The sequence below is a fragment of the Salvelinus alpinus genome, chromosome 19 (assembly GCF_045679555.1).
Source record: "Salvelinus alpinus chromosome 19, SLU_Salpinus.1, whole genome shotgun sequence".
NCBI classification, from domain to species: domain Eukaryota; kingdom Metazoa; phylum Chordata; class Actinopteri; order Salmoniformes; family Salmonidae; genus Salvelinus; species Salvelinus alpinus.
Window position 1 is genome coordinate 51,200,221 of NC_092104.1, and position 123,473 is coordinate 51,323,693.

The window sequence follows — 123,473 nt, forward strand, 5'->3', positions numbered from 1 at the left end:
CATTTCACAGAAATAAAAGGGCCTGCAGTCACTAAAGTTTGGTGTGAATGTAATAGGCTAAAGTGGTGCACATGTTGAGGATTGTCATCCATCATTGTTCGACTGTACTGTAGCTCCAGGCTGTGTCTTGTGAGTCCTTCATCTGAGAACCACCACTCTCTGCCATATAGATTTACGCCCCTCTCTAGCCTGAAATACACACTAAATATCCACCACTTGATTGCTCATAAAACACACTTATGTAGGCTGCATATGGACAATAAAATAGAAGTACATGCATAGCCATGGGAGTTAGGGCTGCTGAGGGTGCTGCAGCACCCCCTGATAAATGTTTTTATATTTACAGTTGAAGTCGGAAGTTTACATACAGTTAGGTTGGAGTCATTAAAACTCGTTTTTCAACCACTCCACAAATTCCTTGTTAACAAACTATAGTTTTGGCAAGTCGGTTAGGACATCTACTTTGTGCATGACACAAGTCATTTTTCCAACAATTGTTTACAGACAGATTATTTCACTTATAATTCACTGTATCACAATTCCAGTGGGTCAGAAGTTTACATACGCTAAGTTGACTGTGCCTTTAAACAGCTTGGAAAATTCCAGAAAATTATGTCATGGCTTTAGAAGCTTCTGATAGGCTAATTGACATAATTGGAGTCAATTGGAGGTGTACCTGTGGATGTATTTCAAGGCCTACCTTCAAACCCAGTGCCTCTTTGCTTGACATCATGGGAAAATCAAAAGAAATCAGGAAAGACCTCATAAAAAAATGTGTAGACCTCCACAAGTCTGGTTCATCCTTGGGAGCAATTTCCAAATGGCTGAATGTACCACGTTCATCTGTACAAACAATAGTACGCAAGTATAAACACCATGGGAACATGCAGCCGTCACACCTCTCAGAAAGGAGATGCAATCTGTCTCCTAGAGATGAACGTACTTTGGTGCGAAAAGTGCAAATTAATCCCAGAACAACAGCAAAGTTCCTTGTGAAGCTGCTGGAGGAAACGGGTACAAAAGTATCTATATCCGGGTAACCTGAAAGGCCGCTCAGCAAGGAAGAAGCCACTGCTCCAAAACCGCCATAAAAAAGCCAGTTTACGGTTTGCAACTGCACATGGGGACAAAGATCGTACTTTTTGGAGAAATGTCCTCTGGTCTGATGAAACAAAAATAGAACTGTTTGGCCATCATTATGTTTGGAGGAAAAAGGTGGAGGCTTGCAAGCCGAAGAACACCATTCCAACCGTGAAGCACGGGGGTGGCAGCATCATGCTGTGCTTTGCTGCATGACAGACTGGTGCACTTCACAAAATAGATGACATCATGAGGCAGGAAAATTATGTGGATATATTGAAGAAACATCTCAAGACATTCAGGAATGTCAGTCAGGAAGTTTCATTCAGTCAGGAAGTTGAAGCTTGGTCGCAAATGGGTCTTCCAAATGGACAATGACCCCAAGCATACTTCCAAAGTTGTGGCAAAATGGCTTAAGGACAACAAAGTCAAGGTATTGGAGTGGCCATCACAAAGCCCTGACCTCAATCCCATTGAAAATTTGTGAGCAGAACTGAAAAAGCGTGTGCGAGCAAGGAGGCCTACAAACCTGACTCAGTTACACCAGCTCTGTCAGGAGGAATGGGTCAAAATCCACCCAACTTATTGTGGGAAGCTTGTGGAAGGCTACCTGAAACATTTGACCCAAGTTAAACAACTTAAAGGCAATGCTACCAAATACTATTTGAGTGTATGTAAACATCTGACCCACTGGGAATGTGATGAAAGAAATAAAAGCTGAAATAAATCATTCTCTCTACTATTATTCTGACATTTGACATTCTTAAAATAAAGTGGTGATCCTAACTGACCTAAGACAGGGAATTTTTACTAGGATTAAATGTCAGGAATTGTGAAAAACTGAGTGTATATGTATTTAGCTAAGGTGTATGTAAACTTCCGACTTCAATTGTATATATATATATTGTAGCAGGCTCAAGGGTGTGGGGTTTCCACGTCACCAAGTTCAATAACCAAACACGCACAGGGAGCACAACTAGAATGCAAATGGAGAATTTATAAGGGATATTTGCACACGGTGGGAAAGGGGGGGAATCCAGCAACCAGTTCACAACGGGTAATCGTACAGATAATTCTCCCACTTCTCACACTCTCCATAAAATGCGTTTCCCTCTCGGTCCTCTCCCTCTTTGTGCAGCCCGCTTCCTCTTTTATCCCCAAGGAGTCAATCGCTGAACGATCCACCGGCTTGCCTCGTTGGGGCAGGAACTCCATATAAGGCTTGGGGGTGGAGCCAGCGAGCTGCAATATATCTTCCTTCAATCACCACTCCCTTCACCACTCCCTGCCATCGGCTCCTCGTCAGATCTGTCAGGGGGCTGGCTAGGGAGGCAAAGTGGGGGATAAAGAGAGATGTTCTGTTGATGCCTGGGGGTCCACTTCCTGGAATCCACACATCCGGGCATCACTCCTTCTGGTGTCCCTTCCGCATCTCTGGCTTCCTCCTCCCTGCTGGTTCCCTCGGTTCCCCACGGCTCCGGACATACTGGTCCACAATTGGCGGAACGTCGGGAAATCCCTCCCGATAAGGACCGGCACTGGCGGGTTTGGAACGACTCCCACTGGCCCCGTGTGTTGTCCCTTTGTGGTCTGTAGGTGGAGGAGTGTGGTAGGGTAGTCGTTGGTATCACTGTGTATGTACGTGATGGCCACGGTGTCAGTCAGGTTTGGGGACTGGGTGAAGTCAGGTCGGATCAGGGTCACCATACTCCCGGAGTAAAAAAGTGTCGTGGTGTCCTTTCCTTTGGCTCTTATCGGGGTGACAGGGGAAGGACCACTCTCCTTAACCCAGCATGTCACCAGCAAGCTGCAGGGATGCCCGGTGGCTACCTCACTAGCTGAGGCCGAAGGCATCGGGACATCGCGTTTTGGACAGTTCCAGGCGATGTGTCCCGGCTCGCCACATTCGTAGCACTTCCTGCTGTCCAGGTTCAGGACGGGGCGTCTACTCGGGGAGCTGGCTGTTGGTGTCCCTCCATCCTTGGCCGGGGTCTAGGCAGGGTCCTCCATCCTTTTTCACTCCTTCGGGCAAGTGGAGGGTTCAGCCTTCCGTGGTTGTCCGCTGTGCAGGACCTCCAAAGCCACCTGCTGACCTTCTACCAGTTCCACCAGCTGATCCGTGCTCTGCGGGTTAGCTTGACTTGCTAACTTTTTAGCTTCGAATGGGAGAGTGCGTAGAAATGTATCTATGACCACATTCTAGATGGGCGTGATCGTCAGTGGTTCAGCAGTTAGCCAGCTCTTGGCCAGCCTAATCAGATCATGCATTTGTGATCGGGGGGGGAGGGGGGCGCTGTGGCACCATATGCCCAATCATGGAATCTTTGCGCCCTGCTAATCAGGGTGTAACCATATCGGCGCAGAATTTCCTTTTTCAGCCCCTCGTAATGCGTCGCCTGGTCAGCCGTCAGATCCTGATACTTCTGTGCAGCGCCTGACAGGAAGGGTGCTAGCAGGCTGGCCCATTGCTCATGGGGCAATTTCTCCCTAGCCGCCTCTCCTCTCGAAGGCTTGGAGGTAAGCCTCGATGTCGTCAGCCTCTGTCAGATTCAGTATAAACATACTGGGTTTGAGACGAGAGACTGCTGCGCCTGCAGCCACGTCGGCCTGGGCGGCTGTCAGCTGGCTGAGTTCAGCTCGCAGGAGAGCGGTCTGCTGACACTGTTCCTCCAGCAGCTCCCGATACATAGCCTGTTGCGCTATGTTTGCCTCCACCAGTTGTTTCACCAATGCTTCCATTGTGCTCCAAGTCTGTTTGCTTTGCCCGCATTCTCAACCATATGTAGCAGGCTCAAGGGTGTGGGGTTTCCACGTCACCAAGTTCAATAACCAAATACGCACAGGGAGCACAACTAGAATGCAAATGGGGAATTTATTAGGGATATTTGCACACAGTGGGAAAGGGGGGGAATCCAGCAACCAGATCACCACGGGTAATCGTATAGATAATTCTCCCGCTTCTCACACTCTCCATAACACCAGTTTCCCTCTCGGTCCTCTCCCTCTTTGTGCAGCCCGCTTCCTCTTTTATCCCCAAGTACTCAATGGCTCAATAATCCACCGGCTTGCCTCGTTGGGGCATGACGTCCATATAAGGCTCGGGGGTGGAGCCAGCAGGCTGCAAGAAATCTTCCTTCAATCACCACTCCCATCACCTCTCCCTGCCATCTGCCACAATATAAATAATATAAAAAAGACTCCTGTACCAGCAGAGAAAAATACTCTGGAGTACCCCTTACCTGTCGACGGCACCCCCAGCCCAAAACATGTAACACAGAAGTCAGCAGGTATAATGCATTACGTTGTGATGTAAAAATGATTTGGGACTGCATCATGTGCATATATGGGCGGCAGGTAGCCTAGTGGTTAGAGCGTTGGGCCAGTAACTGAAAGGTTGCTAGATCAAATCCCCAAGCTGACAAGGTAAAAATCTGTCGTTCTGCCCCTGAACAAGGCAATTAACCCACTGTTCCCCGGTAGGCCATCATTGTAAATAAGAATTTGTTTTTAACTGTTCCTAGGCCATCATTGTAAATAAGAATTTGTTCTAAACTGACTTGCTGTAATGTGTTATATTATCTGTCCAGTGTGTTTAGGTCTGGTTTTGATAATGACGAGGGCTCGCTCTGTTCAAAAGTAGTGCACTATTTAGGGAATAGGGTGCCATTTGGCAATCATTCAATATCAAAGACAGATTGAAACAGAGCAGCCTCCATATGGTCTACTTCTGGCCTGTATAATTGGCCTAATCAAGGAGCAGGGTGACAGGAACAGGCTTTTCCCTCCCCTCACACCCTAAAAAGACCCCAACAATAATCACAGAGCAAATGAGCCTGCTGTCACCCACGTACTCCCCTGACGGAAATGTAGCCGCCTCAGCGTTGCAATCCACATCACTCGCCCGATCGCTAGGATTTGATTTAAATTCCAGAAACATGCTGCTATCATATAAAGATCCGCCGTCGTTATTATTGTGCATCGACCATATGAACATCTTTGTTTTCTTAGGGGTAATGGGCTTTCGCTCTCTCTCCTTCTCTTTGACATAGAGAATAATAAGGGTATTCATTGGCGATTACAAGTAGTGTCCTTTCTTTTGCTGTAGCAGAGGGCTGTGTGAATGGAAGTCTGGGAGATACGGATATTACACCCCAGAGCTGCGGCAGGCAGCCTCAAGACTTGTACACACTGGTTGCATCAAACTCTATGCGTTCCGGCAGAAGTCTGTTAATTTCATCGGGAGGCAATCTGCACTGCTGTGACTCATCTTGTTCTTCTGCTGGAACGCATGCAGTTTGACGCAACCGGTGTGCATGAGGCATACACCTCATCTCTGGGAAATTGCCTCAGAGGAATGAGATACTCCAATCTGATGTTGTTAGATCAACAAGACTGTTTGCCCTCCTCCATGCAAACACACTACACACACAGTACTCTAAAAATGGCCAGGCCTACTGGAGTATAAATCCCTTTGGATGACAATAATAATAAAAGCAGGGAAGAGAGGCTGGGAGTATTCTCAAACCCTGACATTGGCGTCCCTTTAGGGCAGCGGTTCATACTATGTTATATGACAGTACATCATTACGCAGTCTCTTGTTTATAAACACTAGTGGTATAAACCCTTATACTGCTTTATGTAAAATGCAGACGTCACCTACCCAATTGTTTGCCAGTTATCTTTCTTCCTCCTCTCCCTTCACAGTGGTCTGCATTAAGTCTGTGTAAGCCTCTCTCCCCTTGGCAGGCACTGGTATCTCCATGTGCCAGCGTGTCTCTCTGGGGGTGAGTCTAGAGGGCATCGCTGTTGGTCAGCTGAGAGACGGACATCTCCACAGGGGGCGAGGGGAGTGGCGGGCCATAGTCACTTGGCACACACTGACCTTCCCTGGGTTTGAGGGGCGTTGGCACAGCCTTTCGCCCTGATAACTGTGCCCTGAAGCTCTGAGGGTGGCTCATACTATAGCACACCAGTGGGCACGGTTCCAGGATAGTGAGATTAAAACTAGGATCTAATGCTAAGGCTACATGTGTCTGGAAGACATCTTGTCAGAGTGTGTCACATCTCTCTTCTTACGGATATGTGAAACTACTGCCACATCTAATATAATAATATGTAATATACAGTATGCCACTTAGCAGATGCTTCTATCCAAAGTGACTTACAATCAGTCAGGTGTACATACACTTTTCATATGCGTGGACTCAACCAGAATCGAACCCACAACCCAAGCGCCATACTCTACCAACTGAGCCACAGAGGACCACTACCGCTGGAGGGGTTAGGGCTGATTGTCTTGTATATCAGAAACCTCTAACACTAGACGTAACACAGTAAAACCGGGACAGTCAAATAAGTATGATATGTTAGGTTTGGTATGGTTACATAAGACAGAAGGTTACTTAAAAAGCCAAAAATAAAAGTAGGTTGGATGGGTGGGATAGGTTGCGTGTTCGAATCACGGACACCGTTACCATTTAGCTAATTAGCAACTTTTTGAGAATGTCTAACAACCCAAAGGTTGCGTGTTCGAAACTCATTATGGACAACTTTAGCATTTTAGCTATTTTGCAACTACTTAGCATGCTAGATAACCCTTCCCTTAACCTTAACCCCTAACCTAGCTAACATTAGCCCCCTAGCTAACCTTAGCCATTAACAAATTGGAAGTAGTAAGATATCATATGTTTAAAAAATTCCTAACATATTGTACAAATTGCAGTTTGTAACATCATACGAAATGGATGATGGAGATCCATAAAATAAAAAATAAAAAGTAACATATCATACTAATTTGAGTTTCCCGGATTTACATTTACTATGTTACGTCTACCCCTGAGTCCAGGAGTCCAGATATGCTATGAATTTAATGTAATTTGAAAACAGTATGGCATCTACTGAGCAGGTGAATAGAATCTTTATGTTGATATGTAGGATGAATAACGGGATCAAATGATTATAGAATACTTAAATATATGTGCCCTTAAACAATAGCTGTGGTTTATATTTCCTTACAGAGAGAACCTTGGGATGCAACCAAGTTTGATTGAATTATTATGTTCCCTTTCCAATAAGACGTAGGAAGGATGACCGATTCAATGTTGACAGGGCTTCATTGAAATACAATCAAAAAAGCTGCTACTCTGACAGCACGAACCATACAGAATCGCCTACCAGCAACAGCACAGCCCAAACCCAGACTTCAGTGCGTCGGTGAGATATATACCAAAGTGTCACACATAACAGATACAATTTCACAGTGGCAGAGATGAGCATCAACAAAAGGTTTCTTTATTTCAATCAAAGTCAACATTCCCATTTATCTTTGCGGTGCTTTTGCTGCCTTTATTCACAAGGAACTCTTAATTCCCTGTGACGCGGGTGGCGTTTTCAAGTTTAGCCCTGGCCTCCTTTTAGGCCTAAAACTAGTTAAGGATGAAAAGGAGATGAGAGAAGTGAAAAACATGCCAGGGAGCCTTGAGAGAGAGAAAGAGAGAGATAACTTTGAGAGGCTTACAGAGTAGGGAAGACACTGTGGTTCACTAACAGGCGTCTGAGCTGTTAGTAATAAACAAGTGGCAATGCAATAAGAAGGGGTGACAGGCAGGATAGAGCAGAGAGATGGATCCACGTCCACTCTGATTGTGACAAACGACAGCGTGACAGAGATATTCAGCGGCTGGGCTTCAAAACATGTTGGTGACATCGATCAATGGGTCGCAGATGGCTGTAAGCCAGGGAGGGTCCATACATTGTACTGACACTCAACACTGATGAAGTGAGCTCAAAAGCCCAACTGTTGTCCTTATCTATACTGACAAGTCCAAAATGATTGACACCCTTAAAAAAACCTAGGTGTTATTTTAGATTCTGAACTCAGTTTCGAGTCACACTGTAACGGTGTTCCTCCTCCCCTTCATACGAAGAGGAGTAGTGATTTGACCAAAATGCAGCGGGTTGTGAATACATATTGATTTAATAGACAAAACAGAAAAACACGACAAACACTTGAATAATTACAAAACAAATAAACGAATGTAGACAGACCTGGACACGAACTTACATACAACGTGAAGAACGCATGAACCAGGAAAACAGACTACATAAAACGAACGAACTAACAAAAACCGGAACAGTCCCGTGTGGCGTAACATACAGACACTGACACAGGAGACAATCACCCACAAACAAACAGTGAGAACAACCTACCTTAATATGACTCTCAATTAGAGGAAAACGCAAAACACCTGCCTCTAATTAAGAGCCATACCAGGCAACCCAAAACCAACATAGAAACAGAAAACATAGACTGCCCACCCAAAACTCACGCCCTGACCATCACACACATACAAAACAACAGAAAACAGGTCAGGAACGTGACACACACATTAGGAACGTGACCAAAATAGCTTTCTACCACATGAGGAGCATTGCCAAGGTGCGGCCGTTTTCTCTCAGGCTGATGAAGAGAGACTCATCCATGCTTTGATTATAACAAGCAGGCTTGACTACTGTAATACTCTCCTGTCTGGTCTACCAAAGAAAGCCATTGGTCAACTGCAATACATACAGAATGCTGCAGCACGGGTACTGACCAAGACCAGATGGAGAGCACACATTACACTGGTTTTAAGGTCTCTGCACTGGCTGCCTGTGAGTTTTAGAATTTATTTTAAGATTATTCTATTGGTTTTTAAATTAATCCATGATTGTGGACCCCAATACATGTCAGACATGCTTTTAAGTTATGTACCCAGTAGGTCCCTCAGGTCCTCTGGCACTGGCCTTTAAACTATCCCAAAGCCTAGGACCAAGAGGCATGGAGAGGCAGCCTTGAGTTATTATGAACACAGCCTCAGGAATAGCCTGCCAGATAACCTGAGGGGGGCCGAAACTGTGGACAAATTTAAAAGAGATTTTAAAACATCTTTTTAGCTTTGCTTTTCCTTAGGGTGATTTTAGTTGTTCAATTTTTATTATTATTCTTTTGTTTTTGTCCTTTTATGTTTGTTGTGTAGTATATTTATGTTTTTATTTTCATAGTTTTAATTTGTTTTTTCCTGTGATGCACATTGCGTTGCATTCCATGTCTGAAATGTGCTGTTTAAATAAAGCTTGACTTGATGATGAAAGACAAGCAAAAAATAATGTATAAAATGAATTTAATATTTAAAATTTAAATACTGAGCTATATTGTATGCAACAATTACATTTTTTTATTTTATACTAATACAATTGCTCAGAGTGTCACGGCCATCGTCAGAAGGAGACCAAGGTGCAGCATGGTGAGCGTACATTTTACTTTTATTTTAATGTCGCCAACAAAAGCAAGAAACAAAGAAACGACCGTGAAGCTTAACAGGGCTAAGTGCCACTAACAAAGATAACTACCCACAAACACGAAGGAAAAAAGGCTGCCTAAGTATGATTCCCAATCAGAGACAACGATAGACAGCTGTCCCTGATTGAGAACCATACCCGGCCAACATAGAAAATATTAACCTAGACAGGAACATCCCCCCTAGTCACACCCCGACCTAACCAAAAAAGAGAATAACAAGGCTCTCTATGGTCAGGGCATGACAGTGGTAGGCATGTTGTGTAAATCAGATGATACAAACCCCCCCAAAATCTATTTAAATTATAGGTTGTAAGGCAATAAAATAGAAAAAATGCCAAGGGGGTGAATACTTTCGCAAGTCACTGTATTATGCCTTCCATGGCTTCCTGTTTCACTGGGGTATAAAAATGGGGTAACACGCATGTAGAATCACTTTGTCATCCATAAACATTGGAAAAGGCAAAGAGCTCACAATCAAAGAGACAAATCGAGAGCATCCTGACCGGTTGCATCACCGCCTGGTATGGCAACTGCTCGGCGTCTGACCATAAGGCACTATAGAGGGTAGTGTTTACGTTCCATTACATCAATCGGGCCAAGCTTCCTGCCATCCAGGACCTATATAATAGATGGTGTCAGAGGAAAGCCCATAACATTGTCAGAGACTCCAGTCACCCAAGTCTTACACTGTTTTCTCTGCTACCGCACGGCAAGCGGTACCGAAGCGCCAAGTCTAGGACCAAAAGGCTCCTTAACAGCTTCTACCCCCAAGCCATAAGACTGCTGAACAATTAATCAAATGGCCACCGGACTATTTACATTGACACCCCACCCCTCCATTTGTTTAATACACTGCTGCTACTTGCTGTTTATTATCTATGCATAGTCACTTCACCCCTATCTACATGTACAAATTACCTCAACTAACCTGTACCCCTGCACACTGACTCGGTACCGGTACCCCCTGTATGTAGCCTCGTTATTGTTATTGTGTTACTTTTTAATATTTTTTAGTTTAGTTTATTTTGTAAATATTTTCTTAACTCTTCTTGAACTGCACTGTTGGTTAAGGGCTTCTAAGTAAGCATACACTTGTTGTATTCGGCGCATGTGACAAATAAAGTTTGATTTGATTTGAAATTGTTGTTGATCGTCATAAATCAGGCAATGGGTACAAACAAATAGCTGAAATATAAAATAGACCACTTACCACTATTAGAGCAACAATTAAAACCTCTTTGGGCTAGGCGTGCCGCTAGCGCACCACCTCGACAACATCCGGTGAAATTGCAGAGTGCGGAATTCAAAATACAAAATTCATAATATTAAACATTCATGAAAATACAAGTGTCATACATCATTCTTCTTGTTAATCCAGCCGCTTTGTCATATTTCAAAAAGGCTTTACAGCGAAAGCATACCATGTGATTATCTGAGGACAGCGCCGCGCGTACAAAAGCATTACAAACATTTTCCAAACAAGCAAAGGCGTCACGAAAGTCAGAAATAGCGATAAAATAAATCACTTACCTTTGAAGATCTTCCTCTGTTTGCAATCCCAATGGTCCCAGCTACATAATAAATGGTCGTTTTGTTCGATAAAGTCCTTCTTTATATCCCAAAAAAGTCAGTTTAGTTGGCGCGCTTGATTTAGTAATCCACCCGCTCCAATCGTTCAACATGCAGACAAAGGAATCCCAAAAGTTACTAATACACTTCGTTCAAACAAGTCAAACAACGTTTCTAATCGATCCTCAGGTACCCTAATATGTAAATAAACGACACAATTTAAGACGGAGAATAGTATGTTCATTACCGGAGATAAATAACGAAGTGCGCGCCCTCATCCACACGTGACACAATACTACAGTCAAAATGGGAGCCACTTTGAAAAACTAAATATTCTAGCTAATTTTTCAAAAAACAACCCTGAAACTCTTTCTAAAGACTGTTGACAGCTAGTGGAAGCCCTAGGAACTGCAATCTGGGAGGTATGCCTTTGATTTTCCCATAGACAGCCATTTCAATGAGTGGTGACCTCAACAACAACAAAAAATCCGGATGGATTCTCGCCTGCCATATCAGTTCTGTTATACTCACAGACATTATTTTAACAGTTTTAGAAACTTTTGAGTGTTTTCTATCCAATACTACCAATTATATGCATATCCTAACTTCTGGACCTGAGTAACAGGCAGTTTACTTTTGGCACCTCAGTCATCCAAACTTCCGAATACTGCCACCTAACCCTAAGATTAAGAAGTTTACTACCACTGGAACAATGGTGAACTTGCCTTTTATGAAATGCAAATGAATCTTGTCCCCACGCACAGGAAGACAGTTCGGGAGGCAATGTACAGTGAACAAAAATATAAACGCAACATGTAAAGTGTTGATCCCATGTTTCATGAGCTGAAATAAAAGCTCCCCAAATTTTTCAATAACGCACAAAAAGCTTATTTCTCTCAAATTTTGTGCACAAATTTGTTTACATCCCTGTTAGTGAGGATTTCTCCTTTGCCAAGACAATCTATCTACCTGACAAGTGTGGCATATCAAAAAGCTGATTAAAAAACATCCTCATTACACAGGTGCACTTTGTGCAGTTTTGTCACACAACATAATGCCACAGACATCTCAAGTTTTGAGGGAGATTGCAATTTGTATGCTGACTGCAGGAATGTCCACCAGAGCTGTTGCCAGATAATTGAATGTTAATTTCTCTAACATAAGCTGCTTCTAACGTTGTTTTAGAGAACTTTGTAGTATGTCCAACCAGCCTCACAACTGCAGACTAAGTGTAATCACGCAAGCCCAGGACCTCCACATCCGGCTTCTTCACCTGCGGGATCGTCCAAGGCCAGCCACCCAGACAGCTGATGAAACTGTGGGTTTGCAAAACCGAAGAATTTCTGCAGAAACTGTTAGAAATGATCTCAGGGAAGCTGATCTGCTTGCTCCTCGTCCTCACCAGGGTCTTGAACTGACTGCAGTTTGGCATCGTAACCGACTTCAGTGGACAATGGCTCACCTTCGATGGTCACTGGCACGCTGGAGAAGTGTGCTCTTCACAGAGGACTCCCGGTTTCAACTGGTTTCAACTCCGGGTTTCAACTGTACCGGGCAGATGGCAGACACTATGACATCGTGTTGGCGAGCGGTTTGCTGATGTCAATGTTGTGAACAGAGTGCACCATAGTGGCAGAGGGGTTATGATATGGACAGGCATAAGTTACGATGGCAATTTGAATGCACAGAGATACCGTAGCGAGATCCTGAGTCCCATTGTTGTGACATTCATTCGCCGCCATCACCTCATGTTTCAGCATGATAATGCACAGCCCGATGTCACAAGGATCTGTACACAATTCCTGGAAGCTGAAAATGTATATTGGCCTGTATATTCACCAGACATGTAACCCATTGAGCATTGTTGGGATGCTCTGGATCGATATGCACAACTGCGTGTTCCATTTATATTTTTTGTTCACTGTAAAATCCAAGGGACAAAACTTGAGAATTACAGAACTTAAGTCTCCAGTTCTACAATTAGATGCCACCACCATGTCTATAGGCTCTTTGAACGGTTTGCCAGAAAGAAAGCCTTTATTGAAAGCAAACCAACAAATGTAAAAGCCTGAAGTTTGCTAAACGACATAGGCACTTGGATTGGAGCGGGTGGTATGGTCTGGTGACATGAAAATAGAGCTCTTTGGCCACGCACAACAGTGGTGGGTTTGGGGTCAAAAGGAGGATGCATTTGCAGGTTGTTGATCTTTGATGTTATGGGGCTGTTTTGCTTCCCTTGGTAAAGGGTGACTGCACTTCATGATTTGGCCCGTTTCAGGTTAGGTTCATTAAGAAATGCTATAAGCCATGACGGAATTCAAACGTGAGTTGGTTTCGGGGTGTGGTTTGATGCGGGTCTCCGCATGTGGGAAGTGTCAGCCAAATTATCTCACCAATTAACTTCAGCCAGCTGGTACACTACTGTGGCAAAGTTGCTTTGAATTTGATTAGCCTCTCTGGAGATAGTTTTGGACTGTCAATAAATTACACCATGTAAATGTAACAGTATTTCTATGTTGCAAATCTTTTAGTTGTCTAATTTTTACAAACAAATCTCAATTTTGTATGTAAATGGAACATTATATAAGGGTCCAGACACCTTTTTTGTGATTTCATTTAGTTTTCTTAAACAAACTTAGCCCAAACAGCCAATGACATCCTCATCGTTGTGTCGTATGGGGCCCTGAAAAACCACAAACAAAAGCTCCATAAACACCCAAATACATCCTTGTCGAAACAGCAAATCTCAGTATAGCGATGCAGGTCTTTAGATATACACATGAAATTGTGTAATTCTACACACATAACATTGCTCAGTAGAAGTATTATTTGAATCTTTATTACTCATCTTTATCATGGGTGCCAACTATTTTTGACCTGACTGTATGTAAATGTTGATAAACTACCAGACAAACCTGCGTGGCATTCAGTGGTGAAACATTGTCAACGTTCAGATTGAAATGTGCTATGTAGAACAAGCATGCCTCTCTTACAGGAATCACGTTGGCTCTTCGTGGAATTCTTTTTAAGGAGTTCTGCGATATTCACTGTGTTAATCAACAGGATTGATTGGTTGAGGTGTTTTATGAAGGTGTTCTCATCCACTCCTCTGTCATAGCCAGTAGACATCTCCAGAGCTAATGGAGGGTTTCTTCAACTATAATGAAAACAGTAGCAGTCAACCATGCGGGACAAAGTTATCCAAGCATAATTAGTAATAACCCAACACCCAAATGAAACAAACTGAAGAATGTTGGTTCAATACCACCAAAGACAACACCGCACACCTCTTATGTTTTAATAGGAGTAAATAATACAATGAAAATTATTCGGTAAAACATTTAATCAACAACGATTGTGGTCGAGAGAAATTACAGTTCGATTTTATAACACTTAACAGTTTTTTTAATCTCAAAATTCTCTACATTGTGAACCCTGTATATATATATTTTTTAAATAACCTTAAATCGACTTAAATTAATATTGTCAGGTTGTATCTATGTACAATATACAGTATCTAACGTCACATCACCAGTGCATAATTACAGTCATGTTCTTCATAAAAATCGTGACATAAGTCTTTGTGATCCAATCTCACAAAACATAAAATAAAGCTAACAAATAGGTGAGCTCAAAGTGAACGAAGTGTCCTCTACTGTACGGTCAGCTAAGAATCGTGAGTTAATGAGACTCTTGTTCTGTCCACTACAAGAGAATACATCCTTGTTCTTCAGTTGTACACACGATTGTTCAAAACTCAAACACGCAACTTTATCCTTTTAACTATGCCCTTATAATACGAATTAATCTTTGTTCTAAGAACAGTATGTTGATATATCCCAAAATTGCAGTAAAGAAGCTGAGAAGGTCCGTATCAAACATATAGTTGAATCGGGGGTCAAACGCTTGGGGGATAAAAGCTGGTGTGCTGGCTGTGTTTGGCAAGACGGCATCATGGGTAAGTGCAGCTGGCTTCTTCCACTAGCCCTCGTTGTAGTCATGTGATACAACGAGCCCCGCTAAAGACAGGATAGATAGCACACTGAATACACGCCCTCCTCCAGGCCGCTCTCTCTCGGTGTGAGGATTCAGGGCTTGTGTATGTAGGCTGAGAGAGGGAGAGCAGAGGACGAGAGTGAAGGAGAAAGAAACAGAGAGCGAGAAAAGGAGGGAAATAAAGTGGAGCAGTAGACCTGAGGGAGTGGAGCTGGACCGCGGGGGGTAAAGCTGCGTTTCTTCAGGGTTTCCTTCACCTCTACGAGTCCTTGCTTCCACTCCAACTATAATGGCGCATTCTGTACCACTTTCTGCTGCTTACAGTGACGGCAGACAGACAGGCTTTCTCCCGCAAGACTCTACTGACAACTGTATACTACTATATACTTTACCATTACAGCTCACGACCGTTTTTGTAAACGCATCTCGAAAGACAAGTATCCTCATGTATCGTCAACATTGCTATCATGATGGTGTTCTACAAACATGAGTACTTACTTATTAAATTCTGTGCCTTGAACAATAACCATTGCCTTAAATTAGTGACAGTACAAGGATAGGGTTCTATTCTCATACAATACTCCGTTGTAATGTGTCTCGGGGTAAGATGCTGATCTAGGATCAGGAACCTCCTATCCAAGTCTTCATATTCATGATGATCTTCAAGACAAAACAAATCCTAGATCAGACCTATTCTGAGACACTTTATGAATACAGGCCCTGATGCAACAACCAGTTTCTGATATCCACTTATAAAAAGTGTCAAATGTAGACAGACATGTCTGTTCTTATTAAAGACTGTAAAATCAATTTTTGACCCACACACTTTCACTGTACAAAATATGTGTTGTCTACAATGATAAAAAGCATGCAATTACTAAAAGGTTAAAGGCCCTGTGAAAGTCAAAAACGTGTTTGCCTGTATTTTATATATATTTCCACACTATGAGGCTGGAATAATACTGGGAAATAGTGAAAAAGATGATCATGCCCTTTCAGTGTAAGAGCCGTTTGAAAACACTGCCTGAAATTTCTGCCTGTTTCATGTGGGATGGAGTTTTGATCTACCTGGTGCCATCACCAGGCGGTAAATTAGTTAATAGACCAATAAAAAAAGTTACAAACATCTCTGCCAATAACACCTAGTTTTCACCTCCCAACTCAGACGTAGCTTGAGAAATTGCTCTTTACTAAAAAGCAATTTGTTTCATTTTGACCATTTTAATTGCATACAATCACAATAATGTACTTAGTTGTTACCCAGAAATGATTTGATATTGAAATAAAAACAGCTGCATTGGACCTGTATTGAATGAAACTCCCTAAAATGGGCTTGTCTATATGTGTAAAAATCTGAGTTGGGATCCTGTAATGAATGAAACTCCCTAAAATGGGCTTGTCTGTATGTGTAAAAATCTGAGTTGGGATCTTTGACTCCAGGATTTGGCGATACAAGGATGCACTTACATTATATATACAAAAGTATGTGGACAACTCCTTCAAAATTTGTGGATTAGGCTATTTTAGCCAAACCCGTAGCTGAAAGGTGTATAAAATAGTGCACACAGCCATGCAATCTCCATAGACAAACTTTGGCAGTAGAATGGCCTCACTGAAGAGCTCAGTGACTTTCAATGCTCAGTGACTTTCACCGTAATAGGATGCAACCTTTCCAACAAGTCAGTGTGTCAAATTTCTTCCCTGCTAGAGCTGCCCCGGTCAACTGTAAGTGCTGTTATTGTGAAGGAGCAACAATGGCTCAGCTGCGAAGTGGTATGGCACACAAGCTCACAGAATGGGACCGGAGAGTGCTGAAGCGCGTAGTGCGTAAAAATCGTCTGTACTCGGTTGCAAACGGCCTCTGGAAGTAACGTTCGTCTGGAACTTTGTGGAATTCCATGGCCAAGCAGCCGCATACAAGCCTACAAAATCACCATGTGCAATGCCAAGCATCGGCAGGAGTGTTGGGGCGGCAGGTAGCCTAGTGGTTAGAGCGTTGGGCCAGTAACCGAAAGGTTGCTAGATCAAATCTCGAGCTGACAAGGCAAAACTCTGTCGTTCTGCCCCTGTAGTTAACCCACTGTTCCTAGGCCGTCATTGTAAATAAGAATTTGTTCTTAACTGACTTGCCTCGTTAAATAAAATACAAATAGTTTAAAAATAACTTGCCGCCATTGGACTCTGGAGCAGTGGAAACTCGTTCTCTGGAGTGATGAATCACTCTTCACCATCTGTAAGTCTGATGGACAAATCTGTGTTTGGTGGATGCCAGGAGAACGCTACCTGTAAAGTTTGGTGGAAGAGGTATAATGTTCTGGGGCTGCTTTTCATGTTCCGGGCTAGGGTTAAAGCGAAGGGAAATCTTAATGCTAAAGAATATAATGACATTCTAGATGATTATGTGTTTCCAACTTTGTGGCAACAGTTTTGGGAAGGCCCTTTCCTGTTTCAGCCATTGCCCTCGTGCACAAAGCGAGGTCCATACAGAAATGGTATGTCGAGATCGGTGTGGAAGAACTTGACTGGCCGGCAAAGAGCCCGACCTAAACCCCGTCAAACACCTTTGGGATAAATTGGAACAACGACTGCGAGCCAGGCCTATTCGCCCAAAATCAGTGCCTGACCTCACTAATGCTCGTGGCTGAATGGAAGCAAGTTTGCGCAGCAATGTTCCATCATCTAGTGGAAAGCTTTCCCAGAAGAGTGGAAGCTGTTATAGCGGCAAAGGGGGACCAACTCCATATTAATGCCCATGATTTTGGAATGAGATATTCGACGAGCAGGTGTCCACATACTTTTGGGCATGTAGTTTATGTTGGTCACATTGTCAGTGCAATGAGCATCATGGTTTGGTCATGTTCAGCTTTGCTAATGTAGCTACAACTCTCACATTAGTTAATTCCCTATGGCGCTAGAGTGTGTGTGTTCACGCATGTGTGGACATTAGCACCTCTAAGCAAACGCTCAACATTCAGTGCTAATCTAATGTGATAGATGAACGAGTGCCTTGTTAATGCTAGCAGGCAGGCTGACTGACTGGTGTGTGTTCAAGTGAGCACATCTATCCGCCTTCTACAGTAATATAAAATGTCAAAATGGTCAAATGCACAGAACTAAAGAAACGCATATAAACATGTACCTACCGAGGTACTGTTTGGAGGTTTGGTTGGATGACAGTGTAACACAACATATGTGTTTAAGAAGAGAAGCAAATGTCCCAATGATGTGATATAGATAGTTTTAAAGTGTCTGTCATAGCAAGGAGGAGCTAGGGTTGAGAGAATGAGATGTACGAAATGGGTTAGATTTGAGGTGAACGGAAGATGCTTGGGAGTTGACACTGATTGTTGGATAAATTCCAGAGATTACCTTCACTTCCATGATTCAGACGGTGATGAGTCCATTCAATGATATGTTTAAGGTATATGGGAAAAGTGAAAGGTGCGTGTGTGTGTTTGTGTGTGTGCGGCCCGCGCCTCAGCCGTTATGCTGGACCAAGGCCTGCAGTTCAGCAGTGTGGAGCGAGTGCTGCAGGAAGACGTTCTTGCGGCTGTACATGTGCAGGGACAAGGGCCCTCTGGGGGGCTGGCCTAGGCGGCCCGTAAAGGAGGAAGAGGAGGTGGTGGTGGTGGAGGGAGGAGGAGGCTGGCGGGGGCTTGGCACGGGGGCTCTCTCGCTGTCTGAGGAGAGGCAGCTTCGGCAGGGGCTGTCTCGACTCTGGAGGCTGGAGCTGCTGCCCCCCACCCCCATCGCCCGGGGGATCTGACTGGTTGGGTATTCACTTTTCCTGAGAGTCCCTGCCTCTGATGATGAGGACAGAGCCTCTTCTGGTCTCCTGGGGGCCCCTGAATGGTCCCTGCCTCCCACAGGCCCACTGGAGGAAAGGGGTGGGGCCGGGGTTTGGGTCGGGGCTGGGCAGTGGCGCACGTCACTGGTAGTTGAGCGCTCAGCCACCACACGGCTATATTGGTCCACGTTGAGAGACCGGGCCGCCCTTCTGTCTCTTGTGCTGGCACTGTTTTGGCTTGTTGCTCGGCTTGGATGGATGGTCTGCGAAATGAGAGAAAGAGCAAGAGAAAAAGGGAGAGAAAGAGAAAGACAAAAGTGAACAAAATACAAACACCAACGTAGCTGGTGAACTGCAGTGACATTTTGACAAGGCGTTGTTCCCGGAGCTTTGTCTAATTGTTTCTTAATCAACTGGAACCTTTCTCTGTAAAGAAGGAGAACAAGAAGCAGACTCAGTCTCTCCAGCACAGTGTGGGGAGGTGGCACACAACTCAAGCATGGCACCAAGGAGAAAAACACCTGTTCCTGGTCACACAACACAGCCTCTCTTATGCAACACGGCCCTGTTACTTCACTCCACAACGCTACACTATAGCCACGCAACAAGGAAACGCATGAACGCGGTCGGCATTGACAAATCCAAACAGACACTCCGGAAAATGTTTGACTAACTAAACCCAATCTGAGTCGACGGTAGGGTAGATAGGAAATGAACCGAGTCGACAGCCAAAAAGTAAAGAAAATGACTTACAATGTTTGGTACAAATCTATGAGCAGGGCAATATAATTACAAGGAGCAAAGCTAATGCAATAACTTTCGAGGTGCAAATGGAAATTGAATCCAACGTGCTCGCACAATGTAATATCACACAATGTAATACCAGGGAAACAGAACAGGCTTATCGGGACGGAGGAACGGAGCGTTAACGCTTCATGTTTGTTCCCATCATTAGTTATCATCATTATTATCATCTCATCTCCACATAAAATGGACACAAAAATAAGAGGCGAAAGAACAGTGTGTAATATTAAGGTGACCGTTTCTTTCTCCGGACATTCAAATTGCCAGCTACATCTACTTACAAAATAATCATTTGTACGATCATTCCTGCAGATATTGTGAGATGTTTGAACTGATGTTCAAAATACAAATTCTGTTGAGCAAAAAGGGGTGTGTGTATGTGACTGTGTGTTTCTCCAGACATGTTGTTTGGATAGGGATGGTAGAGAGAGTGGAGGAGTGCAGGTGTAGCCAAAGAGTGGAGCAGGTTGACGTTTATTGTCATGAGTCTTGTCCTGGAGGCAGAACTGAGCGATTTCTTCTTCAATAGGCCAGCGGCAAAGTCAAAATTGGCAATTTTGAATAAATTTTGAAAAACAAAAATTACTTTGTAATTTTTTTGGTCTTACTTTGAGGTTTTGGTTAGGCATTAGGATTAGCAGTGTGGTTAAGGTTAGGTTTAACATCTGATTTTATGACTTTCTGGCTGTGCCAGATAGTTACCACTCTGCAGAGCTGCCTCCAGAACAAGATTCATGACGAAAAACGCTAACCTGCAAATGGGGGGTTTGCCAAAATCCCTCCAGCTGATTATATGCAGAAGTGGAGACGCAACACAATTTCATCACTATTCTCCCCTGGTCGAGCCCGCCACAGCACAGCACGCCCACACACACTACGATGGCACATACATGCGAAACAGCTCCCCAGAACACAGTCAGAACACAGTCAGTCTTTTGTCTCAGTTTGACTGAACACAGTCAGAGATACAGCAGCACAACACAGAACTGTCAGTGATACTAATCCAGTGTTTTCCTAAAGTACATGGAGTAGCCAGCCATTTAGGGAAAAAGTAGCTGTCCCAGACTGTCTAGTGGGGTCTGGAGGCATGCTGCCCCCCAGGGGAAAATATTACATTTTGGTGGCCTCTGGAACACAGATACACAACTACCCGAAATGCACAGCTAAATTCTTGAACACTTTAATGAGTCTGGTATTTTGGCATTTAATTAGAATCCCCATTAGCTGTTGCAAAAGCAGCAGCTACTCTTCCTGGGGTCCACACAGAACATGAAACATAACACAGAATGACTTAATACAGAACATTAATAGACAAGAACAGCTCAAGGACAGAACTACATGTATATAAAACATTTTTAAAGGCACACGTAGCCTACATATCAATGCATACACACATACTATAGGGGAGGCGGTGCCGTGAGGTGTTGCTTTATCTATTTTTTTTAATTTTTAAACCAGGTTTATTTATTAAAATTTTACCCCCTTTTCTCCCCAATTTCCGTGGTATCCAATTGCTAGTAATTACTATCTTGTCTCATCGCTACAACTCCAGTACGGGCTCGGGAGAGACGAAGGTCGAAAGCCATGCGTCCCCCGAAACACAACCCAACCAAGCCGCACTGCTTCTTAACACAGCGCGCCTCCAACCTGGAAGCCAGCCGCACCAATGTGTCGGAGGAAACACCGTGCACCTGGCTCCCTTGGTTAGCGCGCACTGCGCCCGGCCCGCCACAGGAGTCGCTGGTGCGCGATGAGACAAGGATATCCCTACCGGCCAAACCCTTCCTAACCCGGACGATGCTAGGCCAATTGTGCGTCGCCCCACGGACCTCCCGGTCGCGGCCAGCTGCGACAGAGCCTGGGCGCGAACCCAGAGTCTCTGGTGGCGCAGCTAGCGCTGCGATGCAGTGCCCTAGACCACTGCGCCACCCGGGAGGCCCCGGTTTGCTGTTTATTTGAGCAATATGAGATGGAAGGAAGTTCCATGCAAAAAGGGCTCTATATAATACTATACGCTTTCTTGAATTTGTTCTGGATTTGGGGACTGTGAAAAGACCCCTGGTGGCATGTCTGGTGGGGTAAGTGTGTGGATCAGAGCTGTGTGTAAGTTGACTATGCAAACAATTTGGGATTTTCAACACATTAATGTTTCTTATAAAAAGAAGAAGTGATGCAGTCTCTCCTAAACTCTTAGCCAAGAGAGACTGGCATGCATAGCATTTACATCAGCCCCTCTGATTAACGTGCCGCTCTGTTCTGGGCCAGCTGCAGCTTAACCAGGTCTTTCTTTGCAGCACTGGACCACACGACTGGACAATAATCAACATAAGACAAAACTAGAGCCTGCAGAACTTGCTTTTTAGAGTGTGGTGTCAAAAAAGCAGAGCATCTCTTTATTACGGCCAGACCTCTCCTCTCTTTACAACCATTGAATCTATATGTTTACCTCCCAAATTGGTGACACTAGTTGTGGTATTGAGTACAATGATGATTTTACAATTAAAATGACTGAAAATGTATGAATGAAATGTATTGTTGTTTAGGATATCGTCTATGCCTAGTGCATTCAGAAAGTATTCATACACCTCGACTTATTCCATCCACATTTTGCTGTGTTACAGCCTGATTTTAAAATGGATTAAATAGATTTTACACACAATAACCCATAATGGCAAGTAAAAACATGTTTTGGATTATTTTTTTAATTCTTCAAGCTCTGTCAAGTTGGTTGTTGAACATTGATAGACAGCCATTTTCAAGTTCTGCCATAGATTTTCAAGCAGATTTAAGTAAAAACTTACTAGGCCACTCAGGAATATACAATGTCGTCTTGGTAAGCAACTCCAGTGTATATTTGACCTTGTGTTTTAGGTTATTGTCCTGCTGAAAGGTGAATTTGTCTCCCAGGTCTTTGTGGTTGAATCTGTGCTTGAAATTCACTACTCGACATAGGGACCCGGTGTCTCGTGTAAAGCAGACTGAACCGGGCTTTCCTCTAGAGTTTTGCCTGTGCTTATCTCTATTCCGTAACCTGAAAAACGCCCCAGTCCTTAACAATTACAAGCATACCCAAAACATGATGCAGCCACCATACCATAACCCCACCGCCACCGGGATTCATCTGTGAAGAGCACACTTCTGCAGCGTGACAGTGGCCATCGAAGGTGAGCATTTGCCCACTGAAGTCTGTTACAATGCCAAACTGCAGTCAGGTCAAGACTCTGGTGAGGATGACGAGCACGCAGATGAGCTTCCCTGAGACGGTTTCTGACAGTTTGTGCAGAAACTCTTAGTTTGTGCAAACCCACAGTTTCATCAGCTTTCTGGGTGGCTGGTCTCATACGATCCCGCAGGTGAAAAAGCCGGATGTGGAGGACTTGGGCTGGCGTGGTTACACGTGGTCTGCGGTTGTGAGGCCAGTTCGACGTACTGCCAAATTCTCTAAGCTCCGGTGGATATCCCTGCAGTCAGCATGTCAATTGCACGCTTCCTCAAAACTTGAGACATCTCTGACATTGTGTTGTGAGACAAAATTGCACATTTTAGAGTGGCGTTTTATTGTCCCCGGCACAAGGTGCACCTGTGTAATGATCATGCAGTTTAATCAGCTTCTTGATATGCCACACCTGTCAGGTGGATGGATTATCTGGGCAAAGGAGAAATGCTCACTAACAGGTATGTAAACAAATGTGTGTACAACATGTTTGATAAATACGTTTTTTGAGCATATCGAAAATTTCTTGATTTTTTAATTCAGCTCATGAAACCAACACTTTACATGATGCGTTCATATTTTTGATCAGTGTATTTGAAAACATTATTGTTGACAATTAAATTACTGAAGGAAATTTCAACAAGTGTTTGCAACTCTTTGTAAATTGCAATGTCATTTATTTATAAAATACATGTTTAGCAACTGACCTACAGATTTATTTTTGAAGAATCCTGCAAGAGTCTTCTGCTAACTTCCACCAGCTTCCTTTTATTAGGCATGAAGAATGAAGCAGGTGTTAAACATTGGCTTTGCTACACAGTAATCAGCAGTTGATTACTCCATTGTCGACACTCTAATCAAATCAGTAGGCCTATATAAATATCTGTAATAATACCATATAAGTATCATTAGCGTTTAGAACCTTCAATCTGTTTTATTATGTATTAATAATTATTTAAAATGATAATTAGGAATTATTAGATTGAGAAAAGTAAGTCATTGCCCTTTAAAAACAACATTGCCCCTTTAAGAGCTCTGCTGCGCTGCGCCCAAACCATGCTTGAAATAAACACGGTAGCACTGGAAAGCTGGGATCCCCCTCTTAACAAATGCCATCAAAACTGCTGTCAAAAGTGTTTTCCCCACGATTGCATTAAGAATTGTTGTGCATTGACTACTTGTCAGAATGACCGTTTCTCCCCTATTGGCACTTGTAACTTGAACGTGCCTCGAGTGGAATATTTATCTTGCCTAGAATGCACAACAAGCCGGCTAGGTAAAAACTATTCTACTATGGGGTTGGCAGAGGAAGAGTAAATGTGGACAGTTCTAGCATATTCAACATGCGCCTCTGCAGAAATATTTGTTAATGTTCCATATTCTTTAAATTAAAACAAGTGTAGGCAATTTATGAAGTGGAAAACACTGATGCATCAGACCAGCTGGGCACAGCAGTCATTCATGTGTTCCCTAAAACCAGATATCTTAAGGCTAGTGCATTGGGACACTCCACATGGGACACTGCGACAAAGAGCAGAAAAGACAGTGAAAAGCACAAAAAAGAGGAGTCCCTTATGACTGCCCCCCCCCCCCCCCCTCTCTCTCACTCGAAAAATCCTACAAAATGGATGGACATGAACAGCCCCTTCTCCACCCACAACTAAAAGCAGTTTTCCAGATCAACACATAATGAACTAGCAAAACAAACTGAAAACATTGTATTAAGGACTGTGGAGAGTTCTGGCTTTTGTCGCGCCTGTCTCTTGGTATTGTACAACAAATGAAGAGAAGGCTCACGGTGCAGAGGCTTGAGCCAGCTGCGGTACAATCAGTGTCCTTGATCTCTGTAGTGATTACGCAACTAAGCGTTCCCAGACACAAGTGTAGACAGAGTAGAATAAGGTGTGACAGCCAGGGGAGAAACAGACGATCATTGGTCCTGACAGAGGCGGCTTGCAGCCTGCCCTATGTCACCTCACTGTCCGTCACTGGCCCACCATGTCTTCAGCAATGTTTACAGTGTCACTTCTACAGGAGACTACATGGTAGCATTAGAGTTTTACAGTACCCAAAACCAAGACATTTTTGCAGGTTGATGTACAACGATGCTTGTCTATCGCAGGGCCTTAACCCTAGTCCATCTCCTTAATGCTGCGTGCCAAAAAGAGAGGCTTCGGGTCCCATTTAAAGAGTTTATGGTATGACTTTGCCGGCGATCAAACCCCAACCTTCCAATCTCAGGGTGGACACTAAAGGATGGAGGAGAGCTACTGCGTGAATACAGTACCGTAATGCGGAGTTGACTGAACTGAGCCCTAGGACTGTAAGGAGAGCAACGTTTCCAAGAGGAAGCTAGAAGAGGAAGGCTCCTCCAGTTTGTGACATCACGTGTTTAGAGATGAGGCAGAAAGAGAGAGAGGTCTGGAAGTTGGAGCAGTAGGAGTGCATGGAGCCGGTAGCACAATGATGAGGACTGATGGAGCGCAAAGATGATGGGAGGCAGAGCTCCATGTACATCAAAGCTACCCGGCACCTACTGCAGCACCCCTCACGCAGCTGTCAGCTCTGCAGCCGATAAGATACTTTACTGGGCCCATCTTGTTCTCCCCGACAGCACAGGACCTGGATAAACAATAAGGAAAAATATCAAGAGGAAAAAAAGGAGGCGAGGAGAAGAAAAGCCACTCATAAATGGAATTTCCATCAAATAGTATGGCAGATGTCTTTGTAGTCTGATAACAATGTTGCAGCTGCCAGCGTGTCACATCCAGAAAGCAGCTGCGATGCTTGACTGCTCTTTACTCCTGTTCAAAAACAGACAGCGAGAGGGGAGAGGGAGTGCAGCTAGCTAGCTACCCACTCATGTGTCAAAAAAGACTGACTGGATGTACACTACACTGTGTTGACAAGAGTTCCAACAGAATATATTGTACTACACACACACACACACACACTAGACCTGTAACAGTGAGACATAGCCTATACGTTTTAGATAGAAGACAGACAAAAGGTTGGCAAGTTTGCTATACCACTTTGAGAAATAAATAGAATGGACACTGATGATAATAAATTACAAAGTTGTAAAAGGCCACAGGGTGGTGGTTTGTGAGAACAGTAGCTCTGGTCCAGGGCCTTAGCGTGTTTTCTTTACTAACCTCTACTTAGAGTAACATGCTAACGCCCTGGTCAAGAGCTATGAGAACAGTAGTCTCTTTAGACTTGTTGAGCAAACTGTCATTCTCCTATTGTGTCATGCAGTGCTTCGCTTAGGGCTGCACCCAGATCAGTGCATTGACCTACTACTCAACCCATTGGCTGGTTGTTTTTCTGGCAAGTGTGAAACTGCACAAAACTGCACAATGACAAACTCCTCAGTCAACGATCACACCAACCAGACTGCTTCCCTTCCCCAATCCTAACCGTAACCATTAGTGAGGAATATGACAAACTCCTCAGTCAACGATCACACCAACCAGACTGCTTCCCTTCCCCAATCCTAACCGTAACCATTAGTGAGGAATACGACACTAATGGGCTCCCGAGGTGTCACTATAGTACCTGGTTCGAATCCAGGCTGTATCACATCCGGCCGGGATTGAGAGTCCTATAGGGCGGCACACAATTGGTACTGCGTCGTCCGGGTTTGCCGGAGTAGGCCCTCATTGTAAATAAGAATTTGTTCTTTTAACTGACTCGTCTAGTTAAATAAAAGGTTAAATAGAAATAAAATAAAAAAAGATCCAAGATCAGGGTCTAGAGGCAACTTCACCCTACACCCTGATATTGGCAGGAAGGGTTGTTCATGTCCACAATGGACCCAAGCATCAAGCTCCACAAAATGGAACAGTTAACACTAGAAGTGCAGGTGTTGTGGAGTATGTAGGATAAAACACTGCTAAGCTCACCACACCTGCGGAACCTTTGAGGACAGACATGCAAACGCAGATCTTGTACCTGTGGTACATGGTCAAAAAGTACCAGGGTGAAAAACAACCATCTCCAGAACCTAATTCTGGACTGGAACGAATTGCAAAAAACGCTGAAGCTGGAGACTTGTATTTCCCTCATTAACTTTAAACATCAGCTATCTGAGCTGCTAACCGATCGCCGCAGCTGTACATAGCCCATCTGTAAATAGCCCACCCAATCTACCTACCTCATCCCCATACTGTTTTTATTTACTTCTCTGCTCTTTTGCACACCAGTATTTCTACTTGCACATCACCATCTGCTCATCTATCACTCCAGTGTTAATTTGCTAAATTGTAATTACTTCGCTACTATGGCCTATTTATTGCCTTACCTCCTCACGCCATTTGCACACACTGTATATAGCCTTTATTTTTTTCCTATTGTGTTATTGACTGTACGCTTGTTTATTCCATGTGTAACTCTGTGTTGTTGTTTGTGTCGCACTGCTTTGCTTTATCTTGGCCAGGTCGCAGTTGTAAATGAGAACTTGTTCTCAACTAGCCTACCTGGTTAAATAAAGGTGAAATAAAAAATAAATATATTCAGATATAGCCCTTAAACCAGAAACTTTCCAAATGAGTGTTAAGAAAAATGAGTTTGCAAAAGTTGCTTCTCTAATTATGTTTTAATTAAGTATTTTTATTCTGAATAATTTCATATTTTGTAAAAAAAAAAAAGGAAAAAAAGAAGCCCAAGTTAGACTTTATTAGCCTACATTTTACAACATATCGCTATACATTCTCTCTGGATGTCACATTTTTATATTGCAAGATTCATCAGACAGACCAGAACTTAACCAGCTTTCTCTCTATCTTTGTAGATGGATAGGGTAAAACTTGCAAAACTTGGTAATTATGTATGTTTGATGAGAGTTCACCATGTGCTCAAGGAGAGAGAGAGAAGGAGGAGGAGAGTGGTCAAGTCCTTCATGGGCCTCTGGAGTGGAGCTGTCACATGCCACTTCTGGGAACGGTGGTTGGAGTGAGGGCTGCTGCCCCGACGGACAGATGCCTGCCTGTCTCATGTCTCCCTCACCTTGGGGGCCTTGACAGCTAGGGCCAGCACTGCCAGTCTTGTGTTAGTTCCATTGACGGCTAGAGGGGAGAGGGATGAGGGAGGAGACTGAGGCCCTCGTTAATTACTCCCATTGTATCCTCTGACAGCCTGCACAGGGGCTGAGGGAGAGGCTGCCTGTTCCAAAGTCCCATCTCAGTCTCTCAGGGTACGCACGCACACACACAGCTTTAATGGCCATCTCTGTTAGCCATTTTCCGAGGGCATTCTGGTGACTGATACTGAGAGGACAACATGGCAGAAACAGATACATTGTCATCATAGCACTGACAGACAACACCGTTGATGTTTGGACATGGAGTGCTGCCTGACACAAGGGGTGGAATATACCCTCGGGTTTGACAGATACTACCACACCGAAGGCCAACCGATGGACCTGGGTACCAGCCTTTTTGTGCCATTATGTTTGGTGTGACGAGAAGTAGCAAGGATCGGTATTAAGGTTCAAACAGATCTGGGACCAGGCTTACGTCATATTATTTGACGGATAAAAAAAAGACCCGTTTCTGAGAACATTCAAGTAAAACAATTCTAACTGGGTCATTCTCATGGTTGACCGGCCTCTTTAAGGGCACGAAGCAAGATCTCACACAACAAGCGCTGTTCTGAGACAGAAGCTCAGGTCACTTTGCTTCGAGTCTGGCACACACATACAACCGACACAAGAGTGTGTGCGTGTGTGTGGGTGGCCCGCCTCGCTCAGAGGACCACATGAAGAAAGAACCCAGCCAATTTATGCTTATCAGATTTCATGTTAGCACTGAATATTCATCTGCCATATTTGTCGACAGAATATTCGTACTGTGTGCCTCAAGGATATCCGGAATGTGCAGATTCCAAAGAATACCCTCATCAATATGCATGTTTCTCTGCTTTCATTAATGTTGGAGTAAATTGTTTTAGATCAAACTCAGAGGTTCTGTCTCTGCATCCATAAACCGAAATATTAAACCAGACGTGCATGTGGTAACATGGAAAACGCCAATCTGCTGTAGCTCTCCCCAGTCTAACTGGAGAAGCATGAACAGCAGGCCGAAGGAGAGGAGTGTAGCGAGAGAGCATAGGCCCGGGGATTCTGCACTGGCAGAGGAGAGGATCCAGGCAGAGAAAGTTGTTCTCACGCAGCACCTACCCTACTTTGCTTTGACTAATGAACCTGAGGTGTCCTGAATCTGTCCAGTGGCAGGGGCATGAGTTGGCCCACCCCACACAGAGGGCGTGTGTGTGTGAGAGAGTGTACGCATTACATACATGCGTTTGTGTGTGAGTGAGTGATTGATTGTATGCATTACACGTGCGAGGGATGCATGTCCCTTGGTGCTGTGCTGAACGACAGCCCCTGCCAGTGGGCACTCTCTCTCTGGTCCAGGTACCACATGGCGAGACCATTTATCAATTAACACTTCATCATCCTCTGACCAATGATGAGAGAAATGTGTCCTTGCCTCAGGCTACGGATGGAAAAAGCAAAAAATAGCATTGGTGTACATTAGCCATCTTGGGATTTGAGACTTTGCATAGGGGGAAAAAGACATAGTATTACATAACAACCATACTGAGGCATTGTGGTCTGGTTGAAGGTTAGAACAATGTAGGCTACATGACCCTGCAAAGAGATGTTTCTGGTACCATTACAAGTCCACGATTACAAATGTAATTTCTCTCTGGTCGAGATCGTGGTCTAACTAATGTAACATCACGTTCCTGAATTATAGCCCTGTTAATTGTGGCATATCTGTTCGATGATGTTGTTATTATCGCTAATGGTGTCTTGGAAGTTAGTTCTAAATGACTTCTCAGTCAAGGTAATGCTTTGTGTGTTTTTGATGCTAACATGAGCGTTAGCCTAATCTTGTACATATTTACACAAATTCTCACTTACGATCCTATTTAACTTAAGCTCCCCTCCTACAGCATATAGACTAATACCCCATGGCTCCCTTGGCATGAAACACACCTTTTAAATGCGGCTTAAAGAGTAATTTTTTTACCTTTATTTAACTAGGCAAGTCAGTTAAGAACAAATTCTTATTTTCAACGACGGCCTAGGAACACTGCCTTGTTCAGGGGCAGAACGACAGATTTTGAACCTTGTCAGCTTGGGGATTCGAACTTGCAACCTTTCGGTTATGAGAAGAATTAATTTGATTCCCATGAGCTCTATACTATACACATACATATGAATGTGAAGTCATTTAGATGGCTTACAATAAGAGTCATACTTCTCCCTTGTATTCCATCCAAGAAAATATGTATTTATAGATAATTTATGTCTTAATGAGTAGTGCACTATAAAAGGGAATAGGGTGACATTTAGGATACAGATTTACAGTGTGGGTTAAACATGGTCCCTGAAGGAGAAGGTCTTGACCAGCTACCAGTCTGATTAAGGATCCAGAGCCTTCTGAATTATGGGAGACCCCAATTCCAAGTCCGATAAAAGAGAACACAAGACAATCTTCCAACATTTTGAATCTGGAGCAATAACGGGGATATTTGTCTTGTTATATAATCTTCTGCGTTGAAATTCTTCATGTGTAGTACATCTAGTCCACACATAATCTATTCTATTCTCGCTGCCCCCATCCTAGGAGGTATTCCTGCGCACGCACACATATAGAGAGTAGAAGTAAATGAGGCTTATGTTAGATTTCTCATCTCTCTAAACGCTTCACTCTGCCTTCTGTCCTTGTTTCTCTCAGCACTCCTGATGTGATACTCCCCTGGCGTTTGCTGATCCGGGGTTTGCTTCAAACTCTTAATTGTTGAGATCACGGTCTAGCAAATGTAACGTTACGTTCCTGAATTATAGCCGTGTTAGTTGCTGCATATACAGTGCATTTGGAAAGTATTCAGACCCCTTGACTTACTCCATAAAATGTTTGTTACGTTACAGCCTTATTCTAAAATGTATTACATTTTATTTTTATTCATCAATCTACACACACACACACAATACCCCATAATGACAAAGCAAAAACAGGTTTTTAGAAATGTTTGCAAATGTCCAAAAAAAAAGCACTATCACATTTACATAAGTATTCAGACCCTTTACTCAGTACTTTGTTGAAACAACTTTGGCAGTGATTACAGCCTTGAGTCTTCTTGGGTATGACTCTACAAGCTTGGCACACCTGTATTTGGGGAGTTTTGCCCATTCGTCTCCGCAGATCCTCTCAAGCTCTGTCAGGTTGGATTGGGAGTGTTGCTGCACAGCTATTTTCAGGTCTCTCCAGAGATGTTCAATCGGGTTCTAGTCCGGGCTCTGGCTGGGCCACTCCTGCGTTGTCTTGTCTGTGTGCTTAGGGTCGCTGTCCTGTTAGAAGGTGAACCTTCGCCCTAGTCTGGAGGTCCTGAGTGCTCTGGAGCAGGTTTTCATCAAGGATCTCTCTGTACTTTGCTTTGTTCATCTTTCCCTCGATCCTGACTAGTCTCCCAGTCCTTGTCGCTGAAAAACATCCCCACAGTATGATACTGCCACCACCATGCTTCACCGTTGGGATGGTGCCAGGTTTCTTCAAGACATGACGCTTGGCATTCAGGCCAAAGAGTACAATCAAGGTTTCATCAGATCAGAGAATCTTGTTTCTCATGGTCAGAGTCTTTAGGTGTTTTTTGTCAAACTCCAAGCAGGCTGTCATGTGCCTTTTACTGAGGCGTGGCTTTCGTATGGCCACTCTACCATAAAGGCCTGATTGGTGGAGTCCTGCAGAGATGGTTATCCTTCTGGAAGGTTCTCCCATCTCCACAGAGGAACTCTGGAGCTCTGTCAGAGTGACCATCGGATTCTTGGTCCCTTCCCTGACCAAGGCTCTAGGAAGACTCTTGATGGTTCTAAACAGCTTCCATTTGAGAATGACGGAGGCCACTATGTTCTTGGGGACCTTCAATGCTGCAGACATTTTTTTGGTACCCTTCCCCAGATCTGTGCCTCGACACAATCCTGTCTCTAAGGATAATTGCTTCGACCGCATGGCTTGGTTTTTGCTCTGACATGCACGGTCAACTGTGGGACATTATATAGACAAGTGTGTGCCTTTCCAAATCATGTCCAATCAATTGAATTTACCACAGGTGGACTCCAATCAAGGTGTAGAAACATCTGGAAGATGGGCAATGGAAACAGGACACACCTGAGCTCAATTTTTCGAGTCTCATAACCAAGGGTCTGAATACTTATGTAAATAAGGTTCTGTTATTAAATTTAAATAATTTTGCTTTGACATTATGCGGTATTGTGTGTCAAGTGATGAAGATTTTTCAAATGTAATATATTTTAGAATAAGGCTATAACGTAACAATATGTGGAAAAAGGCAAGGGATCTGGATACTTTCTGAATGCACTGTATGCTGATCTTATTTCCGCTAATGGTGTATTGGAGGTTAGTTTCAATGAAGGTAATACTTTGAGTTTTGGATTGTTTTAAGTACTGTGTAACACTGTGCCTGTACAGGTTTGGCTTTGAAGTAAGTGTTCGATCGCTCCCTTTCTTTTTCTGTTTGCAATGTCTGGCTAGTAATTATCATGTATGAGGATGACCTGTTACACATGTAAGGAATTATATTAGCATAAGACAAACGTACAAAGAGTCTGTTATTAGAGTATAGAGAGACATGGAATTCATGCGCTCTGTGAGCCAAGTCATCTAAATCAGAGCAGAGGCATACAGTGACAGATTCATCTAATATTCCTCAGAGACAACGTTCTCTTAGTACAGACAGACAGTCAAAGCTGTATATGTTCTGACAAGTTCAGGGAGTTGCAAAAAATAACCTTGCCCCTCTCCTCAGTCCAATGGGAGGCAGCGGGCAGGCGGCGCAGACTAACATTTGGGCAGGACATGATAGATTCCCTGCAACTTTTATTACCTCTCTCCAACCCGCTCCACTTTCTTAAGAGAGGCTGTCTGGGGAGTCTGTCCAGCTTTTCACCCAATCATTTTATGATGTGCTTTTAAAGCTCTGCCACCATGGCGCCTTTCTCCATTTGCTGCTCTGTCACCGCTCTTGTCAGTCTCTCCATCTCCTTGAACCACCATAGTTGACTGGCCCACATACAGTAAGATAAGCAGGGGGCTGGCTGGCTAGAACAGACCAAAATATCAGGCCACTAAAGACGCACGTCAATCCTTGCACACGTATGTAAACACACACACACATACGCAGAGACACACGGTTTCTGTGGTAAAAAATTCCTGCATTCTCTGCACGTAAAAAAGACCTTGCTGCCTACAGCGCGAAGGACCTTTGAGGTTGTTGCATTCCTTAGGCCTTGGACAGGCAAAGCCTGTAAAAAATGTATATATTTGTAAACCACTTAGCTACTTATTTTTCCCTAAAACGGACACTTTTAACCAAGGCCACTCGCACTGGCCGCAATCTCATTTAAAATTATTTTCTACAGCTTGGTACTATCTAGAGACAATAAGGTTAAGTGCATTGTAGAATTTAACAAGAGGCCTCCAAGTTGCTATCTGAGAGACCATGGCAACTGTTTCTCTTTTCCCTGTGCTCACATGGGTTCCTCCACTGGTGCTGTCCCCCCTTGTTCCACTCACACTGTACCATCTGCTGTCCAGAGAATAACAAGAGCTAATTAATTTCAGAATCCATTGCCATAAATGACAATCCTAATTCTCCCTTTTGAAGAACATGCTGATTGCGTTAGCTATCAATTAAGATGTTAAAAACCCATTGTATTCTGGGTCGGCGATGTATCATTGTAAAAACTGCTGAAAAACTTTGTTGTGTATCTTTCATTGATAAATAGACAAGTTCAATTAAAAGATTAGCGCAAAACCATAGCTGAAAATGTATTTAATTTCTTTAATGATGTAAAACTATTAAAGGGACTTTTTCTATTAAAGGGAGTGTTTATTTGAACTTTGTAGTAATAAACATTTGAATATAATGTGGCAAAAGCACATACAGTTGAAGTCGGAAGTTTACATACACTTAGGTTGGAGTCATTAAAACTTTTTTTCTTTTTCAACCACTCCACAAATTTCTTGTTAACAAACTATAGTTTTGGCAAGTCGGTTAGGACATTTTTCCAACAATTGTTTACAGACAGATTATTTAATTTATAATTCACTGTATCACAATTCCCGTGGGTCAGAAGTGTATATACACTCAGTTGACTGTGCCTTTAACTTTTCTAGGATAGGGGGCAGCATTTTCACATTTGGATGAAAAGCATACCCAAATTCAACTGCCAGCTACTCATCCCCAAAAGATAAGATATGCATATTGTTAGTAGATTTGGAAAGAAAACACTGAAGTTTCTAAAAATGTTTGAATCATGTCTGTGAGTATAACAGAACTTATTTAGCGAAACCCCGAGGACAAACCATTCAGATTTCTTTTTTTTGAGGTCACTCTCTTTTCAATGGATTTTCATTGGGAATACAGATTTCTAATTGACCTTCTTGCAGTTCCTACCGCTTCCACTGGATGTCAACAGTCTTTAGAAATTGGTTGAGGGTTTTCCCTTTGTGTAATGAAGAAGTACGGCCATTTTGAATTAGGGTCACTTGTTGTGTCCTGTTTGTTAGAGGCGCATGACCAGAAGGCTAGCTACAGTTTGTTTTAATCCTGTATTGAACACAGATCATCCCGTCTTCAATTTTATCGATTATTTACGTAAAAAATTGCTAAAGTTGTATTACAAAAGTAGTTTGAAATGTTTTGGCAAAGTTTACAGGTAACTTTTGAGATATTTTGTAGTCACGTTTCACAAGTTGGAACCGGTGTTTTTATGGATCAAACGCGCCAAATAAATGGACATTTTGAATATATATTGACGGAATTAATCGAACAAAAGGACCATTTGTGATGTTTATGGGACATATTGGAGTGCCAACAACAGAAGCTCGTCAAAGGTAAGGCATGAATTATATTTTTATTTCTGTGTTTTGTGTCGCGCCTGCAGGGTTGAAATATGCTTCTCTCTCTGTTTACTATGGTGCTATCCTCAGATAATAGCATCGTTTGCTTTCGCCGAAAAGCCTATTTGAATTCTGACATGTTGGCTGGATTCACAACCAGTGTAGCTTTAATTTTGTATCTTTCATGTGTGATTTAATGAAAGTTTGATTTTTATAGTAATTTATTTGAAAATGGCGCTCTGCATTTTCTCTGGCTTTTGGCCAAGTGAGACAGTAGCGTCCCGCCTAAACTCAGATTTTTGGATATAAATATGAACTTTACCGAACAAAACATACATGTATTGTGTAACATGAAGTCCTATGAGTGTCATCTGATGAAGATCATCAAAGGTTAGTGATTAATTGTATCTCTATTTCGGCTTTTTGTTACTCCTCTCTTTGGCTGGAAAAATGGCTGTGTTTTTCTGTGGCTATGTACTGACATAACATAATCGTTTGGTGTGCTTTCGCCGTAAATCCTTTTTAAAATCAGACATGTTGGCTGGATTCACAACAAGTGTAGCTTTAATTTGGTGTCTTTCATGCGTGATTTCATGAAAGTTTGATTTTTATAGTAATTTATTTGAATTTGGCGCTCTGCATTTTTACTGGCTTTTGGCCAAATGGGACGTTAGCGTCCCACATATCCCAGAGAAGTTTAACAGCTTGGAAAATTCCACAAAATGATGTCATGGCTTTAGCTACTGATAGGCTAATTGACATCATTTGAGTCAATTGGAGGTGTACCTGCGGATGTATTTCAAGGCCTACCTTCAACCTCAGTGCCTCTTTGCTTGACATCATGGGAAAATCAAAAGAAATCAGCCAAGTCCTCAGAAAAAAATATTGTAGACCTCCATAAGTCTGGTTCATCCTTGGGAGAAATTTCAGAACGCCTGAAGGTACCACGTTCATCTGTACAAACAATAGTACGCAAGTATAAACACCATGGGACCACGCAGCCGTCATACCGCTCAGGAAGGAGACACGTTCTGTCTCCTAGAGATGAAGATACTTTGGTTGAAAAAGTGCAAATCAATCCCAGAACAACAGCAAAGGACCTTGTGAAGATGCTGGAGGAAAGAGGTACACAAGTATCTATATCCACAGTAAAACAAGTCCCATATCGACGTAACCTGAAAGGCCGCTAAGCAAGCAAGAAGCCACTGCTCCAAAACCGCCATAAAAAAGCCAGCCTACGGTTTGCAACTGCACATGGGGACAAAGATCGTACCTTTTGGAGAAATGTTCTCTGGTCTGATGAAACAAAAATAGAACTGGTTGGCCATAATGACCATCGTTATGTTTGGAGGAAAAAGGGGGGGGCTTGCAAGCAGAAGAACACCGTCCCAACCGTGAAGCACGGGGGTGGCAGCATCATGTTGTGGGGGTGCTTTGCTGCAGGAGGGACTGGTGCACTTCACAAAATAGATGGCATCATGAGGTAGGAAAATGATGTGGATATATTGAAGCTACATCTCAAGACATCAGTCAGGAAGTTAAAGCTTGGTCGCAAATGGGTCTTCCAAATGGACAATAACCCCAAGCATACTTCCAAAGATGTGGCAAAATGGCTTAAGGACAACAAAGTCCAGGTATTGGAGTGGCTATCACAAAGTCCTGACCTCAATCCCATAGAAAATTTGTGGGCAGAACTGAAAAAGCGTGAGCGAGCAAGGAGGCCTACAAACCTGACTCAGTTACACCAGCTCTGTCAGGAGGAATGGGACAAAATTCACCCAACTTATTGTGAGGAGCTTGTGGAATGCTACCCGAAACGTTTGACCCAAGTTAAACAATTTAAAGGCAATGCTACTGAATACTAATTCAGTGTATGTAAACTTCTGACCCACTGGGAATGTGATGAAAAAAATAAAAGCTGAAATAAATCATTCTCTCTACTATTATTCTTATTCTGACATTTCACATTCTTAAAATAAAGTGTTGATCCTAACTGACCTAAGACAGGGAATTTTTACTAGGATTAAATGTCAGGAATTGTAAAAAAACTGAGTTTAAAGGTATTTAGCTAAGGTGTATGTAAACTTCCGACTTCAACTGTACATAATACCTTCCTCTTTTGGCAATGCCAATATAGCCGCAATGAATCTCACCTTTTAAATCTTAAATCCTCTATTATTGAACAATAATACTCATTAATATACTTAAGTCCATCTGTAGAATATCCACATCTGAAAGAGAAATAGAGATCTACGGTAGCCAAAAATAACTTACCAACAACTAGTGAGTTTGTCTTTTTCCACTGCTACAAGAGGCAGCCTTGCAGAAGTGTCACTAGACTCAACCTACTAAACCATAACTATTTATTAGGGATGTGCATCTTTCCCTTTCAAGACAATTTGATACGTCAACAAGATTTTACTGAGTTACAATTCATATAAGGAGATACATGGGCTCTGATATGTTCGTTTTAGTTTGATTAGAGGAACGAATCCATGCGAATTCAGATTGATGCACTAATATTTGTTGCATAAACACATTCACTTCCATCCTAAATTCAAATATTATGCTGATGGAGCTTGTGAGATGGGCCTTTCTGAGCTGGATTGGTCTGAGCTGACCACTCTCTCTCTGAATGTGTACGTAGGTTGGCTTTTCTATCCTTGTGGAGACCTAAAATCCCCACAAGGATAGTGAAACAAGAAAAACTATACCGCGTTGGGACATTTCGTGGGGACATTAGGGGTTAGGTTTAGGGTTTCAATTAAAGTTATGGTAAGTGGTTATGTTTAGGGTTTGGTTTACGTGTTAAGATTAAGGTAAGAGAAAATAGGATTTTGAATAGAAATACATTTTAAGATAGAAGAACATAATGTGTGTGTGTGTGTGTGTGTGTGTGTGTAAATGATGTACATGTATATGTCTATGGTGTATGTAGGCACCTGAGCTGAGCCATAAGGGAAACTGTGCATCTACCACCCTACTATCAGATAACTGAGGCAACTTCTGATCTGAAATCCCCATCACCCACTAATTTATGTAATTTTTGCAGATTCAAAGTGTTTGAGCTAGTAATGTATCAATATTTATCTTTAAAAAAAATAGCTTTGACATACATAGCCAATGAATATATAGCACAACGTTGGATTTCACCCTCGTTCTCCCACATCTGCATTGCTTGCTGTTTGGGGTTTTAGGCTGGGTTTCTGTATATCTCTTTGTGACACCGGCGTATGTAAAAAGGGCTTTATAAATACATTTGATTGAAAGAATTGAATTGATCGAACGTGCAGTGTGAGTAGTGTGCAATTAGACAGATTACATTTACATTTACATTTAAGTCATTTAGCAGACGCTCTTATCCAGAGCGACTTACAAATTGGTGCATTCACCTTATGATATCCAGTGGAACAACCACTTTACAATAGTGCATCTAACTCTTTTAAGGGGGGGGGGGGGGTTAGAAGGATTACTTTATCCTATCCTAGGTATTCCTTAAAGAGGTGGGGTTTCAGGTGTCTCCGGAAGGTGGTGATTGACTCCGCTGACCTGGCGTCGTGAGGGAGTTTGTTCCACCATTGGGGTGCCAGAGCAGCGAACAGTTTTGACTGGGCTGAGCGGGAACTGTACTTCCTCAGAGGTAGGGAGGCGAGCAGGCCAGAGGTGGATGAACGCAGTGCCCTTGTTTGGGTGTAGGGCCTGATCAGAGCCTGAAGGTACGGGGGTGCCGTTCCCCTCACAGCTCCGTAGGCAAGCACCATGGTCTTGTAGCGGATGCGAGCTTCAACTGGAAGCCAGTGGAGAGAGCGGAGGAGCGGGGTGACGTGAGAGAACTTGGGAAAGTTGAACACCAGACGGGCTGCGGCGTTCTGGATGAGTTGTAGGGGTTTAATGGCACAGGCAGGGAGCCCAGCCAACAGCGAGTTGCAGTAATCCAGACGGGAGATGACAAGTGCCTGGATTAGGACCTGCGCCGCTTCCTGCGTGAGGCAGTGTCGTACTCTGCGAATGTTGTAGAGCATGAACCTACAGGAACGGGTCACCGCCTTGATGTTAGTTGAGAACGACAGGGTGTTGTCCAGGATCACGCCAAGGTTCTTAGCACTCTGGGAGGAGGACACAATGGAGTTGTCAACCGTGATGGCGAGATCATGGAACGGGCAGTCCTTCCCCGGGAGGAAGAGCAGCTCCGTCTTGCCGAGGTTCAGCTTGAGGTGGTGATCCGTCATCCACACTGATATGTCTGCCAGACATGCAGAGATGCGATTCACCACCTGGTTATCAGAGGGGGGAAAGATCAGATCCAACTCAGAAAGGCCCAGCTCATGAGCTCCATCAGCATAATAAAATATAAATATCTCTTGGGCTCAAGATAGACATACAAATGCTCCTGTTGACTGGGCCTACTTCAGAGCGCTAAGAAACAAATGCACAGGATTGATCAGGAAGTCCAAATCAGATTACTATTTAAATGCAGTCACAGAGAACCTAAACAACCCTTCCAAGTTCTGGAAGCTAATCAAATCAGTGTCAGGTTCTAATGTATCCTCTGGCCTTCCTGACCATTTAATGATGGATTCTAATGAAGTGAAGGATAAAGCCAATATTTTAGGGGTTTTAACAAGCACTTCATGTCTGCTGGTTCAGTTTTTGATAATGGTGGGGCCCAGGCCTCTAATGTAAGCTCTGTTACAGTCAACTATGATATACGACCTCATGTGAACCTTTTTAACTTTGAGCCTGTTTCTTATACTGAGGTCTATAAAGACCTAAAGGCAATAGACAGTAAAAAGTCTGAAGGTCCAGACAACCTCGACCGCTACCTCTTAAAGATAGCAGCTGGTATTACTGAACCTGTGGCTCACATTTTCAACTTGAGTCTCTTGACCAATTCCATACCCAGCATTTGGAAATCAGTTTATGTCCTCCCACTGCTAAAGGGTGGAGATCCCTCAGAGGCGAATAACTATCGTCCTATCTCTAAACTCCCTATCCTGGCCAAAGTCTATGAATCCCTAGTGAAATCACAGTTAAAAAACGTCTTAATTGAAAATAACATATTGAGCGGAGTTCAGTCTGGCTTTAGATCGGGGCACAGCACCACAACTGCAGCTATGGCAGTGGCAAACAACATAATTAATGGACTTGATAAAAAGCAACATTGTGCTGTTTGTGGATTTATCAAAGGCCTTTGATTCAGTTGTTGCTAGCTAGACTCAGAAACATTGGCCTCAGTGAAGGGGCAGTATATTGGTTAAGGAACTATCTTTCTGACAGAAAACAATGTGTATATACTGACAATCACAAGTCTAGCTTTCTTGAGATTAATAGAGGTGTGCCCCAGGGTTCCATTTTAGCTCCTGTGTTGTTCTCAATTCTTATTAATGATTGGGAAATGGGATGCAACCAGCAAAGTTACATCTATATGCAGATGATACAGTTATATATTAATGTGCTCCTTCTCTGGTTCAGGCTGTTGAAGAGCTCCAGACTGATTTTCAGTCACTGCAGGCCTCCCTTTATGGTCTCAAACTGGTCTTTGATATACAAAAAACTAAATGCAAGACCTTTACCAGAGCTTGAACTGCCAGAGAATGTTAGCATTGTCACATCTGGTGGCTTATCCATTGAAAAAGTGTCATCCTACAAATACCTAGGTAATTTGGTTGGATGACAAGTTGTCCTTGAACGTTCATGTGGATAATCTTGTGACAAAGCTTAAATTGAAATTTTGATTTTTATTTTCGTAATAAGGCTTGCTTTCCGCGTATGGCTAGAAAGAAGCTTGTTCAGGCCACTTTTCTCTCTGTAATTGATTACGGGGATTTGTTGTATATGCATGCAACATCCTCCGTCTTACAGAGACTGGACTGTTTATCATGCATCCTCGCGCTTTATTACAAATGCCAAGTTACTCACCCACCATTGCACATTGTACCAAATGGTAGGTTGGACCTCACTTTATATGTGCAGAAAGATACATTTGTATGTGTTCATCTACAAAGCCCTTTTGGGTAAACTCCCTATGTAGTCTGGTCTCCTTCACCACCAGCATTTACTATACCCGGTCTGCTAGGTGGTTGCTACTTAAAGTCCCCAGTACATTCACAGTATTAGGCAAGACTGCCTTCTCTTCTAGTGCACCAGACGCATGGAATAGTCTACAATCCATGCTTCATCTAGATATGTTAGTACCACTGATTGAATTTAAAATATTGATCGGAGGAGTGTAAATGCTTTTTTAAAGGCTGGATCATGTTGTTGTATGTTTTAATTATGTAATGTATTGATTGTTGCTGCCTTCTTGGCCAGGTCTCCCTTGAAAAAGAGACTTTGTGTCTACAAACATCCAGTGACATCACACCTGCCCAGACCCACCTGCTCACACCCCCATCTCCAGCGCCTGAATGTCTCCGTCACATGGCCTCAAACTGCACAATTTTGTTTGTCTATGTTGCCCACACACTTTCAACATTTAGATAATAAAGCATTAAACCTTTCCATTGTGTTAACGATGGACGATTGGTTGATTTCCAGAATTTTAAGTATATGTTTTTTTTCAAGATGATTGCCTAGAAAAGTATCGCCAACCCATCAGATCTCACTGCACCCTCATATGCATGGATTATTGAGTCATTGTTAGTTTTACACTTAAGACATGACTCTGCCGTTGTGCTTTACAATTTGTTAATTGTATCTTCTGTATAATAAATTCTATACATTCGTTTATACTGGGTTAAGTGTACATTTTCATTAACCCTAATTTCGTTAGTTACGTTCCAACACTCCATCCTGTGCCAATATCAGTTTTTTAAATGTTCCAATAGTTTATATTTTTTGTAAGAGATTGTCAGTTGGATAGGATCTCTGCAAGGTTTTGTATATCTTACCTAGCACATGAATATCCTTTTCAGACTCAATTAGAATTCCCTCATGATTGCTCTGATGATTTCAAATCGAAATTACATGAGAAAACTTTTGTAAAGTTTGGCCTGCTGGAGGTCATTTTGCAGGGCTCTGGCAGTGCACCTCCTTGCACAAAGGCGGAGGTAGCGGTCCTGCTGCTGGGTTGTTGCCCTCCTACGGCCTCCTCCACGTCTCCTGATGTACTGGCCTGTCTCCTGGTAGCGCCTACATACACATCGTTAGCAGATGTTAATGCGAGTGTAGCAAAATGCTTGTGCTTCTAGTCCGACAGTGCAGTAATATCAAACAAATAATCAAACAAATTCACAACAACTACCTTATACACACAATGTAAGGGGATGGAAAAAGAATATGCACATATAAATATATGGATGCGGTATAGGCAAGATGCAATAGATTGTATAACATACACTATATACATATGAGATGAGTAATGTAGGATATGTAAACATTATTAAAGTGTCATTATTTAAAGTGACTAGTGATACCATTATTAAATCCATTTATTAAAGTGGCCAGTGATTTGAGTCTGTTTGTTGGCAGCAGCCTCTCTATGTTAGTGATGGCTGTTTAACAGCCTGATGGCCTTGAGATTGAAAAACAGCTTCTGTCTCACGATCCCAGCTTTGATGCACCTGTACTGACCACACCTTCTGGATGATAGCGGGGTGAACAGGCAGTGGCTCGGGTGGATGTTGTCCTTGATGATCTTTTTGGCCTTCCTGTGACATTGGGTGCTGTAGGTGTCCTGGAGGGCAGGTAGTTTGCCCCCGGTGATGCATTGTGCAGGCCGCACTACCCTCTGGAGAGCCCTGCGGTTGAGGGCGGTGCAGTTGCTGTACCAGGCGGTGATACAGCCTGACAGGATGCTCTCGATTGTGCATCTGTAGAAGTTAGTGAGGGTTTTAGGTGACAAGCAACATTTCTTCAGCCTCCTAATGTTGAAGAGGCACTGTTGCGCCTTCTTCACCACGCTGTCTGTGTGGGTGGACCATTTCAGTTTGTCCGTGATGTGTACGCCAAGGAACTTGAAGCTTTCCACCTTCTCCGTTACTGTCCCGTCGATGTGGATAAGGGGGTGCTCCCTCTGCTGTTTCCTGAATGTCCACGGTCATCTCTTTTGTTTTGTTGACGTTGAGTGAGCGGTTATTTTCCTGACACCACACTCCGAGGGCCCTCACCTCCTCCCTGTAGGCTGTCTCGTCGTTCTTGGTAATCAAGCTTACCATTGTAGCGTCATCTGCAAACTTGATGATTGAGTTGGAGGCGTGCAAGGCCACACAGTCATGGGTGAACAGGGAGTACAGGAGAGGGCTGAGAACGCACCCTTGTGGGGCCCCAGTGTTGAGGCTCAGCGGGGTGGAGATGTTGTTTCCTACCTTCACCACCTGAGGGCGGCCTGTCAGGAAGTCCAGGACCCAGTTGCACAGGACGGGGTCGAGACCCAGGGTCTAAAGCTTAATGATGAGTTTGGAGGGTACTATGGTGTTGAATGCTGAGCTGTAGTCAATGAACAGCATTCTTGCATAGGTATTCCTCTTGTCCAGATGGGATAGGGCAGTGTGCAGTGTGATGGCGATTGCGTCATCTGTGGACCTATTGGGGCAGTAAGGCAATTGGAGTTGTTTTCAGGTATCAGGAAGTGATATGATCCTTGACTAGTCTCTCAAAGCACTTCATAATGACAGAAGTGAGTGCTACAGGGCGATAGTCATTTAGTTCAGTTACCTTAGCTTTCTTGGGAACAGGAACAATGGTGGCCGTCTTGAAACATGTGGGGACAGCAGACTGGGATTGATTGAATATGTCCGTAAACACACCAGCCAGCTGGTCTGTGCATGCTCTGAGGACGCGGCTAGGGATGCCGTCTGAGCTGGCAGCCTTGTGATGGTTAACACGTTTAAATGTTTTACTCACGTCGGCCATGTTGAAGGAGAGCCCACAGTCTTTGGTAGCGGGCCATGTCGGTGGCACTGTATTGTCCTCAAAGTGTGCAAAGAAGTTGTTTAATTTGTCTGGGAATGAGACGTCGATGTCCGCGACGGGGCAGGTTTTCTTTTTGTAATCCGTGACTGTCTGTAGACCCTGCCACATACGTCTCGTGTTTGAGTCATTGAACTGCGACTCTACTTTGTCTCTATACTGTCGCTTTGCTTGTTTGATTGCCTTGTGGAGAGAATAGCTACACTGTTTGTATTCGGTCTGTTTCCAGTCGCCTTGCCATGATTAAATGCGATGGTTCGCGCTTTCAGTTTTGCACGAATGCTGCCATCAATCCGCGGTTTCTGGTTAGGAAAGGTTTTAATAGTCACAGTGGGTACAACATCTCCAATGCACTTCCTAATAAACTCACTCACCGAGTCAGCGTATATGTCGATGTTATTGTCTGAGGCGACACGGGAAAATCAGTCCATGTGATCGAAACAATCTTGAAGCGTGGAATCCGATTGGTTTGACCAGCGTTGGATAGACCTAAGCACGGGCGCGACCTGTTTAAGAGTTAGCAACAAGTCATGGTCAGATTTCCCGAAGGGAGGACGGGGGAGGGCCTTGTATGCATCGCGGAAGTTAGAGTAGCAGTGGTCCACTGTTTTGCTCGAGTGAGTGCAACAATCAATGTGCTGGTAGAATTTAGGTAACCTTGTTCTCAAATTAGCTTTGTTAAAATCCCCAGCTACAATAAATGCAGCCTCAGGATATATGGTGTCTAGTTTACATAGTCCACTGAAGTTCTTTCATGGCCGTCGAGGTATCTGCTTGGGGGGGTGGGGGGGATATACACGGCTGTTTGTTTTTGTCGGCGTGACGCATGAAGAAACCCGGTGGCTGTACCGACTCTGACAACATATCCCGAGTGAGCCATGTTTCCGTGAAACAGAGAATGTTACAATCTCTGATGTCTCTCTGGTAGGCAACTCGTGCCCTAATGACGTCCACCATGTTTTCTAGAGACTGGACATTGGCGAGTAATATGCTCGGAAGCAGTGGATGTTGTGCTCGCCTTCTAAGTCTGACCAGGAGGCCGCTCTGTCTGCCTTTCCTGCGGCGACAACGTTGTTTTGAGTCGGGCTCTGGGATTAGAACCAATGTCCAGGGTGGAAGTCCGAACAAAGGATCTGCTTCGGGAAAGTCATATTCCCGGTCATAATGTTGGTAAGTTGATGTCGCTCTTATATCCAATAGTTCTTCCCGGCTGTATGTAGTAACACTTAAGATGTTCTGGGCTAATAATGTAAGAAATAATATGCAAAATAACAAATTACTGCATAGTTTCCTAAGGACGTGAAGCGAGGTGACCATCTTGCAGAGCGCACACTGGATGCTCTGGTCGAGGAGTAGGGTTGAGATCCGAGCGTTCTGACCTCACAACGGCAGTCAAGCACCCAAGCTAGCTGGCTAACATTGGCTAGCTTGTTAGCTACTTCCAGACACAATTGAGAGAACACCTCACTTCGGTCATTTTACTCGCCCTAGCAGAGCTGATTAGGCTGTTTTCATGTTATCCAGAGAGTTGGTGACTAACTGTGCTGCTTGCAACAATTTAATTACGCTTACTGACACCAGCCATATTCAACTGGTGTTGAGCGTTCGTAAATGTATCAGTTATTCTGCACTCTGGCACAGGTACACTCAGACGAGTGCTCTGAAATCGGAGTAGATCGTCAGAGTGAATTTGATGGGAATAATCAAGTGAATAAATGTTGGGTAGTTAGTTAGATAGCATATAGTTAATATACTGGCAAGTTTGATGTATTAGTAGCCAACTAACGTTAGGTAGCTAGATAACATCGGTACATACTGATGTAATGATAAGCTATGCGGTTCGTAAGGATAGCTTAGCAAACAAATTGTCAGCCAACATAACGTGTAAGGTAAATTTATTACATTGCAATTTCGAGTCTCATAGCAAAGGGTCCAGATACGTATGTAAATAAGGCACTTCTGTTTTTGCTTTGTCATTATGGGGTATTGTGTGTAGATTGATGAGGGAAAATGCTTTTTTAATCAATTTTAGAATAAGGTTGTAACATAACAAAATGTGGAAAAAGTCAAGGGGTCTGAATACTTCCCGAATGCACTGTATAGCCAGATGAGTCATGTCTCAGGCGATTGCTTAGTGTACTTTATTCCAGAAAAATATAACTATTTTCAACAGCGCTGACCGACCAACGCGAGCGAAGCAGAGCAGTGCGCTGTTTGACTAATATTGCCTGGGTTGTTCAGCATGAAAAATTGCTTTTTGATCAATGACTGTCACAGTTACATGATTAGATCGACACTGAAAGAGATGAGAGGACGATCAAGATGAGTTTAATTTCCAGTAAAAAAATAGGCCTTTGTTGGCTTTCTTACCTCTGCTTTTGTCATGTGTTTATACAGTATGAAGAACACTACAGAAACCATTGTCTACTCACTCGTGTAGACAAAATCTTAGACCAGTCGGGGGTGAACAATACTAGGTTGCATGCTAACCAGGGAACTATAATTCTGATATAGTCTATAGCTTACAACTGGGCCCTGGCTAGAACTTTGGTTTTGTTTACATGATGATTCAAGAGAAAACCCGAAAAGCTTTAGGATGAATTAAAAAGTTTGAATTAAGCAGCCATTAAAATAGCCAACCAGGAAAGGAGCAGAGGCGAAAGATTTTGCCACTGGCTAATGCAGTGAAGCTACAGATGGTCGGGAGGGTCTATCCTGGGACCCATATGGACACAGGTAGCCCGCACAGCTTGTGTTCATTACCTACACTTCAACCAAACTAGGCTCATGGGCGAGCCATAGAGGGATATTAAAGAGTAGAACATAACATAAAGTCTGAATGGGAGTCAATGATGCATCAGTCCAGATGCCAATAACACATTGACTCCCTAAACACTGAATGGATAAAACAGAGCAACATGCAAAACAAAGCAGGTTCAGTATTTTTTTAAATATATATCAGGGATGAGAAACCCATTGTAGCTTAGTTGCGTAAGCACTTGATTAATCAGGGCCCTTTAACACAACTATTAAAACCAATAATGTTAGTTGCAGTAATTAAATCTAATGCTATTTTAATACTAGAAAAAAAACTTTCACAATAGCCAGATTCAAAATAGCCCATATCTGGCACTTGTAAAAGATATGAGTATCACGGCAGAATGTCAGCCGTTGTGGAACGATCATTCTGGTAATGTCGAGAGGAAGGCTTTGCTAAAAAACGGTTTAGCCTTAGACTTGCCATCACCCTTTGGGCTGAATGCTTCAGGGGAACAGAGACTGAAAGATCCCAAAATAAGCAGATTAGTTTTTATGCTCCAGGTCATGACTGAAAGCTTAGACTTTTCCACACCTTTCTCACTGGATTGTGCAGGAGTGATGCGAACCAACTCAACATCAAATTAATTACTTGTAAGGGTGTCTGTTGAATAATTAATGCCTCCACTTTCATGTCCTGCTCTGGTACAGAAAAAAACAAGAAGAAGAAAAAAGGAGGCCTTTTTTTTGAGGGGTTCGGTGTTGAAATGCCCAATTTTCAGTCCAACAGGGATGGCCGTGTATGTCTGCATTGTTCACAAACAGGACATAGTGTTACAAGTTTGAGCTAAAGGCTCCAGGAATAGACCGTGCCCTAAAGCAGTCTTAATAATACATCCCTCTGCCTGTCACTTAGGGTTAAATTCAACTAGAGCACCCCCACCTGTAGCAACAATAAGAAAACTCATACAGTAGGATTAAGTTAACAGAGACTGGATCGGCTGGTATGAAAACGCTGCAGGGCTGAGTGATGGAGAGAAATTTACACACACACACACACACACACTTCTCTATTAAGTGCAGGAGGCTAGCTTTCAAATGGTTCCTTCTACTAGATGTACATACATATTGGAAAAGCTCTGAAAAAAAACTATAATGACATGAAATTACCTGAATATAAATAGCACTTTCCACAAGGTCTTAAAGTGTTTTACATTATATAGGGAATAATTTACACCAGATTCAGCAGCAGGCCGTTCTTTTCTTGAGCGGATGGTCAGGGGGCCGAAACATAATTTGTAAACCGCAAATTGACCGCAAGAAGTCCAAACATTTGACCCAAAAAAATATTTAAAACCTTGCATAGATTTGTATACGTGCCTTCAGAAAGTATTCACACCCCTTGACTTTTTCCATATTTTGTAGTGTTACAGCCTGAATTTAAAATGGATTAAATTTAGATTTTGTGTCACTGATTTACACACAATACCCCATAATATCCAAGTGGAATTATGTTTTTAGAAATGTTTACAAATTAATAAGTATTCAACCCTTTTGTTATGGAAAGCCTAAATACGATAATAAAAATTTGCATAACAAGTCACATAAGTTGAATGGATTCTGTGTGCAATAATAGTGTTTAAAATTATTTTAAAATGACTACGCCATCCCGGGTGGCGCAGTGGTCTAGGGCACTGCATCGCAGTGCTAGCTGCGCCACCAGAGTCTCTGGGTTCGCGCCCAGGCTGGGCTGGGTTCGCGCCCAGGCTCTGTCGCAGCCGGCCGCAACCGGGAGATCCGTGGGGCGATGCACAATTGGCATAGCGTCGTCCGGGTTAGGGAGGGTTTGGCCGGTAGGGAGGGTTTGGCCGGTAGGGATATCCTTGTCTCAGTATGTAAAAAAATAAAAATAATAATAATAAAAAAAAAAAATTATGCACTCTACTGTAAGTCGCTCTGGATAAGAGCGTCTGCTCTTGGCCGGTAGGGATATCCTTGTCTCAGTATGTAAAAATGTAATAAAATGTATGCACTCTACTGTAAGTCGCTCTGGATAAGAGCGTCTGCTAAATGACTAAAATGTAAAAATGTAAAAACTACCCCATCTCTGACCCCACAATTATGTGTAAGGTCCCTTAGTCAAGCAGTGAATTTAAAGCACAGATTCAACCACAACGACCAGGGAGGTCTTCCAATGCTTCACAAAGAAGGACACCTATCGGTAGATGAAAAAGACATTGAATACCCCTTTGAGCATGATACAGTTACTAATTACACTTTAGATGGTGTATCAATAAACCCAGTCGCCACAAAAATACAGGCGCCCCTCCTAACTCAGTTGCCGGAGAGAAAGGAAACCGCTCAGGGATTTCACCATAAGGCCAATGGTGATGTTATAACAGTTACAGAGTTTAATGGCTGTGATAGGAGAGAACTGAGGTTTGATCAACAACATTGTAGTTACTCCACAATACAAACATAAATGACAGAATGAAAAGAAGGAAGCCTGTACTGAATGAAAATATTCCAAAACATGCATCCTGTTTGCAATTAAGGCACTAAAGTAATAATGCAAAAAATGTGGCAAAGAAATTAACATTTTGTCCTGAATTCAAATGAGGGGATTTGGCAATTTCAGCCATACCCGTTGCTGACAGATGTATGAAATCGAGCACACAGTAAGGCAACCTCCATAGACACACATTGGTAGTAGAATGGAACGTACTGAAAAGCTCAGCGACTTTCAAATCTTTCCATCACGTCAGCTTGTCAAATATCTGCCTTGCTAGAGCTGCCCCGGTCAACCGTAAGTGATGTTATTGTGAAGTGGAAACGTCTAGGCGCAACAACGGCTGAGCCACGAAGTGGTAGGCCACACAAGCTCACAGAACGGGACCGCTGAAGCTGCATCATGTTATGGGTATACCTGTAATCGGTAAGGACTAAGGAGTTAAAAAAAAAAAAAGCACAGACAATAATCTAGAGGGAAAAAAATGTATCCTTGGTTCAGTCTGCTTTCCAACAGACACTGGGAGACAAATCCACCTTTTAGTAGGACAATTACCTAAAACACAAGGCCAAATATACACTGGGGTTACTTACCAAGACGACATTGAATGTTCCTGAGTGGCATACAGTTTTGACTTAAATCGGCTTAAAAATCTATGGCAAATCTTGAAAATGGTTGTCTAGCAATGATCAACAACCAACTTGACAGAGCTTTAAAAAAAAATGAATAGAATAAATTGGCAAATATTGTACACTCCTGGTGTGCAAAGCTCTTAGAGATTTACCCAGAAATACTCACAGCTGTAATTGCTGTCAAAGGTGATTCTAACATGCATTTGAATACTTAAGTAATCAAGATATATTAGTGTATTTTCCATTAACTAACTTTCTTGTTTTCACTTTGACATGAGTATTTTGTGTAGATCGTTGACAAGAAATGACAACCAAATCCATTTTAATCCCACTTTGTAACACAACAAAATGTTTAAAAAATAAAGGGGTGTGAATACTTTCTGAATAGTTTGGGACAGATTTTCTAAATTAAATTAAAATTACTTGAAGCTAATTTGCTGGTGTTTTTACAGTCTTATGTCCAAGACAAAAGGGAAAATAAAATTCCACAATTTATCACTGGCTAAATCTATGACGTTAAAGTGCCTATTCACTCTGTTCCATCTGACTGCGCAATCCACATTCTCATCAGCTCAGCCAGGCAACTGATAAACTTGATCTCCACTATAAAAAGCATCTAGACATGCTCACATTTCTTTTAGACTAACATTTAGTTTTCAACAGCGGAGATTTGTATAAATCTTGCTGTCTGTCTCTCTGACATTTCCAACATTTGCTTCAATATTCAAATTTGATCTCCTGCTTTCCCATTTTTTAAAATGTAACCTTTATTTAACTAGGCAAGACAGTTAAGAACAAATTCTTATTTACAATGATGGCCTACACCGGTCAAACCCGGACGACGCTGGGCCAATTGTGCGCGACCCTATGGGACTCCCAATCACGGCCGGTTGTGAAACAGCCTGGATAGAAGTGAACGTGTCGGGAGTCGGGACGAGACAGACAAGCAGGCAGCGTTTCTCAGCCAGTCGAAATCATGAATCGGCTGGCATCATTTTTATGGATATACAGTTGAAGTAGGAAGTTTATACAGTTTGAAGTCGGAAGTTCCAGTGGGTCAGAAGTTTACATACACTAAGTTGACTGGGCCTTTAACTTCTTATGGCTGCAGGGGCAGTATTGAGTAGCTTGGATGAAAGGTGCACAGAGGTGCCCATAGTAAACTGCCTGCTCCTCAGTCCTAGTTGCTAATATATACATATTATTATTCGTATTGGATAGAAAACACTCTGAAGTTTCTAAAACGGTTTGAATTATGTCTGTGAGTATAACATAACTCATATGGCAGGCAAAAACCTGTTTGAATTGTTTCTGAGGTGGCAGATTTTCAACCAAGCTCTCATTGAAATTACAGCGAGATATTGATGAGTTTTCACTTCCTACGGCTTCCACTAGATGTCAACAGTCAATGGAACTTTGTCTGATGACTCTAATGTGAAGGGGGGCCGAAGGAGACAGGAATTAGTAATCACTGCCATGAGGTGACCACGCATTGAACACGCGCCTTCAAATGAGGAGAACCTCCGTTCCACCGCTCTTCTGAAGTCAATCTAATTCTCCGGTTGGAACGTTATTCAAGATGTACGTTAACAACATTCTAAAGATTGATTCAGTACATCGTTTGACATGTTTCTACTGACTGTTACGTACGGACATTTCATCACGTTATAGTGGATGCGCTTTGTGACTTTGGAATTGTTTACCGCTAACGCGCTAACCAAAGTAGCTAATTGGACATAAATAACGGACATTATCGAACAAATCAAGCATTTATTGTGGACCTGGGATTCCTAGGACTGCATTCTGATGAAGTTCATCAAAGGTAAGGAAACATTTATTATGTATTTTCTGGTTTCTGTTGACCCCAACATGGCGGCTAATTTGGCTATTGTTCTGAGCTCCGTCTCAGATTATTGCATGATTTGCTTTTTCCGTAAAGTTTTTTTTAAATCTGACACAGCGGTTGCATTAAGGAGAGGTATATCTATAATTCCATGTGTATAACTTGTATTATCATCTACATTTATGATGAGTATTTCTGTTGAAATGATGTGGCTATGCAAAATCACTTGATGTTTTTGGAACTAGTGAATGTAACGCGCCAATGTAAACTCAGATTTTTTGTTATAAATATGAACTTTACCGAACAAAACATACATGTATTGTGTAACATGAAGTCCTATGAGTGTCATCTGATGAAGATCATCAAAGGTTAGTGATTAATTCTATCTCTATTTCTGCTTTTTGTGAAAGCTATCTTTCGCTGGAAAAATGGCTGTGTTATTCTGTGAATAGGCACTCACCTAACCTTATCGTTTGGTTTGCTTTCGTCGTAAAGCCTTTTCGAAATCGGACACTGTGGCTGGATTTACAACAAGTGTATCTTTAAAATTGTGTAAAATACATGTATGTTTAAGGAATTTTAATTTTGGGATTTCTGTTGTTTTGAATTTGGCGCCCTGCAGTTTCACTGGCTGTTGAAGAGATGGGACGCTACCGTCTCACGTACCCTAGAGAGGTTAACAAGACACACCTGTTAATTGAAATGCATTCCAGGAGACTACCTCATGAAGCTGGTTGAGAAAATGCCAAGAGTGTTCAAAGCTGTCATCAAGGCAAAGGGTGGCTACTTTGAAGAATCTCAAATTTAAAATAGATTTTGATTTGATTAACACTTTTTTGGTTACTACATGATTCCATATGTGTTATTTCATAGTTTTGATGTCTTCACTATTACTCTACAATGTAAAAAAAATAGTAAAAATAAAGAAAAACCCTGGAATGAGTAGGTGTGTCAACTTTTGACTGGTACTGTATTTGGGATGATGTAAAATATGTATTGGTCTGATGTGATTAATAAGGAGCATCCAAACGCTGCACTTAAAGCACTTATGACATTTCTTGTTCCAATTATTGATAAACATGCACCTGTTAAGAAACTGACTATTAGAACTGTTAAGGCTCCATGGATTGGTGAAAAACTGTATAGTTGAAAGAGATGGGTTAAAAGGAGTGCCTAATAAGTGTGGCTGCACATCTTACTGCAAATTGAGAAATTATGTGACTAAACTCAACAAAAAGAAGAAGCTGTATTATGAAGCCAAGATCAATGATATAAAGAACGATGGAAAAAAACATTGGAGTACTTTAAAATAAATTATGGGCAGAAAGACAAATTCAACTCCATCTTTCATCGAATCAGATGGCTTATTCATCACAAAACCATTTGATGATTACTTCATTGGCAAAGTGGGCAAACTTAGGCAGGAAATGCCAACAATGAACAGTGAGCCATCGTATTCATGCAAAAAATAATAATCATAATGAAAGAAAAGCATTGCAAGTTTGAATTTTGTAAAGTTAGTGTCGGAGAGGTGGAAAATTATTGTTATCGATCAATAATGACATTGACAATTTAAATGGGAAGCTACTGAGGATGGTAGCTGACTATAGCCACTCCTATCTGTCATATTTTTAATCTGAGCAGAGTAAAGTATTTGGCCTCAGGCCTGGAGAGAAACCAAAGTAATTCCACTAGCCAAGAGTGGTAAAGCGGCCTTTACTGGTTCTAACAGCAGACCATTCAGCTTGCTGCCAGCTCTTCGCAAACTTTTGGAAAAAATTGTGTTTGACCAAATACAATGCTATTTCTCTGTAAACAAATTAACAATAGACTTTCAGCACGCTTATAGAGAAGGGCACTCAACATGTACTGCACTGACAGAAATGACTGATGATTGGTTGAAAGAAATTGATAAGAAGATTGTGGGAGATATGTTAGACCTCAGTGCAGCCTTTGATATTATTGACCATAACCTGTTGTTGAAAAAAATATATGTGTTATGGCTTTTCAACCTCTTCCCTATCGTGGATTCAGAGATATCTATCAGAGCTCAAAGGGTTTTCTTTAATGGAAGCTTCTCTAATGTCAAGGACGTAAAGTGTGGTGTCCCGCAGGGCAGCTCTCTATGCCATCTACTCTTTTCTATTTTTTCCAATGACCTGCCACTGGCATTAAACAAAGCAAGTGTGTCCATGTATGCTGATGATTCAATCGTATACGCATCAGTAACCACAGCTAATGAAGTCACTGAAACCCTTAACAAAGAGTTGCAGTCTGTTTTGGAATGGGTGGCCAGTAATAAACTGGTCCTGAACATCTCTAAAACTAAGAGCATTGTATTTGGTACAAATCATTCCATAAGTTGTCGACCTCAGCTGAATCTGGTAATGAATGGTGTGGCTGTTGAACAAGTTGAGGAGACTAAATTATTTGGCGTTACCTTAGACTGTAAACTGTCATGGTCAAAACATATAGATTCAATGGTTGTAAAGATGGGGAGAGGTCTGGCTGTAATAAAAAGATAACACCATGCTCCAAAAAGCAAGTCCTGCATGCTATAGTTTGGTCTTATCTTGATTACTGTCCAGTTGTGTGGTGCAAGGAAAGACCTAGTTAAGCTGCAGCTGGCCCAGAACGGCACGTCTTGCTCTTCATTGTAATCAAAGGGTTGATATAAATACTATGCATGCCAGTCTCTCTTGGCTAAGAGTTGAAGAGAGACTGACTGCATCACTTCTTTTTAGAAGAAACAATGTATTGAAAATCCCAAATTGTTTGCATACTTACACACAGCTGACACACACTTACCCCACCAGACATGCCCTTGACTTTTTCCACATATTGTTAGTTTACAGCCTTTTTCAAAAATGTATTAAATCGTTTGTTTTCCCTCATCAATCTACACACAATACTCCATAACGACAAAGCAAAAACAGGTTGGCCATTTTTCTAATTTATAAAAAAATAAGTTAAAAAAAAATATATTATGCGGAAAAAGTCAAGGGCCCAAGGCACTGTATATGTAATCCTTATTCAAGGATTCTCTTGAATGTTAGCAGCGTTGCATCACTCCTATAGTGGTTGAATGGCCTGACTTAACAGTAAAAGCCTCTGATCAGCAATCAATTAAAGGTGAACCTGTCTAGACTGGGGGAGGAATGGAGTGATGGGACTCGACTTCATGCATGATATAATCAACCATTACATTTTATATTTTCAAATCAAGTTCTTTACAATTCTCTCCTTATTTTGACTACAAACCTATTATTCGCCGAATTCTGCAAAACAATGCTCTCTTTACACAAAAACAAAGCCCACAAAATAAAACGCTATTCACTGTACGGTATCATCGTTTAAAGTCAAACGGTTACCATAATGGTCAGATAACCTCAGTTAAATCCGTGCCACAGTCTTTAATCGTGCATTTATGCCTGAACCTTTGCCATTCTGATGAAGATTTTGTTCAGCTAATTAGCGTAATTAGCTGGGTCACATTTAGCCTGACCCTCGGTGGAATTGTGATCCCTCTTTGCAGCACCTGACCTTGACGACAATCCACCAGAGAGCTGCAACTGATCCACACGTTCCCGCACCGCAGAGTTCTCCCTTGACACAGCACATCGAGAGGCAGCAGCTCTCCCACCCCCTTCCTCTCTGGCCCTGTTTACAATGGCCACATCAATTAGTTACTTGTTTACCAAAGAGCACAGCGCAAACTGTCAAACGGAGCCACATGCACGCACACACTGACAGAGAGACACACACACATACAGGAAAGAGACTCACTGTTTGTAAGGATGCTTTACCCTTGCTTTTTAGTCCAGGACGCCAGCCAGAGCAAGGCCTCCATTTTCATAGCGCGTAAGTTTTTTATTTGTATTTTACTAGGCAAGTCAGTTAAGAACAAATTCTTATTTTCAATGACGGCCTAGGAACAGTGGGTTAACTGCCTTGTTCAGGGGCAGAACGACAGATTTTTACCTTGTCAGCTCAGCTCGGGGATTCGATCTTGCAACCTTTCAGTTAGTAGTCCAACGCTCTAACCACTAGGCTACCTGCCGCCCCAATGATGCCTTTCTATAACACAACAGACCAAAGTCCCTGCCTGGGCTATGATTAATTAAACTCCATTATTCGTGCCCTTCAGAGCGGTCTGTCCAAGTTGGGCATTACTGATTCTCTGGGCTGGGCATTGTGCTGGCTGAACATGCACAGAAGGGCCACCTCCACTGGATCAATGGAAGGTGAATCTTGGCAACCGTAAGCGAGAGGTCTGCCCAGCCTGCACGCCGGACTCTGGGGCCCCTTTCAGCATTAATGAAACAGATGTCCCTTCATTAATAAGTCCATGTCTGGAGTCGTAATGAATTAATTAATGAAAGAATGGAGAGAGCGAGAGTGAGAAAGCAAGCGAGAGAAAGAGACGAGAGAGAGCGAGAGAGAGTGCAAACAGATGCTTAACATGCACTAAATGAGCCACTCCCTCTCACACACGTAATTACTGTGCACCACAGTTAGCAAAGGGAAGATGCTGAATGTTTTTCTACATATTCCACTGACTTTCAAGACACTTGGTAGGAATGCACTTAACTTGTGTTTGCATCATTAAACCTGTGTGTGTGTGTTATGAATGAACAAAGGGGTCTGACTTTAATGTAAGTACAGCGTCATGCGATATAGTGTCTTTATGGAAGTGTTATGAATGACCGAAGGTATCTCACTTCAAATTAAGTATTACAGGACACTACAGGACACTAATATTGACACTTTTCTGTCAATATTATTAACATTCTGCTGTTTTATAAAGGACAGCCACAAAGTCCTAATTATGACTAAACCCTTCCCATTTCCACAGTTTCTGTTCAAATTTGATTTTAAACCTAATCCTAAATAAACAAAGGAAAAGTTTGATGCATTGGTCCATCAGACCTTTCGCGCATTTGGCCGGAAGTGTCTGGGAACGAGATTAGGTATAATGTGACTAACGGACTTCACTTTAGAGCATGTTCCAACCTTCAGCACAACATGTCACCCTTTATAAAGCACATGTTTATATCATATTCGACATAAGATGGTTATGCCACATTGACATTGGTGATTATGTCACACGGATATGCCACATTTATGAACCATTTGTAAAGTATGACAAAAGGCCATAGATGCTTTGTAACACATTTATGAAGTGCTTATGAAGGCTTTATAAGCTAAATGTCATTTAAAGCAGGACCCATTATACAATATAATCACCAAACCCCTTGCTTTCTACCAAGAGCAGAGACTTCACTACTGAATAACTGTACGCACACAAGAGTAGTGACTGATACAACAAAGACAATGTATAGGTACACTATACTACTTTCATATTCAAGCTATTACTCGCTATTACCGTTACCGTGTGAAAATCCAAGTGGGCAGAAATCGGCCATAGGATGACCAATGACCTGGTGGAAACGAGAGAGAATGCTCACCGACAGACAGTGATCAAATTGAAAGACAGGCCACCTACAGGGACAGTGGTTTAACGTGATTTGCCACCAATCAAGACGGGGAGCATGCAAATCAAAGAGATATGTTTTTTTTTTCTCGGAACACCGGCCGTTATTTCCTAGATTTCGAATTTGATTTATTTTGGATGACCTTATTACAATGTTTCCTGTGTTTGGTGTTTAGATGGAGGATTTGTAGGGGCAGGAGTGCCAACCTGCCTTGATTACAGACAGAATGGCACAGGCAGGCAGGCTGGGTGGATGCAGCACAGAGAGAGGGACCCCTTACCTGCACAGTGCCTTCTCGGTCACGTGATGCTGGTTACTGCGAAGCCAAGGTGGTGGATGGGAAAACAAAAGAACAAAACAACATGGAGAGATGAGATGAGCATGGCAGAGACAAACACATGAATACACACAACATGTAGCCCAGCCCTCTCACACACACACACACACACACACACACACACACACACACACACACACACACACACACACACACACACACACACACACACACACACACACACACACACACACACACACACACACACACACACACACACACACACACACACACACACACACACACACACACACAAAGTACCGGTCAAAAGTTTCAGAACACCTACTCATTCAAGGGATTTTCTTTATTTTTTACAATTTTCTACATTGTAGAATAATAGTAAAGACATCAAAACTATGAAATAACACACATGGAATCATGTATTTTGGATGACCTTATTACAAATGTTTCCTTTGTTTGATGTTTATAGGGAGCAAAAAAGTGTTATATATCCAAATATATGTTTTATTGGAGATTCTTCGAATAGCCACCCTTTCCATTAATGACAGCTTTGCACACCTGGAATGCTTTTCCAACAGCCTTGAAGGAGTTCCCACATATGCTGAGCACTTGTTGGCTGCTTTTCCTTCACTCTGCGGTCCGACTCACCCCAAACCATCTCAATTTGGTTGAGGTCGGGGGATTGCGGAGGCCAGGTCCTCTGATGCAGCACTCCATCACTCTCCTTTGTCAAATAGCCCTTACACAACCTGGAGGTGTGTTGGGTCATTGTCCAGTTGAAAAACAAATGATAGTCCTACTAAGCCCAAACCAGATGGGATGGCATAATCGCTGCCGAATGCTGTGGTAGCCATGCTGGTTAAGTGTGCCTTGAATTCTAAATAAATCACAGATAGTGTCACCAGCAAAGCCCCCTGACACCATAACATCTCCTCCTCCATGCCTCACGGTGGGAAATACACATGCGGAGATCATCCGTTTACCCACACCGCATCTCACAAAGACACGGCTGATGGAACTAAAAATCTCCAATTTGGACTCACGACCAAAGGACACATTTCCACCGGTCTAATGTCCATTGCTCGTGTTTCCTGGCCCAAGAAAGTCTCTTCTTCTTGTTGGTGTCCTTTAGTAGTGGTTTCTTTGCAGCAATTCGACCATGAAGGCCTGATGATTCATAAAGTCTCCTCTGAACAATTGATGTTGAAATGTGTCTGTTACTTGACTTCTGTGAAGCATTTATTTGGGCTGCAATTTCTGAGGCTGGTAACTCTAAATGAACTTATCCTCTGCAGCAGAGGTAACTCTGGGTCTTCCATTCCTGTGGCGGTCCTCATGAGAGCCAGTTTCATCATAGAACTTGATGGTTTTAGCGACTGCACTTGAAGAAACTAAGTTCTTGACATTTTCCGGATTGACTGACCTTCATGTCTTAAAGTAATGATGGACTGTCATTTCTCTTTGCTTATTTGGGGCTGTCCTTGCCATAAAATGGACTTGGTCTTTTACCAAATAGGGCTATCTTCTGTATACCCCCCCTACCTTGTCACAAAACAACTGATTGGCTTAAACGCATTATGGAAATAAATTTCACAAATTAACTTTTCAGAAGGCACACCTGTTAATTGAAATGCATTCCAGGTGATTACCTCATGAAGCTGGTTGAGAGAATGCCAAGAGTGTGCAAAGCTGAACATTTAAGAGACAACTATCACAGCTCTTCACATGAGAATGACATGAGGTCGTGGATAGTTTAAACATCCGTTCCAGTACATATGAGCAGTAATCTTGAAATAGTCACAAATAAAACCACCCACCATAAAGTCCCGAATTCAGACAACATACTTTTTGGGAGAGAGTTGTAAATGAAAAAATACTGGACACTTGGAATTATGTTTTTGATGTTTGTTGGGCGGTAACATGGAGAGGACATAAAAGGATGTTGTGGTCCTGGTCCCACAGATGTGGAGAAGGAAAGTGAATCATGGTGGGAATTAGCATTCTAATGAAACTACATGCAACCCACGGTAGTGAAGCCGGTGAATAAGGCATCGGAGGAGGAGAAGAATTTGATCAAGGGAAAGAATAGGAGGGAGTAAAAGAAGAGCAAGCAATGGGGGGAATCTGAAAAGGGGACAAGGACATGAAGAAAGGAGGAAGAACGTGGAGTAGAAGGGGAATAAATAAAGAGGGGGATAGGGATGTAGACCTGAGAACAGAGAATGGATGCAGAATGGGTTATAAATGAGTGATGGTGAGAGATAGCAAAGAAATGGAAAAGTACTGTATAGTCAGAAAGAGAGGGGACATGCATTGCTAGATGTTCCCATAGACTTCCAGCCATCGAGCTAACGACTATCCATTTGAAAGCGCATCTCGGCAGAGACGCGCTGCTAAATGAATATCGAGGAAACACTGGTGGTGGTGTTCTGGGAAAGGATTTTTTTTAAATCCCAGGTGCCAAAAAACAGGGCAGCGTAGCTAACAAATTGTCAGCCAACATAACGTGTAAGGTAACTTATTTCAAAAGTCATTACTTTATTACATTGAGTAGCAAGCTACCGCGAGGACGCTCTCTATCGAATCTGCGGCTTGAGCATGCTGTTGGTGCACAGTCGATAGCACGCTGGATTTCGGGCAAGAAGGTTGAGGGTTCGAAACCTGCTCCCTGCTTGTCGAATTTGAAGTCGTGCACAAGTATCAGTTTATTATTTGGTTTATATTGCCCATTCATTGTCAATTAGAGACACAGTAGTGCATTGGGACCCAAAAGCATAATCATAGCTCTAACTCCCCCTTGGTCATTAGGACAAATCTGGTCTGCGATAGGACAGGGGGTTCTCACAAAGATATTTTGAGATTTTTTTAAATTTGAAAACAAAACTCCAATTTAATTTTGTTATCAACCACCATCCATTTTGACAATTTTTTGAGTGTCAGTTTGGCTACAACCAATACTGTTCAGCCTTTCTTTCCGACACAAAGGAAGTCATAGCGGACACCTACGAAGAAGGACTGTGTGATGATGGCATCTCAGGTAAGAAGCACTGGGCTTTCTTCCGTCCAACTTTTACATAGCTAGTAGTTAGCTCCTACGATTCAGTGTCGGTTCATAACATTGTACTATATTACATACATACTGTAGAATGATATATCATGCAATTATTATTCTCAAGCTAACCAAACGCATTTAGCTACGAACGCCTGTTCTCGTCATTTTCAGTTGACTTAATCTAACTTTCTTTCATGGCAACTCATAAGCAGGCCATGTCATATTTGTTTCATAGTCGATATACACTGCTCAAAAAAATAAAGGGAACACTTAAACAACACAATGTAACTCCAAGTCAATCACACTTCTGTGAAATCAAATTGTCCACTTAGGAAGCAACACTGATTGACAATAAATTTCACATGCTGTTGTGCAAATGGTATAGACAAAAGGTGGAAATTATAGGCAATTAGCAAGACACCCCCAATAAAGGAGTGGTTCTGCAGGTGGTGACCACAGACCACTTCTCAGTTCCTATGCTTCCTGGCTGATGTTTTGGTCACTTTTGAATGCTGGCGGTGCTTTCACTCTAGTGGTAGCATGAGACGGAGTCTACAACCCACACAAATGGCTCAGGTAGTGCAGCTCATCCAGGATGGCACATCAATGCGAGCTGTGGCAAGAAGGTTTGCTGTGTCTGTCAGCGTAGTGTCCATAGCATGGAGGCGCTACCAGGAGACAGGCCAGTACATCAGGAGACGTGGAGAAGGCCGTAGGAGGGCAACAACCCAGCAGCAGGACCGCTACCTCCGCCTTTGTGCAAGGAGGAGCACTGCCAGAGCCCTGCAAAATGACCTCCAGCAGGCCACAAATGTGCATCTTTTAATTTCAATGCTTTTTTTCAAGATACAACAGGCAAGTATATTATTTTGAATACATATTGCATATTTCCCATCACCTAATGAACAACCACAATACCAGTCTGGTGTTAAGCTTTCTGTGCTGTATTGACGTATCCTGAAAATGACATCTGCTGCTTTAGGTTGAACGGTCATATCTACAAGAAATAAGCTATTTTCTTTACTTTCAGAGAGCGAGCTGATCAAGGGGTCGAAAATGTAGATATTGCCAGATGTTCACTGTCCGAGGAACAGGCCGTGGAAGCTTTATTGCTGGAAAAAGTGTCCATAACCAGAGGTAATTAAAAACGGTTATGTGCTCTTTCGGTCTTGTTGTACGTGGAACCTGTCTCACATGCAGTTTGGAGGAAGAAGGATATCTTGACCTGTCTATCCACCTGTGTAGGATATGTGTTCCTACCTCGTCTGCCAGCAGATCTACACAGCTGATTCAAATGATCAAGTCATCATCAAGCTTCAAGTGGTCACTTGGTTGGGTCAACAGGAAGTATTATTATTATTCAATGCTTTACATTGAAATACAGATAGAGATGTAGTAGTCCCATAGTTAATGATCCAAGGTCAGTTTTGCATTTCACCTCCTGATGATTATGATGACTGACCGTGTTAGAATAAAAAAAACAAGGCTTAATCATGCTCTTTTTCTATCCATCAGTCTCTCGTCTGCAGGTATGTTCTGATGTGAGAGAGGAAGCCAGTCCCATCATCGCCACCTCACCCGCTCTTAAGATAACCGTCGGGCCAACTGGGGGCCCAAGGCTGGTTAGGAGACACCGCTAGAGACAATGTAATTATGTGGAACTGAGAGAATATTAGGGTAGCACTGTAATTCATTAATCATATGCTGTCTGCCTCTGTTCTTACCTCTTTCCCTTTCTGTCTTCTACACCTCTCTCCCCACCTCGTCTTTCTTCCTCGTTTTATAATGCACACCATATGTGCATTGAAGTACAATTTGAACTTGTAATTATAATATAATATTACAATTATCATAATTATAATGCCCATATTATGTATTGATAACACCTGGATAATGAACTATTTTCAATAAAGCGTTTCACATTCTCCACTGATTGAAATTAAGTATCTCATTGAAATACTATCCCGTGTCCTCAGATTAATGCAGATGAAGGGAGTTAGATATGCATAGGCTTTTTTTCTGTATATGTGAATTTCAAAATCAGCCTTTACTTAAATCCTGTTTCTAGTCTATTGCATAGTTACAACGTGTAATCATTGATGTCCCAGGAGCGGTAAACACTGTTAAAGTATATAATTGTAATGCATACAATTACAGCATCATTCAAAGAATGGAGTTTGATACACCTGGTATTGGATATGACTGAAAAAGAATGTCTCAGAGATTCATACCTGAACTGCACCTTTATTTGCCAAGGAGGAGTACATGAGTGACTAAATTCATTGTACAGGCTACAATGTGGGGGATCTCTTGCGTGGTAATAACTACAGTACATGTATAGGACTTGCATCCTTGGCACAATAAAGTTATTATATTCTACTCAATCCATAGGCTTCATTAATGCCATTCAGACTTGAAGTTGATACAACAACTATGATAGCGGAGGTTCATAGACAGGTTCTGAACTAATATTAATACCAAATGTTTTAGGGTCCATACACAGATCGGCTACATACTGTAGCTAGCTACACATCCATAGGCATACAGTCATTTTTATCCTCCACTACACAATAAGCAAGTAAATAGTTAGCTAGCTATGTTACTTCAGCTGCATTGCACGGCAAGGCAAGCTTACACAATTGTACATTCAATTTGCAGTAAATGCTTTAGCTAACTAGATTCTTTACATCCACTGTTTCCTAAGACGACAGCTTGGTTTGCTGCTTTTCTCAGGAGTACCTAATACATTAAACAACACGAATTACAATGTCACACTCATGTCATTACACCAGCTAACTAGCTGGCTAATGTTAGCTAGTCAGCTAACTTGCTAAATAGCGATTATCGTAAATTAACTTTGACAAAAAATATGCACAATCGTTAATCTCTACATTAACTATCATATTCCTCTCAATTGTAAATGTTTTGCTTGACTCGTTATGATGTTATAATTACTTACATTTGCTTCCCCGTAATGTTTTGTCAGACATATTTTCTGAAGAAAGTCACCAGGGACGGGTGGCTCGCGTCAAATTCGTCATCGGAACCACTCGATATGATTGGTCATATAAAAACCTTGGGACCCGAGTGCTCTAACTCCCTCTTGTGGTGGTCTGGAGCAATGAAGCTGTGACTCTGGGTACCTCTAAGTCCCGCGGTGTAAGCTCACAACTTTTAAAGGAGGAACCACTGTAGATAGAGTGGAGTAGACGAAGTATCAAGGGAATTTAGACAACTCTGTAAAAATGGTAATCTGGCGCAGCAGTATAAGGTACTGCATCGCAGTGCTATTGGCGTGCCGGGCTGTACCACAACCGGCCGTGATCGGGAGTCCCATAGGGTTGTCCGAGTCCCATAGCGTCGTCTGGGTTAGGGCAGGGTTTGGCCGGGGGGGGCTTTACTTGGCTCATCGTGCTCTAGCGACTCCTTGTGGCAGGCCGGGCGCCTGCAGGCTGACCTCATTTGTCAGTTGTTGAACAGTGTTTCCTCCGACACATTGGTGAGGCTGGCTTCCGGGTTAAGCAGGCGAGTGTTAAGAAGCGCGGTTTGATGGGTCATGTTTCGGAGCATGACTTGACCTTCTCCTCCCGAGCCCGTTGGAGAGTTGCAGCGATGAGACAAGATCGAAATTGGCGAGAAAAAGGGGGTAAAATACACAACAACAAAAAACTAAACCAAAAAGACAATGTAATCTGGCTGGTGTGAGAGAGACTATGAATCATTTCGCTCCCTGTCTTCCCCACTGGCATCCAGCGGTATGACAGTAATTAGATTAACCTGCTTCCCCAGTCAATTAATATTTACACTGAACCATTTGAAGTGAGTTGTCAGGGGCAGATGGAAGAAGTTCAGTGCCATGAGCCAAGAGGCATAACATCCTACTCTACTGATAAGAACAGTAATAGGCCAGTTCCAGAAAAACACGCCAGGGCTGTGGGGGGGTGACATGGGTGAAGCACTATGGCTACACAAACCACTCAACATCTACAGTTCACAGCCCATCCAAGACACATCGCCCTGCCTGTCGTGCTATATATAGCACCTATAGTGTAGCTGATTGATACAGTACATGTAAGAAAAATGACTAATTAGCTCAGTGTGGGAGTATTCTTGAAAATGAACTATTTTCTCCCAGTAACAAGGTGATAACACTCCAGGATCATCTATAAAAGGGTTAGTGTGGGTTGTCCTCAGTCCACTCCTTTACTAAAAGCCTGCCTGGTTCCAGAATCTAACTGGCCTTCCTGTGTATGGTTTATGTGGGCTGCTTGCCTGTTTTGTCCTCCTATTCCTCCTGTAGCGAGTGTCATTGTTGAGATAATTATTTATTAAGTTGTTCATTATGCCTAGCTGTTGCTGTCTGTCGGGCCATCTGTCCCCAGCGAGGTGCTGCCTCCTCGTTCTGTTCCCCCTGGCCGCAGGGGAGAAGGGGACTGCTAGAGTACGATTCACCTTCTGCTGACGGCCACCCACCCCCAACCGCGCACCATGCACCGGGTACAGGGGCAGCGGCCCAGCGGGCACTGGGCCTTCTGTCAGCATTTTAGACCGCTGTGGTTACCTTGACAAACTTATCACGGACACCAAGTTCAGCCTGCTCACTGGTGCAAAGTCATAACCAATAGATAGAGAGCCGCAAAAATGATACTTATTGGGTTGCATAGGCCTACGATCTGCCTGAGAGGGAGTGACTGACCAAATATGTCCATGTCATCTGGACATAACATTAGGGTTGTTTGTTGAGTTTGTCATTAGATCCCCACTAGCTGTTACTTTAGCAGTGGTATCCAGTGAATGAAAACGAACACCCTTGCTTTTCTTGCAGTTACACTCAAACTTCTCTTTTCTTACTAGCACCAACTTTACTGATAGCTACTTTGAGTAAAAATGTACTTACTATGACTGTGATACGTGGTTCTCTCACCAAGCTACCTTAAAGGGATAGTGCGAGACTCTGGCAATTAACCAGTTTTCTACTTACCCAGAGTCAGATGAATTCACTGATAAAAAAAATTACATTACCAAGAGGGAGTGTGATGGAGTTTTGCATCAGATGACCTGGCCTCCACCATCACACAACCTCAAAGCCCAATTGAGATGGTTTGGGATGAGTTGGACTGCAGAGTGAAGGAAATGCTGCCAACAAGTGCTCAGCATATGTGGGAACTCCTTCAAGACTGTTGGAAAAGCATTCCAGGTGAAGCTGGCCGAGAGAATGCCAAGAGTGTGCCTGTCATCAAGGTGAGACGACCATGTATCACAGTAAGTACATTTTTACTGTTCCCCAAACAATACCCTGTTATGACAATCCAAAAACAGGTTTAGAATTTTTGGAGAAAAAAAATAAAATCACATTTACATAAGTATTCAGAACCTTTACTCAGTAATTTTTTGAAGCACCTTTGTTTGGCAGTGATTACAGCCTTGACTCTTCTTGGGTATGACGCTATAAGCTTGGCACACCTGTAGTTTCTCCCATTCTTCTCTGCAGATCCTCTCAAGCTCTGTCAGGTTGGATGGGCAGCGTCACTATACAGCTATTTTCAGGTCTCTCCAGAGATGTTTGATCAAGTTCAAGTCTGGGCTCTGGCTGTGCCACTCAAGGACATTCAAAGACTTGTCCCGAAGCACCTCCTGCGTTGTCTTGTCTGTGTGCTTAGGGTCATTGTCCTGTTGGAAGCTGAACCTTCGCCCCCAGTCTGAGATCCTGAGCACTCTGGAGCAGGTTTTCATCAAGGATCTCTCTGTACTTTGCTTCGTTCCCTCGATGCTGACTAGTCGCCCAGCTCCTGCCGCTGAAAAATAAACCCACAGCATGATGCTGCCACCATCACCATGCTTCACCGTAGGGATGTTGCAAGGTTTCCACCAAATGCGACGCTTGGCATTCAGAGCAAAAAGTTCAATCTTGGTTTCAACAGACTAGATAACCGTTGTTTCTCATGGTCTGCGAGTCTTCAGGTGCCTTTTGGCAAACTCCAAGCGGGCTGTCATGCGCCTTTTACCGAGGAGTGGCTTCCGTCTGGCCACTCTACCATAAAGGCCTGATTGGTGGAGTGCTGCAGAGATGTTTGTCCTTCAGGGAGGTTTATATCCACAATTCCTCCGACCTCATGGTTTGGTTTTCGCTCTGACATGCACTGTCAACGGTGGGACATTATATAGACAGGTGTGTGCCTTTCCAAATCAGGTTCAATCAATTAAAATGTATCACAAGTGGACTCCAATTAAGTTGTAGAAACATCAAGGATGATCAATGGAAACAGGATGCACCTGAGCTCAATTTCGAATCCCATAGCAAAGGGTGTGAATACTTGTCAGAAAATCTGTTTTTGCTTTGTCATTATGTAGAATTGTGTGTAGCTTGATGAGGAAAACACATTTATTTTAGAATAAGGCTGTAAGTGGAAAAAGTGAAGGGGTCTGAATACTTTCTTAATGCACAGTATTTGGATAGGGATATGGATTACTCAAGGAGCTGAAATAATTCAATTTAGATTGTCTTGTGAGACTGTTTCTGCATTCCGCTTAGCTGTTGAATGAGGACATGCTTTTGGACTGGGATCGTGTTGGTCTCTATCTATTCAATAAATAAGATGAACAAATATTATCTCCCTCACTCTTCCTTCCATCTACCTATACTTTACCTCTCAAAGTATTCTTTCCATCGCCTTAAGAAAGTATTCACACCCTTTGACTTTTTCCAAATTTTGTTCTATTACAAAGTGGGATTGAAATGTATTTGATTGTCATGTTTTGTCAATGATCTACACAAAATACTCTGTCAAAAGTGGAAGAACATTTCTAACAAATCTTGTTAAATTAAGGGAAAATAAAACATACGGAACCAGTCAAACGTTTGGACACACCTACTCATTTAAGGATTTTTCTTTATTTGGACTATTTCTACATTGTAGAATAATAGTGAAGACATCAAAGCTATGAAATAACACATATGGAATCATGTAGTAACCAAAAAAGTGTTCAAATCAAAATATATTTTAGATTCTTCAAAGTAGCCACCTAGATGACCGCTTTGCACACTCTTGGCATTCTCTCAGCAAGCTTCACCTGGAATGCCAACAGTCTTGAAGGAGTTCCTACATATGCTGAACACTTGTTGGCTGCTTTTCCTTCACTCTGAATGATGGTCCCACTAAGCACAAACCAGATGGGATGGCGTATTACTGCAGAATGTTTTGGTAGCCATGCTGGTTAACTGTGCCTTGAATTCTAAATAAATCACTGACAGTGAAGCACCCCCACACCTCCTCCTCCATGCTTCACGGTGGGAACCAGATCATCCGTTCACCTACTCTGCGTCTCACAAAGACACAGCGGGTAGAACCAAAAATGTTGATGTCAGATGTCCACCGGTCTAATGTCCATTGCTCTTGTTTCTTGGCCCAAGCAAGTCTCTTCTTCTTGTTGGTGTCCTTTAGTAGTTGTTTCTTTGCAGCGATTCACAGTCTCCTCTGAACAGTTGATGTTGAGATGTGTCTGTTACTTGAACTCTGAAGCATTTATTTGGGCTGCAATTTCTGAGGCTGCTAACTCTAAATGAACTTATCCTCTGCAGCAGAGGTAACTCTGGGTCTTCCTTTCCTGTGGCGGTCCTCATGAAAGACAGTTTCATCATAGCGCTTGATGGTTTTTGTGACTGCACTCAAAGTTCTTGACATTTTCCGGATTGACTGACCTTCATGTCTTAAAGTAATGATGGACTGCCATTTCTCTTTGCTTATTTGGGGCTATTCGTGCCATAATATGGACTTGGTCTTTTACCAAATAAAGCTATCTTCTGTATATCAACCCTACCTTGTTGATATACAACACAACTGATTGGCTCAAACGCATTAACAAGGAGAGAAATTCCACAAATTAACTTAAGGCACACCTGTTAATTTAAATTAATTCCAGGTGACTACCTCAAGAAGCTGGTTGAGAGATTGCCAAGAATGTGCAAAGCTGTCATCAAGGCAAAAAAGGTGGCTACTTTGAAGAATCTCAAATATATCATGTATTTTAATTTGATGTATAATGTATTTTAATTTGTATTTTAACACTTTTTTGGTTACTACATTATTCCATGTGTTATTTAATAGTTGTGATGTCTTCACTATTATTCTACAATGTAGAAAATAGTAAAAATAAAGAAAAATCCAGAAATGAGTAGGTGTGTCAACTTTTGACTAGTAGTGTACAGTGGGGCAAAAAAGTATTTAGTCAGCCACCAATTGTGCAAGTTCTCCCACTTAAAAAGATGAGAGAGGCCTGTAATTTTCATCATAGGTACACTTCAACTATGACAGACAGAATTAGAAAAAAAAATCCAGAAAATCACATTGTAGGATTTTTTATGAATTTATTTGCAAATTATGGTGGAAAATAAGTATTTGGTCACCTAAAAACAAGCAAGATATCTGGCTCTCACAGACCTGTAACTTACTTCTTCTTTAAGAGGCTCCTCTGTCCTCCACTCGTTACCTGTATTAATGGCACCTGTTTGAACTTGTTATCAGTATAAAAGACACTTGTCCACAACCTCAAACAGTCACACTCCAAACTCCATTATGGCCAAGACCAAAGAGCTGTCAAAGGACACTGTCATAGTTGAAGTGTACCTATGATGAAAATTACAGGCCTCTCTCATCTTTTTAAGTGGGAGAACTTGCACAATTGGTGGCTGACTAAATACTTTTTTGTCCCACTGTATATGCTGATTAGATAAGTATTCAACACCGAGTAAATACATGCTAGAATTACCTTAGGCCACGACTACAGCAGTGATTCTTTCTGGGTAAGTCTAAGTGCTTTGCACATCTGGATTGTACAATATTAGGCTATTATATTCTTTTTTAAAAATATTCAAGCTCTGGCAAGTTGATCATTGCTAGACAGACATTTTCAAGACTTGACATATTTTCATGCTGATTTAAGTAAAAAAAACTAACTCCAGTGTATTTGGCCTTGATTTTTAGGTTATTGTATCGCTGAAAGGTGAATTTGTCTCCCAGTGTCTGTTGGAATGCAGAATTACGTTTTCCTCTTGAATTTTACCTGTGTTTAGCTCTATTCTGTACATTTTTGTTTAAAAAACTCCCTAGTCCTTGATGATGACAACCATACTCATAACATGTAGCCACCTCCACGCTTTAAAATATGAAGAGTAGTACTCAGTGATGTGTTATGTTTGCCCCAAATATAACGCTTTGTATTCAGAACAAAAAGTAAATTTCTGGCCTCCCGAGTGGCGCAGCGGTCTGTCACTGCATTGCACTGCTAGAGGCGCCACTACAGACGAGGGATCAATCCCGGGCTGTATCACAACCGGCCGTGATCGGTAGTCCCATAGGGCGGCGCACAATTGGCCCAGCGTTGTACGGATTAGCGGAGGGTTTGGCCGGGGGAGCATTACTTGGCTCTTTGCGCTCTAGCTACTCCACGTGGCGGGCCGGGCGGCTGTAGGCTGACCTCGGTCATCAGTTGAACACTGTTTCCTCCGACATATTGGTGCAGCTGGCTTCCGGGTTAAGCGGGCGGATGTTATTAAGCCCGGTTTGACGGGTCATGTTTCGGAGGACGCAGCGATAAGACAAAATCGAAATTGGGGAGAAAAAGAGGGTAACATTTTTGGGGGGCGGTATTACTTTAGTGCCTTATTGCAAACAGGATGCATGTTTTGGAATGTTTTTTATTCTGTACAGGCTTCCTTTTTTCACTCTGTCATTTAGATTAGTATTGTGGAGTAACTACAATGTTGGGTGCCTGTATCTTTGTAGTGTCTGGGTGTATTGATTCACCATCCAAAGTGTAATTAGTAATGTACCATGCCTTAAGGGATATTCAATGTCTGCTTTTTTTAACCCATAGACCAATATGTTCCCTTCTTTTTGAACCATTGGATAAGCTCCCTGGTCTTTGTGGTTGAATCCGTGCTTGAAATTCACACAGAGTGAGTCCATTCAACTTATTGTGACCTGTTAAGCACAATTTTATTTAGGCTTAACATAACAAAAGGGTTTAATACTTATTGACTCAAGAAATTCAGCTTTTCATTTTGCATTAATTTGTAAAAATGTCCATGTAGATCAGTGACACACCATCTCAATTTAAAATTCAGGCTGTAACAACAAAATGTGGAAAAGTGGTGTGAATACTTTCTGAAGACACTATGTGTGTGTGCATACAGTGCCTTCGGTTGGGGGGGGGCAGGACTCTACAGGAAGTGGCTACCAGAAGAAGAGCAGAGAGATGCTAGGAGAGCCTATGCCGTCCTCCTTTGGGGTGGCATGTCATTATGCTGAATGGGGAACACACGAGTCATTCAGGTTGTCCCACGCCAGCCTGGCCAGGAGCCAGCGCACTTATCTCAATCTAATCCTGCACAATGATACAGGGCACCTCTTAATTATGGGCAGAGGCACTCTTCTCTCACAACACAGACAAAAGCGCATGCACATGTGCACACACACACGCACGCACAAACGCTAATGCACGACACACACACACAACAACCAGAAACAAACAAACAGATACATCAAAAAAACATGCGTCTTATTCATCACAAGCGTACAGCATACAGATACAGGAGCCTTTGAGCGGAAAATCTGTCAGACAGCGCGACAGCTGCTGCTACAGCATCTCAAACAGAAAATTCATAGGCAACGGAAGGCAGGTTTCATCAACGCGTCACACACCAATTTGCAATGAGCTGGAGGCAGTATGCATTTTGAAAACATACAGTTGACTTAATTGTTTGAAACCTGAACGTTTTACTACATATTAGGGAGGTATGTCTTTACCTTGCTTCAAAATAGCCTAGTAAAAATCAGACCCATATCCAGAGGGTATTAGCTAAAAGGCACAATCCTAGTCATATAAGCAGCCCATGCTACTTGTTGCCTATTAGATCTCCCCCTCTCTACATTTCTAGGATATTTTCCTCTCTGTCACATGTGCTTTAGACAACAGTTTTTCCCCCACTAATTGCATTATGGAACAAACATTTGCACGTAGCCTACTGCCTTGTGTGCATTGATGCACGTATAATGTGAAGAAATAAGTTTATCAACATTTTAAGATAATTATTCTGATCTGTTGCATCAGACTCATTGCTTTTTAATGTTGTTTTTGGGCTCTACCGTCCCACAACTGTCCCAGAGTCTGTTTGGTATAGGCCATTTCTTTCTTGTCAAGCTGACCAATAAAATAGGTCAACTTTTCTACTATGGCGGATAGTAGATTGACATAGGCTAGTGATTTTGCTGTTCGTTACTCGTCTTGTTGGACGAGGAAAAGTAAATGTGAACAGTTATTCTAACATCTTCAAAGTGCACATCAGAATTCAGTAAGAATGGCCGCACGTCCTTGTATCCTCGACTTGCTGTTAAAAAAAATGAATTACCGTATTCTAAATGTTATTTGTCATTCTGAGCACCGTGGATGGACGTCTTAATCAGTTTACTCACCCAATGCATATGGGTCCGGTAAATTTCTCACATTTTTCAGCGCCACTGAAATCCTGGTGTACACATACTACAACCTGGAGACATCAATAAAAAAAGCAATGTTTTCAGATACAACAATTCACCAACCTCAGAAGTGGTTGTATTCCAAAGTTCGGGGGTATTTCAGAGGTTGTTTGTATCCCCGTACTTGCCTGTGTATGGTTGCAAGTCTGAACCAGGCAAAAAGATGTACCTTCGAGGGAAACCAATGAGGATCAAGGAATTATATCCACACACACAGTCCTAGTAATCACCCCAGACAGGTACCCCAACCAACCACAAACAATGAAAAGCATCCAGATTCAGATTATGCGTGCGGAGGCCACCTGGCCTGTGAACCTCAAAGAGCATGTGCTTGCGTCTCAGATGGTATATGTGCCCATAGTGTTCTAACGCCCTGGACCAGAGCTATAATCTGTCACAAGCTCTGTTCCAGGGCGTAGCTATTAGCTAGCTAGCTCTGGTCCGCACTAGGTCTGGTCCGCAATAATTAGCTCTGATCCAGGGTGTAGCTAGAAGTTAGTGCGGACCAGAGCTAGCTAGCTACACCCTGGAGTAGAGTTAGTGTGGACCAGAGCTAGATAGCTACATCCTGGACCAGAGCTAGTGTGGACCAGAGCTAGATAGCTACTAGCTACATCCTGGACCAGAGCTAGTGTGGACCAGAGCTAGATAGCTACTAGCTACATCCTGGACCAGAGCTAGTGTGGACCAGAGCTAGATAGCTGCTAGCTATGCCCTGGACTAGAGCTAGTGACATATTATATCTCTGGTCCAGGATGTTGGAGCACTGCATGTGCACATACCAACAGGAGCTTTCATCCATCGATGCCTGCTACTGCCCTATGGGTAGACTCTACAAGGCAGCCCACTGTCTGTTCACTCCTCTCACAACTCCACCTGGTATACGCACGCACTCGCTGTTAGTGGATGCAAGGAGACTGTTTAGTAACAAACCACGATCACAGAACTCAAAGCGAAACAATAACAGAACCTGGGTAAACCAATCATGGAAGGGCCACAATATGAACCATAGGGAAAGTGAGCGATTCATACTACCGTTCATAATGCAACCGGTGCACTAGCAGAGACGTATGTGGCTGGGTTAGAGCATAGTGCACCTAGATCAGACTGGAGAGGTCAGCTAGTGCATAAGGCAATGACCTCTGTGGCTCAGCTGACAGGACATGGAGGGGTGGACAAAGGTTGACAGATCAGGGTCAAGGGTGAAAAGCAGGGTTCCGGAGGTGCAGTGACTGGGGGTCTAGTAGTGCCCTAACTGGCAGAGTCGCCAGGGCCTAGCTGGCATGCCATGCTTCAGGTGCAGGGGACATTCTCTACAGTACTGTATAGTACAATGCAGGGAGCATTCTCCAGTAGTCCACAAAGCAGGAAACACAACAACACACACAAGTTCAGATCAAACACCACTTACTTAGCGGCCTGCGTGACAACATGACCGTGCTCCCGCAAGCTCTGCCCTGCAAACAAAACACACCAATATCTTGGGATCAATGTCAGCAAACCTGGAATAGGGGGGAACCAGGGGTGGATAACATGGCAGCTTAACAGCCGCATAGTGCACTAGATACCAATGTTAAAATATATTTTTAAAACAGTGCATCCTTCTGGTAGATATTATTAATATAGGGCCAGGAGTTAGTCCTGTTGATGTAGGACCAGGAGTCAGTCCTGAGCACGATGGCCTCCTGGTCGGTTGACAAGGACAGGAAGAAAGTTCTGGCTTCCTTCACATAACCTTCATCTGATCCAGTACGTATGAGTACCAAAGTCCTGACTGCAGGCCTGTACGTCTCCCTCTAGGTTCCACCTGCCATACTTAGCGCCCTCCTGTGTTTACAAGGTCCTGGCTGCGTCTGGACGTTGGAGGGGCCTCCTGCAGTAAGGGGCAGCTGCTGCAGCACCACAGCAGGCAGATAGAGGGACGCCTCTGCCAGTAAAAGTTGATGGTCACAGTAAAATCACCGTAAAAACACTATTTCCCTTTTCAGGGCCCTAATACCCCTGCCTCCGTCCAGACCGCACATGAACATGCAGATCGGGCAGACGCCACAGGAGCCCGCCCCACACATTACATCAGGCTTAATGGTGTGTATGATCCTCGTCCCCTCCCCACTCAGTGTCAGGAGCCCTAAAGGAGTTACGGTTAAGCGCCGTGGTCTGGACACAGGCGAGAACTCATTTAATCACCTTAGCATACACTCATATGGGCCTTGGGAGAAGTAGGAGAGACCCAGAACCATAAAACTGAGCTGGGATATACAGATGGAGGGACAGCAGAAAGAGGAGGGAGAAGAACGGGGGAGGAAAATTGAAAAAAAGGGAAATTACAAAAAGAGTGGAAAGGAGAAGAAGGTCTAAAGAGGACAGACCAGCACCATAAAGATGAGGGAGGATATACAGATGGGGGGACAGCTGAAGGAGGAGGAAGTAGGAAGACATTTAAAAAGAGGGGAGTGTAAGTAGGGCAGAAAGATTACTTTCTGCAGTGCTTTACCATTAGTCAGGAGAGGTTGATCTAGAATTGGGGACGAGACAGAGACCTAAATTAGCTGGTTGTAGATCTGGACTGAGGAGGAACAATCTTGGCTTAAAATGAGAGTTGAGTATGCAGTTTTCACTTTTGAATTTCATACCATAAATCTCAAAACTTTGCGTCCCTCAAGCAAACTTCTAGGCCTAACAATACCGACCATATTGATAAATTCTACTAAACTCAGTAATATATATATTTTTTTAAAGTCCTCTCACTGTCAACTGCGTTTATTTTCAGCAATCTTAACGTGTAAATATTTGTATGACCATAACAAGATTCAACAACTGAGACATAAACTGAACTAGTTCCACAGACATGTGACTAACAGAAATGGAAAAACGTGTCCCTGAACAAAGGGGGGTCAAAATCAAAAGTAACAGTCAATATCTGGTGTGGCCACCAGCTGCATTAAGTACTGCAGTGCATCTCCTCCTCATGGACTACACCAGATTTTTCAGTTCTTGCTGTGAGATGTTACCCCACTCTTCCATCAAGGCACCTGCAAGTTCCCAGACATTTCTGGGGGGAATGGCCCTAGCCCTCACCCTCCGATCCAACAGGTCCCAGACGTGCTCAATCGGATTGAGATGCGGGCTCTTCGCTGGCCATGGCAGAATACTGACATTCTTGTCTTGCAGGAAATCATGCACAGAACGAGCAGTATGGCTGGTGGCATTGTCATGCTGAAGGGTCATGTCAGGATGAGCCTGCAGGATGGGTACCACATAAGGGTGGAGGATGTCTTCCCTGTAACGCACAGCGTTGAGATTGCCTGCAATGACAACAAGCTCAGTCCAATGATGCTGTGACACACCGCCCCAGACCATGATAGACCCTCCACCTCGATCCCGCTCGAGAGTACAGGCCTCGGTGTAACGCTCATTCCTTCGATGATAAACGCAAATCCGACCATCACCCCTGGTGAGACAAAACCGCGACTTGTCAGTGAATAGCACTTTTTGCCAGTCCTGTCTGGTCCAGCAACGGTGGGTTTGTGCCCATAGGCGACATTGTTGCCAGTGATGTCTGGTGAGGACCTGCCTTACAAGCCCTCAGTTCAGCCTCTCTCAGCCTATTGCGGACAGTCTGAGCACTGATGGAGGGATTGTGCGTTCCTGGTGTAACTCAGGCAGTTGTTGTTGCCATCCTGTACCTGTCTCGTAGGTGTGATGTTCGGATGTACCGATCCTGTGCAGGTGTTGTTACACGTGGTCTGCCACTGCGAGGACGATCAGCTGTCTGTCCTGTCTCCCTGTAGTGCTGTCTTAGGTGTCTCACAGTACGGACATTGCAATTTATTGCCCCGGCCACATCTGCAGTCCGCATGCCTAAGGCACGTTCACGCAGATGAGCAGGGCCCCTGGGCATCTTTCTTTTGGTATTTTTCAGAGTTAGTATAAAGGCCTCTTTAGTGTCCTAAGGTTTCATAACTGTGACCTTAATTGCCTACCGTCTGTAAGCTGTTAGTGTCTTAACGACCGTTCCACAGGTGCATGTTCATTAATGGTTCATTGAACAAGCATGGGAAACAGTGTTTAAACACTTTACAATGAAGATCTCTGAAGTTATTTGGATTTTTATGAATTATCTTTGAAAGACAGGGTCCTGAAAAAGGGATGTTTATTTTTTTGCTGAGTTTAGATTCATATACCTTTGATACAAATGTGTCCCATTCAAGCATTTGGCCGTCATTGTATATAAGAATTTGTTCTTAACTGACTTGCCTAGTTAAATAAAAGGTTAAATACATTTTAAACAGGCAAACTGTGCCTTAAAAACACTTCTAAATCTCTTCCTTTACAATTCCCATAGACATCATCTCCCCACTTTTCCTCTGTTTCGATCTCAACTCTCAGTACATATCCATCTTCACGTAGAAAGAGCCAGGCCCATCTATACTGAACAAAAATATAAACGCAACATGTTGGTCCCATGTTTTATGAGCTGAAATAAAAGATCCCAGAAATGTTCCATAAGGCACAAAAAGCTTATTTCTCTCAAATTTTGTGTACAAATTTGTTGACATCATGTTAGTGAGCATTTCTCATTTTCCTAGATAATCCATCCACCTGACAGGTGTGGCATATCAAGAAGCTGATTAAACAGCATGATAATTACACAGGTGCACTTTGTGCTGGGGACAATAAAAGGCCACTAAAATGTGCAGTTTTGTCACACACACACAATACCACAGATGTCTCAAGTTGAGGGAGCATGCAATTGGCATGCTGACTGCAGGAATGTCAACCAGAGCTGCTGCCAGAGAATGAAATGTTCAGTTATCTACCATAAGCCGCCTCCAATTTGGCAGTATGTTGAACTGGCATCACAACCACAGACCACGTGTAACCACACAAGCCCAGGACCTCCACATCCGGCTTCTTCACCTGCGGGATAGACTGAGACCAGCCACCGGACAGCTGAGGAAACAGACCTTTTGTGGGGAAAACTCATTCTGATTGGCTGGGTCTGGCGCCACAGTGGGTCGGCCTGTCGTGCAAGTGGGTGGGCCTATGCCCTCCCAGGCCCACCCATGGCTGTGCACCTGCACCAGTCATGTGAAATCCATAGATTAGGGCATAATGACTTTATTTCAATTGACTGATTTCCTTATATGAACTGTAACATAGTAAAATCATTAAAATTTTGTTTATATTTTCGTTCAGTGTAGTTGTCAACTAGCATCTAGTGGTCAACACAGTGGCTGTCAATAGCACATCATTTATCATTCCTGACCCTCATTCACAGCTCCTCTGAACAAGGAGCTAGGGTTGAGGACATGAGCTTCAAAGACACAATATGATTGTACCGAGAATAAAACGGCAACAGATAAAAACAACACAATCAAAACCGAGAAACTGAATGGGAGGGGAGAGAGGGTTTGTTGTGGGAAGTGCTTTGCAGTGGAAGCCTCTTCTTATACCCCTGGTGCGCTCCCCATCTTTCCTGCTGGGATCAGAGATTAGGAAAGCGTAGAACGCTCCGCAGGCGCCTCTCGGAATGCTGAAAGTGTTGGGAATGGAGTTCAGGGCCGAGAAGAGATGTGAGAGCCCAGCAGGGTGAAGTTTGATGTCCGAGTTGAAATGGTCGCCATGTACCTTTGCACAGGTGTTTACAGAGCAGTGGAGAGCAGGAGGATTGCATTGCCAGGGCTTGGTGGCCTGCTCCCAGCACAGAATCCCCGCTGGCATCTGGCTGGCACATGGCACAGGGATGCCAGTCTGCTCCATGTTCATGGAGCCTCTTTAATAAGTGCTGTCATTCCACTAAAAACTGATTTATGACTGCAAGAGGAATCTTCTGGAAGAAAGGCAATCCATTTAACATCTTATCTCCCCTATAGAGGGGGACTAAATGTTCGCTTAAGTGTTTTTCCATTTAAATGACTGTCTACAACAGCTTACAGGCAACACTATAAATTCCCGGGCTTTTAGCGGTACCCTTCATCCTTTTAAGTAGCGACAACAGTGACCACAAGGAGACTGGAGAGAGGGGCACAGAGAAAAGAAAGAGGGAAGAGTGCTGCACATCAAGTACTTTTGATTCCCTATAAAATGTCCCTCTTAAGAATGCTTACTTCTCCAAGCCAATTTAATGCGCAATCTCAATCGATTCAAGCTCCTGAAAAACCTTTCAAATACCCTGTACCTCGAGCTCTTAAGTCTCTGCAGGACATCAAATAGCCTCTCCTTCTGGCAACACATTCGCTCTACTCTTATTCTTTCTCCCCCTCTCAGTGCTGGAAATCCTTAAATAGTATCTGAAGACGCGAGAGGCTTCACCATCTATTAATTCTGCCGAGTCATTCGACTGCCTTGCTCATGCATTTGCTATCTACACTTGAAGCGCGTATTTTCAAACTCAATTCTTCCTCTCTTCATTGGTTCACCTATGTAGGAACATGCACTTCCGGCTGCGTGATGCGTGGGTGCTTGGCCCAACAACTTTCCTGGGACTTTGAGAAGTCTTTGCTCCAGAGCCTTGGTTCTTTTGGAGCGGGTGGACAGGACTGATGACCAAAACAGAGTGGACACAGGGCAGTCTCTGGTGGTGGTATGTGGCTGGACGGAGAGTACAGTGCTTGCTCTGCCTCTCCCTGTAAGTGAATTAGCTCCAATGGAGAGAGGGAGAAAGTGCTCAAAAAAATAAGACGTCCTCCTGAAGTCACACCAGCCTTCGAAATAGCTGACCCACTTGTAGACACACTTTAGATAACTGCCTGTCCTCGATGTTGTAACCTATAAAGGTTTGCAGTATATACGCACGGGAGCCTGAAGATGGCAACTCGTCTGCTGCTGCTACTACTGCTGCTGCTGTTGCTGAGTAAAGTAACCTGTAAAACCTTGGGAGCGGTAAAGAACGTGGTCATGTGGAACGCTACAGTACATGAGACAGCTGATGTATCGAGACGATACACGCGTATCTTCATGACACACCACTTCAACTCCATTACCCCAAGCAAGAAGAGGGAAAACTTCAGAAAAGCAGTCCTTAAGACTTACGCAATAACATAATATATGCAAGCTTTCTTCATCGGCACAATCTCCAATTCGCCCGTGTTCCTTTCAGCGATGACACTCAAGGCCAAGTATAATGGGGTGATGACACATTTGTGTTGCATTAGGCCCCGAACCAGTGGAGGCAATTACAGGGGGCCATTTGAATGTACATTATGGAAACACATTAGTAAGAACAGCAAACAAAGACTAGAGAAATTTAATGAGAAAAATATATACACGAGCCTATCTTTGTATGGGCAGAGGAATGCATCGCCCACTAAAACCCATGTCAGAGTGATAGAAAATTAATGATTGCGATGATGAACCCCACTCTCAGTGCTTTTTCCACTGCTTAGCTGTATGCAAACATTGTGTGATGCCAGCCATATAAATGCGCGATAACAGAACCCCTCCACTAAGACCAGCCCGTTACAGCCTTAACTAAATGATTAAGTGACCATTTTGGTCCATATGTGCTTCGCCACACTGTACAGACAAACCTTTTTTGTACGAGTAACTCTGAAATTTAACCTAATCGTTAGGCATATGAAATGAAAGAACACAGGAGCACACATAGCCACGGACATTTAGTCAGTCACATCGTGTCGTTTCCAGATGTGTTCTTAAAATCTAGTTAAGCTGTCATTTCTTTTGCTGTCTAATTTGTTTTGCAAAAAGTAAGCCATACTTAATATCGTGAGGAAAATGTGAACACAACATGTGCTATCTGTCTGTTGATGTGCACTGTGTGTGTAAAGGAGTATGTAGCTTAGTTAAGAACCATATCCATTGTCATTGTGTGCATGTGAAGTGGGGAATGTTTCCAGAGACAACAAGAAAGACAAACTCACTATGCTTTTTTTGTTGCTATTATAGAGATGCCTCATTTTAGGCAGTCATCTGTTAAGTCCCGTGTTCCCAAACGGTCCCAACACCCTCGGCCAGGCAAGTTGAACAGAACACTGGGCCGGACCCATAGCTCTCATAGAATAGACAGCACTTCACAATGGGAGTGAGATACCGCTGAGGCTGCTGAATGTCTAAGACATCTCCAAAAGGAAAGATCTATGGGAGGCCATATTCCATTTGAAAAAAGACAGATGCTAAACGGCAGGGGTGCCTCAACAGTTCCATTTGGATCTCTGTTCTAGCAGAGTGATTTGTGGACTCACCTCTGGTCCAAGAGGGTCAGTCTGCGTAGTTCGGTCAGGTTTTTGGCAGGTGGGCTTCAGGGCAGCTTTGGCACTCTCCTGCACGCAGAACACACAGACCAACGTCAGAGACGGTCACTCATACTACGGCCCAGAGTTCTTCCTGGTCAGGTCATGCGGTGAGGAACAACTCCCAGCCTACATTACATCATAGTTAGTGCCAGGAGTTTGTCCTGACCATGTGGCTTGACTATGAAAAATCCCATAACCTAGTAGTATTACTACTACTACTACCTCTTTTTAGTGCATGCGGTTTAAGAACTCCACATGCCAAAAAAGCACCACAGAAAATATTTCATTCCATCCAACAAACCCCTAAAATCACTGGGGCAGGAACGTTTTTTTGAAAGACATGCAGGGAGGATTTCTTCAGCAAATATTGAACCACGTTACCTCGCAAAGTGCACCAAAAAATAAAAAACTGACAGGGAGTGCTGGCCAATGTGCTGCAAGGTCTTACTCGGGCAAAATGAATGCTTCTCAGTGGACAGATTTGGCTAACGAGCTACCGTTTCCTTGAAAATACAGCCCTTTTTTGAGGGGCTGCTTATGATTCCGCTGCAATGCTGCTGGTGAGTGTTACGTTCTGTTAATATCAATTCTACCAATTAGGGTTCAGAAATCTGAGGCATATGTCCTGAATTTAAGTGAGGTATGCTGTCGCAGCAGACATGGCTGGTGTGTGCAGCATGCAATCTGCCGGAGAGTGAGTATCGTCACACCAACCGCGCCAGATTTCAAACAGTACGGGGGCTTCCAAAATCCCTCGTCTTTGGCTGAGATCCTCAATTCACGAGGAACCTGATTGATTGGGCCATCCTTATCTGAGCTGGGCCAACAACACATTGCTCAGTCTGTGTTTTCCTATGGACCATATGGTAGTCTGAGGAGAAGGAGAGAGGAGCAATCGGTACCTAGAACCAGAATGTGCAAGTACACAGATGTCAAAACGGGAACCGGCTCTATGGAGCATACTGGCGGCACCAGGCATGTGACATAGAAAAGACGATGTATGAAGCCTCCGGAGCAACGTATCAAATTATATTCTTTCTCAGTGCAATATATCAACTTGACAACAGCTCTACAAAACCTCCCAAAATACTTGACATTCCAGTCTTGCATTTAAAGCATTTTGGGTTTTGATCCGATTCCAACATTCCAAACATGATTTATTTGTTAAACTTTTTTGTAGCTTTCTAAAATTTGGTCAAAGCAGATTAAAATTAGCATTCAACAACACTGTACTTTTCCCCTTCATATTTCTCTTTCATTTATATTAACGACAGGGAGAGGAGAGAGCAATGCTGCATGTGATAGGCTGGAGAAAGTCATAAACAAGAAAACAAATGGGTGGGTGGGGGGGTTACTACTATTAGAAGAGTCTCCTCAGTGCCCTCTGCTGTTGTCATGGACTCCCCCACTTCACTCGCTCGTCGTCATCATCATCATCCACACTAGTGGTGAGTAGCTAATATTTTTTGTTGTTCTCCCTGTATGTCAATCTAGCTCCTAACCATGTAATGCATATTATCCACAGTCTGTGTGTTTGTCTCTCAGAGCAGCCAGTCCAGGACACTCAGAGGAACTCCTACAAGCAGAGATGCTGTCTGTGTGCACCGTGCTGAGGTGTTCCATACCCAAAAGGAGCTGCTATGTCAATCGGACCAAGTTGTTTCTGTTTTGCACAGGCAACTTTGAAAGACAGCACTTTTGCATCCCGTATCCCATTCTGTATTTAATTGTACTCTATTGTATCGAAGTGATCTGAATTTCTAAATGGAAGACGACACACAAATTCAATGTTCAGACAGTCTTCTCAAACATTGTGGTAGCGCTACAGTACGTCTCTCACCAGTTCAGCCTGCAGTCGGAAGATCAGCTCATCCTTCTCCCTCAGCTGCCGCAGCAGAGCCTCTTCCCTCCCCGGCTCCTGGAAAGGAGTACAGACAAAGTCACATACAGTACTTCAGAAAGGGAATAAGTTAGGGGAGGTGAACACTGAGCCACCACAGCACTACCCTAGAGTTGGTGATGGCTAGAATGTGGATTTAGAACACAGACCACTGTATTATGTTACAAGTGAACAGGGAGGCGGAGAAAGGAGTGAAAATTGTGTGGAGAGTACATGCAAGGACTCCTCTGGTAAACTATGACCGCAGCCATTAAAGAAAGGGGAGGGAGGCACTTCCAAAGACAGGAGAGGATGGAGCAGGCCCTAGGCAGGAGAGACCATGGCAGGAACCATACACCCACTCACACAACCAAGATGGCCCACTTCAAAACGCCCTGGTCGAGAGAGAGCGAGCAAGAGCGAGTGAGAGTGAAACAAAAGTCCACCAACACGGAGCCAAGAAAATGGCGTATGGCACGGCTGCAGAAAAACTAGAACAATGTGGCTGTGAGTTACATAAGGCAAGTTGAGGCCAATCAATCTCTTGCCCAGAACCCCCGGCAGATACTTTGTGCAAAGGTCCTCAACCCTTGCTGCGCTTTCTCAGGCGGCCATGTTGTTTATGAAATCTGTACTGATTGCTCAATGTGCACTTTGGATGAGTTGCCCTTACTGATGTTCTGCTATAATGAGAGCCCTGGCAGATCCCTTCAAAAGAAAGGTAAGCTCAAGGCAATGGATGGGCAACAACATTATAAGACCATTAGTCTGTTACCAAACTATCATACCATGTGTTCTAAGTAACCCCATGTTGCAAACTTGAATTGGCTTAGTTCCTTCTGCTGCTTTATGCATGTTATTTATTTTCTTTGGGTTTCTCATACAACCTCAAACGTCTCTGTCAGTCACTGTTTTCTGACCCACTGTTACTGCGCTATCCTTCTTAACAGTTTGTTTCTTTCTGAAATAGACCTTGCTATGTACATGTTCAAACTAAATGTCAATATTATTAGCCAGATAATGCCATGAAAGCCTGTGTTTTTGTCCCCCTTAGGTGGGGTCATGTCCCGAGGAGGTCACAGAGTAAACAAGGAAATGAAATACCCTCTAAACCTTCGCCTGAGGGGAATCCTTAATTCTGTCTCCATTAGAGATGTTCAATGAGAGGCACTTTATCTCTACATTACCATAGCTAGGACCTCTGTGGGGGTGGGGGGGTGAGAGAGGGAGAGTGAGAGAGGGTCCCAGTCCCACAGACTCGCAGGGGAGCACAGCAGCACACTACCCTCCATCACCCCTATGAATAAACAGAACATTACGTATGCAGCATCTCTCCGTCCTCACAATTATCCTGACCACCCAAGGTTAACAGAGTTGGGCTCAATGTCTGTATCAGGGTTGGGCTCAATTTCAATTCCAAACATAAATATTTTCATCAGCGATCCATTGGAGGAAAATTGTCATTTCAATTGACTTCCCGAATTGACTGAATTAAACAAGAACTGGGGGGGTTGAATGTTTACAGCACATGTGGCCGGGCCATGACAAGAAACAGCAGTTGGCACAGTTGCCAAAGCTGCCAAAGTTTTCTAAAAGTTCAGGTTTATCTGCAGGCTTATCTGGCCTCTGGACAGACTCTCAGAAAGTGCTGCCTGTCCTGCCACCTGTTTGTACAGAGACAACACAAAAGTGTAGCGTTTGGGGAAAAGGTTATGCGGAACACATCAGGCAATTGATGAGCTTGGCATTTCAATGAGATCGCCTCCACCCGAGGAGGAGCAGTGAAAAAAGCTGTGCTCTCCACGGGAGCCGCTTTCCGAGGGCGCTAATTATAAAAAGGCAGGGATAACAAATGTTCCCTAAAGGAAGTTTTTGCTCAAAGTAGGACAAGGAGTGACACGGTTTCGTCTCAGGTGGGTTGCGGGGCTTTATTTTTAAACTCAGATTTTTCTGGAACGTCAGGACGAGACCCATCCGTCTCCCCTGTCATCCAACACAACGTCAGATGCATGGGCTCCTATTCTCAGCTCCCTCCCCCTCCCTGCGAAGAGAAGGTAGGAATGGACCAGAGCGTCACACAGCGCTCTGCCTGTGCAGTGTTACTGCTCTTGCTGGTGCCATAGTTCCATGTAGGTCAGTAAGGAGGACACACACACACACACACAGACCTAATTTCCACTCCTGTGCTCTCCGCCCCAAAAGCGCAACAAAAACTCTGCCACCCGCCACCAAACTAAATCCCCTTTTCCTCAGAAACCCTGACAAAAGCCCATTTGATAAACCTCCCCTGCCACCCCAAGACTTTCCCAAAGGGATTAATGAGATCATCTCATTGAGATCAAATTCCACTGATGCTATGGCTGAGAAAGACTCAGCCCCGTCAAGTTTCTGTGGCACTTTAAGAAGCAGAAGGACTGGAAAATGTTCCTGGGCATGCCGAGAGAAAGCAGGCATGAAAGAAGATCTAACTCACAAACAAATCACTTTTAAAAGAACTCTGCGGGTGGTAGAAAACACTTCTGAATGTGTTGAGGCTCGAAAAAGCACTACTTGTACATTATACAGCATGCCATAGATAGGTAGCGGTTGTGGTTGAGCCTTGCAAAAGAGAGTTGTTAGCTGTAAAATCAGTTACCTTTAGGGGCAGTGACTTCTCACTACAGGGGCTGATGGGGAGAGAATGGAGGCTGCTTGCAGGACTTGTGTCAGTGCTCTGAGGAGGGAGAGAGAGAAGGTGACATTTAGAAAGAAACTGAAGCTGAAACTGAAGAAAAAAAACATCAATAACATGAACACATTAAAAAACTGTGACATTCACAATTTCGAAATGTTACCATATTATTTTGAGGTGAGAGGATAAAATATGTCACAAGAGATAGGAATGTGACTAAATACACAGCAATGGGTAGCTGAAACATGAGCTCTTAAAATAACTTGCTGCCTTCTTGCCATTTACAGTGACATCAAGACTATTGTACAGTGACTATTCTGTCACATGTAGATTCAGTTGTACACTTATCTATTAACATACCTCAATACATAGATTGCCCAAACTGGGTAATAATCGTCATATATTATGTGTTTGGATGCCCCCTTTCAGAGAAGCAGTCCTAAAAGGTGCAACGTAGTCAGACTAGTCCGGCCCGATTGTGTCAACTTTCATCAATGTGTATCCCACATGCACATCCCACATGCAGGTTTAAGGTCTACATTTTTCTACAGGCTTGCGTGGAAATGTCTGAACAATTAAATAAGGTGCAATTTCGGCATGGCACTGCCCTGAAAGCATTCATAGACATGCTTTTCTCCTTATTTGAGGTGCCAGAGCTCAGTGACCAGAGATGATAAATTAATAACATGGCCCTCGGCCCATTTCGATAGAGTATTTAATCATCATATTCAAATTAGGAAATGTAACGCTTCAAATGACTAAAGGCTTTTTACCCCTTTAAACTTGACTTTCATAGGTATTAGGAGCCTCTGAAAAGCATGCGGTGCAATAAGATTATTTTGGCTGAGCAGAGATGCCCCGCACTGCTGTGTTATATCCAATATTAGAGCGTTTTATTCTGGATGTGGAGAGGATGAAACACCACAGAGCGGGAACGGAGAAGAAAAACCGCCAGGTCTCAATATCACGAGGTCAAGCAAATAAAATGCAAAGTAAATAAACAAGTCATTCTTATTTCTTGTTACTGAGCGGTCTTGTTACATACGGTGATGGAAGGCAGCGCATTTGCAAGTTAATGAGAGTACGGAGTCAGCAGAGAGGGCAAACAATTTCCTCTTCAATATTCATGTTCTTCTGTTGTGTGCTCCTCTCTGGCCCTTCTCCTGTACAGCCTCTAATTGTTAATGTAGACTTAATTTTATCTGGCTGATGGGTCTTTTTGAGAAAACGCAAAAAGATGAACGAATAACAGAGAGAATCAGACAGTGCATCATTCGACTCGCATTGTGATCTTTTTGTGTTGGCTTGGATCTCAGTTTAAAACACAGCAGCTACTAGCAGGTGCTATTAGGGGGAGATGACCTTCAAAGCAACATAGGGTGTTGTGAATTACTGCTTGGCCAGCAGTGCCTAATGTCTTGTCACCAAGGAATATAATCATTCTGCTACTGTTAGAGGCATTGTTTTTCTACCAGAGCAGCCACGCTTGGTACTGTAGGACTGGTTCTGGTCCACGGTTATTGTGGAATGGATTCCAAGAATTAAATGTTAACCAAACACCATGGAGTCTGCTGTGTGATTTCTCAGTTAATTAGCCATTACACAAATAGCTAATCACATTTATAATAGTGGGATGTAATTTGATTGCGTTTCCCTAGCCACTCTAGATACTATCCATTCCCAGAATTAAAACCCCCATTAAATACACAAAGGCATTTAAAAAGCTGCGGAGGGCACGGCGTCAGGCTGAGGCTTTAACAAGCTCCAGGCTTCACTGTGTGACAACGCCAAAAGCACACAGCTATTTAAATGAACAAATGTAAATTACTTCCAGCACTTGTTTTGAGGTTTAAATATACCATGTTCAGAGCAGAATACTGGTAGAGACTGGCTGGTATTGGGACTGCTGTGCTGCTGCTACTGCTGGGGCATCCACCATTCTGATGTAGGCTACATCATGTGTTGCTATCAAATGGATGATTGAGTTACTAATGCCCATTATCTAGGACCTTTGTAATCCATGGGTATGACAGTTTCTATCGACTACTATGTAGTTATGAATGAACTTGCAGGGGGAAGAGCCATGTTTACCCTATTCCTCCACCCCCCTTGCTTGCGTACTGCAGTGAGTGGAGTGTAAATTCAAATCTGGACGTCGAAGCCAGTTCCACTGCTGATTTTCATTCTTCCCCTCTAATCAAAGACTGATTTAAACCTGGCTGGGAAACCAAGTGTGTGCAACTAATTATCAGGTAGAACAGAAAACCAGCAGGACCCTGGACATCTAGGCTCTGATTTGAATACCCCTGGTGTAAGGTGTGACAGGTGGTACTACTGCAGCCTACCTCCTGCAGGGTCCTCCGGAGGCGCAGCAGCAGGGTCTTGACGGAAGTGCAGTCCTGCTGCATCAGCCTGAGGGGTAGTGCCTCCAGCCCCGGGGCCTCGTCCTCCCGGCCCAGGCACCAGTCAGCCGGCAGCAGGGTGGTCGGCCGGCAAGGCTCCCTGGAACACAAGCACAGAGCCACCTTCACACCCACAAATCGGAACAAACATGCACAGAAGGGGGGGCATATTCACAGATAGCTCCTAACTTAAAATACTACAGTTGCAAAGGAGAATAAATGTGCCAAAGTCCTATTTATTCACTATTATAAACTGGGTGGTTTGAGTCCATTGGCTGAAAGCCATGGTATATCAAACCGGATACACCGGGTATGATTTTTTTTATTTTATAATAATACTTTTTTAGTCTTGTAATTATGTTGGTAACCAGTTTATAATAGGAATAAGTCACCTCGGGGGTTGTGGTATATGGCCAATATACCACGGCTAATGGCTGTATCCAGGCAGTCCGCGTTGCGTCGTGCATAAAAACAGCCCTTAGCCGTGGTATACTGGCCATATACCACAACTCCTTTTTGCTTAAATACACAATTCAAATCATTGAAAATAAAGTAGTATGTCCTACACTGTTTGTTCGTTGATTAGGGCTCACCTAAAGAGTCCCTTTACAACATCCTTTACCAATAGGCCTACAGCATCTTAAATGTATTGTGGGCTGAACATAGCATTTTAAAGACAGAAGGCACTTTCTTTAATGACACGTTATCTAAAGCAGAGTTCAAACAGAATCTAGACTCATCTCAAATGGACTGGTTGAGAGTTTGCCAGTTGTGTTCAGAGTTTAGAACACTGGAACCTGTTCACACAGAAAAACAAAACAGTTGATGAGATGAGTCTAGATTCTCTCTGATGGCCTGTGTGAACTTCGCTTAAAAGAGTTGCTCCGTCTGATGATAAACCCCCCCTCATCATGCAGCCAAAGAGGTACAGGTGTCACTTCAGAGTTGCTCCAAATAGGCAGCCGAGAAAATGAACCATGTCCGCAAATATAAATTGGATCCACTTCCTCGTTTGAGATAATACTTCATTCCCGGGAGGACAGGAGCTGTGATGAATTATTTCATGTGAGCGATTACCATCGCAGATATTAGGTGTAAAAAGGAATCTGAGTGTTCCTCGTAAAACATTGCTCAACTGTGTTCGAGACATTGCATTAGAGTTCCACCTGACCAGAGTTTGAGCAATGAGAGATTAATGGTGTCCAGATAACTTTATCAACAGTTGAATCCTTCATTTCACTTCCTTACCCTCCTCCGCAAAATGGAGATGTGGGGATTGGGATGTTTTGATTGCAAACAAAATTGACTGCGGCCCCAAATTCGCTCCAGTTGGTTTTCTTCCTACGCAGGCCATTGTAGAAGAAGACCATGAGTGAGTTGGATATCTGAGCGATACATAACAGACTGTCATTGAAAGGAAGGCGTGAGTCCTTAGGGTATGGCATAAATTCTGCTTGCCATCGACATCTAATAAAATATTCCTTGATCAATTAATCTGAAGTTTGATAATAAATAACTTCAGCTTTACACGGACATTTATTTTTCATACTGTTGACATTTTTTACACTACTGTGTTGTGCGACTGCGACATGACATTTTCAAAAGTTGAGCGACAACAAAGAGAGCTTGCGACTGCATGCAACAACAACACAAAAAAATCAGGAGGCTCTAGCTCATTATAAACAGTATCCATAACACCTAGACCAGGAGAGTTTTAGCACGGACATTGAGATCCCTTCGGTTCACCAATGCTTTATTGGCACAAAAGACCATCCAAGACGAGTGTTTTGTTGGGAAAACTAGTAGCAAAAACGTCTCGTCATAATACTCTCGTTTGCAAGCCGCAACAATTAAAACATAGTCAAGCGTTCAAATGTCCCCAGAAGCACTTGCATTGACATGTGTTCTATAGGTAGTGATGAGAGAGAGTGGGTCTACACAGAACACCTGACTAAAGACATGATCCATCACACAGGCCTCCTCTGATTTCCTGCCTGTCGACCAATCAGGCCAGATGGAGCCTCTCCTTCCCAAAACAAACACAGAAACTATAGATTTCAGAAATGCGGAGAAGTCAAGATGAAAGTCTTCTTTTAACGGATTAACATTAAGCATAAATTGCTCAAGGGGATGCGGAGGTGGATGAATGTGGTCTGAAATATTTCAGTCATCAATGCTTACGTCTACATGATGCCACAGATGAATTGGTTTGCTCTCCTGAGGTGAGTGTGCAGTGGCTGGTTCTATGTGTGTTGGAGCCATGGAGGACTCACATCTCAGCACTGATGTTGGGTGATTAGGCCTGGCTCGCAGTATGCGTTCCAATTCATCCCGAAGGTGTTAGATGGTTGAGGTCAGGCTCTGTGCAGGCCAGTCAAGTTCTTCCACACCGATCTCGATAAACTATTTCTGTATAGACCTCGCTTTGTGCACAGGGGCATTGTCATGCTAAAACAGGAAAGGGCCTTCCCCAAACTGTTGCCACAAAGTTGGAAGTACAGAATCATCTAGAATGTCATTGTATGCTGTAGCGTTAATATTTCCCTTCAATGGAACTAAGGGGCCTAGCCCACACCATGAAAAACAGCCCCACACCATTATTCCTCCTCCATCAAACTTGACAGTTGGCACTATGCATTTGAGCAGGTAGCGTTCTCCTGGCATCTACCAAACCCAGATTTATCGGTCTGTCCGAGACCGCATTTACACTGCTCCAGAGTCAAATGGCGCCGAGCTTTACAACACTCCAGCCGACGCTTCGCATTGCGATCATAGGCTTGTGTGCGGCTGGCCGGCCATGGAAACCCATTTCAGGAAGCTCCCAACGAACAGTTCTTGTGCTGGCATTGCTTCCAGAGGCAGTTTGGAAATTGGTAGTGAGTGTAGCAACGATTTTTACTCCAGAATTCGGCGGTCCCGTTCTGTGTGCTTGTATGGCCTACCACCTTGCGGTTGAGCCGTTGTTGCTCCTAAACGTTTCCACTTCATAATAACAGCACTTACAGTTGACCGGGGCAGCTCTAGCAGGGCAGAAATGTAAAAAACTGACTTGTTGGAAAGGTGGCATCTTATGACAGTGCCACGTTGAAAGTCACTGAGCTCTTCAGTAAGGCCATTCTACTACCAATGTTTGTTTATGGAGATGGCTGCATGGCTGTGTGTTCAATTTTATACACCTGTCAGCAACGGATGTGGCTGAAATAGCCAAATCCACTAATTTCAAGGGGTGTCCACATACTTTTGTATATATAGTGTATGTATGCGGCTGCAGACAGTCTCCTCAGCAAGATGATGAATAACCTACAGGAGGCGTGATTTCTTTCCTTAGGACGATCAATCTTGTCACTTCGTCAAGGATGTGGATTAGGGCTGATAGCCAGTGTCCTCTGGTCTGTCTCTGGGTGCTTGTACTCTACTCAGTACTGTAGGCCTGTAGTGGATAAACAGAGCAGGGCAGGCACAGAGCAGACCAAGCCAGGCACCTGCAGACACTAGGACTACTACAGGATGTGACTGGCTGTCAACTTACCAACGCTGCAATACAAAGCTTTCTTTGCAGAAACATTCAACGTGATCCATTTCACTATTCTGAAAAATCCAATTAACTTTGGAGTTTAAATATTTTGACTGAACTCCCGCAGAAAATGATTTCTTGTGCTCAGAGCAACACGTTTCTCTTTTTGTAAATGCTTTCCATTTCCAGAGAAGGCCAACTGACAAATACTTACACGTAGTCAAATGAATTATGGCTGCCTAAAAAGCATTAGCTGGGACTGCAATAAATATGAATAAATCCTTGTCACTCACCAGGCTGCATTGTCCTCACAACACAGAGTCAATTAACATTGAGACTGTCGACCAAAGGCAGAGTGTCCTGGGCTGCTTTCATCTCTCAACATAAGCATTCTATACCAACACTACGGTGAGTGTATTGCCTAGTCTCCCAGCCAGACACACAGCAGGCCACATAATTCAATGCTCCACAGGATTGGTGGTAAACCATCTGTAATGGGATGTTGTTGTGTTTTCCCCAAAATTAGCTATTTCCCCAAAAATGTATGTGGTTGCCCCAGTTAGACGGTTTAAGGGAAAGAAGTCATTACCAGTTATCGATTTTGTCAAGTATTACCCTAAAATACAGTACCTCTAAATTTGTGAGGGCATTTGCCTACTAGTCTTGACATGCACTGTACAGTCACCCAAAAAAACGTGCAACTATCGACTCTCCATGCCTCCGTCACAACGCAATGTGTGCATAAAAACAATGAGAAACCAAGGTGGTGGAAGGCTGATCGAAGACATAAATGCTGTTTAGAAAGGACCCAGGTCATCACAACAAATGGACCATGTCTATGTATCACTGGTTGGTTGGTGGTGAAAGGACAGAGGATGATGAATCTCATATCAAGGCCAGGTTTCAGGCCACGACTTTCTCCTCCTACAGTAATTAGCTGCTTGCACACGAGACTGCCGTGTAAACATGTGCATGCTCCCATGCGTGGCACCCTTCTCCCCTGTCACACGGCATCAACATTAGGAGCTTGCCATCAGGGTACGCCTGCGATTCCACCACCGGCATCATCTTTAAAAACGCTACATCTGGCAAGATTGACCCGTTCAGGACATCATCGCCACATATGCCGCCATAACTCAGTGCAATCGTCTCAAGTGATAGAGAAAGCGCGAGTAAAGAACAAATCACAGAAATAAAGCAATTAACCCAGAGTTTTTTTGTCAAGCAACTAAAATAAGCCTTCAAATGGGCTTAATAAACATATGGCTGCTGTCAAACAGCCACTGGTTTTGCCTTATGGATTAATCTGGACACCACCAAATGTTTGCGAGCCCTTCACTTGGTCAATATGTCTTCTGAATAGTAAAAAGGCGTAACGAAAAGCCTGAGACAGTTCACATGGCAACAAGCAAATTGAAAGGGTGGAAATTTGATTTCAAATATGGCAGTCGACTGTGGTATTTTGGACGCAGTAATTGCAGAATAATTGCAATAATCTGGATGCAATAATCAGAGCGTACTGCAGTTATACTGCACTCTGACTGCAATCTTTTTTCGTAAGCATAAATTCTAAGGAGGGTAAAACAAATGTGTCTGAACTGAGGGGAACTTTGCGCTTCTGGGGCACTCCAGTTCTGGAGCTGTGCGACCTTGCTCTGAGGTCAGGCGGGCCCCCGTCACTGACAGTACTCAGTGCCAAATCATTCCAAGCTCTGATTGGAAGAAAAAAAGGTCTCTCTTTCAAGGTAGTCTCCAGGGTTGCGTTCATTAGGGCACACGTTTTAAAACGTTTTGGAAACAAAAACAAAGATGGTAATTTCTCATTGGACTTCAGATAGTACATCCCCGTTTCGTGGAGGAGGCAACACCTCCAACACAGAAACTATGTGGTAACACAGCAGTTGTGAATAAAAGTCGACCACATGAAAGTACAGCGAGACAAAGTAATAATCTGCATCAGGCAGGAAATAATGAAGGCAATAACAAACTACACTGCAAATCTTTATTGCAGACTCCATAAGATCAAATAAGCCTATCCTCCAAGTGCGCGGCCAAATCAATAATATTGCCAAATCAATAATATTGCTAAATCTGCCACGGTGCACATATACACAATAATGGCAGGTGTTGTTTTAGCAGATAACTACTACTGAGGGAAAAGTGCACAAAATGTATTCTATCAATATGTCCCTGTTATGCTGGTTCCCTTTCAGTCAGTCAACTTCGGGAACAACATACGCCTTCGGTTGAAGGATCTACAATCACGCCTGACAAAGAACAAAGAAATACGCACCACGCTGGAAGCCCCGCCTTCCACAAGTGATACGCGTGAGGCTCGGATTCATTCCTTCAATTATTCTGCTCTTCACCCGTGTGAACAGGAACACTTCATGCTACTAAGTAAAATGTCTAAAGCAAACAAAACAACGAAAGCTAACAAGCCGGGTTTGGGTTTGAGACATGTCCCAATGAATTAAAAGATACGTTTGTTGTCTTGTATGCCTCGGCGCAGGCTCAGGCCGCCCTCGCTCGAATTGGTTTGTGTGCGAGACTAGGGGACGGCGGGGCAGGTTCTCTTTTTCTGTTGGTCTGATGAAACCAAGATTGAACTCTTTTAGCCTGAATGCCAAGTGTCACGTCTGGAGGAAACCTGGCACCATCCCTACGGTGAAGCATGGTGGCGGCAGCATCATGCTGTGGGGGATGTTTTTCAGCGGCAGGGACTGTGAGACTAGTCAGGATCGAGGCAAAGATGAACAGAACAAAGTACAGAGAGATCCTTGATGAAAACCTGCTCCAGAGCACTCAGAGCCTCAGACTGAGGCGAAGCTTCACCTTCCAACAGGACAACAACCCTGAGCATACAGCAATGACAATGCAGGAGTGGCTTCGGGACAAGTCTCTGATTGTCCTTGAGTGGCCCAGCCAGAGCCCAGACTTGAACCCGATCAAAAATCTCTGGAGAGACCTGAAAATAGCTGTGCAGCATCGTTCCCAATCCAACCTGACAGAGCTCGAGGGGATCTGCAGAGAAGAATAGGAGAACCTCCTAAATAGGTGTGCCAAGTTTGTAGTGTCATACGCAAGAATATGATCACTGCAATCGCTGCCGAAGGTGCTTAAACAAAGTACTGAGTAAAGTAAATCGATAAAAATATACAAGAAAAAGAGGTACAGGGAGCCTCTTCCTCCTCTTTCTGTTCAGGTTCTTCTGGTGCCTCTTCCTCAGCTTTGGCTTCTCCGTCACATAAATGTGATATTTACAAAAAAAATATGTTTTGCTTTGTCATTAAGGGGTATTGTATGTAGACTGATGAGAGGAGGGGGGGAACAATTGAATCCATTTTAGAATAAGGCTGTAACATAAAAAAAATTGGGAAAATTCAAGGGGTCTGAATGCTTTCCGAATGCACTGTATGTTCCAAGACAGAACAGAAACATGACCATTCTAATAGTCTATCGAAAGCTTTTTCTGCATTGAAAGATAAAACAGCCCAAGGAGCTGTTGCTCCTGATTAAGTATTTGAGATATGTAATAGTCGACGGAAGTTATCCAAGGATAAATGTTTTTTAACAAACTCGCTTTGGTCCGTGTGGACGACAACATTTTGGGAAAACAGTTTGAGATGTATTTAATAAAGATAGTGAGAACTGGTTAGCATCCTTACCTGTTTTTAATACATTTATTTTTTAGAAAAGACTTAGTCTGGCTCAGAGTATGCGAGCAGAGCTGGAGTGGAGCAAGGAGCGGAGCGTGCTCAATTTGTCTGGAGCGGAGAGAGATTCCAAAAAGGCTGGAGCATAAGCCTTCTCGCTCGCTCCAATTTCGCTCCAGTAGCTCTCCAGCAGCGCTCATTTCACTTCACGAGCTCAGGGCATGCCGGGCCCAGCAAGCATTTGTAGGCTACTGTTGTGCTGCTATAGCCCCTTTCTTTAGCTACTGTCATGAGTTCACTACATATTTTCATAAAGAAACTGATAAAATACTCAGGTGCAATATCAAGGTGACATACAAAGATGGAGGACGAAAGAGAAAGAGAGAGGGAGTGTGTTGATGTAGTGTCCATAAATAAAGAATTATTGTGGAATATGAAAAGATATACCGAAAGGATGGTGTACTTACTACGTGCACATGCGAACAGAAAGGAAAGTATGTAGCAAAGAATTTCTAAACAAAAAATCTGATATTTTAAAAGTTGAGTTCATTTTCATTCTATTATCCATTGTCTATAGGCTATCATTGATTTTGACCCAATAGGCCTGACATATTAACTCTTTCAAGGAGAATTCTGTTTTGATAGGGTTATTTTGCTTAACCTTTTCAGCCTACAAATAAATTTTAAAAAACTCTGCATCCCTGCCCAGCATGGCAAGAGTGGCCCGAAGGGTGGTTTAGCATCCATAGTGGCTTTGCAAGTGTGGAGAGGTTACTTTCCACTGCTGGCCTGCTCTCCAGGCACCATCACATGAGCCTGAAGGCACAGACTCTGGCCAAACTCGTGTTCCTTAAAGTGAATTCAAAGGCCTAATTTTTGTTTAGTTTTTATTGAAGTCTAAGGTTGTCACAGCCTACAGTGCCTTTGTAAAGTATTCAGACCCCTTGACCTTTTCCACTTTGTTACGTTACAGCCTTATTCTAAAATGGATAAAAATAAATCCTCAGCAATCTACACACAATACCCATAAAGACAAAGTGAAATGTTTTAGACATTTTTGCAAATGTATTAAACATAAAAAGCAGAAATACCTTATTTACATAAGCATTCAGACCCTTTGCTATGAGACTCGAAATTGAGCTCAGGTGCATCCTTTTTCCATTGATCATCCTTGGGAGTCCACCTGTGGTAAATGCAATTCATTGGACATGATTTGGAAAGTCACACACCTGTCTATATAAGGTCCCACAGTTGGACAGTGCATGTCAGAGCAAAAACCAAGCCATGAGGTCGAAGGAATTGTCCGTAGAGCTCCGAGACAGGATTGTGTCGAGGCACAGATCTGGGGAAAGGTACCAAAATATATTTCTGCAGCATTGAAGTTCTCCAAGAACACAGTGACCTCCATCATTCTTAAATGGAAGAAGTTTGGAACCACCAAGACACTTCCTAGAGCTGGCCGCACAGCCAAACTGAGCAATCGGGGGAGAAGGGCCTTGGTGAGGGAGGTGAGCAAGAACACTCTAAATAACTCAGGAGCCAGACATGTAGCCTAAGAAGGAATGAAAATGAATTATTTATGCTATATTATTATTAGCCTAGTATTTCAAGGCTATTATTTCAAGATTCTCTGGTCTGATGAACTCTTTGGCCTGAACGCCAAGTGTCACGTCTGGAGGAAACCTGGCACCATCCCTACGGTGATGCATTGTGGTGGCAGAATCATGCGGTGGGGATGTTTTTCAGCGGCAGGGACTGGACGACTAGTTAGGATCGAGGGGAAGATGAACGGAGCAAGGTACAGAGAGATCCTTGATGAAAACCTCCTCCAGAGCACTCAGGATCTCAGACTGGGAAGAAAGTTCATCTTCCAACAGGACAACGACCCTAAGTACACAGCCAAGACAACGCAGGAGTGGCTTCGTGACAAGTCTCTGGATGTCCTTGAGTGGCCCAGCCAGAGCCTGGACTTGAACCCGATTGAACATCTCTGGAGAGACCTGAAAATAGCTGTGCAGCACACTCCCCATCCAACCTGACAGAGCTTGAGAGGATCTGCAGAGAAGAATGGGAGAAAGTCCCCAAATACAGGTGGGCCAAGCTTGTAGCGTCATACCCAAGAAGACTTGAGGCTGTAATCGCTGCCAAAGGGTGCTTCAACAAAGTACTGAGTAAGGGGTCTGAATACTTAGGTAAACTTAATATTTCAGTTTTTTATATATAAATAGCAAACATTTCTAAAATCCTGTTTTTGCTTTGTCATTATGGGGTATTATAAGGAGATTGATGTAAGGCTGTAATCTAACGAAATGTGGGAAAAAGTCAAGGGGTCTGAATTTCCGAAGGCACTGTATGTGCAATTTATAGACTATAATAATTGAATACAACAAAATGTTGTTTAAATGTTGAGCGCTTAATGTTCATGCCAGCCTACTGTGTCGCACTTGCAAATTATTCACAACGTATTTATTTGTAGGCTATAGCCTTGAAATAATAGGCTAATAATAAATAAATGAATACATAATAATAGCCTAAATCATTTATTTTCATTCCTTCTTCGGCTACATGTCTGGCTCCTGACCTATTTGTATGCTGTTTAATTAGGTAGCCTATTAGATTAAGTAGCCTATTTGAAATGATGAGCACTTCTTACTGTCACCTTTTCATGTTGTTTATTAAAATACTTTTCATTTAAAATCATATGGTTTGGTTTCAATACATTAAAACCAAATGGTAAGTCCAGATAGTCACAAAAATACATGGGTGTTGGTTAAATTGTGATTTTAACAAATGGAGCGAATATGGATCAGCATTTTTTTTTCTTCTTGTGAGCGAGAAGCGGTTTTTAGTGGAATGGTTGTTAAGGACATGAAGCGCTGGAGTGGTGAGCGATGAGCGGGATTGTGGACCGCTCAACTCAACTACACTCACAAGCTCTCGTCTGGCTTGGTGCGGATTTACAAATCAGAGAATTATAAAAAGCAGGAGAATATTTGATTAATTTGGGTTCTGATAGTAATTCCCCCGTTTCAGATTCAATAGTTGCTGTATCAGCTAATTGGTCATTACTGCTTAGCTTGTTGGGCAGTAAACAACTGGGACGATTACCATAGTTGAGTCTAACTCAATGGATAGCAAATTCGGCTCTCTGTCTTATCAATAAATTAAGTTTGGTCTTGACTTTGGAAAGAGTAATAGCTACCTGGTCTGAATTTTACGCTGTTAATATTTCCAATTCTGATATCTTCCATAATTGTGATTTATTCAACCCAGTTGCAAATGCAGTTGCATTATTATTTATAAAACATTTGGTGGCATCCAATAGAATCCACGAGTCATTGATTGAAATTATATGGATCATTATGAATTCATTTAGTTCAATTTAAAATTGATGACAGAATGTAGGACTTTGTAGTAATGAAACGTTGAAACGCCATCTTTGTGGCTCTTTTAGGAGATTCGGACATTTGTAATTGGCAGTAGTAGGCGTGATGATTGGACAAGCTCACATGTCTAATTTCTATTTTGCTGACTTTAGAAAATAGAAGTGTAGATAGATTTTATATTATTTGAGAAAATGTTTTATGCCTGTTTAATAAGTAGAAAGTGGATTTGTTTGCTTCTGGATTATGTGCTTGGTTGCATGTGGATTGTAGTTGGTCTTATTATATTTGTACCCTATGTCCAAAATGGCATTCATGTCTGTTCCAATAACCAGATGGAATTCAGTTAATTCCAACAATATGCTGTTCAGAGAATCGAAAAACTTTGGATCATATGAATTTGGACTGTGCACATTAATAAAAGCAATTCTCTTTCCATTATGGATACATTTTAGAAAAGTGATTCTGCGTTCTTGGTCTTCGCCCTTTACCCAAGATGGTGATTTTGAGTTTCATTATGATTACACCTTTTGTTTGAGGCTGATGAAAAAGCAGCCAGATTGTAGAAATGGTTCTTCATTCTATGTGCGTCCTTATGACGCAGGTGTTTCTTGTTATATCAATATGGTTTCTTGCTAGGATATCAAGACAGCTGGAACAGTTGATAGGACAATTTAGGCCTACCAAATTCCAAAAGAGAATAGCTGGCATTGGAAAATTAATTATATGACAAAATTGTGATCATTAGTGTTATAAGCCAATGGATGTGTACAAAAAGCAGGACCCACAGGGAAACTCACCCATTGGTTCTTCCCCACCCAGAAAACCTCCCTGTAAACCATTCCCCCGCCCCCTCCACTCCCCCACTATCATTACCGGGCTGCAGCATAACAGAGAGTGTCAGCCTTATACATGGAGTCTCTTAGGAGCATATTTTTTTGTCTTTAGGTATAATTATTTTTTTTACAAATTAAAACAAAATAGGTAACAATTTTCAGACCTTTACAGTATCGTTAGCAAACCTCATAAGTTACGGTGGGTAATGAAGAAAAGTAAATAACAGATATGCAAGCCTAAACCGTCAAATAGGATACGGTGGCTGTAGGAGCAATAGTTCCTAATCCATTGTCATCTATTATTAGCAATATGGTTTATATGACTAACATATATTTGCCCTTGACATTTTTATTAAGCATTTAAGTGCTACATACTATGTAAAAAGAGGATATGTGAGCAAGAAATGCAGTCTAAACAATAATTCATCATGGCCTGTAGGCCAAGTCCTCCCTGGGAGATAAATTCAATAGCCTGCCCGAAATGAATGGGGACATCAATAATACATTTATAAAAAATTATAAAAACAATTGTGTACTAGCCCATAAGGGACTCTCATTAGCAGTAGCAAAAAAACTTGCAGGGGAATAACTTCCACCTTACACTCAGTGGTCAGTTTATTAGGTACACCATCCCGTTCACAAAAATGGCTCGCTCCTAAAGACAGTGAGTCACATGGCTGTGGCTTGCTATATAAAGCAGGCAGACAGCTATTCAGTCACTGTTCGATTGAACGTTCGAATGGGCAAAGCGTTTGACCTAAGCGACTTTGAGCGTGGTATGATCGTCAGTGCATGGCATGCCTGTTCCAGTATCTCAGAAACTTACGTCCTCTGGGCTTTTCACGCACAACAGTCAGCAGCAATCCTGTGGGCGGAAACAGTTTGTTGATGAGAGAAGGTCGAGAAAAAAATGGCAAGAATCGTGCAAGCTAACAGGCGGGCCACATACAGGCAAATAACGGCACAGTACAACAGTAGTGTGCAGAACACCCACTTGGAACGCATAATTCATAGGTCCTTGTCACAGATGGGCTATTGCAGCCACACCGGGTTCCACTCCTATCAGCTAAAAACAAGAATCAGCTACAGTGTGCACTCGATCACCAACACCGGACAATTGAGGAGTCTGACGAATTGATCCGTCGAATCCCGGTTCCTATTGCATCATGCTGATGGCAGAGTCAGGATTTGGTGTAAGCAGCATGAATCCATGGGCCCATCCTCCCTGGTGTCAACGGTACAGGCTGGTGGCAGTGGTGTAATGGTGTGGCAAATGTTTTTCCAGACCAGGTTAGGTCCCTTGATAGCAATTGAGCAACGATTGAATGCTACACCTTGAAGAATCCATACCCCGAATAATTCAGGCTGTGCTGGAGACAAAGGGGGGTCCGACCCAGTACTAGGTGTACCTAATAAACTGGCCACATAGTGTATATTGCCAGATTTTGCCCATGTAGGGATTCAATGCCACAAAAGCCCCAGAAGGAAGCAGCCCCAGTCCGTGTGGAACATCAATAGATTGTCCATTGTTTATTAATTGGCAGTGTCACTGTGTTAATATTCTCCTGTTGAGCCAGTCATGATCGGGTTCCATCATACTCGTCCCCTTGTGTGTTGGATTTGATGTGATTCTTGAAGTCTTGAGCTTCCTTGGCAGGGGAGAATGTGTGTGTTGTGTTCTGGAAGGTCAAGATGAGTTTTGCCGGGTGGATGAAGCCGCATCTCAGATTTAGCTTGTGTAGCTGGGATCTTACCTCGTTGTAGGTCGCCCCCTCTGTTTTAGTGTCGGCACTCAGGATGCTGATCCTATTCTATGCATAGATCAGAGCCCCCGATTCCACTGCAAGGCGAACAATTCACTGTTTGACTTCAACTGTGGAATTGTATAATCATACAACAAGAGACATTCTGGAGAGGACCCGTGCGGTGCGCAATGTTAATTAGCAGCATGGGACCCAGCTTCTCCTGCCCGAACAGTTCATAGAAAAGATTGCTCATGAAAGAAGTGGGGTTGCCCGCTTCCATGACAGTTTCAAGTCCTATAACCCACACATTGAATTTACGGGATAATTTAAGTGATTCTGTTTTCTCTTTTAGGAGAATGATTACCCCTTCTAGCTTAGCTAGAAGTCATGGAGTCGCATTTTACATTTTCAGAATTATTATTGTTGAACATAAGACTAAAAACACCATGAAATCAGCTCCATGAGCTCCACATTTAATTTTGGGAAATCTGTTCCCAAGTATTCCCACGCATAATACGTGATCGTATACAAATGTAAGCAAGGTTTGAAACGATTATGTTTTAATCAAATATTATATCCGTTTGGGCTTCTTGCGGTCCATTTGCAGTCTACTAATTATTTGTAATTATGTTCCGGCCTCCCGACCATTCCCTCATGAATAAATCAGCCCGTGGCTGAATCAAGTTGATGATCCCTGCTTTAGGTGGCTTGGTGTTTCCGATGCGGGATGCGGAGATGGATTGGGTCGTTGGTCGGGTCGATTGTCTCACCGGCTCCTGTGCCCTCTGCCGCCAGTTACGGGAGGCTACTCAAAGAGAGAGGGTGACCAGGTTCTGTGGGTATCCCCCCGCCTCCTGTCTGCCTTGGTTAAGCACGGCTTGCCTCTCTTCCCAGAAGGGTCCGGGTCCCACTTCGGTGATCCGGTCCTATGTAGACTATCGAGACCAGGCTAACTAACAAACACTGCATAGTGTGCTAGCCAGGTTATCCAAATTGCCGAGGCGTGCTAGCTACTACAAGATGTTCTGACTTCCTAAAGTTGGACTTGCTTGGGTAGCTGTCTTGTTTAGTATATGTAGCTAGCTTTAATTTTCTTGTTTATTCAAAAAACGTCCCGTGCTGTGGTCAAAGAGGCTAGACTAGAAGCTTCATCACGGCTAACGTCAGCTAGCATGCATAACTTCAGGTGAATGAAGCTTACTAGATTTCACCCAGCATTATGCCAATCACATTCCTATTTCCAATTTCTGGAGTTGGAGGGAGTGGGGCTTGTGGGTACTTCTGATGAGGAAACAGCCTCCGAGCACTTGGCTTGGGTAACCCCCGGAGCAAGGGGCCTTAGAAGGGGTCTGAGCGACCGGTGAGTCCCTCCACAAAAACATTACTGTGACGACAGTGCCACCACGTTTGGTTATGGCCAAACGGTGTGCTATGTCAACCATTGCTGGAGCCCCTTGAGTCCATAAGGGGCTGGGCTTCATCCAGTGCATACAGTCTCATGGAAGCAAAACTTAATTTGGAAGCGCGTTCAATGGTGTTCAAGGAGTGAGAGTAATAAGTTGGGTGATTCGCTCTCTGTCCACAAGAGGGCACTACTCCTGCATAGGTGGCTCATTATTAGGATTCATTGCTGATTCCTGCCTGTAGCTCACTAGTCCCTATGAGGTGCTTAGTTCAGCTCTTTTTCTGGTTTAAAGAAAACCTAGACACTGAAAATAGGACATCAGCCTGGATCAGATCTATTGGGGCGGTAAGCAAATTGAATTGGGTCTAGGGTGTCAGATAAGGATCATATCACCTCTACCTTGTCTCTCAAAGCCCTTCATGATGACAGAAGTGAGTGCTACGGGGCAATAATAATTTAGTTCAGTTACCTTTCCTTTCTTGGGTACAGGAACAAGTGTGTGTGTAACACTGTGTGGATGTGTGTAACACTGCTTGTTCCCTTGACTCTGCTGCAATCACCTTTGAAAAGATGCAAGGTGAGAGGGACAAGCTGAATGGGAGGACTAAAAACTCAGACTATCTATCGTCTTGTAATGAAACTACAGAAAATGTCGGTGATATGGGCACAAGGGCACATGAAAGTACGGATCCTTTAGGTTGATGGTGGTAAATCCAATCACTGAAGTGCACAGACTGTGACAGCCGCTGGTTTGAGAGCATTTTGAAAGTGCGAACTCTGAGATGCTTGCTGAGGACAAGTCTAGAACGGGGCATAAAGGCCCGACCCCTTTGCTTTTTTCTATCCCCGGAGATTAGTGCTGAACGTTAACCATGCGCTTGGATGCATCTTGCCACCTAGACCGGTTGATTCAGTTGCCCACATGCCTTCAGCACTGGCCCAGTGGAGGGATCCCCGGCTACTGTCACAAGCGGTTCTCAGGGGCCAGGCGTTGTTCCGCAATATGATCACGACCGACACGTCGCACCAAGGGTGGGGCGAGTTGTGCAAGGGGTCCTCAATTCAGTGTCAGAGTGACCGGCATATCAATTACCTGGAACTTCTGATGATGTACATGGCGCTCAGGCACCTCCCAAGTTTTTCGGGCCGGCATGTGCTGGTCAGATCCATCAACATGACGACAGTTGCATACTCAACAGGCAGGGGGGGATACAGTCCCTCCCCCTCCTTGCTGCGGAGCAGTGCGCATTTGCTGTCACTTTTGGTGATGCATGTTCCCGGTTGCCTCAACTCGGGTGCAGATCTGCTATCTCATAGGGAGGGCTGATAATTCATTCTTGTGGCTGGGAGGGTTTATCATTGATTCTTGTAGCTTCCCGTTGGACCAGGCAGCCTTGGTTCACGGAAACCATTCACCTTTAAAGCGGACCTGTCGTCCCAGGGCGCACAGGCAGGTTTGGCATGTGAGGCCAGAGATTTGGTTCCTATGGGCCTGTCCATGAGAGCGCCAATCTAATGGCTAGAGGTTTACCTCCGAATGTCATTGCTACCGTTCAGTACGCAAGGGCGCCCTCCACGAGAGTTGTATGCACATACAGTTGAAGTCGGAAGTTTACATGCACTTAGGTTGGGGTCATTAAAACTTGTTTTTCAACCACTCCACAAATTTCTTGTTTACAAACTATAGTTTTGACAAGTCAGTAAGGACTTTGCGCATGACAAGTAATTTTGTTGTGTATGCCGCCCATTCATTGTCATTTATTGTCATTGTGTCCTCCTCCCAGAGTGCTAAGAACCTTGGCGTGATCCTGGACAACACCCTGTCGTTCTCAACTAACATCAAGGCGGTGACCCGTTCCTGTAGGTTCATGCTCTACAACATTCGCAGAGTACGACCCTGCCTCACGCAGGAAGCGGCGCAGGTCCTAATCCAGGCACTTGTCATCTCCCGTCTGGATTACTGCAACTCGCTGTTGGCTGGGCTCCCTGCCTGTGCCATTAAACCCCTACAACTCATCCAGAACGCCGCAGCCCGTCTGGCGTTCAACTTTCCCAAGTTCTCTCACGTCACCCCGCTCCTCCGCTCTCTCCACTGGCTTCCAGTTGAAGCTCGCATCCGCTACAAGACCATGGTGCTTGCCTACGGAGCTGTGAGGGGAACGGCACCTCCGTACCTTCAGGCTCTGATCAGGCCCTACACCCAAACAAGGGCACTGCGTTCATCCACCTCTGGCCTGCTCGCCTCCCTACCTCTGAGGAAGTACAGTTCCCGCTCAGCCCAGTCAAAACTGTTCGCTGCTCTGGCACCCCAATGGTGGAACAAACTCCCTCACGACGCCAGGTCAGCGGAGTCAATCACCACCTTCCGGAGACACCTGAAACCCCACCTCTTTAAGGAATACCTAGGATAGGATAAAGTAATCCTTCTAACCCCCCCCCCCTTAAAAGAGTTAGATGCACTATTGTAAAGTGGTTGTTCCCCTGGATATCATAAGGTGAATGCACCAATTTGTAAGTCGCTCTGGATAAGAGCGTCTGCTAAATGACTTAAATGTAAAAAATGTAAATGTAAATTTAGAGACACAGTAGGACCCAAAAGCATAATCAGTGCTCTAACTCCCCCTTGCGCTGGTCTGGAGCAATGAAGTTGTGACGCAGGGTACCGTACTAAACCACAAATTACCTCTAAGTCCCGCAGCATAATCACAAAACTTTTAGTGGAGCAAACACTGTACAACACCCATTTGGCCCAACGCCGCCAGTTCCTGGGCTCTGTGAAGAGCGCTATTAAATTGAAGGAATGAAACCAAGCCTCGCACTTATCACCTGTGGAAGGTGGGGCTTCCAGTGAGACACAGATTTCATTGGCCTTGTCAGGCATGATTACAACCGAAGACGTGAAAGTGCAACTCCCCATAGTATGTTGTACCTCGTTTCCCTCCTTCAGGGAACAATAGTTATAGTCAGAACGTTACATTAATCTCCATGGGGTACACATAACATGTTACACATTAATCGCAATAATCTCCATCAGCGTTTCCTGCTAGGCCACATCAAAAGGCTTCTCTAATAAAAAACAATTAAGATAGCAATGCTTTAGTTGCAATGAGAATTTTATCCATGCCTGTTCGTGGCTCTCATTGTTCTACCTAATCAGTTCCACCCCTGGAAGGAAGCGTTTGGCGCTAATGGCTTTGTGTGATAACGGCTTCCTATAAAGAGCAATGGGACTTTCTGTTAAGGAGTTGTAATGAGCCTTCCTTCCTTTCTGCATGGAAATACAGTGACTGCTCACTGTTGGGAATGTGTGAAGGATGAGTGATAGCTGTAGTGAGTGTTATAAGTGTAGGTCTAAGTGTAGTGTAGGTGTAGAGCTGTAGTGAGCATTATAGGTGTAGTGAGAGCTGTAGTATGATGTACTAGGTATAGATGCAGGGCTCTCTCACCTGTGGATGATGGTGGTGTCTCTGGCCTCCCTGCCAGGGATCCTGTCTACATTGGGCTCCAGTGGGGAGTGCATCAGGTTCAGGCAGGAGGCTAGGGACTGGCTGGAGTCCTCTCGGAATACTACACACACACAAAACCATTGAGTCAATGCCGTGTGGCACAACAGGCTTGCGTTTACAGAGTTGACAACATGCTTAGAGTAGTCCACCCTGGACAATATGCTATAACGAGTGTTGTTAGTATTTAAAAGGGAACACTATACCACAGAAATCAAATATTTCCTTTACATTCACAGTGCAGAGTAAAATACACAATGGCATCTGTTTTAACGTTTAATTAATGCAGAAACTACTAAGAAAACAGTTTTGAAAATCAGAAATAAATTGCTGTGAAACTGCCTGGTTCTTAATAAAAATGCCAAGCAGCCACCTGAGAGCACTAAAACAGGAGCATCCATGCATTTGTGTGTGTGTGTGTGGGCATGTCTGGTGTGCTTTAATTTGAGTTAGTGTGAGAGACTTTCCACTTAATTCGCTCTTTCAGTAAGTCACATCGTCACTTCACTTTAAGTGTGCGATTTATCAATTCTTTGCAGGGATTTCACAGCACAGTCTGAACCTTTTAGGCTAGTATACAGTGCATTCGTAAAGTATTCAGACTTTCCATATTTTGTTACATTACAGCCTTATTCTAAAAAAAATCCTTAAACAATTCATCAATCTACACACAATACCCCATAATGACAAAGCGAAAACAGGCTTGTTGAAGTGTTTGCAAATCTATTAAAAATAAACAGAAATAACTTATTTACATAAGTATTCAGACGCTTTGCTATAAGACTCGAAATTGAGCTCAAGTGCATCCTGTTTCCATTGATCATCCTTGAGAGGTTTCTACATCTTGATTGAGTCAATTGATTAGACATGATTTGGAAAGGCACACACCTGTCTATATAAGGTCCCACAGTTGACAGTCCATGTCAGAGCAAAAACCAAGCCATTCAACAAGGAATTGTGCGTAGAGCTCCGAGACAGGATTGTGTCGAGGCACAGATCTGGGGAAGGGTACCAAAACATTTCTGCAGCATTGAAGGTCCCCAAGAACACAGTGGCCTCCATCATTCTTAAATGGAAGAAGTTTGGAAGCACCAACACTCTTCCTAAGATGGCCACCCAGCCAAACTGAGCAATCGGGGGAGAAGGGCCTTTGGGATGAGACCAAGAACCTGATGGTCACTCTGACAAAGCTCCAGAGTTCCTCTGTGGAAATGGGAGAACTTTCCAGAAGGACAACCATCTCTGCAGAATTACACCAAATCAGGTCTTTAAAGTAGAGTAGCCAGACAGAAGCCACTCCTCAGTAAAAGGCACCTAAAGGACTCTCATGGTCTGATAAAACCAAGTTTGAGCTCTTTGGCCTGAATGCCAAGTGTCACGTCTGGAGGAAACCTGGCACAATCCCTACGGTGATGCATGGGTGGCAGCATCATGCTGTGGGGATGTTTTCAGCGGCAGGGACTGGACGACTAGTTAGGATCGAGGGAAAGATGAAGGGAGCAAGGTACAGAAAGATCCTTCATGAAAACCTGCTCCAGAGTACTCAGGACCTCAAAACTTGGGTGACGGTTCACCTTCCAACAGGACAACGACCCTAAGCACACAGCCAAGATAACGCAGGAGTGGCTTTGTGAGAAATCTCTGAACGTCCTTGACTGGCCCAGTCAGAGCCCGGACTTGAACTCGATCAAACATTTCTGGAGATACCTGAAAATAGCTGTGCAGCAACGCACCCCATCTAACCTGACAGAGCTTGAGAGAATCTGCAGAGAAAAATGGGAGAAACCCCCCAATACAGTTGTGCCAAGCCAAGCCATTACAGTTGTGCTCAAGTCTTTGTAGCCAAGAAGACTTGAGTCTGTAATCACTGCCATGAAGGTGCTTCAACAAAGTACTGAGTAAAGGGTCTGAATAGTTATGTAAATGTGAGTTTTTCTTCATTTATACATTTGCAATCATTTCTAAAAACCAGTTTTTGCTTTGTCATTATGTGTGTAGATTGATGAGGGGGGAAAAACAATTTAATCAATTTTAAAATAAGGCTGTAACGTAACAAAATGTAGAAAAAGTCAAGGGGTCCGAATACTTTCCGAATGCACTGTATAAAGAAAAAACGTACTATGCAAAAAAAAAAAATTGTGTGTATTAGCGATGACATCCTGGGAAGCTCTCTGTCTAGAGGCTTTGCCCTCAGTACATGTTTACTGGTACTTTTGCGTGTTCTGATGCAACCTCCAAAAAGAGGGATGTTAAGAGAATTAAGATTGAAGGTAATTATCCAAGCCTGCGTAGATGTTGCATGCCTAGAGATATGAAAGTCTTGTTGAACTGACTCAGACCTCCCGTTAGATAAGAGTCAACTAAGGGGCATATCTGGCCTGTTGTCTCCACTCAAGTCACCAAACACATCCTGCTCCTAATAATAGGCTACATCTTTGCGTTCATCTTGCATTCATACAAGGGCAATTAATTGTTTCTCAGTAATTTCTGTTTTGCAATTCTTTACATAATGCATAATATATCTTTAGGATACATAAAAACCAGTGAGGTTATGTCACAAAGTTTGTGAATGTAAGAAAATAAAAACAAATCCTTACAAAAACACTTCCCTATGACGCACTCAACACTTGTTTTAAATCAGTCTTCTGCTGCTGAGAAAATATGATTTAAACAATGATTTAAAAATTAGCAAAAGCCTTGAGATTTAACCATTTCTGTTGCTAAGTGTTATGAGAATATCAAGGAACTAATGATAGCAATGCTGGGGGAACAAACCTTCTGAACGGGCTTAAAACTGTCCTAGCAAGTGTATTTGGTTTAGTTATAGTAGAACTATCATAAACATCTGATCAAACAAGTTAGTCCTGCTTGAACTTGGGTGTGTCCTTGGATACATATAGAGGTCATTCTAGAATCTCCAAGTTTCCTTGAACAAGTGGCTGAAGTAGAGGAGCAGGGTGGCTGCTTCCCCAACGGCACCCTATATAGTGCTCTACTTCTGACCAGAGCCTGATGGGTAAAAATAAGTGCACTATGTAAGGAATAATGCCATTCGGAATGAAGCCGGTGGATTTGCTGTTGAATGGATTGGGAGTGTCCATACCGTGACGCTGGCGTTGGTCATCAGAGAGGTCCAGGTCCAACATCAGGTCATCCTCATCCAGCTCAGACGAGCCCAGATTGTTCAGTACATCCTGAGGACACAATGGAGACATCTGTATGACTCGGTGCGCTGGACACAGTTTAACAACAAGCTTGATGCATGGCACTTTACTTTCAGAGTAGGGTCAGGAGTTGACTATAACTAGGGCCCAGTGTGTTATCTTGTAAGGTTAGGTGGGGGGGGATCTGGCACTATACAGACATATACAGGTAACTGCCAAAATAAAGGAAACACCAACATAAAGTGTCTTAATAAGGCATTGGGCCACCACGAGCCAGAACAGCTTCAATGCACCCTGGCATAGATTCTATAAGTGTCTGGTACTCTATTGGACGGATGCGACACTATTCTTCCATGAGAAATTCCATAATTTGGTGTTTTGTTGATGGTGGTGGAAAACAGTCTCAGGAGCCGCTCCAGAATCTCCCATTAGTGTTAAATTGGGTTGAGATCTTGTGACAGACGGCCGTGGCATATGGTTTACATCGTTTTCATGCTCATCAAACCATTCAGTGACCACTTGTGCCCTGTGGATGGGGGCATAGCCATGGTAGCCAAAATAATGGCCTGCACAGCATTTTTAAATTGCTTAATTAACTCAGGAACCACACCTGTGTGGAAGCACCTGCTTTCAATATACTTGTATCCCTCATTAACTCAAGTGTTTCCATCATTTTGGCAGTTTACTATGGATACACTAGAGATATAGAGACAAACTTAAAACATAAGAGGACTTCATAAACGCTTCGTTATAGGTCACTGTTTGCATTGACATTTTGTACCAGTCAAAAGTTTGGACACACCAACTCATTCAAGGGGGTTTCTTTATTTTTTACTATTTTATACATTGAAGAATAATAGTGAAGACATCAAAACTATGAAACACATATGAAATCATGTAGTAACCAAAACCGTGTTTAACAAATCAAAATATATTTCAAAGTAGCCACACTTTGCCTTGATGACAGCTTTGCACACTCTTGGCATTTTCTCAACCAGCTTCATAAGGTAGTCACCTGGAATGCATTTCAATTAACAGGTGTTTTGTTAAAAAATAAATGTGTTATTTAATTCCTTCTTAATGTGTTTGAGCCAATCAGTTGTGTTGGGACAAGGTAGGGCTGGTATACAGAAGATAGCCCTATTTGGTAAAAGACCAAGTCCATATTAAGGCAAGAAACGCTAAAATTAGAAAAGACATAGGTCAGTCAATTCTGAAAATTGCAAGAACTTTGAAAGCTTCTTCAAGTGCAGTTGCAAAAACGATCAAGTGCTATGATGAAATTGCCTTTCATGAGGACCGAGACAGGAAAGGAAGACTGAGTTACCTATACTGCAGAGGATAAGTTCATTAGAGTTACCAGCCTCAGATTGCAGCCCAAATAAATGCTTCAAAGAGTTCAAGTAACAGACACATCTCAACATCAACTGTTCAGAGGAGTCTGCGTGAATCAGGCCTTCATGGCCAAATGCTGCATAGAAACCCCTACTAAAGGACACCGATAAGAAGAAGACATTTGCTTGGGCCAAGAAATATGAGCACTGGACATTAGACCGGTGGAAATCTGTCCTTTGGTCTGATTTTTGGTTCCAACCGCAGTGTCTTCATGAGACGCAGAGTAGGTGAACGGATTATCTCCGCATGTGTGGTTCCCACAGTGATGCATGGAGGTGGAGGTGTGATGGAGCTTTGCTGGTGACACTATCTGTGATTTATTTAGAATTCAAGGCACACTGACACAGCATGTCTACCACAGCATTCTGCAGCGATACGCCATCCCACCTGGTTTGCGCTTATTGGGATTATCATTTGTTTTTCAACAGGACAATGACCCAACACACCTCCAGGCTGTATAAGGGCTATTTAACCAAGAAGGAGAGTGATGGAGTGCTGCGTCAGATGACCTGGCCTTAACCCAATTGAAATGGTTTGGGATGAGTTGGACCGCAGAGTGAAGGAAAACCAGTCAACAAGTGCTCAGCATATATGGGAACAAGACTGTTGGAAAAGCATTCCTCATGAAGCTGGTTAAGATAATGCCAATAATGTACAAAGCTGTCATCAAGGCAAAGGGTGGCTACTTTGAAGAATCTCAAATATATTTAGATTTGTTTAGCACTTTTTTGGTTACTACATGATTCCATATGTGTTATTTCATAGTTTTGATGTCTTCACTATTATTCTACAATGTAGATAACAGTAAAAATAAAGAAAAACCTTTGACTGGTACTGTATGTATTTTAAGGGTTCATTCATGGCTGTACTGGATCCATAACGGGTCACCAAAGCAAAGGTTATTAAAATCCAATCTCATAATCAATGACCTTATCCATTGAGATTTTGAAGCCATTGACCCAGTAAACATTGATGACATTTTCAAAGACATCCACTTCTAAGCAGTGGTTGAGGAATCATGTACATGACGACCCCTTCTCCCTTTGTCATGTTTCAAAGGGATACACTGCCATCTTGTGGCGGTACACAGAAAAATGGTTACCATTGTTGGTCTGTTGGTAAAAATTTGAAGGAAATATCCAAGGTGCACAGGAAATGCAGAAGCTAGAAAATATGAATTACCTACAAAATATCTAAGGGATTCTTATTCGCAAGGTTAAAGGTAGGGTAAAAAATAAAACAAATAAAAATGATTTCATATCATTTGGATAACATTGAGAGATAAATGTGATGCAGTTATCACTGGTAAATCACACAATTCCAGTAAGATGGATGTGTACTACTAACTAGCCAAAATGTCACCGTAGTGTACCACATTTCCAACAAAATATGTTCATGGGCAAGGAAACCTATTTTACTCATCTTGTAATTACTTTTTAGTGGTGTCGTCACCATACTGCACACAGAGACATACAAATGGTATCCACGAGTACATCCGACTTAGGGTAAGTAGAAAAACGGTTGCCAGAATCTCTACAGTATCCCTTTAAAGTTGGGTACATCAATGTGAATCAGAACCAGGCAGTATCATTATGTCCAAACAAAGCTCATGTTGTCCACTGTCATACCGTTCTTAATAGCCAGTATCCCTTTAAGACTATTATTGGTCTAAGAAGCATTCTCAATAGAGATTCTCAATTGAAGGTTTAATCTGTGCCTGGGAAACTGACCCTAAATGTCAAGCTCAAGTCAAGTGTAAGAGCATCTGCATAAAGTATAATACCTTTGAAGGAAATGATTAGCCTCCACTTATGAAGAGGTAATATAGCCCTTATGCTCAACTAAGGCGTTCTCAAGTAATAGTTATTGGAACAGGGAGTCAGTCCTCACCCACTGTTGTAAAATTACATCTATTATATACATCATTTGGAGCTAAATTAGCGTGTTAATGTCATCCCCTAGTAATAGATGTGTATTAAAACTCCTTCACTGTGCAAGCTCTGACCTTTTTTACAGAGCAATAATGTTTGAGTGAGTAACTTTATGCTAATAGAGATTTAAAAACTGTGGCTCGTTAAAACAAGGATCTATTTCATCAATGCCAACCTCAGTAATATGGAAAACATTCAGAATAAGCAGGTGTCTCTTATTCTGCACATAGAAAGACTTTGGGTCAGTAGATATGATACATTTTGTGCCTGTGGAGTTAATTCAAAAGGACCAATAGAGAAAAATGTACCGTTGCAGAGGTGCAGAATCCAGGGGTGTATTGGTTGACCGAGAGGCATTGTGTCAACTATTAACTTGGTCCGGCCAGATGCTCGTGCTAGCAAACTTGCGACATTGTATAAAATATTCCGGGCCCTTAGTTTCCCACGCCAGTGAGCTCAGGACAGACACAGCTGTAAACTATTTGCACAAGGGATAACAAGTAATCAGGTAGGCCTATTTTATGATGTTTCCACCAGATCAGAGCATGACATTTTTTCCCCCTTTCATGCTGAGTGGTTATGGAAAGGGAGAGAGCTCTAAAGACTTTTCAAATTGGCTATGTTGAGGAACTATTGTCATTATCAATGGATGTAAAAACAGACTTGGTTGACTCGCTGTTTGAGGCGAAGAAAACATTACTTTGAGAAGCTCCACAGTGATGGTGAGTTAAGTCAATCAGAAATAGTATCAGATCCCCAAATGGGCACATTTATAAGCTTACATTTGCACACAGGACAGGTAGCCTAGGCCTACTTCTATGCGTAATCTGGTGCACGTCCTTACTCAAGATTGTCAGGAGCGCTCTAAACAAAAGACAATGAATAAATTGACAACTGGATAATGGAATGAAATAAACCACTACTTTTTTTATCATAAGTGTAGCCTAGGTTGTGCGCTCTGCAAACTACGTGTCCACTCCTACAAAGACAAGACAGTAATAATAATATATTGAATGCATTAACAGGAAATTACCATAACCAAATAAATATTGTCGATTAGAAATTATGGTAATTAACGGTAAATATACTACCGGTGATACTGGTGTGCCATTTGCAATGTCTACTCAGACAGGCATGAATCTGACAGGTGTCTCGTGTGCCATCATTTAAAATATATTTTACACTGCTCAACTAAAAATATATATATATTGTCAACCAACAGCCTATCGACCAAACAATCGACCAGACAACTAAATAGGGTCAGTCCTAATTAGCGCACACCATAGCAAAACATTTTGCACAGTAATAAAACAAGCGTTTCCTACAGGACAAATTCAAGTAGGTCCCTCCCAGTTTGGCCCATTTGGATCCTAGTGAATAATACACCCCTCATGAGAGTTAAGGAGGGGTTATTCATATAGATAATAATGGACTTAGTTTGTACCCATTCACACAAAAGATTAGTGTCAAAGTGTGTCACTCAAATAAGTACTCAAATTTTTCCTTACCAGTCTACTACAGGCCAGGGGAGACTACAATTCCCACATATTTTGAAAAATGGGTTAGTTAACAATCTCTTGATGTATGATGGTTCTTTTTACTAGTTCCTTCAACATCCACACGGTTCTCTAACCATGTCGTATGAAGTGAATACATGTACCGAACATAATAAAATTTCACTTAAAACAGTTGAGGCACTTTTGCCAGTTTAGAATGATTATATGTATATCTTGTACCCAAAGTGTAAGACAGAGCAGGCATATCCTGTTGGCTGTTGAGTGTATTGTAATTATGACACAGAGAAGGGAGGTATTGCCTTGTACTTGTCCAGAAAACATACTTTAGTCCACCTCTGCATCACCCTTGACTGCTCATGAAAGCACAAACCTACTCAACAGACAATGGAGAACACTTTAGCTCACTGAAGCTCTACTCGTCACACTGGACTGCCTTCTGTTATTCCCACAAAGTTAAAAAGAAGCTGGCAAAAAGAGACTAAATTGGTAATACACTCCTACAGCCACACTTCACGATTCTCCACCAGAGCAAAAAACAAGACTGCAGAGTCTGCCGCCACTTAGATTTTATCGACCGCAGACTTAGCCCCACATATTAGCCACACGTATTTCACATGTGCTTTCCTTTCTGGGTATGGAAGATGAGGGTTGTCGAGCCACCTCGAAAATGAAATAGATCTTAGTATAAGCCTGAAAAATGTGGTGCACTACAGCAGTGGTTCCCAAGCTTTTTTGTTTACTGTACCACCAACTGAATTTTGCTCTGCCCGGTGGCGCCCTGTAGTACCTGGTTGGGAACCACTGCATTGCACGATGAGTACTTTCACTGCAAAAGCATGGGTGTTTACGCAGACATGTGGATTGGAGTGGCCAGACAGGAAGGAGGCAGGCGCAATCCCTTGAGTGACAAGTTGCTGTCCTGTTGCACTGATCTGCAGCACAGTTAGTTAGATGATTAGTCTGTTTAATTTAGGGCGGGCTGTTATCCCCGTGTGAGAGTGTAATCCAGAGAAGGATGCGGCCATGGACTAAGCTATTTAGTCTACAGTGAGGATCCGCTAGCACCATTGCCAGCTCCCCTGCTGCACTGTCCTCTACTGTAATCCTAGTGTAACTGTGCTGTACTGAAGTGTAGTGTAGTGTAAACACATACAAGGCTGCCAAGCTTGGAGGACGACGAGTTGGTCCTCTGTTTCAGCAGCACGCTCCCCTCGGCAGTGCAATGGGGCTCTTTGAGGTTGAGGTGGAGCCCCCGTGGCCCCCCGGCACCCTCCGAGGAGGAACGTAGCCGGCGCTCCATGCGCATCACCTCGTGGTAGGGGCTGGCGCTGCTGCTGCACATGGACACTGTGGAGGGCAGAGCACAAGACACGTGATAATATTTTTGCTGACGTGGAGACAGGGAGCTAGGCAAAAAAGTGGCGAACAGACAAGTAGGCAGACTGTCGAATGCGACACAGACAAACAATTGCAGACTACACGGTGGGGGAAAAACTTAAAAACAAGCAAACAATCAATTGGCTATCACAAGCCTTGGGGCTGGAAGTGATCCAGTGTTTTGCAACAACAGCTTCGGTGAGTTTATGGAAAGAAATTATTTTAGATGACCTTTACACTAATGTAAAGGCATTTTTCCAATATAGTGAGGGAATAAGGCTACTTTCACTAATTGATTGAATTTGGGTTATAGATCTACATCATCACGGAGCACACTTTTCAGGTGCAAGTATAACTACTTACGTGTTATCACCAATACAAAGTAACCTAAGCAACAGACAGACAAGAAATAGGCTTACATCAGAAATGAACAATAACAGTGCTGTGTTAATCATTATGGATAGCCTAACACTGCCCAAAACCAGTAGACTAGCCAATGCAGTTCACAAACAGTTGTCTTCAGAAAACTATTCAGACATAAGGATGTTACAAGCAGTGCCATACTGTTTCAAGTTTGGTATGTGAACGGTGGAGTCTAGTGGGCCATTTCAGAAAGACATAGCCAAAGGGTAGGAATTTGCACAGGAGGTGTTATCCAGGTGTGACTACAGCCTACAATGTCTTAGGAAACTGCTGTCCATTGGTTAATAAATATACCTTTAAGAGGAAATAGTTCCCACTGTACTGAGAACAGGCACGTGGGCCTAAAATAGTGCTGCTCAACCCCCTAATGAGTCTTGTCGATCTGACTTTGGTACTTTCAACATCATCCAACCAAAGAGTCCATAAAGTATAGCCTACATTGTAGACCATACCTCTGCCTTCTGAATGTGAAAGCAGTGTAAATTTCAACCACTTTGAACAGAAGATGTCTATTTGTAGGTGACCGAAAACACAAATTCAGTCTCAAACGGTGGTAGGCAATACTGTGTACAAACACTTTGGCCAAAATATACTGAACAAAAATATAAAACGCAACATGCAACAATTTTTACGATTTTACCGAGTTACAGTTCATATAAGGAAATCAGTCAATTGAAATAAATTCATTAGGCTCTAATCTATGGATTTCACATGACTGGGCAGGGGCGCAGCCATGGGTGGGCCTCGGAGGGCATAGGCCCACCCACTTTGGAGTCAGGGCCAGCCAATCAGAATTAGTTTTTCCCCTACAAAAGGGCTTAATTAAATCAGAAATATTCCTCAGTTTCCTCAGCTGTCCGAGTGGCTGGTCTCAGACAATCCCGCAGGTAAAGAAGCCGGATGTTGAGAGCCTGGGCTGGAGTGGTTATACGTGGTCTGTGGTTATGATGCCGGTTTGACATACTGCCAAATTCTCTAAAACGACATTGGAGGCGGCTTATGGAAGAAAAATGAACAATCAATTCTCTGGCAACAGCTCTGGTGTACATTCCTGCAGTCAGCATGCCAACTGCATGCTCCCTCAACTTGAAACATCTGTGGCATCGTGTGACAAAACTCCACATTTTAGAGTGGCCTTTTATTGTCCCCAGCACAAGGTGCACCTGTGTAATGATCACGCTGTTTAATCAGCTTCTTGATATGCCACACCTGGCAGGTGGATGGATTGTCTTTGCAAATTAGAAACACTAAGAGGGACGTGAACAAATTTGTGCTTTTTGTGCATATGGAATATTTCTGGGATCTTTTATTTCAGTTCTTGAAATATGGAACCAACACTTTACGTGTTGCGTTTATATTTTTGTTCAGTATACATGTCAGTAATTTACAATTAGCTTTTCACAAGAGCAATGCGCCTCCTCTGTATTATCAATGAGTCAATCGCATAGAGATCGATCAGTACTCCGCATGTTATTCAATTAATTGTTCAATTCTTACCTGTGTGGGGTTTCCTCAGGTGACATGACCTGGGTTCATGTCTACCGCAGCACGCTCCCTTGCCTGGTTCCTGGATGAGCACTGTGTTCCTGGACCTCCTCTCAGACTGCTCTGGATTGGAATGGTAGCCTTTACTACGCACTGGGCCTGCCTCGCTCTCACTAGTCTCCGTCTGCGCTGGTCTGACCTCCTCCACCATCACAACATCCTCCTTCTCTTCCCCTTCTTCCTTCTCTTCCTGTGATTGTGTTGGTTGTTCCGGTGGCATTGGTGGTGTTGCAGCTGTTGCTGGTTCTGTGACAGGGACTGCAGTCTCAGACTCTGTGGTGTTTGCGGTGCTGGTGTCTGGCAGTAGGGGCTTGTCTGTGGCAGCTTGGGCAGGCATGAAGAACACCTGGGAGGTAGAGACGACATGGCTGAAGTTGTCTGGCGTGGCGGCGAGGCTGGGGGCAAGCAGCACGTCCACCTCAGACACAGAGTCCTCTGTGATGGGGACATTAAACTCGGAGGGGGTGAGGGCCGTGGTGCGGTCCTCAGACAAAATGGGCGACTGCAGGGAGCTCTCCCCCAGCAGCTCGCCCGGCCACGAGCCCGGGGTACCCCCTGACGTCGGCGGCACTACACTCACCACTGGGGGCTTGCACTGCTCAGAGTTCTTGGAGAAGCGGTGGTGGGCAGAGAAGGACTTGGGCAGCAGCTGTTTCTTCTGCCTGTACGAGCGCTTGCTGTCGCCGCTGAAGTCATCCAGATACCCAGAGTCATCGCCCTCGTTGGTACCTGAGCTGATGCAGTTGATGAACACGTTCCTATTGGCCGTGGAGGTCACCTTCTCAAAGTCTTCAGTCTGCGAGCGGGTGATCTTTTTCTGCCGGTGGCCCCCAAAGCCAAAGGAGTGGCGCGTCTTGGCCCGTGGAAGCACAGCGCCATCTTGGAAGCCCAGCGGAGGGTTGTTCTGGCTGCTGTTGGTGTCCTGGGCTGGGTCCAGAGGAGGGGTCTGGATGCGTGGCGGCTCACTGTTCCTCTTGCTGCTGAAGCTGATGGAGGGTGTGCGGAACAGGCTACGGCGCTTGCCCGTGCTGCTGTTGCTGGAGTTGGTGCTGGAGGGGGACGAGGTGTGAACGCCATTGCCCACGCCGGCCGAGGATGGGGAGGAGGGCAACGAGTCCTGCCTCTTACTTACGCTCCGCCTGAAGATGGGCAGCCTGGAGACGAGCGTGGAGCGGCGCGACCCTGATTCGCCCATCAAGGTTCAGCGGCAGTCACTCTGCAAAACAGACATGACACAGTCAGAGAGAAACCACGCAACCTCAACAAACACCACAACCATCAGTCTGAAGATGCACTGTCCATTTCCTTGTGTGCATTTCCAAAAGTACCATTTGACAACCTACTGAAACTATTAGGCTACAAGCGTAATGTAATCTACAAAAAAAAATGTGTGAATATAGTGTACTATATTTATACTCTCTGTAAGATAGATAGACATGGTATTGTCTAGAGTGACAAAATAGAAGAAATAGGCCAAGTAGCCATTTCAATGCAACAAATCTAACCTATATAGCAGCCTACAGTATTGTCCTCAGTCACACATTTCAATTTAAAACTGAGGGGAAAAAAATTCCGGAAACCTATAATTAAGAGTATGATGGATGGATCACACAACATGTATAGAATTACACAATACCTCATAAATAAAACAACAACTAACTTTACTATAGCCTTATCTTGGCCTATTCAAATAGAATGTTTTGCATATCCCGGCTAAAAATGGCCCACGGGGGTATTATCAAACTTAGAAGTTCTATGAAAAATACAGATAGGCTACCTCCAACGCGTTACTGATTGCATGGATGGAGCAAAGACCCACAGAGAAAAACCAGAGATAGTAAGGTCTATTTTCACTTGGAGTTGAAGATTCAATATGAATGTCTAATAAGCCTAGTCAATTTCAACACAAGTTAGGCTAAGTGTAACTGGAAAGATTGCGTACACAGTACAAAAGCTGCAGAAGAGTCTTAGAACTAGGAGGCCATCGATATCATCAGCCTAACATTAGTGACATCTCAAATACATTTTATTATAATAAGCTACTTGGCAAACAATGTTAATAAATCACACAAGCAATTAATACTCTGTCATGCCCATACTTGACAGTGCTGGTGAATTTCTTTTTTTGGGGGGGGGGTATTTCTGATTTCAAAATGAAATCAACATAAACATGCCATAGACAGCATCCCAAATTGCATCCTAATCCCTTTACAGAGCACTACTTTTAATGCTACTGTGTATCACGTGTCCTACTAGGCAAGTAATGTAATGTCTTGGCATGAAAAATCTTTCTACAGCTCTCAATTCATGGAAGACCCAAGGTGTGCAAAAGGATGGGTGATTCCATTTGATTTCAATCACTTTTTGACCGCACCCCAGTTGATTGGAGCACACATATTTTATAGTAACATTATAATGGAATATAACAGAATAAAATACAAATAATAGTTTTCCCTTGTCATGGGAATGTGTGGAACCACTGTCATATAAAAATATTTTTGCTCTTTCATTGGCTAGAAGAGTCCCATCTGATCTCACCTCCCTTCCATCTTTGAGGACATTCATTTCCATTGTTAGAGCGGTTACTTGACTATCTTGTCAATATAATAGAAAATCTTTGTTGGAATCAAATGGAACAACCCGAAAGTGACAGGAGTTTTCTGACAACACTCGGACTCCCGAGTGGCGCAGCGGTCTAAGGCACTGCATCTCAGTGCAAGACGCGTCACTACAGTCCCTGGTTCGAATCCAGGCTGTATCACACCCGGACGTGTTTGGGAGTCCCATAGGGCAGCGCACAATTGGCCCAGCGTCATCCAGGTTTGGCCGGGGGAGGCAGTCATTGTAAATAAGAATTTTCTCTTAACTGCATAAAAAATTAAAACACGTAACAATACAAACAAAAAGATACTGTACTATAAATGCTATTGTCTTCATGGAATGCAGGACCTATGCATCATCTCACTAGGCACATTAACCATGATGACAAAAAATATGGCTTTTTACCAATTTGTATTCTTTATAATGCCTTTATAAATAATTCAAAATGTGTAAAAAGCCTCATCTTTGGAGTTATAACATGGCTATAGGCACATCATCTCATCTTTAAAAGACTAACTAGGTCTAAAGTTGAATGCAATGCACTAGCTAGGTAATGTTGTCAATCATGCCACAAAAATCCCTTCCAAAAAGGTAATGGAGTAATATGACTACTAGCCTAGCTAGCTAATTCACTGTTGAAAAACACTGACAGTTGTTGCACTGGTGTATATGATGTAGCAAACTACAGCTGCTGTACACATTACTATTAAAATGTTAATGTGGGTATCTTGATAACTCACTAGATGTAATCTGGAGTAACATCATGAGGTAGCTAGTAAATTGTCACCTTGCTATGAATTTAGCCAGCTAGCTAACATTAGCTACAGAGGTAAAAAAAAAAAAAGATATTGGATATTCGGGGGATATTTGGTTGTCGCTCATCAATAGCTCTTAGACAAAGCGTACCATGACTACGAAAATTATATATTCACAATCTAGGGAGGATGGACAAAAAAAAAAAAAGCTTTTATTTTGTCAATCTCTTATTTTCAATTTTTCAAATCATCAATAGCTCTTACACAAATCATGCCATGACTATGTAAATGTTACCATAAACAACAAGAAAAACTAAGCAATGTAAATAAATATAAAGTTAATTTTTGTCCATCCTCCCGTGATTTAGAATATATAATTTTCATAGTCATGGCATGCCTTAAATTGAACTGAAGATTGAAAGCGACAACAAAAAATCCAACACATTTTCTAAATAATAACTGTGGATTTATTTTATTTGACATATTCTCCCCTGATTCTTGAATATATAATTGTTTTGGTCATAGCACGCTTTGCGTAACAGCTACTGAAGATTGAAAGACACCCAGCAATTTTTTTTTAATCTAAATTGATTCAGAATATACCATCTTCATAGTCATGGCATGCTTGGCTTAATAGCCATTGACAGGAGAAACCCGAATATCCAATATAAAACCAATTTTACCTCCTTACATTCGCTAGCTTCCATATTTGAATACAGGATAGCAGCTCGAGCTGTCAAACGTCAACGCTGTAAATGCCAATGTCCAAACATAATCTCAATGTTATTTATGGAACGGGCAAATCATGGTCCGGGCAAGTAATTAGGACCAAATACTGCCATAATACGAAAACTACAGACGACTCAAATCTCGCTGTGTTTTTGGCTGAAAAGAAAGGTGCACGCATGTGTGCGCGAGTCCCGGCGAAGAAGCCGCAGTTAGCTAGTCAAGATAGCAGAAATGTATTACCTTCAGCTGAATTCCAATGTCCAGGCTGCTCCTTCCAATGACAGACGAAGCTTGTCTGAATATATTTAAACCTCTATTGATTGAATATTGATAGTTTTGCTATATCTGTAAGATTTTCATGTGGCTGCATAGCATGGTTGATTTAATAATCTATCGCACAAATGCACCTCAATGACGTATAATCTCTACCAGCTACACTAAATTAGTACTTCCGGGTCGCGGAATTTTGGATTTAAAAAAATAAAAGTCACCGCGTAATAGTAGAAAAGTGTCAAACCCTGTATTGATTCATGATATATGAAAACATAATTGTCTAAACATTAACAATGACTCATATTTTATGACATGTGCATTAAATGTGGGTTTTAAAAAACACGTTCTAGGTAAAATAAATGCCCCCAATGCAATACACTGTATAATAAAAGAAGCAATAAGCAGTTGCTGCAACCATTTTTGGATTTAAAAACGCATGATATGTACCCATTGATTCTTGAAGACTATAACTTATAACCCCAACGTATATTCTAAATGTTTAGAAACAAAGTAAATGTAGCTTTAAAACATGGTTAACACTATATTTTGTATATCATTGACAGTCAAATACATGCATCCATAGCTGTCTATGAATTTAAGAACGGTTAAATTTCTCCAGGCCCACACCTCCGCTTTTTCCCTAAACAATGGTGGGGTGCAGCTTTGTTATTGTATTAGCTACTGATTGCCACTTTAAATACATATTGGCTTATATAGAGCAAAATATTCTAGGTCCCGAAGTAAAAGTAGAGTTTGGATTACTCACTAGGGTCTGTAGAATCTATATATTGTGTTATTTCATGGGGGACTGAGGTCTAAATATCCAGCAACACTTTCTACTCCACCCATTCAATTGGTCCCAATGCAAGACCTCAGTCCCCCATGAAATAACACCATATATAGATTCTACAGACCCTACAGAGTATTCCCAACCACACTTTTGCATCAGCTCATAATAGTTTTTCTTTATAAGCCAATATGTAATTTATAGGCCTACACTACACTGTATTGCATTGGGACCAATGGAATGTGTGTAGTAGAAAGTGCTGTTTGAAATGTAGACCAGTCCCCCAGGAAATAACACCATAGACTATAGTGCTAGATCAGTAGGTTATGTTAGAATATTCTATGTTCTTTACATTAATTTATTGAAGCTCCAACCACTTCTCAATGTGGTCCCCTTTATATTATTTATCTTATGAAAAGTAGTAATTCGTTTTTTCACCAATGTAGTTATAATTTTGTAACCTAATTTGAACATTAGTCACTATGCAAAGCTGCAAAATTATTGATTTCGGATGATAGCGTTGTACCACACCTTTATTTTGAAGCCACAATCGAAAAACCGGAAATCTTAATGTTGCTGCCTTGACGCTAATGTAATCTCTTTGCTTCCTTCTTCCGTATTACACAGCCCACGAGCATGCGTGGCGTGCACCCCTTCTTCCCTGACGACTAAGCAGCATCCTCCTGAAGCAGGTGATGCGCTGGACCAATTGCTGGCCTGATGATGCTGGCAAGTAACAGTATGGCCACTTACAAAAATTTTACTTCTTTGTCAAATGGAATTTGACCTTGTGTATTGATCAAAATACAATAACTTGCTACAACAGTTGAACAGTAAATTACAGGCTATTTAATGCCATCTGTTCTGTAGCTTACCATAATTGCAGGTGTGCCGCCATTCAATCACCCCGTTGCCCTGTCAGGAAACCAAACATAGGCTCTCATGAAAGAGCATATTCATAGAATATGATTAGCCTACTGTGCACATTGTGTATAATTGCATAGGCTTTTTTGCTGTGTTGCATTTTCCACAGGCTGTATTACATTTAGTTTGCTACCATTACTCTTATCTGTACTATTGATTGGATACATCTCACAATGCTCTTGGACACAGTGATGTAACTTGGGGTCATTCGGTGTTTCGGATCTTTCAACATCAGGCCCCCTCACCAAGGCGACCTATGGAGAAGCTCAATTGGTTTTGCTCGACTCATATCTCCTCTCTCCTGCTTTGAAAAAGGTAATAGGGGAGCTGATGCGAGGAAACATGTGCTTGTATGAAATGAGACTCCTCCATTCCCACTCACCAGGCAAATTACTTTTACAGGAGTGGAATCCCAAATTAAATTTGCAAAGCGATAAAAACTCAATTTAGCTATTTGTGCAAGACATTTTATAGATAAAATAATAAGTAGCTAAAACGCTAAAGTAATGTATCGTTTTGAAATATGTGCATGCTTTTTTCCTTTGAGAAAAAAGCTGTGGCGGATTTTTTTTTAAACTTCCGTGCTAGATGTCATAAGGATACTCTTGATCATCAGCTAATAGAGGTGGTGAACAGGCTCCTCTGTTCATCTACTAACAAATTGTTACTCGCCTCGAGCACTAATCGTTTCCGGGTCATGGAGGAGAAGACGGAGGAGTTGAGGACTGACTTTTCCCAATTGAGTATCTCCCCTTGCCTTACAGAGATGAAGGGTTGACGCCTTCTCAGTCCTCTCCTCTGCTGCAGTCTTCTGGTACCAACTACTGTTTCCAACTACAACATTACTCAAAACACTGTTAGACATCTCAATTTGCACAAAATAGCACCCCCAAAAAAGATAGAACTACAAAAAACCTGCAGGACCTTCAGAAGTAGATTCCTTTCAGCAGGGGTGTCAAACTCATTCCACAGAGGGCTGAGTGTCTGCGGGTTTTTAGTTTTTCCTTTCAATCAAGACCTAGACAACCGGGGGATTGGGGGGGCGGGG

General features: G+C 43.0%; 1 protein-coding gene across 2 annotated transcripts; it reads right to left on the reverse strand.

Moving 5' to 3' along the window:
- Positions 1–14,275: 14,275 nt before the first annotated feature.
- Positions 14,276–120,853, reverse strand: ccser1 (coiled-coil serine-rich protein 1). Of its 2 annotated transcripts, XM_071353975.1 has the most exons (11): positions 120,682–120,853; positions 116,309–117,572; positions 114,165–114,358; positions 108,108–108,198; positions 104,948–105,068; positions 86,906–87,062; positions 84,525–84,602; positions 81,851–81,928; positions 79,960–80,037; positions 57,152–57,187; positions 18,905–19,037 (listed from the first exon to the last, which is right to left on the reverse strand). In XM_071353975.1, exons 2-10 carry the CDS (start codon positions 117,549–117,551, stop codon positions 57,185–57,187), a joined length of 2,043 nt encoding a protein of 680 aa, XP_071210076.1. In that variant the 5' UTR covers positions 117,552–117,572; positions 120,682–120,853; the 3' UTR covers positions 18,905–19,037; positions 57,152–57,184. The 2 variants fall into 2 exon arrangements, with proteins under 2 accessions (XP_071210075.1, XP_071210076.1); XM_071353974.1 differs by lacking the exon at positions 57,152–57,187 and having other exon boundaries at positions 14,276–19,037.
- Between the last annotated feature and the right edge of the window lie 2,620 nt (positions 120,854–123,473).

Excerpts from the sequence above, each read along its gene's own strand:
- ccser1 (XM_071353974.1), bottom strand. The coding sequence starts at position 117,551 with ATGGGCGAATCAGGGTCGCGCCGCTCCACGCTCGTCTCCAGGCTGCCC. Across the intron at positions 114,359-116,308 it reads CCTGAGGAAACCCCACACAG|TGTCCATGTGCAGCAGCAGC; the intron begins GTAAGAATTGAA and ends TGCCCTCCACAG. Across the intron at positions 19,038-79,959 it reads CTGACCCTCTTGGACCAGAG|ACCATCCATCCAAGCCGAGC; the intron begins GTGAGTCCACAA and ends CTCATTTCGCAG.